Source organism: Anoplopoma fimbria, chromosome 23, assembly GCF_027596085.1.
Source record: "Anoplopoma fimbria isolate UVic2021 breed Golden Eagle Sablefish chromosome 23, Afim_UVic_2022, whole genome shotgun sequence".
Classification (NCBI taxonomy): domain Eukaryota; kingdom Metazoa; phylum Chordata; class Actinopteri; order Perciformes; family Anoplopomatidae; genus Anoplopoma; species Anoplopoma fimbria.
Window position 1 is genome coordinate 13,793,209 of NC_072471.1, and position 144,179 is coordinate 13,937,387.

Consider the following 144,179-nt stretch of genomic DNA (forward strand, 5'->3'; position numbering starts at 1 on the left):
TGTGTTTGAGGAAAAGTGGTAAAAGTTGTTATATATCAGCAAACATTTTCTGATAAAACATCTAAGATGTACTTATTTGTCTTTGATTTTGAGAAAAAAAAACTACACTTAATAGTTTTTAGTTATAAAAAGTGGCTGGCCCCAGGGCACGCTACTATGTGGGGCCCTAGTTGCAGTACAGAGTGAACACACACACACACTCACACACACATATCATTAGGCATTTATTTATTTGACCAACAATTTGTTGAAAGTCAAATAGGCCATTGTAGTGGTCACTGCTGATCAATGAATCAACCCTTACACATCTGTGAATTGTGTTAAGTGAGAAATATCAAAAATACTTAAAGTCTCAATGAAAATGGCCCTATTTGTTGAATTTTTAAGTACCTAGTTATGTACGCCATTTAGACTCAAAATATGTTCTCAAAAAAAAAGTTCGAAGCAGGTAATGTTATTTATTATGTTGTTGCCAATGTATGACTGTTTTAGGACAGCAAAGGTAGGCCAGTTTCATTTCCACAATAGAGTGAATCATCTCTCTCATACACGATCTTTGTTCTAAGTCCCCTCTTCTCCCGGCTGCAGCCCGGGCCAACACTGACTCCACACACTTCAGACGCCGAGCAGAGGTTTGTTATGCGGGCCGTAGCAAAAGTTGAGATGAGGATCGTCGGACGACAGCGTAACTAATGACACGTCTGAGCGACATCATGGAACAACCAGACAGATTGCTGTCTACGATGCTTTTTCACAAGCACAGGCAGGTAGAAGTTGCTCTGAACCGCAGTGTCTTAGCGTGGAAGGAAATTGAGAGGAGCAGAAAACGCAGCTCTGGAATCAGTAGCAACAGTGCTGAACCAGGTGAGTCTTAACACGTAGAAGTGAATGAGTTTGCTTTGTCATAACTCCACCCAAAAACAGCCTTTGGTTCATATCTTAAAACTTAAGAAGTACATGCCAAACAGCCCAACTAATCATGTTACAATTCAGATACATACATATTTAAACAAAATATGGAAATGAAATGTACACAAAAGGTCAAAACATCAAAGGAAGTAACCAATGTTGTTTCCGTTTTATTTAAGCCTATATGTATCCTTCCAAGAAATAATTTGCCTCTGTTAACCATGTCATCCATGCATAATAAAAAATAAAAAAAAAATAAAAAGTCTGGAGCAGCTGTCTACCCAGTCTGCACTCCTTATCAGGATCATGCACATGTTGAGGGAGCAACAGTGGGGTCATGTTGAGACTGTAGTTTGGGGTCTGTACCCTGACAGGAGCAGGTCACATACAAGGGTTTTCAGACAGAGATAATTAGGAAGCTCTTGTTTCTTACAAGCAAACACTGGAAGAGGTTTGACTGTTATTTAACATGTCCAAGGGGGGTTTTCTGCCTGCGCTGGCTTTGAGAAAATCTGCAAAATGTCAGCTCTTTGGGGCCTAGCCAAAACAATCTTGTTTTCAGTTTGGGCACTCAATTTATTTGGGCAGAACGTTCTCCAAACATGAAGTACGGTTATTAACTTTACACAAATTAAAACAAGAACAAAAACAGTAAGGATTTATGCACTACAGCTGTACAATCATATATGGGGTTTTTTTCTAACTCATTACTCCAAATCAGGAGTTGGTTGCACAAATTCTTCATTAATTCAAACTTGTCATTGTTTACTGAGTGGAGATTGACACATCTCTTAATTAAAATGCACACAAAGTAGTTCTAGAGTAGAATACAGATTAGTTGATACTTAAAGCTCGGGGAGGTAACATTGGAGAAACCAGCAAGAGAAAGCCATAGCTTTTAGAAATTATCCAACCGAAAGTAGCTCCAACAGTTACTAAATCTAGCAAAACAGTTGCTGTCTGCAACACTGACAGCTGTCTATTCCATGGATGTATAAAGGGAAGAGGATACAGCGTTGGATGTAGGTCACCATTCATTCAAACTGAAGTAGCTTGGTGGCGTATGAAGCAATAAAAATTTGGCTTCAAGTATGAAACTCAAATAAAATTACCAGGATCTTCCAGCGATCTTCGGCTTCCATGGGCCCATTGAGCAAGCGCAGTAGCGTTTTCTTTAGGCCCGCCTCCCAGCCCTCGGGTCAAGCCTCTATCTCGGGCTCATTCACATGAACGGAGGAAGGAAAATAACTTGGTTAGGACCTAATGATTTAAAAGGGGGGGGGGTTCAAATGTTCATACTGGAAAGTTGATTTACCTCAAATAAAAGTATTCATGTCATGCAAGCCAATTGAAAAGATTGCCGTAAGGATGTAAAGGGAATTTCAACAAATATAACAGAATACATAATTCACCCGAGCGTTAATGTTTAAACCCACCCACTAGCTGCCAGGTGTAACCTTTCCCCAGTTTACGGAGATATGTATTGATATTATATATTCATATTAAAAAATATAAGTTAACGTGAACAACTTAAATTTGTGAGTATAAAGTCTGGCACTGCTCCATAGACAATGTATGTGGAGAGATGTTGTAGATGACTTTCCACCTTTTGCGTCAGACAACTTTCACTTAATCCAGACGTCCTCATAACCTCCCGGGGCTAATGTTTGTTCATCTAGATGAGTTCCCTGGTCTGTAATTACTGTAGCATATCGAGGGGAGTTATTACAGCTGGCACTGCACACTTGAGTTTAAACCTGGCCATTGACCTTCCTCGAAGTGCTATCAAGCGCCCTATAATAACCTGCCATAAAGACTTCCATTTATTGAGTCAATGTTCAACACGGCTTCACCAAGATCTCCCACAGTGATCGCTGTGACCAGAGCAGCTCTGTTTACCCTAGAGTTAGGAATCAAACAAGGACACTTTAATATCCGGTAAGTCCAACATCAAAAGCCACAAAGTCACACTTTTTTATGAGGAAATCAATGATTGTAACTGCTAAAGCCAGCTAGATTGGCTGATGATGTTTATCTTTTTATACATGTACTGTTTGAGTGGAGTGTGGCTCTCATTAGAAGTCAATGCGGTCTAGTTAATCAGTGACTATGGTCACTTATTTTTGCAACGACCCAAAGAAATAAATGATCCACGTGTGTTTTACCTGTTGTTGACTTAACATCATGAGCCGCACAGGCGCGCCACACTTCCCTCTTTGAACAGTTCTTTCCCTGTGTTTAATAGATTTGGAGCTGTAAATATGTACAGCTGTCTAAGACTAATTGGTGAAATGTCCTTGAAATAATTAGTTCTGAAGTTTGCAGGTTTGTTAGTTTCAAGACGCCAGACCCTAAGCGACAAGGTGGCAGGTTCAGTGCCGGTGACAGCAGAAATAATGCAAATTAATGAGTAAATCAGGAGTAGGAGTAGGATTATTTCTCTTTGTCACGTACAACATCATTTTTCAATTTAGTTTATTGAAAATGGAATAAAAAGATGACAAAAACAAGCAGGTATTTTAAGAGATATAACAGATAGAAGGTGATGTATAAGCCTGAATAGATTTAACATTTTCTATCAAATAACATTTAGAAGTCAAGAATTATGCAGCACTGAGAAGACTTAAAAAGTGAATCCCAGCTGATAGCAGAAATTCATGCAGTGTGAATCAAATTTGACAAGTCTTCTTTGGCTTGTATCTTACCCTTTTTTCTGCCTAAAATGTCTATCCCCCCCGCCCCAACATCAAACTGACACACAAGTGCCATAAATGCCGAGAGGAACTGATATGAGCGGTAAACAACACTCTGGTCCTGATGCTTTGGTTTAGATAACATTTGTGGATGTTACCTCTTGACATTTAAGTAGATTGAGCGTCAGTCAGTTAGATGTGCTGAGTAGACAAGACAAGAGTGTCCTAGCCAGGAATGGTTTGTTCACACACAGATACACACAAACAGAATCCAATCACTGAGATGGCATGGCCTCAGAGTAAATCCTGCGACCATATAATCCCTGAGTCACTCCTCCTTTACAATGCATGATCCCATCTTGGAGGAAAATCTTCAATAAATCATGGCATATGCTTTAGAGAGCATCTCCCTTTTCCCTCCAAATCACAATGCTTTGCGAGTAGTACTTCCTCAGGCCCTCCTAAGCCTGGATATCTCTCTTGGCCAGGGGGGGTTTAGATATTTGCTTTCCCATATGTCAGAGCTGGAAACAGATCCAAAGTCAGGGATTCACTTATAGCAATACAGGAAGCGTCACAGAGTTTCCTCTCTAACAAAATCCACATATCACAAGTAAAGAAGCAAAACAAAGCTACATGATTTTGTGCATCAGTCACTCGTAGAAGAGAAGAAAAAGAAGACTTGAGCCATGCTAGAAGCTTTGTGCCTCATTTTGGGTACTTCTGTACTTAGACTTTCTATTTCGAGTGCACAAGTGGATGCACATGAATGTGTATACAAATTGTGGGGCCAATTCATCTTGTCGATGTCAAAATATTTGACTGGATAAGTGAGCATTTTGACCTTTTTGATTGCACTAGTTGAAAAGTCAGAAGATCAACAAAGTCATTAGGCTTCATCCTCTGGGTACCATGACCAACCGTACCAAATTGCATTGAAATCCAGTAAACAGCCTCTTAGGCATTTGACTAAAGAACAAAAACTTGAACTTGGAGGAAAAGTCAGGGCATCACCAAAGTCATTAGGCTTCATCTTCTGGGGAACATGAATATCTGTAGAAATCTTATGGCAATGTATCAAATAGTCGCAGAGATTTTTAAGTCTTAACCAAAGTGGTGGAAAAACCGATAAACATTGCCATCCCTAGAGTCATGCTGCTGGTTCGACGAAAACAATCCAAACGCACCACATGAAAATGGAGGTTACAAAAAAGTTTGCACTTTATATCAAAAGTACAGATCTTTTGACTGGTACTTTTGGCACATGCAGTGATCTAGCAGTACCATTGTGCCCCTATTGACTGTTCTCCTGTTATACCTTCCACCTTTTTGCTGCGGTTTCCTCTCCATCTGTTTGCCTAAGCCTCGACTTAACAAACCCATTGTGCCTGGGAGGAATCCACATGTCTTGTTTGACAGCTCGCTGCCATGCGTACCCAGGCAGATCTGCGCTTTGTAATCGAAAGCGGGTGCTCAATGCACAGCCCTGTCTGTATGTTGCGAGACGGCAGCAGAGGGAGGGAGAGAGAGCAATGCCGAGAAATGAACACTGCCAGAGAACAACAGCTGGAGGTTGGGTAAACTGTATTACTGTTTATACTGCAATACTGGCAGCAATACAAGCCCTTTCATTACATTGATTGTGTTTATTTACCTGAGGCTCGGGTCTGTAGGAGCAAAGAGTTGGACCTCTAAAGCTGATTACATAAGGAATCACATAGGTGCAAACTCGTCATCTTTCGGGGAAATTCGCCGTTTTTGATCCAAAATAGGTCATTTGTGTGATTCGTGTAGATCTGCAATAAAAAAAATTTGCAAGTCCATTTTCCAGGCTCTCGCACGCCCCCTTCATTGAGGCAGAGGTTAGGTTTGCCTCCCCTCTGTGCTTTTTCACTGCGGTTTTATGTCAGATCAGCAAGGCTAAAGTTCTACACATACGTGAAATACATTACCTATTCTATGGATACAAACGACATATAATAAAAGTGTCTACAAATATTTCAGTGCTGACAAACAATGAGAAAGCAAAAGGCATGCGCTCAACCCAGTTTGTGAGGGATTGCACAATCTGAGATGAGGCGCAGCTCGTCGCTGCCTCACCTCGCGTGTCTCCTCTCTGTTTGAACAGGACATGCGCAAATTCAGCGATTTTGATTATAAAAATGCTTGGAATCATAAATAAATTACATTTAAAGCACAGATCAGTAGATAAATATTAATATTAATTTTATTTTATCATTATTTGTTTTTTACTTTTCATGATGACTTTTACTTTTCATGAGGCTCTGCCTCCCCTGACCGCACGTCCCTATGTGTATGTAATCTGAAGCACTGACCCGTTTTCTACTGCCAATCGCTGCACTGCAACTGAACTTGCTACTTGACAGCCAAACATGATTTTTCTGACCACGCCCCCGAGGCGAAATTTCGTGATGAAACGTACTGTTACGTACCGTTAGGAAAAACACAGAATAACGGTTTCCAACGGTCCTTAATGCCCTGCTGTCCAGTGAGATACCACGTTACAACACTTTAGGCAGCTACACTCGCTTTACGGTAAGCAATCTGTTTCTGAAGTAATTATGCGGGTGTTAACTTGTCAAAATTAGGTTTTTCTTTTAGCTTGCCACCACATCCATAATGCCGCCAAACAGTTTGCTGCCAGTTTGCTGTATACAGACGTTTATTTAAATATTTGGTTGTGTGTCTGTCAAGGGGATGCTGGGTTGGGGTGGGGGGAGGCCACATGGGAAGGGAGTTATGTAGGAAGTATTTCAAATGTTGATTCTGTGAGTTATCCATGTAAAATTGTTAAAAAGTAAAAAAAAAAAAAAAAAAAAAAACTAGCTTCATTTCTCATTTCCCTTTCCCTTGTTCGGAAAAGGATCAAAGACAAGTTAAAGGGGTTGTGAAAGTTGAAAACCATCCAAGCTGAATAGCCGCAGCTTATTTGTGTTTTACTGGAATAACATTGAAGCATATGAATATATATATATATATATATATTAAAAAAATATATATTCCCCGGGGAGCATGCCCCGGACCCCCCTAGGGGGTTCGGATCCTTGTCACCTTTTTTATCCCTGATGAGTTTTCACCCCTGGAATCAATGACCTGGTAGATGATGATGTATTGCTATGGTTGAGTGACAAAGTGCTATCTTCTCCCTGGTAGGACGTCCACCTTGTTTGATATGAACTCATATTTTTGGATATCTTGCATATATCTGAAGCTAGTATCCAGCATGCGACCAAAAGAATGCTTAAATATTAGGTTGCATCACCCAACAACATAAACATTATCAGTTTCACACCCTCAGGTAAATCTTTGTCCCTTAATTGCACCCGTGTTGCATGCCACTTGGAAATGGAATATGTACGAGCAAAACGGGAAGGACATAGAAAGTACATAAATAGTGTGGGGACACCTTCAAAACGCAAGCATTTCCTTTAGCTTGCGCTGACACATTGTCAGCGGCAGAACCTCAGCAACAATAAAGGGATTACATAGTGCTCCACTGTGTAAAGGGAGGGGTGCAGAGAACAACAGCAGAATATGAATATGATGACAGCTCGTTGTTGTCAAAGGACAAAAAGAAGGTGAGGCCAGGCTCCGTGCTGTCACAGATATCATATACACATACATACATATATCTCTTGTTCACACATTTACATGAATGCATCAGATACATTTAGTTCAGATCAAATCCTGTAAGATCATCCCCATATATATTATACACTGTCATTTTTGGCCGATGTCTTGGGACATTTCAACACGGGTGATTAATCAAGGCAGTGACGAGGCATTCACTGACGTTATGTTAATGTGAGGCTCTGTGTAGGAAGACGACATTTTCAGTGGGATGTTTGGGTAGCAGGATGAGCAGGATCATAATGTATTCAGAGATGCACCACTGCAGGCACACATACTTGTTGATCTACCGTTAAAGTGGCCCTATTATGCTTTTCCACTTTTTCCCTCTTCTTTAGTTTGTTATACATATTTTTGTATATGTAAAAGGTCCGTACAGTGTAAAACCTGAAGTCCACACCTAAAAGGAGTTACCCTCCCCCTCAGAATCACTGCTCCTGAGCTGCCTGAAACGGCTCCATTGAATTCTCTCCTTCACTTCCGTAGCATTTTGAGGTCATAATGTTACGGAAGTGACGTAAACTCCTTCCGGCTAGTTTTTCCGCCCTCAAACAACAAAAGAGAGAGACGGAGCTGAAGCTCCTGAGGAAGAATTTTTTGAAATGTGAAACGTTGACCAATCACAACAGAGCTGACCAATCAGAGCAGACTTTGCTTTCTGGAGGGAGGAGCAAGCGCTACGACGGAGCATTTCAGAGAGAGGGTGAGAAGAGGTGCTGCAGGACAGCCAGGATGAGAAAAACAAGGAGGATTATGAGCATTAACGCATGTAAACATGTTGTAACTGTAACTTGAGATAAAAATATGCACCCGGGAAAAAAAAGCATAATAGGGCCTGTTTAAAGCACGAAGTAGTCTCCAACGTTTGTACCAATTTAGTCTGAACTCCACTAGCTACTGCTTCTAAAGTCAGTTAAGGTCGCTCATCAGTCGTCACGGGGGAAAGATACTAACCTGCCGCCGCAGAGACTGAGCAGCGGTGCTTCCTGCTTGAACCCATAAAGGCCCCGGTGGCACCAGCATTTTAAAGGGCAAAAGTTATTTCAATGGAATCGCCGCCATCAAAGAGCTGCATTTAACCGACCCCCTAAGCTCTATTACATTAACTGAAAGATCCTCTTTGTTCCATCGTTATATGATACAATTGTTCCCAAGGCCGGTGGCTCTCATTTCGCGTTAAGTACTGCTGGATTTTTAGTCCTCCAGGTAGTTAAAGGGGTAGTTCACTGATTTTAAACTCTATGCCTTCTCTTATGTTCTTTAAAATGATATACTTGAGCAAACCTCTAAGGTTGTCATTGCTCTCGATAACCTGAATGACACTACAGGTTACTCATGCTTGCATTATCACATATAGCACTTACTTGGGATGATAAAATAGAGTATTGTTTTTTTCTTGTGATTTACTGTATTTCCTATAACATTACATAAAGGCCTTATAAAGGGATTAATAAATCCATTGTTAAACTGGTCACATATGCAACCTTTGATTTGCCTCATTTTAAAGAGTCACGAGCCAAAAAGCTTGGGAGCCACCGATGCGTACGATCACGTGAAATACAAATTCACAGATCGTCTAAAAAGCTGCAAACTGGTCCTGGCCCTTTCACAGATTACAAGAGTGCAGGTGTTAATCCATCTCATGTGGTTAGAATGGAAACTAGTAGCACCCCATGCCCTGAGGACTTGGATGTTTCTGGCTCGGTGGAGAAAGGCACTAACAATGCCAGAGTTGGGGATTACATTCACACGCTGGGCAAAGCAACACACTGCTATTGCCAGAATTTGAGGTCCATTCCCTGTCTTGCACATTGGTCGTTGCAAATGCCAGGGTTATTCTCAATTATGCTCCTTTTTCTTATCGGATCCCATGTGATTATCCCTTTCGAACTTGGCCTTATTTCCATGGCAGTTAACTTGAACCTCTCATGTGGGGAACCTTAAGCCTGAACTGAAACTTCACAGGTTCTTAGACGTTATTGTTGTTGTTGTTGCTGCTGTTGTCGATGTTGACATTTTGGGAAATACAATTAATTGATTTCGGGAAATGGGGAAACAGCAAACCTGGTTCTGGGTTCTGTCCAAAACCTACAGGCACTTCTAGAGCTCAATAAAATCAACACTTAATTTTGTTTGTTCAATCTCTGTAAAATCTGAAATGTAAATACTTTCAGTGTGGGACCATTCCTTGGCCAGGTCCACTTCCTGGAATGTGTTCTTTTTTGTTTTGGAAAAGGGTATGGCTATATGTTTTTCTCTGTTTCCAGTCTTTATGCTAAGCTAAGCTAACCAGCTGCTGGCTTTAGCTATACATATTTACCATACAGACAATATTAAGTTTTAACTTTGTGCAAGAAAGCAAAAAAGTGTGTTTCCCAAAAAGTTGAACTATTCTTTTAAGGTGAGGTATTTGTGCTACTGTTATTATTTGCAGGTAATCAGCTTAAACAAATCCTCAAGTGAAATCCAAGTCCATATTAATTGAATAATAATTTGGTCTAAGCAGTAAAAACTATTTTATGGCCATGCTTCAGTTTAGATATCACAGCAGTTGGAATCATACCCATGAAGCCTACTTCTTAATAAACAATACTTTTTGTCAAGAGATGAAGTTATTTTTTTTCATGACCCACCTATTTAAAACTCTATGGCTTTTTATGAAAACATTCATATCAATATCACCTGGTAGCCTCAAGTGTTTACTCTGGGCTCTACCGGGAATGATGAGTCAGTAACAGGAACACAAAGCGTCACGCTCCAGGCCCCACTAATTGAATCATTTATGCCCTGAATATTGTTGAAATGACATTATTGATGTTTGTGTTTAGTTTTAAGTTATATATCTAAGTTCCTCTGCTTGTGACATTATTTCTTGTGGTTTGTTTCTTGGAGATGTTACAGCTCGTCCTCTTTCGCATCATTGTCACATCCAGGGCTTTTATTTGGAGTAACTGATAGCTGAAGCATTATTCAAGCACTGTCTTGGTTACCTACGAACTTTTGTTCGTAGGTATCACCTTAGCCTTGCAGCAACAAAACACACATCTGAATGCTTTTTTCCAAGTGCAGAGCAAGTTCCAGACGTTAGAAAATAAACCCTCAGTCCTCGAAAAGCTGACTTTTTTTTTTCATTTGCAGCTAGCAGACCCCTTTGGCTCATATTAACACACTGAGCCCTGTCGTATGAATAGGCTGCACACACTAGCTGACTGCCGGTGCTAAGATTCTTTACAAGCACAAAGAAAAGTATGTCAGAGCTGAGCAGAGAGGATCTGCCTTGTATGGCCGAGGGCTTAGCATGTAGCTTAGAGACCGCACCGAGCTAAAGAAGTAGGGAATTTGTGTGTGGCTGTGTGTTCAGTGTGTGTGGTGATGGGATTATTGTGTACTTGAGCGTGTGCGTGTCTATGCCTCTTGTGACTGTGTGTGTGTGGTAGGGTTATTGGAGCAGTGTTAGAATGTGGGAATGTCAGAGTTTGTTTCCAGTTTGTTCCCTAACACAGTTCACTGGGATTGTTGGCTTTGTGCTCGTTTGTGGGGTTAATTTGACCAAGTTGTTCAAAAGACCGGCCCGACTAGAGAGGGAGAAATACCGCCTGCACTGACTCAATGATTAATGTTGGCTTTTTGTCTTTGACAGGAGTTGATTTGCCCAGCAGGCTAACACAGGGAAACGATTTCATACATTTTTTCATTTCTTGGATTTCACCGTAAGCCAGGGAGCTTCAGATAACAAACATGTAAATGTGTAACACACGAGATAAGATATTCTAATGTATTCCAAAGAATGTTTTGGAACAGATTGGGTACTAGCGTGGTGTTTTGGATGTGAAACAAACCGCAAATGTAAGATTTTGTGTTGAATTATCCCAAATCCAAACTATTTGTTGGAACTTTGGGCTCATTCCCAATCTACGGTATTTGTGACTCAACATGCAACATTTTACCAAAGATAATCTGCTTTTGCTTATCTGCGTACGCTTGCAGGACTGTTAGAACATCATCCTCAATACGCCATGTCTGTTTTGTCAGGACGGCTCAGTTACTAATGAGTTTAACATGTTGCACAACAGAAATAGTAGAAGTTGATTTTAGGCTCTCGGCTATCTCCCTGCGAGGCTTTTACTTTTCACATTATCATGAACTTATTCAGAAGGTTGGCTTAAATCAACAGCTCAAAAAATGATCTTCTTCAATGATCTGTTTGACTCATTGCAAACATCCCCAGGTGTCAGAGTGACATACTGACCTAAATCCATAGACTGTAGCCTAAACCTTATTGTCAATAATGAGCCATCATGGGCCTACACCTTTTTTCCCAGAAAAACATTTTTGACATGTCACATTAGGGAAAGCACAGGTGTAAATAATTAAACTAATAATGGCTGCATTCTATTTAGCCTCCAGCTTCAGGGTTCTTGCATTGTGCATGATGGCTCACTATTACACTCTCATGCTTACTGGGGCACCTAAAAAGAACAGCCATGGTTATTGTTGACAGATTGGCTGCTGTGAGAAAATTTAGTACCTAGGGAAAAGCTTTAAAACGAGTTGATGTATCTTTTTCTAACCAGCAGCCACTGCTGAGGTCATAAGTGGGTAGAAATGGTAAATGCTTAAACATGTTTAGAAAATGGATGGAATGTAAGTCAGTAACTTTTTGTAATCCATTATATATGTTAATTCTACACCCAACAATCACTTTGGCAGAACACTTCAGGTGCCATTTTTCCAAAAAATGGATTGAAACTCCTCATTCTTATTTTTCCCCCCGAAATAAAGCTATTATACACATGGCCATAACTCTTCCTGTTTGTCAAAATGTGAATATCGATGGCTATAAAGTTATTCATGCCTGCATGGCGCATCATCTTTATTTGAGAAAGAAATGAAATCCTTTTCCCTCAGACTCCCGGGAGAGAAATATTATGTCGTGCCTCCCTCCCATCTATTTCACCATATCAGCTGAATAAATTTGTAGGAGAGACTGGAAGGCCTGTATATGATGCAGTTGAAGAGGTCAGTTAAACTCATTGCAAGTAATATTGCCCTTTCCTAGCACAAAAGTGCAATTTCGAATTTGTTCTGTTTGTAGCGTTGCCATCTTTTGAGTTTGAACGCTCACAATTTCTGAATTAAAATATAAAAAATGGTTCACAAAGGAAAACATATATATTATATTGTGAGATGTAGTGTACAATATTTAGGCACCACCTTCCTAGCATTGAGTTTTTACAGTCTATATCATGATTTCATCGCCCTCATCTGGGTTTGCCAGGCCACTCTGTTTCATACTCAGACCAGATTGTCTTCACCTACCAGTATGGATGCAAAAGGAAACCATTTCCCAGTAATTCCCTTTATTTTCCCAATATCTGCCTTTCAAACACAGTAATTTAATACCCATTAAATCTTTTGATGTGACTTAGCAGCTCTCTAAGGCAACTGACCCGACCCATCTCTTCCACTGCCAGGAGGTACCAGATCCCACCATATTCGACTAATTCTTCAAATGTACAAACCATTCAAACTCTGCCAAAGTCTTTCATCCCACATGATTTTTAAACCAGCAGCCTGGATCCAGCTCCTGTAGGGGAGAAAAAAGAACAAGAAGAAGCAGTTCCTTCCCAAACACCCACCAGCTCTCTTGGGATACGGCTGTTACTCCTTCCATTAATTCAGCAATTTGTAAAATGAATGCTATGCTGCCATTTTAAGGTCATCATGCATACAGCAGATACCAAGCATTATTAGTATTCATTTGATGAATGTCCAATATTCACATTGCTTTTAGCTCTGTCTTTGGTCTCCACCAATTCCCATCTGAAATAACTGGCTGTTTAACTGCTGTATGTTCAACTTTATTAGCTAGTTTCTAACTTTGTCTGTGTGACATTTGGTGCAGGGCAAGAAGCGTATAATGTTTTTTCTATGTGAGGTTCTCCACTGAAACAGCTGCCTGCTACATCTGAAAATGAGGCTGATGAGTTCGACGAGACTGAGCCAAAACAATAAACAGTAAAAGTTGTGGGCCGTAAAACCAAAACAATGATCTGGAATGAATGTGGGGAACTACAGAGTTTGGTGAAACTTCTTTGTGGGGTTGTCTCTATGAGTTTCCTCTTTCACATCACACATGGTCATGTGATCCATTGTTAATACATTTTTTTTTTGATTATTACAGCTTTAATGATCTTTACAAAAATTAGGAATGATTTTTTGAAATTCTTCAAACATTTCCACAATTGCTTTGGTTTGTCAATGTATGTGTACATCCATATGAGAATAAGTTATACAGACTGGGAGTGCTATCAAAAGAGCATCATGCACTGATGTTGTTGTGTAATTTAGTTGTGTAAAACATACATTTATTCATGTCTCTACAGGATACAGCCATGTTATTCCGGTGTGTGAAATAGTGGCTGTCCTCAAGACCAAAGATGACGACAAAGACAACACAGAGACCAAGAGGAGTCAGAAAAAAGCAAAGCAGCACTCCCAGCTGTATCCCTATGCATTCACAGGTAATAAACCTACACTGATATTCACACTTAAAGGGACATTTCAAAGATTTTACACGTCAAAGTCAATCTGCTTGTCACAGCGAGGACACTACTCAGCCTCTGAAAACGGTTGTATGGATTCTTTTGTGGCTCTAGAGGACCCAGTTTCATTATGGGCTGTGTAAGATCCAGTTATTTTGGGTGGGTTGACCTATATAAGGGACTAAAAGATAGGGTATCACAACCATTTTTAATCTGTCTCTCACAAGTCCTCCATCGTTATGCAAGAGCAACACTAAATAGCTGAGCTGCTGCTTTATGAAATAGATACAGCGTCTTTTGTTCCCTCCAACAAAGTTGCCTGAAGCCACTTTTTGATCCCTGTCACTTTCATTTTACTATAGTAGGTCAACGCCACATCGCAGTTACATTTTGAGTAAGTGTGCCGAAAGCCTGTGTTCAGCTCCACCAATCACGAGTGATCTGACACTGGAAATAAGCCCGTCGACAGCTCCACATTCTCAAAGTAATGCATTAACAAGAGAGTCCCTCACAGCTTAGCTGACTGGGTCTAAGATGGCAGCATGCCACTGACTTATGGGCTAATGCTTATTTTTGAGCCATTAGATTATATCCAAACAAGATCGGATTTGCATTATTTATTACAGCCAAATGTTAAAAATTACCTCGCTAATGTGAGCTTTTACTGGCATTAGAGTGTGTATCGAGCCTGACATGACTGCATTCCCTCGATCTGTGGAGACTTGGCTTCAAAGACACGTCCCGTCACTTCCATCCTGGTTATGTAACTTATTAAAGGAGGATTTTTACACCCACTCCTGAACGTCTCTGTGCCTACCCCATCGCAAGCACGAGGTACTGTAAGTGATTTGCCCGAGAAGTTAACTTCCCTATCTGATGAAAATAATGCTTAGTGTGATAATTTTACTTTGAAGTGCTTAGTGGGTGAATCAGCTTTCAAAGTGCTTAGCGAGTGATTTTTTTTTTTCTTCTTCTTCTTTTCCTCCTTAACGTAAATATTTCAGTAATGTTCAGAGCAGGATTTTGTGACACTTGTTTTTTGTTTGAGTATCAGCTGAGCCCAGTTTTACATAACTCTCATATGCACTCATTTCTTTCTCATACACATATTTGATTGGCTTTTTTGGATAAAGCCTGGGTTCATTCTCAGGCCAAGTCTGCACCTAAGTAAAGCCAGGTGGTAGTGAATGTACTACAAATTTCCAACTGGAAAAAGTATTCTACCTGTCTGCTCCCCGAATTTTATGTCAGAAACTATGATGGGTGTTTGATAGTGATTGAAGGTTAGACCTTACTTAGCACATGTGGTGTTATCTACTGAAATAATAACAGCAATTCAACAGTGTGACTAGACCAAAAATTTGACCATTACCACTGTGAACAGCTATGCAAATGTAAAAAAAAAAAAATATATAGCAAGCACTCTGTTCCTTCCCTCTGTTTCTTTCCTCTACAGTTTCCTACATCAGAAGAACAAAGCAGCACCAGTGGCGGTGTAGTGATGTCACCTTCCACTCTGCCAACGAAGGACTCTGCAAGCAGTGGATCGGAGTTATCAACGAGCAACTGTCATTACTCAGTATGTACTGTCAATCATGTTCTCTCACAGATGTGCTGATATAGTTTGAACTTACTCAGAGCTTCTCAACGTTATCAGAATCATGTTATTGACAATGGGCCATAAAAGTGCCAGGTATTAGGAATCTGACTTCGTGAGTACTCACGTCAGTTAGCTTCACCTCATAGAGCCAAAGGGCAAATGTGACTGTAGGAAAAGGTATTCAATAGAACACAGTTTTGGTGAGTTAATTGATTGGTATTGTGTGGTCCATGCCAAACATTTAAACTTGATAGATTTAAAGGAACAGTGTGTAGGATTTAGGGGGATTTATTAGCAGAAATGGAATATAATATTCATAACTATGTTGTTATTCGTGGATAATCACCTGAAAGTAAGAATCGTTATGTTCTCTTTAGCTTAGAATGAGTCGTTTATATCACATAGGAAGGGGGTCTTCTTGATGGAGTCCACTATGTTGCTCTGCCAAGTTTCTACAGTAGCCTGGAAGGGACAAACCAAACACTGACTCAAGCCAAAAAATCTTTTTACATTACTGAAGGCCACCGTAGTTCCCCTACACGCTTGGAAATGGAGGGTTAAGCGGAGGGGTATTCAGTTCGTTGCAATTAGATGTCACTAAATCCTACACACTGGTCCTTTTAATGGGTTTAGAAATCGCAACTTGTAGTTTGTCAGGTTAAAGCCGTTTCTCAAGAGTTTGATGCAAAAATGTCAAGTGGGAATTATATGTGTTGCTGTGTTCCATTTCATTGGGGGAAAAAAAATATTTTTTTATATATAGTGCTCATGTCCAGTCCATACAACAAAAATCTATCAAGAGAGAGAAGGTCTGTTTGGCTACCTACACAATACATAAAGTTATCAGACCCCAAATTTGATTCTGATGCTAGCTGTTGTGATTAGCCCTGTTCCTTGACCAAGATAAAACATATCTTGGGTTTCTTGTACAATATTGGGTGTTAAAAAATGTATAAGACGTTACACCAGTTTGGCAGCAAGCTACCTGGAGCTAAAACTCTTCCCCGCACAAATGTCCCGCAGGGGTATGCAAACATTTATAAGAACCCACAAATCCAATTTGATATACATTTCCGTGCATTATTTTTGAAAATCCATGCTTGGTGTGAAACAACCTTGAAATTGGACTGTAAGATGTTGTGCCTTACAGTTTGTTCTGCAATGTAGGAACGGGTGTTCCCTGAGGATCAGGCTTTTTATCTCTCAAACTATTTCAATGGTTGTCAGCAACGGGCACAAGGGATATGCAATACAATCTTTTTTCTGAGTGGTTTAGGGACTACTTCATTCGGACACCACCTTACAGTACGTGACACAAGTTACTGTAGCGCCCAAGGAAAACCTGTGAAACCCTGCAATTTTTCAAAGGATGCTATTATTGTGAGGTATATTAATAGTCTTTGAGTCAAACAAAAGGGAAAGGACCAAAACCATTGTACAGATTAATATCACAAAGACCAAGAAACTGTTATAATTAAGATTAGGTAAACGCTCCACGGTGCATATTCAGTTAATATTTCCGTTTCGGACCAAACGGTTGATCATTAAAGCATTCAAGACGAGACTTATTGCTAAAAGAGCTCTTCTACCCCTTAACCAGATTGTAAGTAAAGTGTGCATTATTGTCCATAAAAAAAACCACTTCATTCTTTTCAGTAGATTCAATGCCCTCAGGAAAGCCCAGAGGCAAACCGACAATACAGGTTGGCCTCCTGCATTTCTCTTTTAGATAGTACCTCACAGGCACAGACATAAATAATGGAGCCAGCAACAGCCAATAGTCTGATAAAACATATAAATGGTGGTTTTACAAACATTAGAAGAGGGTGCTAAAAATATCTTTGGCTGGCTTGCACAAGAAGTATGGAGTGTATGTCTGTAATATTGTTTGCATCCAGCCTACTGTCCAGATGTGCTCCAGGGAATCTTTATTTCTGTCTCCTACATGTTAAAGTGCTTTTTATTTATCTTAATATTAAACTCAAGACTGAAAATGAACATAGCAGCACGTCATCCATCAAAATCTTCAAGATGTAATGAATTTAACATGCTTTCCGATGATGAATTAACACATTACATGACCAGAAAGTGGTTATTATTACACCATCAGTCACTACACATTGAGCCTTATTACATTTTTGACCTAGTTGAGTGCAAAATACAGTGCTTTTATATATAATGTGATTGCAAAGTGATTACACGTTTGAGTTCTTCAGGATTTAGTGTGTAACTAGCATGTGGAAATTGGAGTGTAAGATGGGTTTAGCCCATTTGAAACGGTCTACTTGGCCCCACTTTGCCTGGCAGGATGAATCAATTCAAGAAAATTAACTACATTCATTGTGAAGATGAAGCCCTAGAGTGTTCAATAGTGTTAGTCTCCTCCGCAGCACACCTTTACATCCCTCATTGACAATCCATTAATGTAATCTAATGGAACTTTTGTCTTATTGCCAAACAAATATTGCACCGTATATTTCTTTGTGCTCATTTAAACCCCTGATCCCAATCCATTCATTTCCAATTGGAGCAGCTGCTGTATCTCAGTTTGTTGTCCTAAACACAGTCTTCCACAACAGCCATAAACAAGCCATTTAGTATTCTCCATCGCAGCACTGTGTGGGTTTATCACCGAATGATGCAGCACCTCGCAATTGCTTCACACTCCTCCCATAGTCGGTAGACACACCATTTATTTCTTGAGAGGCGTGTTTTTGGGCAGCAGTCAGTTTGACTGAGCATTTTGAGAAAGGTCTCTGGTTAATCAAAACTTCATCAAACTGCTTGTCAGTGACACAGTTGTAGAAAAAAGAAAAAAAAGGTATATGCTGAGCCTTTTTTAATGACTATCTCATACCCCTCCTTCACTTTGCAGCCAACCGACCGAAGAGCCTCCTGGTGTACATCAATCCCTTTGGGGGAAAGCAGCGTGGGAAGTGTATATACAAGCAGAAGGTGGCTTCACTGTTTCGCCGCGCCTGCATCTCAGCCGACGTGATTGGTGGGTCCCCATCAGTGGCGTTCCTCAACATTTAAATAAAAAATGAGTCTCAGTGGCCGGCGTATAGATCTCCACTGCCACTGTGGCCTCTCCAAGGGGCCGAAGAGGCTTGCAAGGATATGATTTGGCTGATAGTGCCATTAATCTTGCCACCACCTTAATGGAAGCTGTGATAGTTGATAAGCTTGGGTATCCAAAACACATCTATTATTCAATAAGTGTTTGCAACAGCTACACATAGTCTGCTGTATTGATGGTCCATCACTGTGAATGCTATTCACTTTGGGCTTCCTATAGCTTCTGCGAATTGCAGGATTGTATTTGTGTTTGTTATTATTCCTGGAAAACAGATTTACTGTTGAAATATTGTTTTGTTTTTTGGGGGGGCCCAGGGCTCATTTTGCTGACTAATATACAATAGCTGAATTAGGTTGTTTTGTGCCACTGTGCTTTTCGCTCTTTCTGAGCATTAGTCTGCATGACAGGTTCCAGTGACTGTTTCAAAAGTGCAGAGCTTTTCCTTGTCTTGAATTTCAAAATGCCAGAGCTATTCAGACCAGAAAGAGTCCATTGTTTTGTCAGTACATTCCCTTTTAATTGAAGTTGCACTGACACATGCTGTTTGATTTGTTTCCATAGTTACAGAGCGGGCCAATCATGCCAGGGACCACTTGAAAACCGAGGCCAATCTAGATAAATATGACGGGTGAGTGCTCAAGCCAGGTACCTGCTGCTCTCAGGCTTTAAACACTGGTTCCTCACTGTTACAGGAGTTTACGCTTGTCCGTTGATATTGTAACACAGTCTTCGGGAGACTCTCCCTTGAGCTGTGTATCAATTATCGCGCATTAGGAGTTTTTTTTATGAGGCCCTGTTGTGCTGTAATCTGTGTTGTGTAAGATTGTAATCACCGACGCAAAGCCCTGTGGGTTCCTAACACTTGGAGGTGCTCAATAAGAAATTCTGACCATAACTTATGCTCACACGGCTCTCAACATGCCGATGCTGAGGCGGTGGTTAGCAGCTTACAGTGCTAACAGAGCTAACAGTGCAAACAAGGGCAACAGTGCAAACAACGGCAACAGTGCTAACGACGCTAACAGTGTTTACCTGGAGGGTGGGCGCTACGTTTCCGCCTTGTGCTTATTAGATGTTACCACCATATGAGAGCAGTGCAGAGCGGCGGCCATGAGCGAGCCACTGTGGCTCATAAAGAGACACTGTTTTTATCCTTTCTGTTAGGACTTTTTCCTTCAACCTTTGAGTGTGTGCCAAGTTAACATTCTGACCTGATGAGGGGCGCTAAAGAAAAACTTAAGGGATCACCAAAGTGATTACAATTCATATGTACAAATTTCACGGTAATTAGATAATTGTTTTACGCAAAACCACAAATGTCAACCCTTATGGAGGCGCTAGAGAAAAAGTCACCACTTAAGTGATTAGGACTCATCGACCAACATTTAACTCCCGTCATAACACAATATTTGGACAAACAAATAAAATCAGTTGAGTTGAGGCTATATGGTGCAAATGATAAATCATCAGAGGTTGTCCCCTGATTTTTACATCAAACAGTTAATTTATGGCACTTGTATGGGATGCAAAAAGCTGTTTTTACCATGAATAAAATTTGTCCTAGCACAACTTAAGGCCTATACTTCACATAAAAGAAAACGAGACAGTATCTTCTGAATGGAATAAATAAAAATGCCTCTTTTAGTAAATGGTGCGAACAGAGATTTGAACAGCCCTTTCTTCTCTTTATTTTTTATCATTTATTTATTTATTTTTGTTTTCTCTACTTCCTCTCCTTGATAGAGAGCTGCACCTGGGGTCTGTGCAACTGCTGGAAAATAAACAAAGCTCCTTGAAGATAATTATTTATTCTCAATAACTTAACGTCACACATCACATTCGGGGATGCCCAATATAGAGTCTGAACCTTTTACTAATAATGACTTATTGGATCTGTTTAACTGATTCATTTTTATTTCTTCAATAAGACAGACTTTTAGTTTGCTTGGTTCAAGATATGCTTTGAATCATTGTAAAGTATATCTGAGAGTCATCTGCATAAAAATTGAATTTGATACAATTCGCTTGAAGTATTTGACCGACATGTAGCTTGTACATAGAGGACAGTTAAGGGCCCAGGACAGATCTGTGTGGTGTTCCTTGAGCAGAATGGGTAGTGGAGGATTTACAGTTCCTGTAGCAACACAAAAGGTCCTTTCAGAGAGATGGGAATAAAACCAATCTTTTACCGCGGTATGATTACTCAAAGCTTTAGACATTCAATTAAAATCAAGTTGTCAACTGAAGCAAGAGCAGCAGTTCAGATCTAAAGGCAATAAAAACAGATGTCCCTGGGAACCTGCATTAGAATACAGAAATGTAGCTGGTTCTATTCAGTTGAATCACTTTTATCTCTACAATAAATCTAAATGTACAAATCAGTCATATAAGTTTATGCTTTCAACAGTTGCACATGATGCAGCTCACGACCGCGAGCAAAGGGTAAAATGCAGCTGATAGCTGAACATACAGGTCATCAATAACATGGAAAGGTTTTTCCTGCCAAGTGCTCCGCCGTCTCCAGCTTCTATTCATCAGATATTCAGTCCAGCAGATCACGGTTAGAGTCCATAACGCTGTTGCTCGGCAGTTTCTATTATTTTTAGGTCAATTTCTGTAAGGTTTTTATATAGACTTTAAAAATGGTGTAATGCTGGGTGGCACAGTGTGATCTTCTTATTTACTGAATGCTTTCACAGTTACACATTCTGCCCATTGCTATTAATGTCAAGGTCTTCTGGCTTTGTAGTAGTTTACTCATATCCGCACATGTAATGAAACTCCTTAGCGTCCGCCTCGGCTACCTCTATAACTTGAAACTCTCCTGAACAATGTTCAAATGTAAAACAGAAGACATGTGAAAAAAATAATTTTTCTGTCCAGGGTGGTGTGTGTGGGTGGAGATGGGATGTTCAGTGAGATCCTGCACGGGTTGGTCACCAGGATCCAAAAACACAACGGCGTGGACCAGAACCGACCAGATGCTGATTTGGTGCCGTGTTCTCTACGCATAGGGATCATTCCTGCTGGTGAGCTTTGGTCATTATATCACATAAAAACATATCCAGGGTTTGGAAACAGCAGCATGTAAGGAATGAGTCTGGTGATAAATATAATAAAGGAATTTCTCTTGATCTAGTTTTGTTAAAAGCTTTAAACAAATATTTTTTTTAGATGCTAAGATAAAAACACCAATGTTCCAAATTAAAAGCATTGACATATGGAGTATGAATACAATGGAAAAGAAAAATCATAGAAGATTGATACCACTCCTCTTTAACAACTCAGTAAAACAAATGTATGCATGTAAAGTAAAATGACACCGTAAAATTGCATGCATGTTATGTTGCCTTTCTTTAAACTACACACACTTCACAAGTGTGAAGAGCAGTACCTTATCTAGAATCAGAGTAGAAAGGCTTTTTTTTTTTTTTTTTTTTTTTTTTTTTTTTTTACAGCTAACCGTTTTGCCTTTATATTCAGTCATACGTAAAAAAAACCTCCACTTATCTCCACCACCAGCCTAGAACATAATGTTATGCTGGCAAGCCACCTTATAATTTGCCGAAAGGAAACAACTTTGACTTTTTCCTCAAATGGAAAAACTCTTGCTCCATTTCCACCATTACTCTCCTCTCTCCACCTACTCATGCGGTATTATCAACAGCTGAAAGCTTTACTCCAGGTCACTTTCAGCTGTCAACAGTGGGAAATGTTGGAAACCACTCTCCATTTCTCTGTATGATTCTTTGAGCCCATAATACCCCAATAATATTCCAACCGAAAAATTATCGGGTTAAGGAGGTGTTTTTCCATATTTACCCATAGTGTTAATACTTTAAGTTCTTTTATGTGTTATTTGTAGCCTACAGTATCAATCTATAATGTATTATAGGATGCATACAGCCTTCAATCAACACCAGCCAGACAGTATGAATCAGAGCTGAGGTGTGTAAGCTATTCATCAGGTTTTAGGAGCAGTGTCCCAGTCAAGATGCTTGTACATAGTATACAGCAGGATAAAGAGACACATTCTGAATTTCTGTAGTGAATAAAATATATTAGGAGAGATTGGCTTTTGGGGTCTTTCCTGACAAAACATTTTGTTTTTCTCTGTACCTAAAACTATTCAATTGTATATCATTTTGTGCCACTATAGGTACTGCCCAATTAGCTTTTAAGACAAAACTTGCTATATTGATATTACACATATCACATCTTTTGTCTGAACAGTTAATTCATCTGGAAATTTCGCCCTATAAAATCATATTCAGTAAATCATAAGAGCAGCTTCAGTAAAGAAAAAATGAAAATGTTTTATTATTATATATATATTAGTTATTTCACAAAAAGGACGTGTACATTGTGTTGATTATTACAGCACCCTCATGCTCTACACATTGTTTTTATGTTCGTATGGCTATGAGATGCGACACACAAACGCTGCCGCTCTACCGGCATATTGTGAAAAGTGCTGGTGCGCAAGTAAAGGTCACGGTACGCTAAAGAGTAAAATATAGAAGTGGCAAATGTTGACCCCCTTTGAGGACAGCTTCAGATACTTAAATGGGCAGTGTTTATGTGTTTTGTCAAGATATTGACAAAACAAATAATTTTGCATCATGGATGCCAAGTTGCTCGTCAGAAACAAGGTGAGAATGTACCGCTGCATAAAAATCTCAGTTAACAGAACCATTATTGATTTCAATATTGAAGAACTTCAACCCTGCTGATCCGGGGTTGCTGAGTTACATAAGAGAATCTCTATGGCAACAGGGCAGGGGGTCCCACCAGGGGCCTGCGAAGGGTCAATCATTCCAAGTGCCTCAAATGGAAACGTGCTGTGTGACATTTTGAAATCAGTGTAATTTCCATGAGGATAGAAACACAGTGCATGGAGACCAGTATGAGGCTATGAGTGCACAGCTTGATGGTAATAGCAGAGGGGTTTAAAAATCAGCTGGGGACACAGTGAATTATTTTAAAGCCAATTATATTCATAATTCGGATGTGTTGAGTCATTTCACAATCACAGATGAGATAAAATGTTAGGTGTGTAACGTTAGATCTTTTCATACGACCGTATGAAGGACATTATGTCACTACACTTCAGCTCAATAACAGTAAACTGTTAGTAAAAATTTAGGGCCGCAGTGATGAAAGCTCTCAAGTAGATGTACAGTAGTTGTTCAAAAGATGTTGTAATTGTAATTGGTATGCAATTAATGCAATGCAAGGACTTTAGTGGCTAATTGTGCTCTAGTTTGCTTACATCAAGAGTTAAACAAAGGCTAAAATTACCAAGGCCATCCTCTCCTCTGCACTTTTAATTACAAAGCTTCTTTCAGAGCATTGTTTAAGCACAGGCATGTTGAGGAACAGTACAGCTTAATTAAAAAAGGGCACATTCAAGAGTGTCTTTTCTACTCGGTCACTGACAGAAATAACTGCAGACAATCCGACAGGAGACGTCTGATCTCTGTTAGAATAGCAGGAGCGGCAACAATAACAATCCATAAGTTACATGGAAAGACCTACGATGAATTGATCCTAATAATAAGTATTGTCTGTGTAGTTCAAGCCTGATTTATCTTATTTCTTCATGCCATAGAGCTCCATTGTTGTCCAAAATCTATTAAAGACACATCAGTGAGCCACACTGTAGCACAGGGTCACATGTTCCTTCATTACAACAAACATGGGCATTGTAGGGTCATTGAAATCAATCCTCTATATACTGTTATGCTGAAATAAGTACTAGAGCACCAAATGTGTATTAATCCGCCGCTCAAAGTAGTCCCAAACAAATGCACTGTCTACTCCTGTTTGAGGAACATTTGCACAAAACTACATTTTCTAGCTGTTATAGGAAGTTGTTTACCCTTTTTTTAAAAGTGAAAGTATATATATTTACACAGTTTTGAAATATTTACTTCAATAGGAGTCAACAGGCTGGGGGATGAGAGCTACAGTAAAGGTAGTTATGACGAAAAGGACTGACCATAAACCACAACATCCCCGGTTTCAGTCCGAGCCAGGTGTCATTCCCCATCTCTCTATCTGCTGGGTCATTATTCTACTGTCTCTCTAATACAGGTATAAAAAAATTACTTAAGTTAAAAATGCCGGTTGATAGAGTTGTAAAACAGTTGTAACCCCTTTTTCAAAAGCGCCTGTTATGTCTCAAATAATGGTGATAATGTAAAGTGTGGAGTTGGCATTCTCTTGCTTACAAATAAAAATAGCAGGAGTTGAGCTTTAGCTGTAAAAGCCATAGACGTTTGGGCTTTGTAGATCCATGCTTCTACAACATCATGGAAGAGTGTATCTTTGCCACCCGGCTGCCATTCATGATTCTATCAATAAAGCAATCAATATTGCTGTCAACATCATGTTAATGTGTCAGTAAGCTATCAAAGCCCTTGATGCCAAGGTTCAAATTAAGAGTCATGAACTCATTTATGGCCTTGTCATCGAGCTGTCATATCCAGAAATGCTCCTTCTGTCAGATGTTTTCTCAATTGTTGCTGCACTGCTGGCACTAACTGAAACATTCAAAGTAGCGTATTTTGATTAATAAAAATATGAATGATCTGTTATTCAAGGTCCTCTTGTCTAGTTCAAAAAGGTTTCAATCTTGTCTTTACAAGACAAGGTCGCAAGTGCCGCTATAAATACATTAATGTACTGAGGATTCTAACAGCAAAGAACTCCTTTTTGGGGCAGCACTAAAAAGCATCTAGACTCCATTGTTGTCCCTGAGATAAAGATGATTTCACTGCCAAGATGATCTTACTGGCGAGACAGTTTTTTGGGGAAAAAAACTGGAGCTTCTCCACTGAGGGTATGCCCTTTGACAGTTTATGCTCTCTCCTCTGAATATGCCAACAGGCTACTGCGGTTGAGTAACTTAAGGGGAATAAAACATTGAACATCTGAGAGCTCAATGTCATTGAACATCTGTGTACCCCACTTATATCCATTCAGAGTCAGTTGGCTTTTACTGGGGAGCTTTAGAACAGTCAGATAGCACATGTCACCATTGTTTTTTGCGCTCTGCAAAATAGCAGGCAATGTAGCGTTGTCGGGAGCAATTTGAAAGTGTATCGGATGTGATCATGAAGCTCCGGGGGAGAGGGAGCAAAGGCCAGATAAGTGATATTCATAGAAGGTACAGGAGAGGTAGCGACAGAGGGAGCTCATCATCATACTCATCTATGTGTCCACGACTGAATGACAGACCTGATCTCCTCTGTCACGCTTCTGTGAGCCAGCTCAAAACACCACTAGTTAGATTTCACTCACTACTCTCCTCTCTCCCTCCCTCTCTCCATCTTTTATCAGTAGGTCCATTTCTCCACTTTAAGATGATCAAAGTAGGGGCAGATAGGTCTGAAATTACGCCATGTGGTGCAGGAAGAGCGATGGAGCCTTATTACCTCTCAAGTTGAAAGATTTAATATCAAGCTCAACATTTTTTCTCTAGGCAGGGGGATGGCTCTTATCCTTCATTTGTTGGCTGAAGAGCATTCATGATAGCCAGGGGCTGGCGCTATCCTGTTAGTTCACTTTACTGAGACGTCTCCTTACTTCTGCCTAATAAAATTGTCCCACTGAATTCTTCGTACTAGGTTGAAGCTTTGAAAGACATGTAACTCTACCAAAGGGCAATATATTTTAGGGCTGATTTTAACTATGAATAAGAGATGTACAAATGTGAAATAACTCTTTGCAGCTTTACATGCTATTAGAGTCTCCCAGCATGCCCATACAGTCTGTTCTTATTACTGTAGATTCTGTAGACTGCAGGTTCCATTTAACCAAAAGGTACCTCCAAAAAAAATAACATTAATACCAATCGGATACTGTATTAGAAAGTCTGTACAATTTAAACTGGTTGGTCTAACCAAACGCCACACTCCACATTTATAAAGTCAGTAAAGATGATAGATAAAAATCAAAATTTCTGATTCACTTCCTGTCCGTAGCAGTGGAGGAAAAAGCTGTATTTATTAAACGGGCATGACTGTTGACACGTTCCTTGACAACAAACTGGGTTAAGTCATCAGGCCAGAAAAATAAGGAAATGCCAAAACTACACTCCTTATTCAATTTCACAGTCTGTAGACAGTACAATATTTTTTTTTTCTACAGATTTATGTTACCCCCACAATGTGTAATGATGACTTGGGCGATCCCCTGACTTTTCCTCTAGTCCCACCCAAGGTTAATACTTGGGGTTTGTTGCGAAATGTCTTCACAACTATTGACAGCGTTATCTTATTGTCCAATTATTTGGTTTATCACCAAACTAGTGACATTTCAACTTTGTATTCACTGCTAATTAGTGAAAGTTACTAAGATGCTAAACATGGTAAACATTTTACCAGCTAAGCATCTGTCAATGGTTGAAAGGTGTGCTCGGTAGGTTTGTTAAGCACTGCAATAAATTCAATAGCCCGTATCCTGATAAAAAAATGCCTATGTTGTGTGCATAAGCACATGCATGTGGTTAAATGTGCATTACAATTAAGGGTCCCAGTTCAGAAGGTTTCTTATTCTCATTTATGTGTGCATCCCAGTATGCAAGTAGGTATTTGCAAAAAAATCCAGGAAGTGTAAAACTATGTGTACACCAGTTATGCCAACAGGAAAAACTTGAAATTTGATATATGTTGTTGTGTTTTAAAAAAACACGACACAATCAGACCGCGGAGTGTCTGAGGTACACATATTGGCTTTAAATAGTCGAGTTTTGCTTTTAGGGAATGTGTGTTTATTTATTTTTTGCTTAAAATATAATATGGGCGTCTGATTTTTTTAATTTTTTTTAGTACAAAGTTCTTATTTCACATCACAGTCTTTAACCTGTCTAAACAGGGGTTATAATGGCTGACCATCGACCTGTGTTTCTCTTATCCCACAGGGTCCACTGATTGTATCTGCTTTGCCACAGTGGGAACCAACGATCCAGTTACTTCTGCTTTACACATCATTGTGGGTGAGTGAGTAATTGAAAGACTCATAAAAGACTTACAGCAAACTACTGGTCAGGATGGTAATTTTCTGTTATCAGTGTTGTGTGTGTGAGGCTAGAAGCAACCTATGAGCGATCATTACAGCAGCTGGTTTTAGTTTAATGTTCATGTGTGTGTTGTGGCAACATAACAGGGAGTTTTTATGACTCTACTGGGTGTGTCTTGACAGGGGATTCCCAGCCGATGGACGTGTGTTCGGTTCACCACAATGACATCTTCCTCAGATACTCTGTCTCGTTGCTGGGCTACGGTTTCTATGGCGATGTACTGACAGACAGCGAGAGGAAGCGATGGCTGGGTCCTGCTAGATATGACCTGTCAGGTATGAGGGCCATCGTTTTCTAAACTTGAGTGACCCTTCAGGCTAAGCCAACCCACACACTTTAACCTTTTTCTAAAAGCCTTGGCGCACTGACCTCTGAGCTTACTGACCCTCACACCGCCTTTTTCTTCATGTGAGTTAACCTTGAGTTTATCCCTGAGCTTGATGGTCCGGCTCCAGGTCCAGACTTTTGAGGATTAAGATATAAATCTAACACACAGCCTTAGGCTGGTGGGTTTCAGTGCAAGCATTTGTGTAGCTCAGTAGTGGGACTCACCAACAGCAAAAGGTTCACGAAGATTTTTCCTCCCACTGAGTCTAAACGCTTGCACACTGTGTGGTGCTTTAAATAAGCCCATCAACCTTAATATCTAAGTTATTAAACTGATCTATATTAACTGATGCCAACTGCAATGATGCGATCAATTATTAACCAAAAACCTGCGACGTACAGGCTGATTTATGAATTAAAATGTCCCCAGAATGCAATATTTAGGACATGTCCATTTGAAAGTCCTAGTATCCTTAATGAAGACAAAAGAAGCAACCAATAGAGATGGACAAAACAAGACCAATAATCAAGAACGATCCTAGCAGTTGTGTGAGGCTGTATTTAGGCACAGAGGTGGTTTGAAATAAATGCACAGAGGTGGTTTGAAATAAATGCTAACATCGCAATGACAATGACAATACTAAAAACCTAATGCTAAGCACTTATACGTTTTACTATGTACCCCATCTTAGTTTGGCATGTTAGCTTGCTGTATAACTGTAAGACTGTATAACTTATCTTCAGGGAACCTTGAATGGCTAAATAGTGTAGGCTACCATTAAATTAGCATTTTTAGCTGGTAGCCTTCGGCTCAGCTGTTGCCATTTTGAGAGCCGTTGAGAGGCAATAGAAATGCTCCAATTGTTATATTTAGCACTTTTAAAGCTGGGGTTGGCAACATTGGGAACATAAGCAAGATTTTTAAAGCATCCAACTTAAAAAACTAATTTATTTTCATTAAAAGTAGCTCTAGCTCCAAAAAAAGCCGCCAAGTCGGCAACACTGACAGCCCGTCCCTTCAGTCCTCCCTCCAGAGCCCCTCTCCCAAAATGATCATAACGTATATAATGAACATGGCTATTGTTAGTGCTCACAGCTGTCAAGCTAGCAGTTCTGGAAGACTCAGGTAATGCAATCTATCAGGCCGAATGAAAGAATTGGACTGAATTATTGTTGTTGAATTATTTGTATTGTTTGCTGTCAGGATGTAAATATAATTTCAACAAATATAATACATTACCTAACTTGGCTTTAATTCAATAGTACATGCAGAAATGAGCATGGTTCAAGCACAGAACTGGATATGCTTTTTTTTTTTTTTTTTAATTAGGCCCCAGGGCTACCAAACACAACAACGCTTTTAAATACAACTGTGTGTTATTTTTACAATAGCATTATCACTTAACCTGCTAAAAGTCTTACAACAGCCTCTAGAGAATATAGGAATTACAATAGAAAGATACCGAATAGTGGTCCAATTAGTTATGCAGATGTGTCGCTTTAGGAATCTACGGTATAATTAGAGTAAATTAAACACAACAATTAAAACATATTGACAAGCATTCTGTGGTCCACACTGTGTTTGTGTTGCAGGTGTGAAAACCTTTCTGAGTCACAACTACTATGAAGGCACGATCTCTTTCCTCCCTGCTGAGAACAACATGGGGGACCCCAGGGACAAGCTGCAGTGTCGATCCGGGTAAATAAAGCATCACAGATATCCATTCCTGCAGCTTCTCAGCACTGTTTTACAATGTGCTAACTTATCTGATGCACTTCAATGGTAGCAGTGCACCTGCCAGAACTTAAATGGGATAGTTTACTTTGTCAGGAAGCCCATCTGATTTATTGTGGACTGAGAGCCCATTCAGTCTTCTCCAAAAAGCGCATGATTAAGTGCTTTGGTTTTTTGAGATGCTTTGAGCTGCCATTGTTTGCATTGTTATTGGGGACTGAAAGGAGCTGAGAACCATTAATATGTAATATGCCATGTTTCCTGACAACTTATTTTATCACATAAAGAGATATGACTGTGCCTCAAAAGGCTTCTCTGGCTTTAGACGTCTTAAATTGCTAAACGCAATACAAGTCATTTTTAAGGTGGACTGAATGAATTCCTAATTAATCATCTGAGCTTCTGAAGACCTTGAATGTCCCAGCAGTGCTGATGGTTTGATGAATGTAAAACAAGGTTACGCTGATATTTCAGGTGCCGCGTCTGTCAGCACAAGCCCTCATCAAAAGACATGCAGTGGGAGATGTCAGAGGAGAAGGAAAAGTCTGATAAAGGTACGAGTTTGGGGTTATTACTGGAAATGTGTCAAATTAATCACACCGAAAAGCCCATTTCTCTGCCTCGTTATCTGCTTGTTTGTCTATTTTGAAGCCATTTCTAGACTTCTGAGATGTGTGAGAATAAGTATCTCTAAAGGGTGCTGTTTGTGAGGAAAGACAAAAAACAAAAAGGAGATGAGAAAATTCCACGCTGGCTGTCTTTTCCCTTGAAGTCAAACACACACAAATCGGGGAGATTTCCATTCTGCAGTACCTGAGGTGGACTGAATGTAAATAATCACATCATCTTCTCCTTTTTCAAATATCTCCATTTTCTGTCTGGGTTGTTTTTTCTCCCTCGGCACGGCAAAATGAGATTCTTGATGAGTTATCGACGAGAAAATATAAACTGATTTTAGTGACACCGCACAACTACCCCCGTGCCCCCTGCCGGAGTCTTTTTTTGCCTATTGATTTCCAAATCTCCCCGCATCCACCCCTGCGTCTGCTTGATGAGATTACATGTCCCCAGACGAGGCGGGTGTCCGTCCACTCAGCTCCGAGTAGGACGACGTCACCTCCTATACCTGTGTCCGTCCCCCTTGACCGTGGTGCACACACACACACATTTCATTATCTACGATTCTCTCAACCACACTGTCAGCAGCAGCACAAACCTCTGGAGGCAGACGAAATACTGACTCCTGTGCATGTGTGTGTGTGCGCTTGTGCACCTTTGTGATAGTAATCTGAGCTGAAAAGAAGCTGTGTGTGTGTTTTTTTTCCACTCTAATTAGTGTCATAATATTAAATTCAACACTTTCTTTCCTGGCCCGGCTATATGGGACTTCTTATGTCCCAGATAGCCACACAATGTGTGTGTGTTTGTTTGTGTGTGTGGCGTTCCTGTGTAAATATGAAAGAGAGCGCAACCTGTGTGTGTGTGTGTGTGTGTGTGTGTGTGTGTGTGTGTGTGTGTGTTGTGTGTGTGTGTGTGTGTTTGTGTGATGTGTGACAGACTCCCCACTAATCAGGAAGAAATTTGGCTTCGCCAGCTCTGACAGGTGGTTTGTCTCAGGCCAGTGCTGCCGTTTGTTTTGCGATTTTGTGTTTTGTTTTTTTTTCCTTTCCTGGCGAGGGAAATCTCAAGACAACTGCTAAATCAATGAGGCAGGACACCCTCTCTCTCTGCAAATAAGCCAGCCTCTCCTCCGAAAAGCAAATACTCATTTGGAAACATTCTTCTAATGCAGAGCCTCCAGTCCTCAGTTAGATTTGTTGTTGTTGTTTTTATTTTATTTATTTTTATTCTGCTTTAATCACTGCTTCCCAATTAGAATATGGTTGTTGTTTTTTATGTAGACTCTGCGGGCCTGTTATCACCGGTTCGTGTTATCACCTCTGTAAATTTGTGTTTTTTTGCGAAATGAGGGGGAAAGGTAATGAATCGTTTTGCTTTCCGAGATCACATAATTCTCCCTCTGAGGTTTGGATGTCTGTGATCACTTTTCTTTAGCTTACTCCAGTGACTATCACCCAGGTGATGAGCACTGGCAGCCCTGTGGGTGATACTGTTTCTTTTGATACGCCATCAACGGCAAACAGTCGCTAATCTCCAAGGAGCAGAGCGGTGATTTGTGATGTGTAACCGTTGTGTATGTCATTTGAGATTTGGAGGCCACTTGAGGTTAATCCTATCAGAAGTCTATCTATATGACCTCATCTTAAGATGCTGTCAACCCTTCCTTGGCCAAACTTGATTGCATTTTTACCTCCTACAACGGTAAAACACATTACTTTCAGCATCAAAGTTTCTATCTTGGCTTCGATCATCAGGGTAGGGCTGCATCGAGAACTCCTGCCAAGACAGCTGGATTCTAATGGACCCTCATCAGCATCACTGCTGATGTGTAACAAGCTGAGAACTCTCACTTAACAACTCATAAAGCACTTGCAAAATACACAGTATAATTCCAAAACCAAATTTGCAAGGATTATTTGTTTCAGTCGAACATCAGCACATCTGAAAAATCCAAACTGCAGGCTGACAGGAATCAGCTTAACAACTGCCAACAACAGAATCCACGCAGCACACTCGCCTCTCCCTAAACCGACGCACACACTCGATCCGACGCAAGCACACTCACAGTTCACTGTGACTGAATCACAATTAATCACAGCGAACATAAAAAAAAAATGTATTTACCTTAAAAAAGATTGGACCACAAGTTATGAACTTTGCTTTGTCTTTGACATATTTTCACGATAGTAACATGTATATAATATAAATATTTTAAGTAAACCAGAAACGGAACAAAAAGGTATAAAAAAAACAAACACAACCAGACATTGGTTGAATGTGTGCTGGGGGTCGTAGTTCTGCAGCACAGGATTTCACAGCATAAACGTGCCAAATTACAACCTATGTGGAGTATACCTGGAATAAAGTGACCTCAGTTATTTAGAGGTGACTGCCAGCTCGGTGACCTGACAAGTATTTTAAATGTACATTGTAAAAAATGCAAGTCAAGTTTGTACAGTGCACTACACTGTTATTTGTTTTCTAACACAAACATTTTAGGGTTCATATTGAACCGAATTCTATCTGAAACTGAACTAGGCAGAAAATATAAACGCAGTTTTTAAAGACACAGTCCACGTATTTTTTTTAAGCAGGTGGCTTAAGTCCTTTGAGGCCTGCAGAAAGGTTTAAAATGTCAGAGTTTTGTGGAAAGATGCCTCGTTTCATGCTGGTGTATTTTGGGGTGACGGCATTACTGCCAATGAAATGAGCAGGATTAACAGTTTTATTAAAATTGCTGCTTGGTTTATCTCCTATTTAGTAGACTAAAAAGTCCATTTACAAATGTCATGACACCGTCTTCAGGTGCATCACTTATGGTGGGCATTCTATCTGTATTTGAAGTCAGTCAAACACAAGCACAGTAAACTTGACTCTCGACTCCTCTGTTTCAGATGGGAGCAATGGTTGGAGGGTGATCCGTGGAAAGTTTATATCCATTAACGCGGCCAGCATGAGCTGCGCGTGTCCCCGCAGTCCGAAGGGCCTCTCGCCCTCTGCTCACCTCGCTGACGGCACCACAGACCTCATCCTTGTCAGGAAGTGCTCGCGCCTGGACTTCCTCAGACACCTGGTCCGACACACCAACAAAGACGACCAGGTAGGAGTGAAGGAGGTGTATGATTTATCTTCAGAGCACTTCCTAAGGTATTACCCACTGGGAACATTATTCAATTTAGGATTTCATACTTCTAAAGTAAATGTACATACACAGTGTATGAGTCATGCTCTAGAGACTACTTCTAAATGATGTGATCTGTATTCAGCAGGGATAAGAAAAACACATCCTTCAAAGAGTGAATGAATCTCCAAAATAAAGCGAAAGAGAATGTCTTCCTTCCTATATAAGCCCCCCGTCAATCTTTTTGCTGCAGAATCCAGCTCTCATCAACAGGAGTTGCTCGATCTGTGCACAGATTAATTGAGTGCATTATGACTGTAAACGAGCGAGAAGAAGGCAGGAGTTTGCCCACTTGCTGTGCTAGCACCTCCATTTGCAGACTCGGCTCCTTTTCCCCCAACTATGGTTCACTTTACCTCAAATGCCTTAGCCCTCGTGCCTTCCCACGTATCATAAATAACCTCCACCCTGGTCCAGAGAGGCACCGGTTATCGCTGCATCAGGGATATGCTGTAGGGGAGAACAGACTGATTCCAGACTAATGCCCTTCCAGGATAGCACAAGTATTGCCAGGGGAAGTCTGGTGATTAGTAATTATTACCTCAGGAAAGACCTCGGGAAGTTTATCCCATTTGGAAGGAACCTGTTAGTAATTTCATCGACAGTAGCCGCCTTGGTACAAGTGTGCAATTGCAAACTGTGTTTTGAGCTTGGACTGACATCCTGAGGTCAACATTTTGACTTGTGCAACCTGTGTTTTGATTACTAGGACGGACTTCATTAAAGATGTGATTTGATTGGGATTATATTTATTCGTAGTTTTAAAAGGAATAGGATTTATCAGTAGAAAAGGCCAACAGTTTAATATGAAGAAAAATAAATGATAGGGTACAAAGGTTAAGGTACAAAAGCTGCTGCTATTACAGTGAAATTTAGCAAATGAAGGAAATTGCTGCTTTGTGTGACATGCTTTGTGTGAGCGTGTCCTTACATCGACATGACTGAATGAAATAACCAATGTGTTCGGGTAATATCAAATTAAGTAAGTGAGTCAACATTTTGAATGTAGCACTTTTCAGAAACATTAGTGTTTTACAGAAGGATTCAACAACATAAAAAAAAATAAAAATCATAGCAGACGAAGTGACCACCAAAGCCACATGTTTTAAAAAGTGCTAAACTAGAAAAAATGACTTTGCCTAATGATGATAATGGAGGCCTAAAAAACGATTTTATAATTTCCCCTATTTGTTAAAATAAAATACTGAGAATCAGCTGTTGGATGTTACTGTATTCATCTACTATAAGACACAGTTCGCATTATAGGGATGACGACGTTAGTCTGTCCACCACCTTGGTGGAAACTTAATTATATGTTAACTCTTGGATGATATACTGGCTATAGAATTTGGTACAGACATTATCCTCCCCCTCATGATGAACTGTTATACCATCTGATTTTATTTGAAATTTACTTTTCATCTGGCACTATTATCAGGTCGAAATGGGAGGCCTAAAAGATTTTTCCAATAGATTTACATCAGGAACAAGACTTTTAATTTTCATTTAGGTAAATCCCTTTTATTTATATCATTAGGGCCTAAAATACACTAATAGCTGAATCAAGTGTTATTTACCTTCCTTTGTTTTTGTGAATGAACCCGAGACAAAGCTTGGCCGAGGGCTGGGAGGTGCAGTTAAAGGAAACGCTACTGTGCATGCTCTATGGGCCCCTGAATGTGGAAGCTCACTGGATAAAACGGGAAATTTAACCTAAATTTTATACTTGGAATTAAAACTTTTTTTGCTTCATGCACCACCTAGAAACTTTCTTAGGAATGAACGGGGTCGTGCTTCAAACGCTGTATCCAGTTCTCTTTATACATCCATGTGCCAAACAATAGCATGCTAACACGCTAAACCAAGATGACATACATTATGTCTGTTAAGTATCAGCATGTTAACTTTGACAATCTGAGTATGTTAGCATGCTGACATTAGCAATTTAGCTCAGCCATATTGATTCACTAGTGGGGCTCTAGAATCTATGGAGAAGACCCATTGAAAGCGATTAAACTGACAAACTTTGCCTCCACTCGTCGTGGTAGGGATTTGTCAATGTTTGCAAGCTAGCAATTAGCTTGTTCAGTAGCTAACAAAGGGTAAATAAGGAACTTGTACTTGCACCAAAATTGTACATGATGTTTTTCCAAGCAGCCCTTTTGTTGTTTGTGTCTGTAGTCCTTTCTTTGTGGGATTTTCAACAAATCACAATGGTGTTTCCAGAGGGATTTTGTTGTTTAATTTGCATAAACAAAAATATCTTTACCTTTACACAACTGATAAGTGATTTGTGTCCCTGATCAGTCCCGCTTTGCATGTATGACCCACAATGCCTTTCCAAGAGACTGGCTTGTGTCCCATACAAAATGAACTACGATGAACTTGTGCGCTGCCTCCAGTGGGTCTTTACCGTCTCTAATGGAGAAAACCAAATGATATTATCATTAACGGTCTAATGACCACAGATCATAGTGTGGTATTGGCAGTGTAAAGACATGATGCAGTGCGACTGTAGCTTAAGGCTGGTCTTTGCTGCTTCACTTGCAACACAGAAAGGTAGACAAGTAGTCGTATAAGCACGGTGAGTGGGACTTTGCATCAGAGTTCACTTAATATCAGCATCACTGTCCAGCCAAGCGGAGAGAAACAAGGAGTGAGAAGCCACTAAGCGTATTCATGGCCTTGTCAGAAAGCCTTTTAGGCAGACAGTCCAGCATGAATGCAAAGCGGCTCCAGTCATAAAGTGGGTCTGATGTGAAGTAAATGGCTGTCACTCCGCTTTTGGGATGAGAGAGGGCGAGAAAGGGGGAGAAGGAAGGGAGAGAGAGATGAGGGTAAAGGAAAAAGAGGAGAAGAAAAGAGCCAGGAATAGAGAGAAAGTGGCACCCTGTGAAGTAGAAGAAAGTGCGCCGGACAGAGCTGAACCTTTCTGCGACACTGAGTGAGATGAAAGGGGACTTTGACAAAATTATTTCTTTTCATCTCTCTCTTTCTTCTTCTCTACGCGCTTGCCGTTTACATAGTTTTTATGCACCTCCATTTTACCCTACCTCTTCTCTCCCTCCCTCCATTTTGCATTTAAACTCCTGTTAGGTGTTTTCTTTTATCGTAAATTGGGAGGAAGAAGAATAAATCTACGTAGAAATGAACTTGTTTTTAACCTCACCCACTTGGAGCCTGTAAACTTTCGAAGAATTACATGGCAAGTATAGTTTTACTGCCCAATATGATCTTCATATTTCAGATAAATAGCACTGACTATTTTGTGTATATGATTAGAAATAGTTCATGTTCAATTAATGAAATTTAAATGTCTGAATAAAAAATGTATGAGCCTGAGTTTTGAATGAACCCCAGTCGATTTATCGACCAAAGACAAATAATTGATAGATTCACTTTTTAGTTGACCTTAATCCATCAAATCAAGGCTGAGGCACTAAAATAATATTTTCTTTAAACTTCCATTTTCAGCATACAGTGTGTTCCTTTATCACTTGTATGTAATTGTGTTCTGCATTGTGTTTAATTCCCTCTGATTGAAGCACCCTTGTGGAAACACAGACAATAGAGTAATCATAAAAAGTCTTGTACTAAAAAAAAAAAAAAAAAAAAAAAAACAGACTTGAAAAAGGCTTTTGACTCTAAACAGCTTTTCTTCAAGAAACAATTTTACACAAAATTTAATTTGGTGAAGCCGAAAACAAAGGACTCTTGTGTTCCATCTCAGCCTCCTGCAGTTTGAAATGAAACTCTTCAAGTGCTTCTGGAGACTGGCAGTCACAACCTTTGCACCATCTGTGGGCACATCTGTTCCTTAATCCATTCATCTCTCCTCCTCTCTTTCATCTATTTCTTATTCCCTATTCCCCAGTTTGACCACTCGTTTGTGGAGGTCCACCGGGTGAGGAAGTTTCGTTTTCAGCCGCGGCACCAGGAGCTGGTTTCACTGGAGGACCCGATTGAGAGTCCAAAGAAGACAGGCTTCCGTCCCATATGCTCGGCCCAAACAACCTGCAACTACAGCAACTGCCACAGCAGCTGGAATTGCGATGGAGAAATCCTGCCTGACACTGACATCCAAGTCAGGTAACTAATCACACAATCACCTTTGAATGTAAAACATAATTTACTGTAGCAGTTATTTCAAGCACTTTCTTTTCCAAGTCTTGTTAAAAGTTAAGAAATTGTTCAACTCAAAACTAAAAAAAGTCAAACTGAGATGCAAGCAAACAATCATTTCGACTCAGCACCGGCAGAAACAATAAAAAATGAATTGTCATTTACCCGTAATGATGAATGTTTTGCCCATATATATGGCTTTTTAATGCTGTAAAACTGAAACAATCATTGTGACTGCTGAAGACAGGCGTGGTTCAATCACTTTTCCATCGTGCCAGCTTATTTTTGCGTTTTATGAAGCCTGTGACGAAGAAATTAAGTTTTTGAGGCAATGAAGACAGGCAGGATCTCTCTGAAGCAGAGATGGGGACTGGCAAATGGCTTTGAATCGGTGCACATAATATTGAAGAAGAGGTATAATGGATAAAGCAGTGAAATACTTGCGGGGCTCATACCAATTGCATCAGACAAAGACTGTTCTTTTTCCGGGTATTGCAGATATAATCTCCAGTTTAAATTTCTCTAAAGTGTCTCTGAGTATCATGACTTAAAGCAGAAGTAGAGATAGATGATGTTCTGTAAGCTCTATATTCACAGTGCACTCAAGTAACACTCACACGTACAATTTTTGTCCATGCTAGCTGTGTGCTACGTGAATGTCAATGTCGGTTGGTCGGTCGGCAGCTGTACTCTGTGTATAGTGCTTATTAGGAAATTTTAGCATGCTAACACACTTAACTTATATGGGGAATATGGTACACATTATGCTAAACATCACCATAGTAGCATTGTCATTGTCAACATGTTAGCGTCCTGATTTCAGCATTTAGCACAGAACAGTTTCAGAGGGCTGCTAGCATGGTTGTAATCTCTTATTTATGTTGTATTGGCACAACCCTATTTGGAAACAGGCAACAGACCATAAAGGAAGATACAACATTTCAAAGTACAATATAAACATCCGTATGTACACAATCGATAACGCCGTTTCTGTTATTAGCTGCAGCAGCTGGTGTTAGCGTACAAACTGGAGACATACGAAACACCTAGCCTGACCATGCAATGAGCGAAAGCGCCAGGAAGCAAATTTTTGTTTTTTACACTTTTTTTGTTTGGATTAAACAAACAAGATGTTAATTGGTTATCTTTGGAGTTGCTGGTAGTTGGATTTTGTTACAATTGTTTCTCATTTTCCAGTCCTAATGCTAAGCTTGAGTGCATATTACAGATGTAAAGTAAATAAGAATTTTCCCCAAAATATTGACCTATTCCTTTAGATACATAATAGAGGGTTTCACCATGGTTAGGAAAAGTAAATCATCTTGATGGTTAGCAGTAGCATTATCTAGTGATAAAGAAGTTCTCTTACTTGGCCAGACAGAAATGATAACAGCAGTGCCATTAGCGCTGCTAGTGCCCAACAGTCTGTGGTCAGAGACTCTTTCAATGTTCCCTGCTGGACGATCTTGGCAATTTCGGCAGAATTAGCCCCCCTCATTATTCTGGCCCTGTCCCCACTTTAGCGTTCTCCACTATCAGATCTCTATACAGCCTGTGTGGCATTGCTGGATGCATCATTTATTTCATGCTCCATTGTACTTTGCCAATGATGCATGGCGCTGTAATGTTGCTAATTTAACGGCCCTCCCCATGTTAAAAGGCTACTCCCCTTTAATTAAAGCAGAAGTCCGTCCTTTTATTGCCTCTTCCTCTCTGCTAATCGCTCTTGGAGCGAGCCAGCCAGAGTGCTGCTCGGATAATTAATGGTAATAGCCCGGGTGAAACAGAAAGAAAGGAAGGGTTTTGCATTGGAAGTGCGAAATACACATTTGGAAAAGGAACTCAACCTGCCACAATGATTGAACCAAATAATTAAAACAAAAATAGAGTCATGTAATTATAACCCAAAAATATGGTATTTCCTTGATTTTAGAGTAAATATATGTGTTGTATTAAACTTTTGGGTATTTTTATTTCATGTGTGAATGGCATTCTGGAAATAAATCTCAGTCTCTAAGTCTCACTTTGGGCGGAAAATGGTAATTAACTCTACTGTTACATCATACTAACTGTTGGTAAAGCCTGCAAGCAAACAACAGGTGTTTCAGTAAAAATGCACGTGTCATTAGGCAGACAAAAGCAGTAATTCAGGCTATACTGTACCATAATAGCCATCTTGCCTGTTCACAGCTCATTTTCTGCCTTTACACTGTTTCTTTTTATTGTATGCATCAGGATGTGTCATTATAGTGCGTCAGCCCCATCTGTATTCTAACATCTGTTATTGGTGCCTCTTTAAAGATCTTCATACTTAACACACCACAAAGATTGTCTCATCCCGAGTAAGCTTGTCAAGTCCGCACGCAGGGGTGCCGTTCCATTGCTTTTACATCTGCCACATTGACAGTAAAGCCTCATTGAAATGAGCACAGTCATTACGTTGATGGTTTGTTATTCAGGCTAAATGATGCGTCCTGTGCTTATTTTTATGTGTGTGTGTGTGTGTGTGTGTTCACACTCTCTTCCCCTCTGCAGTGTCCAGTGCCAGTTGATCAGGCTGTTTGCCCGCGGTATTGAGGAGCAGCAGCAGTGTTTGTTAGAAGATCCGTGTACACTGTGGGCCCTGGAGCCAAGCACACACTCGTCAGTGGACTGAGAGCTGGACAGGACATTTAGCTGCTGGAAAACAAAAACTGAGTTGCATCCAGCACGACTTTGCTGGAAAAAGACATGCATCACATCAGTGTGAATCCCAAATGCTGGCGTCCCATGCCTCCTTAGTGTATTTGCTCAAATGAAACTCACAGGATGTCCTTTTTAATGCACAAGAAGGTGTGGTAAAAAATCCTGAAAAGGATTCCATCACTAGCCATTAAGAGGGAAAAGGGTCAAAGAGAAGATATATAGCTATCTCCTTGCATCCTTTTGCATCTGACTGTTTTGTGCTAAATTGAATCATGCAGTTTTTACAAACCCAAAATATGATATGCTAGCGCTGCCATATTCAAACCTCGGTTTCAGTTTTTTTTTCATATCTGTACTTATTTGGAAATGGAAGATTTTGAAGCCCAGGGGATCTCAAGGCGCCAGATGAAACGACTGAACTGGACTGAGCCGGACTGAGCTGGACTCAGCCGCGACAATCGGTGCTACCATGAAGGAGAACACAAATAGGATTTCTCTCTCTGTAGCAAGGACAGACAGCCGAGGAGATACTGCTTGGTGAGAGGGACAAAGAAGAAAGACCTCTATAAACTGACATAAAATGCCAAAAGAAAAGAAAATCATGCTATCTTATCTTACTTCTTTTGGAGAAAAAAAAACACATTTCATCTGTGACCCAGGTGGAAGCAGATATGAGCCAGGGGCACTAATGAAAAGAGCTGAATACCCTTCTAATACACTAACAGGACCTCGGTGGATTCTGGGTAATAAGGCAAAGTGGTTGCTAAGTGATTCAGCACTGGTGCGGTGCACCTGTGGCTCTAAGCTCTGCTCCTCCCTGGCCAAAAACTACTGACAGTTGACTCATCACCTGGGGTTTATCCAGAATTACACATGGTTAACTGTATTAAAGATAATGTATTGTCTGGCTCTGAAATTAGCCTAATTAGCTCATGTTTTGTAAAGTCAGACCATAAGAGAATGCTACTCCTGCATAAAACTGCTTTAAACCACATGCATAATAATGATATGTTAAAGTATGTAGTGTGCATGTAGTGTGTTTCCCACAATCCCTTTAGGGGCGTGCAATCTTTTTAGTGTGTGTGCGTTAATGTATTTGTGAAGGTGCCAGTGTGATGAGTTGGCTCCATCACAATTAGCCTCATGACTGCCGTTTTGCAGATGCTCTCTCGCTGCAGCCAAAATGCTGCTAACACAAGCACCTATAGATGAGCAGAGATAGGAACACACACACATTTTTTTTGTCTTTCTAGTATGCTGTTTCTGATATTCAATGGCTTTCTGTATCACACACAAACACACTCCTTCACTTTTAACACCATGAAAGCCCGTTCCTCTCTAAAAATACTCTAACTATGTAAATAATGACTCTGAATGTCTATTTTGTTTCACCTCCAGTGCCCGCTTCTGTCAGTTAACAGTATGATGTTCTTTCAAGGAGTCTGATGCTTTTAAATCCTCTACACACACACACACACACACACACACACACACACACACACACACACACACACACACACTGAAATGTACACGCAGACACAGAGAAACTGTGAAAGCTTTCAAGTCCGACCATACAGATCTGAAAAAGCTAAAGAATTCAGCAACATATGACTGACAATGCAAACAAAGTCAAACTAAAATTTGAATTACCACTCACTTTTGTGTGCATGAACAAACTATAATGTATTAAAGCTGCTGGAAGCTAGCAGGCTAGGAAAACTAGCTTGCACCCATAGCTTTGACTTGGAAAGCTGACGCTAGTTAGCTTAGCTTGCTAACGTCGGCACTAATTGATATTACTTCTTGTTTATGCTAAAGAAAATGAATCAAATCAAAAGTCTTCTTATTTATGTTATTTTAGTACCTACCGAATACCTTCAGACAGACTAATTTGTTAGAAGTTTCAGTTCGACCTAAAGTTTTCATGCAATCTTGCTGCTCTCCATTATAAAATAATCACATAAATAAGCTGTGACGTGTGTAGATGCGTGATTATTTTTATGAAAATGCTTAATAATGTGCTTTCGAAATGTGGTTCCTTTCATGTCCTTTGCTCTATCTTCATGGTGCTCTTGACGCCAACGTTTTTTCACTCGTTCCTTTTCTCTCTTTTCTCTGGACACAAAGGTCAGCCCTCCTTTGCTTCAGCTTTCTCAATCTCACTCTTTCGCTCCTTCTGTCTCCCCGTATGAGTGGAATTTAATAGGGTGCTCTGATGTGAGCGAAATGTTTCATTAAAGAACATCAGACATCAAAGGTCTCTTCTGAGATGGAGTGGTATTTCACACTGTGCTCATTTTACACACAGTATGGTTTTTGTTTCTCTTTTGATACCATAAGGGGGTTCCGAAAGTGCTGAAAAGTAATCTGAATTTGGCAACTGTAATCATGTAATCTAACCACAAATAATCCCACTGATCTTCAAATTAGAGGTTGTCCTAGTGAGCTACAAACAGAGTCAAACCAAACAGCTGTATCATTTCCTGTCCTTTAGCAAGTGATCAAAAAGCAATTTCTTATGTGTTTTAGGCCTACACCACCTTCTACGGCCGATGCACTGGTAACTAATGCACTGGTAACTAATGCACTATTTCCAAAGTATTTCAAAGTGATGCCAATTATCGGGTGCCACTGGAACTCATAGGTCCACGATGATTGAGCAATAGTGTGAGTTGTATGAAATAAAGAAAATGACAATTCAAGAACAGTTAAGGGGAGACACCTCAGGTGAATAGGTTGATCCCCAGTTGATCACCTCCTGTAAGACAATTCTTTTTTGTAGTACAAGTTTTCTGAAAACGTTTTTTTTATATGAAAATGATGCCTTATCTTATTAAGTGAGCAGAAATGTGAATATTGGATAGAGTTTGGTTTAAAAATACTTGTTGCATTCTGTTGACTAACTAGAGTTGGTCTTTACAGTGGGCATTTTGGATATCTCTTTGTTTTTGCGTTACTTAATTTCCTGTAAGTTACAGTGTTACAGGAAACTTGTCAGTCCTGTCAGTACAGAGCAGAAAGTCAGAGCAAGGACAACATTAAAGCCCAGAAGAGCTATTGCGTAGTCCAATAAACTTTAGAAGAGTGCAGTACTTAAATTTGTGAGAGTGTCGTACTTTCCAAAGGGGAAAATAATGAAATAAAGGTTATCCTTGTCACTTGTGTTCCTTTAATCCATAGAGATTTAAAAGTTATCTCCCATCAGTTGTGGTGGTGCTGACCTGCTGCTTTGAGCAGATATCCAGTACTCAGCTGTGGAGTGACTGTCCTCAAAATGGCCGTACATTACTCTGCTATGAGGCATAATATGACCGCAAAGACAAGAGGCATTGTCAACCTTTCTTGTCTGCAGTGGCAACCAAATAGTTTTTCCTCCCTCTCTCTTTTCTTGCCTCATTTTCCTGCTTTGCTACTTCCTTATTGATTTATTTTCTCCATCTGCTGCTCTCCAGCGCCCCTGAGAGCCGCAATCTCATTCTCACATCCCACCTGAGACGCAAGGTGAGACGAAGCAGGGGCAAATACCCTGCACCGCACACACACTGCACACTCCGCACACACTGAACATACCGCACACACTTCAGTCCCCAATACTGATCTCTTTACACAAAGAAAGTGCTCCTAACAGGAGTAGACGGTGCTGTGTCCCCTTGGGGCTCTCATTGACTCTCTGTCCCTCTCTCACCTTTCACACACACGCACACACACACACACACACAACACACTTGCATGAAGATGCAGCTCTTTGTTCTCCCACATAAAGACTCATAATTAGAATATAACAGATAAAACAGGCGTCTCATGCTTTATTTTCCTTCCTTGTTATTGACCTACATCAGGAATACTACCATTATTATTGGCCTGATTTGGCCTTTTCAACCAATTCCTGCAATCGGGAGCTAAGTGTGACAAATTTACAGACGTAGTCTTGTTTCGGCACACAAAGAACGCAGCAGAAACAACCAGTCTTTTCACACAAACTAACTGTTCTGCAATTGTGGCAATAGGGAAAAGGTGAGGTCATGTAAAGTTGCTGCAGTGGCATGCAGTGTCAAACCCAGGCGCGGTTGTTTGACACCGACAATTACAGAGGCCCGATCTGGAAAATTGCTGTTTTCCTACAGCAGGACCGGCTAACATGAGCCAAACAAAAGTAGAAATACTGCTTAGTCTTGAGCGACTAAGGGGAATTAGGTGGGTGGTGTGAAAATAGTGTAAGTGAGAAACAGAGATAGAGGGACAGAGAGAGCAGATATTGCTGGTGGTCCGAACAGCAGCAGTGCTGTTACCTAATTCTCCCCGTATCGATTGGAATGGGCTCCCTGTGAGAGATTTAGATCAATGAGGCCATAACAGTCCATCTTCTCAGTCAGGAGCCACTACCGGCCTCTTATCGCTCACTCTCCGTCTCTCGCCCACGCACACCTTCACTCACACATTTCAACCCACTAATGCACTCACACATGCTGGAGGTCAGACCTCAAAGCTGGAACCATGCGATGTTTTCTAATCAATATTTATTATATTATGATATCCATGGTGGAGAGTGGGGAGACACTGAAAAACGGTGCATTTTACACTGTTGGAGGAGCGCTCCATGATATTCAAGCGAAATATAAAGGTCATTGGGTCACACCTGTTGCATTTTACGATCCCACACAGGGAGAGATGGGCTTGCATTCGACTAACATGATCTCATCAGGACGTTTTGGTACAATTCTCTAACAAGGCACTCCTTGGAAAGGTCTTCTAAGTTGTAAAAAGAGCTGAGACTAATTGATTAGTTAACTAATCACCAAATAAATAGGAGCAGAGAGAATGCAGGGAATGAAGGGGTTGTTTCATGTTAGTATTATTTCTGTAGAAAAAACTAAACAAAAAAAAACGGTTCGCTGGTTGATGTTGAAGGAAAGGGATCAGGTCCGTCCTGCCCTGTTAAAAATTCACACATTGCTACTGGTCATGATCAATAAAACATAACTATTAATTTGCTGTTTGGTTTTATCCTCATCCTATTTTTCATTTTAGTTTATAAGGAATTAAATCAAACAATGCTGTATAAAGAAGCAGGTTTTGAATAGTAATGATTATTTCAGAGGTGTCTCTTAAAAAACGTAATGCTTATTCAACAAGTCTGATCAGAAACGCGTTTGGGCTGAGCTTAAACATTAGTTAAGCACTTATCACCAATTTATCATGAATACTGGGTTAGCACTTTCAGCACTGTTTTTCCTTATTATGGTAATTTGAAGGAAATGCCAACACTCAAAATGAGAGGCTCTTGAATCAGCATTAATTCAGCAATTAACAAAGCTATACACCCCGCATCTTCTTAATCGTGCAAATCGTAATAATGGTCTGGAAGCATTGCTGGGATTAGTGATTTACTCAACAATGCATTCATTTCAGGGGAAGTTTATTCCAATGAGCACTGGGGGTGAAAACTTCCTTAAGACTGAGTCGGGTTTTCACGCTACCATTGCATTATTTATGCATTAAAAGATACATATTACCACAGTTATATTTTGCAACACTATGCTCTGAAACAGACTAATGTCAGCCTGACATCTTGGCATGATACTCAAGAGTGTTCCCAGTCACTGGAGGCCTGTCAAGATGACTGTAAAGTGACCACCATCGACACATCAACACGTTGAGGATGGATAAATGACAACATGATTCCAATGATGACATGGAGGTGGACCGAAGTTGTAGAAAGTTGTAACTAGGAGACTTGGTTTTACATTTATTGTGTTTTGCTATTGGTTAATGTTTAAAATAATTTAATTTGACACAAACACTTAAAATGTTGGTTCATAATAATTAGCATGAAAGTGCTTCATCAATAGACAATGAAAACCAGGCAAATACAAATGAATGACTAATGACCTTTGTAATCATTAGGAGACTCTATCCTAACTGGCATCCATTATGTATGTGAAGTGTAACAGCGCTGCTTTGAGAGCACATGCAAATTATAAAACGTGTGATTATTTCATGATGTATGGATCATCTAAATAAAGCCAAGTTGCAAGTCAGGTGGGGCTCTAATAACATAATCAATATACATAGTAGAACATGCCAATTGGACAGAAGGTCGGTCCCTGTAGCAGATAAAGTCAATAAGAAAGAGACAATCTGATGAGACATGAATATTTCACTGTGTTTCCAGGGCTGTCTTCCCATGTCCAACCAGGCGTCCCTAGTGGATGTGCAACTACATAGAACTTCATCCATACAGTGTGTTCACAATAGAAGAGCGACAATATAAGTATACCCAAACCATACTACGGTAAATACGGGCTGCTGATGTTTGCTACTCTGCCACAATGCAATAAGTTGAATTTAATTTCAGCAATTTGTTTGTGTTTTGGAAAGTTGTCTACTGATTTTTTGTGATCTTTTTTATTTATATAATGTTTTTTTCTGAATTATGATAGCGTAGTGCTATGTTTTTGGACTGTTGGAGGAAGCCAGAGAACCTGGAGAGACACGTGGGAGAACATGCAAACTCCACACAGGCCCCTTTTGCTGTGAAGCGAAACTGCTAACCACTACACCACCATGTAGCTACAGTTTTAAAACAGTTATAGAATTTCTTTTAAAAAGTATAAATTCTTAAAGAAACATTTAACTTTATTTGTATTAGTATAAAGTGATAAAGTATGTAGATTTTTTATACTAACTACTAAAACAGTGTACTATGATGATTATTATATGGTGTCCTCTTTAATGTGTATGTAGTATGATATGGATTTGGAACTGCTTTTATTCAAACTACTTCTTACAGAATAAATAGTTCAATATACTGATGTGATATGCTGGAATGGTATCGGCCGTGACATGACTTCCACTTAAAATACGGTTTGCCTGTGAATGTCATTATTAAATTCACTGTTTAATGGGAGTGGCAACACAGTTATCTTCATGGCTCGATACCATTAAGGATTTAAAAATATATATATATATATTGAACTGACATTTTAAAACACACAAGGAGCACATGTCCCAACAATAAGTTATGAAGACCGAAATGAAAAGTACTAAGTATTTTCTTATTACTTTTAAAAGGCAAAGAAGACAGCACCCAACTCAACATCCTCTTTGTAAAGTTGGGTCAGGGACCAAAGTGCTGCTGGAGTTGTAGCTGCTGAATCCACAGCGGCGCCTTGGCCTCTGCCAGCGGGCTTCTGCAGAGTGCTTTGTATAGTGACAAGTCATTACCTCAGCTGGCGCTTTGTTAGCAAACAGGTCCACCTATTCAAGTGATTAACAAGTAATGAGTAGATTGCTCCAGCAACAGATTCCCTGTTTGTGCAGACACACATAAAACGAGTCGCACATGCACAAACACATTCAGCGAGCATGCTGGACTTTGTTTTGTGCTAAGCGCAGATGTTATTGTGTTCCTAATGGTGCTTGAAGTAATTACACCCTGTAATGTTACTCGCCGTCTAGTCCTCTCCAGCAAGCCTCAGCATGGTAGCTCAGAAGTACCATCCACAGACACCATTCTCCCCTAAATGACTCCATTAGCCAGAATGCATCCGCAGTTGCTTCGTCTTGTGCGAGAATATGAGGCATGCTTCACCAGCAGCCTAACTGACTGCATACAAGTTGGTCAGTGGGAGCAAACACACAGACAATTTATAAGCAATAAGCATTGTAAGATGCCAGTGTGTGTGAGAGAGAGAAGACTTTGTCAAAAAAACTTTATCGAACAATCCAGAACGAAGAGCATTGTTGTTGTGAGGATGTTGGCGTTCTGAAGCATTTCTATGCACAGCCTCACAGAGACACTAGTGTTGCTCTCTTCCCTTTGTCACATACATTTTAAAAACGTCTTAAGTTTTAAATGCCCCTATGACAAAGAGATTTTAGGCTATTACTGATGATCCTTTTTTCAGCAAGTAAGAACATTACTATACACAGTGTTATGTAGTTTACTAAAGCAGCTTAAAAGTAATAGAGAAACACCTGAATGTTTCGGAGAAGCAATTGTTGTAAAAGAAGCTCAGTAATGATTCAGTTTCAAAATTTGATAAAAGAGCAACAAGGACAAAAGATAACTGAAAGTAAAAAAAAAAAAGATCTACATCCAAAAAAGTATATACTAAAAGTAATGTTAGAGTTTTTCACATCAGCGTCTCATTATGAATTATAGGGTTGTAAAATGTTTAGACTTTTGGTTGTTTAACATGAGATTTCTGCTTTCTTTTTTGTTTCTTTCTGTGCTGGTTTTAAGCCAGCGACGCTCAAAAAGGTAATGTCTCCAATTTCAGTGCATCTATCAGAGTTTAGCAAAATCTCAATTTAACCATGATGACTGTTGTGGGTTGTTTGTTTATGTGCCCACACAGTCAATCAATCCAGTCTGATCACACTACACACACGCAGTCCTAAAGAAGCTGATTTGCTGTTAAACTCTTAAAAGTTGCCAGGGACTTTAAGTAAACAATCAGCTAAATCACTGTCAACAGCTTCTTTTTAACCAACTTCTGCATTACCTTCGACCTTGCCTTTAACATAGAGCAATGTCTATATTGCCTTCTTGCAGCACGGGATATAAATGTTCCTTTTCCTCTGTGTCTTGGTCTCTGTCGAGGCAAGGTGCAGCACAATCCAATATTAATGCACCTCAGCAAGTGTGACTGAAATGACTGCAGCTGTAAGGCAGTTTGCCCTCCAGAAAATTCGAACAGATACCTCCTCTCTCCAGTCTCCAATCACCCCTACGACCCGAGTCTCCAAACCCCCTGAGGGCTATTTTGTTTAAGTCATTTTCTCCTGTGTCGATGCCTCTCCTCTGTCCTCCCTGCCTCTTCTCCTTCCCGATCCATTTGATGTCACAGACTTGTTTTCTGTTTATGACTGTGGATGATTGAGGTGCGTTGCTCCAGTGTCAGCCCTGCTCCAGGGGAGAACGCAGCGGGACACGGACAAACAAAAATTGTCACCTCTCTAAGAGGGGTTCAACTGACATTGTGGGGTGGGATGAGTGTGAGTGTCTGCGTGTGTGCAGCCGTCTCCCTGGGGGTAGACATCTTATCTCAGCGGCGTCAGGGAGAAAAACAGGCCAATATGTCGGTGCAAAGATGTGCCTTGGGTAAGAACGGATACAAGACCTTCTGATTTACCCGCAGTGACAGGACCATAGGGCGTCCTACTTTAATGTGCAACCAGCCAACGCTGTCCAACTCTGGGAGACGTGGAGACAGAGCAGAAGGGAGTGATGGGGGAAGGAAAGACTGGCATGCCATGTTCTTCTGAGGCATTGTGTGAAACCTAGCTTTCATAGATGGACAAATGAAAAGTGTGTGTTCAAGCCTTTCCATAAGATGTGGGCAGGTTGTGACAGCCACTTGTCCACTAAAATTAGCATGTATTTGCTCAGCAAGTCATGGTGGGCCCATTTTAGTCTAATGGTGGGGGACATCTCAATAACACTACAGTTCATGAGTCCTTGGTTCATGGTTTGTCACTTTTCTATGGGACGCAAGGGGATCACTTCTCAAGGCACTATGGAATGTGGGGTTTTCCAGTGACACAAGAAAAGGAAGGGTCAGTATTTTATTTCTAGAATTCTTTTTTTGAAAGATTAAAGCTTGGCTTAAGGTCTTGTAAATTTCAGGAGAAAGTCATAGGTTGCTTAATAACCCAACACAAGACAAATACACTACTTGCATGCATTGACCCACAAAGGACTGAATTGGTGTTGCATGTTCTCTAATGCTGCGTTCGGATGACTCTGAACCCAAAAAAGTCAGGGTTCCAACTTTTAAACTCAAGGCAAATCCATCTTCTGCGACTTAGTGAAGAGGTCTGACGTCACACAACATGTAAGTGCACATTGCAATTGGTAAACCATCAACTAAAAGGCCATATTTAGTATATTTGCCTGTATTTAATCAAAATAATATATATGCTATTATAAGTAAAACCCGTTCTTCATGTAAATTGATGTCAAAAGTTGTCCCCATGAATTCAATTATGTGTGCTATTGCCAAAAATGACAGACTGCCATGGTTTTTTTTTCTACGTTTGGCATTGTGCAACTGGAATACTTGGAGGTTGGAAGTTGGAGGTTGATATTTTACACATTGAAATTTCCAACTTACACATTGAAATTTCCAACATTGAAATTTCCAACATTGAAATTTTCAACAACACATTGAAATTTCCAACTCTCTGAAAGCTGTCATAGAGAGGGACGATGGGGATAATGGGGTACACTCTCAGGCAGTTGCTCCTCAAAGGCATTTGAGCTGTTGCACTTGATTGTACACAAAAAAAAAGTGATGTGTGAAGAATAAAGAAAGAGAGCTCGAGAGGGAGAGACGTTCAAATCCTGCCAACGGTTCAACGAGTGCTTTGTTTGAGGTGCACTGACAACTTAAGTCCTCAGTCCCATGAGAGGAATGACGGGGTGATGTGTGTCTCCAGCTGTGTTCCTAGAACTCCGGTTGCAATTTTGCAGAGGTTTCATCCCCAAACGGCAGTATATTGGTTTAGAGGGTGACCTGCCACAAGTCACTCCAACCATCCATCCATCTGGCTAGGTATAGCCATAGCCAAGCTTATAAACTATAATGATTGAATCAGGACATGACCCAGGGCCTTATTTCAGAAACTTTCTCAGTCTGAAGTCCTATTTTATCTCAGTTTAGGATGACATTTAGGATATTTTGTATTACAGAAACAGGTATCCGAACTGCATCTAGGAAGAAGTATTATCTTTTCCGAAATTAGCTTCAGAGCCGTCCTAAGTTGGGGAATTTCCAAGTTAGATGGCATAGACTCTGTTTTTAAATTTAAAAAAATACTAAAAATTGGTTGTTAGGTCTGTTTCTCAATGACAAGGGTGAACAACATCAAATTTGGTTGAAAGGCTACTTAAACCACATGATACGCTTTACATTTCCTGTACCATAACTTTATGGGCTTATATTAATTGCCAAGATGATTCATTTTGATTAATTTAAACTGTACTTTAAATTCAATGCCCATCTTGTTTTGTCCATGACCAAGCTAACTAGCGAATGACAATTGAAAGCCTTTGATATCATGGCTTGTTTATCTTCGGTAGCCAAATCTGTACATTCTAATCAAAGATACGGACATGACAGGACAAGTGCAGTTGGTAGAACCACGTTTACAGTTATAGTAAGGCTTTCTAAAGTTAAAGGGAAGCTATCACTTGCCTGTGCACAAACATCTGGAGTGCCTACCAACCCACAAACTGTGAAATAAGACAAACCAGTCTGTTGCAGTCAGAGCTGCGTAAATCAGAAAACATGTAAGTCAACAAGCCATTCAGATTTGGCTCTCATTCCTATGTAGCATGCAGGCTCATTAGAACTTTAGAACCCTTTAAAGGTGCACCTTATTTTTCTCACAAGCAAATCAGAGCAGACTGGGGTATTTCGGTAAGGGTATCTTAAAGAGACAGGTGCTGAAACTGAGTCTTTCAGACAGAGGGGGAAAGCAGATATATTCAAATGGACAGCATGGGACAAATTAAGCGTTTTTGAATGTGAAAGCATGTAAACATGTTCTAGTAGAATCCCAAAATACAAGTAGGATCATGAAAATAAGTATAATATGTCCCCTTTAAGATGGCATAGGAGGTCTGAGATAGGATAGGACACAACCATAAATTGAAGAAATGTTCTGTAAGAGGAAGATAGGACTATCTTCCTCTTACAGAAGCAATTCCTGAAACTTAAGTTAGGATAGGACAAGCAGTTAGGATATTTAAAGGTCCCGAAACATGATCATTCTGGACAGAACCGCTGCTTCTACTAGTTTAGAAAAACAGCAAATTCTGTTTGTGCAATTACTTAGATATTTGTATCTCTGTACTGTCTGTATGTATCTGCCAACATACACACAGTTTGGTTGGTAAATACATGTTAAATAGCATACTGAAATGAGCAAGATCAAACCTACACAGTGAGGGACAGATCCCACTTGAGGATACAGTCTCTGATCTACTGAGCTTCTTTCTAGCTTTACACTATCCTTCTTGAACATCCAATTCATACAAGTGGTCATTGCTTCTGACAGCAAAATGTGCATCTCAAGGGGGCAATCAACGCTGAGCATCACTTAAGCATCATTGAGCCGGATTCAAGCCCCTCACACCACCCAAGTGCTCCCCGATAGCTGTTCATAAGGCTGACACCATCAGACTGCCGCCGTGCATGATGTAAGGAAACTAGCATTAGACTTCATTTGTGTTTCCCATAAAGTCATTCAATGGTGCTCTCACAAATAGATATTTTTGAGCATGTGAGATGGAGATGGTGTCCCAGAGTCTTGTGCTTCCAGTAGCTCAGCTCTCAGGGAAAAAAAGAGATAGCAAGTCCTCCAGTGCCCCCATCAGGTTCTTCCCTGCACGACCAGCACCCTTCTTCATTTTCTTCAATATCCTATGCGTTTGTATCCTCCTTCTCCATAAACATTTTTTCTCTCTCTCTCTCTCTCTCTCTCTCTCTCTCTCTCTCTCTCTCTCTCTCTCTCGTTGTTGTGCGACTCCAGCAAAGCCTTGGAGCATTGCTGTTGTTGGTGGTGGTGGAGCGGGGAGCCATTAGGAAATGGCAAACAGACATGCCGGGTCTGCAAACAGTGCTGTGCGTACAGGTGGTGCAGAGCTAACAGACAGGAATCATTACATTGTTCCACTCAGAAAGCTGCTATTCCACCGGGACCGAGCCTCCGCACACAGTACGCACAGATGGGCGCGCACTGTACACACATGAACACAGATGCAATCACATATGGTGCATGTGAAGAACATGAACATGTCAATGCATGCAAACAGGTACACACACAAGGAAGTGAGTGAGTGTCAGAGAGGATTACTATTGCTGTTTCTAAGGTGTAGTTCATGCCAGGGAGAGGACACGCCGTAAGGGAGAAAAAGCAAAGACAGCAAGCTAAGAGAAAGGCAGGACGGACCTAAATCTCCACTTGTTATTGTACCTGAGGCCAGAGAGTCGGTTCGCTCTGCAGCCTGGCTAATGGTGCGACGTTCACCGGCATATTTCACCGGACGCATTTACATTTGCAGCCGCTCTGACCTAGTCATAGCACATCTCTCCCTCATTTGTCCCCTACGTCTATCTGTGTGTGTGTGTGTGTGTGTGTAGCAAGGATAATGACTGCATTGATCAGAGACGTCCCCAATGGGTGGTCTTGTTCCGTCAAGGCTGAGGGAGAACGAGAGGGAGAGAAAGAGAGCAGGGCCCAGAACGGGGTGCCCTCTGTTGCTACCCGCCTCGTCGCATTAGCCAATCAAATATCCATCTTTGGCTGTCGCCCTTCCTGCTCCGTGAAGACTATCAAAATCTAATCTGCTGCCCTGTTTTTATCGCCTGTCATGTCTCCGTTCCTCCCTTCCTTCATCATCCCTCGCTCCGGCTCAAAAAGTATCGTCTTTGGCTCACGCGAGTCAGCTCGGCAGCTGATTTACAAACCTTGGGGCGGGGGGGACTGCATCCACCTTTTTGGTTATTCAGCTGACTTAGCCGGAGTGAATTGAGTGGGATATTATACCCTGCAGCTCCTGGTGCCACATACTGGTGGGCAACATATTAAAAGGAAGAAAAAAACTTGAATAAATGTGTGGTGAAACAGCAAATGCAGATTGCGTCCATAGAGGGCATGCAGTCACTAAATGGTTTCATGAGAAGGATTCTTAATTTCTAAAAATATGGGTTATGTCAGCTAATGCAGCGAGGGTTTTTACCGCCATTTCGAATAAATATACATTGTTTGGAGTTTTAACACTAACGTTTTAGTTTTCCTGGTTATTAATGCCCTCATACATATATACATACAGTAGCCACTGTAGTTGTGCTGTGTTTGAGTAGCACCTCTTCACATGTTTGTTTTTTTTCAACTAGTTCCTGATGACGTTAGAGATTGTTTGATTTCGAAGACAACATGAGGCAAGCTGAAGAAAGACTCTAAATTCCTTTTTCAGAAACAGACATCCAACAAAACCGTCCTAATTGCAAACCTTCTGTTCCTCATAATTGTCACTCTCTATCAAAGCGAATAAACAATGAGAAAGCTACCATGCAGCTACCGATCATTAAATGGATGAAATAATATAAAAAGTGCTGCTGTGGGGGAGTGTTACTTGCAGGAAAGCACAATGACGCCTGTTTAATGCTGGAAAACGATTGGTTAGGTTTAGGCAACATAAAAACTTAGTTAGAAAAAAGTTAGAAAAAAACATCAGGGTTTGTGTTAAAAATAATCACGTAACGCAACAAGGGGAAAACCATTACAGTAAATAAACAACAACTGCCCTTTGCAGACTTTTAAAAAAGAAAAATAAGGAAATAAGTTTATCAAGACGATGGACAGGAATGGGTGTTAAGTGTTGCAGTGTAGAGAATCGAGTTAGAGGCAGACCCCGTGCTCGGATAACATTACTGTGATGTGCTGTGAAAATGATCGTAGTATGATAGTATCTTGTGTTTTATTGATTGAGTCTTAACGGTATCATCATGGAGAAGTTATTGCTTCTCTTCGACACGTTTTTTCAGAGCCAGTTGTGCGTCATGCAACACACATGCATCAGCTGCCGTCGTCCTTCTCATGGCAGAGAGGATAAAGTTGTATGTGGAGGATTTAGGCGTCTCTCTTGTCATTGGGAAGAAGAACAACAAAAAAAAAGGTACAACACTTTGAGGTCTGACAGCTCTGGAGTTCCATTAAGAATTCCTCTAAATTTACAGTGAGAGCAAACCTCCACAGCTTGCCGCCCACAGAAACAAGGCAATCACTCACCTCAGCCCCTGTACGCAGCCAGACAGCATTTAAACACACACACATACACACACACACACAAACCGAGATTCAAAGACAAATGTTCGTACACACATGCAGACAGATTCAGAAGTACACACACACACACACACACACACACACACACACACACACACACACACACACACACACACACACACACACACACACACACACACACACACACACACACACACACACACACACACACACACACACACACACACACACACACACACACACACACACAGGCCAGGGAGAGTGCAGATGATGGTGCTGATGATTTCTTGTTGCTGACAGTTGGCTTCTCCTCTAAGTCCCGTGTGTGTGTGTGTGTGTGTGTGTGTGTGTGTGTGTGTGTGTGTGTGTGTGTGTGTGTGTGTGTGTGTGTGTGTGCATATGCGTGGGTGGATAAGGATCCGTCATGGAAAAGGTTACGCCTGATGCCAGTGCAAACAAGAAGTGCCGGATCTGGCCGCAAACCACCAGCCAATCTAGAAAACACTTCACCTTGGAGACACGCACACATTAAGGAAAAATACACACACATGGCTTGTTTCACGCACACATAAGGGCCAACACGCTGATAAATCCACACGCAGAGGGAGAGAAGCACACATGGACAGAGGAATGTAATTTCTAAACCCCTGTAGCAAAGCACACAAATTCCATCACATCATGCATGCAAAGCAGCACGAGTCGGGGTTGACATACATTCCTTTTGGGGCCCTTAAAGCACTTTGCTATTTAGTGCTGATGACATTCAGAAATATTGGATGTTCTTGGGTTTTCTAATCTCTTCCTCCGAATTCCCAGATGGAGTGGGCGGGTCATTAAAAGGCAGGGCGTGTGGCACGACGCCCGCAGGAGATGTGGAAGGACCCCCGTTCTCAGCATCAGCGGTGCGTTTCTGTATTTGTGACTCAGAAATAAGGGGTTTTATTGGTAAAAATGTATGGCGCTGTATCGAAATCCCTAAAGATGAGTGCAAACAGAGAAAGACAATGAGAATGTGAGATAGTGGAGATGCAGAAGACGCTTTAGAATGAGATGCAACAAGTTATGGCGTTGCTGTTCGATCGCAGATAGACACAAAACCAGAGATGCACACACAGCCGATAGATTTCCAGCATGTCTCCGGAGAGTTTGGCTGATGTCTCCGAGGCACGAATGAATATCAAATAGCCTCACGTAAATTAAACAGTGTGTTAGTGGGTACGAAACAGAATTAGGTGGGAAAGGGCAGGTAATAAATTGACTCTGTTTTCACAGCCATCACCAGAAAAGCTTCTCCTCACGTGAGAAGACACAGGGAGAGTACTACACATAAAAAGTGTTGGAGAGGCCTAATGGCATCGATTTTCCTCCTCTTCTCCCTCTTCCTACACACAAACACGCACACATATATGACACCACACTTTCAATAAATGGATAATCATGATATGTAGTGTTGTTAGTGTTGTTTTGATCTCATCATTTCATATTCCTTCCCTATGTTTTGATCTCATCATTTCATATTCCTTCCCTATGCTGACATGTGGTTACGAGGCAGCAACCTCCACGTCTGAAAAGTGAAGACAATGCTTAAGTGCCTCAAATCTGCATTCTTTCTAACGTCCATCAGGGGGCGACTCCTCTGGTTGCAAAAAGAAGTCTAACTGCATTGTCGTCTATGAGAAAATGACCCTTCTTCTCACTTTATTTATTGCCTCAGTCAACATTATAATCTCAAATTTATTATTAATTGCTGGTTTAAGTGTGCTTCAATACAACATGATCATTTATTATCTACGGTCCCATTTGGATCAAAATAGATGATAAAGCAGGGTATATGCTTAAGGGCATGGTTGACGGGTCGTTGCCAGGATGTAGTCCTCTCTGGGCGACTTACAAATTTACCCTTTCACTGTGTTTTTAGTTCATGAAAGTAACTTGATACATTTTTGTTGCATTAAAACATCTGATAAGACTCTCAACTCTCTTGTGTCACTTCTGGTTGCAAAAAAACAAGATGGCGAGAAAAAAAAAAAAAGTTTCAAAACGGCAGTCCATAGACCAGTGGTTGAAGTTATGGTCACACTTCCATGTTTTCTCGGCACAGGCTAGGAAAAATACCCTTGAGTGGACATGAATTTGCATGTACAGCAGGTAAAATAAGTGTTTAACACGTCACCAAAGGTGCTGTATGTGTGTTTAAGTGTCCATGCTTTGATATTCAGTGCAGAGTGGCAGCAAAACTAGGGAAAGGAAAAAGATGGACACAAATTATAGTGTTTGTGTGTTTCTCTATGATTGTGTGTTTCACTTTTCTCCCCCAGAGATGCACTCCTTGGTTGTAATGCAACTCGGAGAGACAGAGAAGAGAAAGGAACAGACATGAGGGGAGGGCACAAGAGAGGTGATACAGGTGAGAGAGAAAATCAACCACCTCTCACAGAGAGACAATCAATAAGCTCTCTTCTTAGTCTATTTCCTATGGGCTGGCCTGGATAATAGCATTGTGCCAAAGCCGCCTGTGTGTAGCCTGGGAATAAGCTCAGGGTGGTGTGATAGTAAAAAATGAAGCCAGTGCTGCGGTGGGACTCACACTAATTGTTACTTTTGTCATAAAGAGGGCAAAGGAATCACTGGGAGAGGTGTTGTGGATTCACAGGTACAATGTCAGGCGAGTTTGGGCAGAGGCAGATGAGGGAAAAAGGTACCATTACTCACAGTTTAATTTTTCTGTTCAAACCACAGGAAAACACTTTGTGTTATTTAAGTTTTTTCAGATGTAAGGACAAAAAGAGGATGAGGTTTATCCTGTGACAGAGACAGAAATAGATGCAAACAATCACATGTTTATATGGAAAGTACAAAAACCTGATTTAAAATAATTTGTGATCATGAACATTTTCTGAATTGAAGCTGCCCTTAGCAATATTTTTATATTAAGAATAGGTCAAAATGAGGTGAATATGAATCTGACGAAGTCCAAGCACAGCTCTAAGAAACAATTTACTGTCGCCCGGCTCGTTTTCTTTAGTTTGAGGGCCCGTAAACCTGCACGTTTTGGTTCACTTCTCACAAGCACCCGTTTTCAATGAAAAGTCTCTGTTAAAACCACTTCACACAAACTGCCCAACACCAATCAGGAGACAACATTAGCAGCTAAAGATGCAGGTATCTTTTGAGCTGGTATCCAATAGCAGAGTGAATGTTTGACTTCTCTTCATCAGATTGACAGAAACATGAAAAATGTGTTTTAATATTGAAATATTCTTCATGACCTCGCTCAACAATATGTTGTGCAGTTTACTCCATATTTCTGAACAGGGAGGGTTGAATAAAGTAAAATTGTAGTTTTGTATTTTTAGCTGACTTTAATGAAAATAATTTCCCACTAGCCCAAGACTGTCATAGGTTAAATGTAACCAGCTTGACGGACTGATGCCAGTCAAAGGTGGCTGGGGTGGATATAATAGATAAGGGAATACATTTTAAGATAACATATAAGAGCATGACGCCCCAGGAAAAGTTTCATTGGAGCTGCTTAACATGCTTTCATGAAAGCTTAGAATTCTAATAGAAGGTATAACTGCTGCTTATGGATAATAAACTAAAGGAACAAGTTTCATTTTATCAGAAAGACAACAAAGACATACTCAATCAGAGTGCTTGTTGTAAGAGAAGATAATGTAACGTTCGGCTATCGAGGTATGGACGCTAGGACCCCGCGTGTAGCCTCTTTCATGGTATATAAAGGTTTTAAAGAAATGTTTTACACTCTTTTCCCCCCTCTTACTATTTGTTAATGCAACAACCTCTTTTCATCAAGGGAATGATTAAAATCTCATCTCATCTTACACTTTCCATGCATCATGCGCATGCCTGTCCCTCCGATTCAGGAGCACAAAAATAAAAACCCAGTGTGACACATGGGGGATGACGAGGGTGGAATTTCCACTTCGGTGCAGGTGAACCCAATGATTCATTAAAAAGAACGAGCAAGTCAGCAGGAGTGCTATGCCGAGGAGGGATACTTGGGTAGGTGTGTGTGGGAGGGGGGTAGGGGGGGGTAGGGGATGGGAAGAGGAGAGGACGGGTGTGGGGGAAGAGATGAGAGGGAGTGCAGAGCAGAGGCTGTAGTTCCCATCCATATGGTCAGCCAGTTGGTCGGTGGGCCAGCAGTCAGGTCTCGGTGATCATGAGCTTCACCACGCATGACCGCCAGATCATCACACACACACACGACCCTGAACGTACACTCCCCGAGAAGGGAGATGCAAATGTTGTAGTGTGTGTACGACTGTGTGCGGTGTTGGACAGGTGCACCAGATGTCCACTTTCCACTTCTGTGGTCATTGTCACTAACACACTCCGGTATCATGGGAAGGGATGGGGGCCAAATAGCAGACACAGAAACCAGCGTATCAGGGTCCAGCCATGGAGCCAGAGAGGAGGCCGGCTACATGTGCCTGGCAGGTGAACAGCTAAACACCTCGCATCGAGGCAACGCCGGAATATTTCACAACATTTGAACAGGCCAAACAGGAGTCCAACTCATTGCTTGCTTTATGCCAAGGATTATCTGATGAGATTATCTGATTTACTATAAGAATCACACTTTATTTGGATTATGCAGTGCTCATACTGAACATGTATGGAGAACATCCAGCTACCCACTGCTCCTTGAACTGTCTAAACCGCTCTTGACCCCCATTCTCCTACTGTGTGCCTTATCTACAATTCTTATTATGAGTCTTCATTGCCTTTAACCACCACTTATTTGTAGTCATTTAGTTTGGTTTATGTTTACAAAATTATTATATTTCTTTTTTTTTTTTATCTATCTTTATCCTTAAACCAACTTCAATGTCATGTTATTACTTTAATTTGTTGTCTTTTTGTTCTAAAAACATCTATCAAAATATTTTGAGAATCTACATTTTAGGAACTTTAGTCAGACATTAAGAATACTTGTTATATGAAGCTACAGCCAGCAGCCAGCTAGCTTAGCACAAAAAAATGTGAACAGATGGAAACAGCTGGAAAGCAACACCCACCAGCACTTTTAAATTCACCAATTAACACATTATATCTCATTTGTATAATCGGTACCTGAGTTAACAGTCTTTTAGCTAAGCTAAGTGAATGCTAGCTGTAGTGTCATATTTACCACAATGGTATTGATCTTCTCATCTATTGGTAAGAAAGCAAATAAGCATTTGGGTCAGGTTTCACAGTCTGCAAAGATGCAACTAAAAGGCAAGTGATTTTTTCTCTCCAACTGATTAAGGTTAGCGTGGTACTGCAACTGATTTCTCAGAATCACTTATTGTCTTCTGTTTTTCCCAGAAGAATGTTAGCGTCTCCCACACAAAATATTTATTAAGATAATGATAATGAAATAACGTTGCCCAGTAACCAATACCACTCCAGAAATTAAAATGGCCTTTAGTCAATATGGCATTTGGAAAGAATCCTTATCACTGCATGTCTTACAAAGTCCCAAGACATCTCATTGTTAAGAGGCTAAACAGAATTACAGTAAAACAAAACAAAATAATTCAGAGTACCATCAGCATTGTTCTCTGATATGAAATGCACATTTTCTTGCTTCCTTGATTGTGACTAATAGTATATTGACGGAGCACCCAGCTGGTGTTGAGGCAGTATGGGGTAGCACATCTGCTATCCCTCTCAACTTCAGCCTGACCTCTCTGAGGGAAGCTGACACACAAACACACTCACACATACAAACACACATCGCAGGAGGCCGCCGTCCCACGCAGGGCAGCTGAGTGAGCGAGCTAACAGCCTGTGACCGAGCCGTAATTATCAGCCGTTTTCTAATTTTTAAGCTCTTTGGTGGTTCTGTGTCGACCACTGAAACTTTGATTTTATTTTTTACCGCACGCCAGATTGGTGACAAAAACTAATGATGAAGGAGGATGAAGGATGTGTGAGTGTGTGTGTGAATAAAGTCAATGAAATAAACTTGAGAAAGAAAGCAAAAAGTACTCAGAGTGGGAAGAGTTAAGACGGTGAGACAGAGAGAAACAGCCGTCCCTCAGCTACAGTCTTCTCAGCAGGGTTTTCCACGGAGAAAAGAGGCAGCCAGCTGCCTGTAAAACAGAATCATTACACCGTTAACCCCCAATCCATCTTCATTTGACCACGCTGTAAGAAACTATATCAGGTACGAAGCCATGGAGCTTCTCGAAGTTGACTGTGGAAATGGGGTGGAGCGAGGGCTAGGACCACTAAACACCACCTCCCCAACCCACAAGCCAGAGTCTACGCAGGTCCACCATTGAAGGCTACCTCTCTCTCCCACCCTCTCTCTCCCCACCTCTGTGGATCCGTGGTTGGGCGCAGCAATGAGAGGTGACTTGTGGCCGATTGTGATTTATGTGGCGCTGGGTTCGGTGTGTGAGGGACGTGGGCCGGCGGAGGGGAGAAGATGGATCCGAGGCGTGACCGAAGGAGACAATCTGATTACAGCCTTCTACCTCCTTTCATCTTCATCTTCAACACTTGCTGGTTCCACTCGCTCCTTCACCCACGTCATGTTGCTATGGTAACCTGAATCCTTGTAGGAAGCCTAGTGCCGGGAATGGCGACCTGATGGTCCAGGCAGAGATGGACGCATGCTGATGCTGTTGTGTTTATGTAGAATCCTGAACCCACAGGGAAACTCCAATTTAGTGAGGAAAAAATAAGGTAGATGGAAACAGAAGAAGGGATATAGAGACAGAAAAGTTGTCAGAGTTATGATTAGATCTTTGAGACGACACATCACTAGTTTTAACCATAAGCAATCCTCAAAAGATGAGTTAGTGATTATCCAATCATCCAGCTGTCTCCCTTGAGTGAAAACCAGTAGCCATGTTCCCATTCAATTGAGAATAGAATTTGAAATGTTGCTAAAAAAGAAACACAAAATTAGGTGCATTTCCTGTAACTGGTTTGCAGATAGTAAACTAGCCTGCGTAGTTTGGTCAGAAGTTGGCTGTAATCCGCCAGGAAACTCAGTAGAAGAAGAAGTTTGCAACCCGGGAACAAATCATGTCACCTTGGCCGATCTACTAGAGAAAAACTGAGAGGGGTCTTTAGGAAATCTGTTTAAATTGGGCCAACTCAGTCCCTTCAGCATCTGATACCAAAGCACAAAGACTTTGTTTCAACCGACTCCAATGAAAACCCACCATTAGATGCTCAGAGAAACTGACGTAGTATTAAGTGTTCAATGACCCACTTACTGTGGGTGGAAGTGGTAAAACAAACACATGCCCTTCACTTCACTCACGTAAGTTGTAAGTGAAGTTAACATCAACAAAAATATTTTCCAAACCCTGACTAGGTGGTTTTGTTGCCTAAACCCAACTTCCTGTGAAGATAAAGGTTTATTTGAAGGCCATGTTTTGTGCTGTACAGAGACAAAGACAAGCATTCGGACGATATCTGAGAAGACGCCGACAGCATCAAAAGCTCATCAGTCATCTGGGTTAAACGTTTGCTAGGTTATAATTTATTCAACAAAGGCGTTACGTAATCCATTTATAACATCAACTCTTTTTGAAAAAGGCAAAAACCACATTGTGAGATAAAAAACTGCGCAAATGAGGAAGCTTTTGAAATTTTGCTATTGTCAATACAGATTTTCGAAAAACGATATTTAAAAATGTGCATAAGAATAAGCTAATGAAAACACGGCTAGTAAGACAACCATGTAGATTGAATTTGTGTTAAGCATTTACACAAACGGTGTCAGTGCTTTCATGTTTTAGTCTTTCTGACACTTTTAACTCCTTGTACTTTTACTCAGTTGATCTGCTTCCGCAGGTTACATTTCAACTGAAACCGCCACTGCTATCAGTGCTCACTCTTCAGTAATCTGTTGTTTAATTTAAACACTTGATGTTGGCATTTATGTCTTTTAGGATTTCCACTTCAAGTGTTCCACCTATTTCAAAGGTTTGAATTGGAAGTAGTTGCCACTTTTTATAAATTCATCTTCAGAATGTAGTCAGGTCAAAGTGAATTATTTTGAAACAGACCTGATCACAGTTGTTATGGTGATGTCAGGTTATCATTTAGGTCCAATTTAATCCATTTAAAAATCATTATATTCTGCATTTGAGAGATTGAGATTTTTTAAACAAGGAACTAAAAAATCCAGGAGCCAATCGACAGAATCCCAAGATCACTGTCTGTTGCAAAGAGCATACATGCAAAAATACATCTATGCAGGTATGTACGCATATGGCATCTTATGCCGACCAGGCCCTGCTGTGTTCTATGACTGCCACCAAGTGGTGGGATGAAGTAATGCGAATGTAACTTTCCTTATTCATGCACTGATTTTTGAATTACAGAAAGACAATATTAATAAAGGATAATAACAATGATACTGGAATTAAAATTATTTGTAGTATTCAGTGTCCTACTTTGGCTCTGACCAATCATCTGTGGGGGATGCGAGAGGAGGAGGATGGATGAAAGGAGGAGGATGGACTAAGCTGGAGAAAAAGAAAAAGAAAAACAGACGATATAGCACTGGTAAGTGAAGAAAACACACAAAGAGGTGAAACACAAGCAGTGACTTTCTAATATACATATTTACATTGGCGCGGACAAATGCTGACTACCAAACGCAGCCATAATGATAAAGGTAAGCATCTGCTGCGCTTCACTAAATCATGATCCAGACATTAATACGAGGAGTTGATTGTCTCATCTGCAGCCCAGGGGAGAAGTGAAATGTTGGTCTTCTCTGGATTAGATCATTTATCACCGTCATCAGTGCAGTGTGTATTACAGGGCTGCAGAGAGATGTAAAAAATAGCTGACCGCAGTGTGCAATCTACTCCTGACTAAGGCTTAGCAAGAGGCACAAAAGAGCCAAAGCCCTGCTTAAAAGGTGCTGGGTGTAGGCGTTTTAACGTCAATAAATCATTATCACTGTAATTTCAGACATTACAGGCACTTTCAAAATGAAAGTTACAAAGTGCTTCACAATCAAGGGGCGTTAAACACTGACAGAGGTGGGATTGAAACCGAGCGAATGAGACAGAATGAGAAAGAATTAGTCATAGGGCTGAAAAAATGGGGGAAAAATAGAAATGAAAATAGCAGTCCTGTGAGAGGATCTGGAGTGTCACAAAGAAACATTTGGAATATAATGCAAGAGTTTGGGGGCCAAGCACATAAAACTTGTATTTAGTTTTTTACTAATGAGTGAGGAGATGCTGAAATGTTAGCGATATGGAAATACATATAATGGTCTCTTATGGTTAAAAGTCTTCCTATAAGTTGGAGAAGGATGACGAGATAAGTTGTTTATGACGCTGATGTAAATTGAGGCTTGTGTCCAAAAGGACTTGTTAGTTATTAGAGGCAGGCAGCAGACTAAGGGCAGGGTGAACTGTCTGGAAACACACTCAGAACTGTTCATTAGCACATCACTTGCACAGACATGCACATCAAAATGACATGGCCTTGTGCAGTGCCGTATAATTATGCGACCGAGCCAAGGCATGAACACTCACATTGTCTATACATTACTTTTGGCTTCAGAGCCAAACGGAAGCAAACTTCCAGAGGCAGCATTAAGTCGAACATCATCCAGTCATTTTCAAATAGGAATGGAGTTTTGAGAGTAAGATTATTTGTACTGTATTTCTCCCTAGCAGTTGAAAGTATTCAGAAAATAGAGCAAGAAATCAGCATTTGACAGCATAGACACCACAGGGAGCAAGATTCAAGTTGGTCGGTGGTACTAATTACCAACTATGGTTTCTGCATATTTTTTTACAGTAACCATTGGCCTTGTTGCCAGGATTTATTTTTTGCATTGTTCGTTTCTGCAAACAACAGAGACGTTGAATGTGGACGTTTTTGCATTTGGTCAGAGCAAATCAGCTAGCTACGCGCAGAGCACATCAAGCGACCGTGTTTGAAAGTTACGTGATGTAACAAGTGAGAAAGTCCACAAAGGATTGGTCAGTGGGTCGCACACAGGACTTTCATTCAGGAGACCGCTGTCTGTTTCCTATGTGAAACTAAAAGTAAACGCTGACTTTGGGATTTCTGTGTTACATTATGTCAATTATGGCATTCCATGAGTGTGATAGAAGGCCGATATGAAACATATTTCTGATATTTTTCTGGGTTTAGATACGTATAGATTCATAGTATTCCGTGGTTCGCGTAAACGTACAATGCCAATGTTTTCTTTTCTTGCGTTGGGGTTGGAATCATGATCAAAAGTACCCTCCGTTCAAAAATGTGTTTTGTTCATTGTAAATTATGTGTGGTTTTTTGACTATAAAGTTATTTTCAAATTCTCAATGCTCACCTTAAAACTGAGTGTAAGACGTAAATGTGCGAGCAGGATTATGAGACATCACAACTGGACAACATTATGCAATTTATAATTTAGGTCGAGGAGTGGATCTTTAACTTGAGTTGGACTGTCTATATTTCAGAATTGACATATCAACATTATCTCCAAAACTGACAGTATTAATTTCTTGAAGTATTAAACTTGAGTTTCAGATTGAATAAATACCCTACACCTTCTTGTCAACATGTCTAGTTTTAGTACCTAACTTACTATCATGAAACCAGCAGCTATGGCCACGTTCATAATTATAGTAAAGGATAGCATAGCTGCTAACAGTAGCTAGTATGATCCAGTGATATTAAAGCACTTATATGATACTACTTTTTGCAGAAGCAATCACATTAATACTTATTGGATATGGATCTCATGCCCGAGGCTTAGGAGAAGCTATTACCAGTGGATGTTGATTAAATATTAGTTAGGCCTGTTTCTGTTGATAGTATCTGATTTAATTAGCAAACTACTGTAGAGACCATTTCTGTCTTCTACAGCTCAAACTACAGTGATTTTCTGTTGCATCTCCTCTTATTCATGATATCAAAAATTAATTTGACAAATATTTACAGAACTATAAAACACACTGTTCATAAACACACCACACAAACGCACTGCAACACTTCTGCTCATTACCCTCTGGCCTCAGCAAAGGAGCAGCCTATCTGCTGTGGACTCAATTACTACCACCTTCCTTCCTTCCTTCCTGTTGGATGTGACATGAATGAATAACCGCACTATGATTACCACCAGCTCCGTGGTGCAGCACAGCCCTCCAACTCAAAAGGACTTTGTGTAATTAAAAAAATCGAGACAGCGAAAAGCTTGGGAAATAACTTTGAGTGTCAGGACGGAAGAGGGAAAATGAGAGAGAAGGGAGAGGATGGAGGAAGGCAGGGTGAGATGAGCCCCCTGGTTTGATTACTGGGAGAGAAGAGAGACAAAATGAAGACGAACACACCAAGATGAAGAATAAAAGATGCACTCTTGTGCCTTTTACCCCCAAATGACCACAGAAAGCAGTGACAAACAACTTTAATTTGGCACTTGAAAATCATGTTCATCATCTTTAATAAGAACTGGCTATTTTCAAAAAAACTCTGTTGCTAGCTCAACGGCTTCTTGATTGTGAGCAACAATGTACCCGTCCAACTGAGAGTTGAAAATCCTATTCTTTCCCAATTTTTTTTTTCAAAATCTGTATTTATTTTCTGTCTTTCTTTTCTCATTTGAATGAAGGAATTGCATGTATTGTATTTATTGATGCGTGATGTCACTGTTTTGGTCATTAACACCTCATTGAAAGGGATTTATTATGTGTTGAGATTTGTGTCAACTGAGTTAATTCGTTTTTCACTTTCAGTCGGTTTCATCACCTGCTGTGCACAGAGTTGTTTTTCTGCCCGTGGCCAAAACCAATATTTGAAGTGAATTAAAGCAAATAGTCAAAAGGACTCAATTAGTGGGAATGAGATATTCTTCTTTGTTGTGGTTTTGTGATGTGGGTTTGTAAACTGCAGGCATTTTAACAAGGACATATCTGGTGTAATGTGAATGGGACATATTTCAGGTTCTAATAAAAGACCTCAAAAACAACTCTACAGTTATTTCGTTTTTCATTCAAGAAAATCAAGAAAGATTTGAAAGCTTCATAAGTAGCATCTTTGTAAAAACCAATTGGCAGTTTCACAAAGAGTAGAAATAATAGTAAATTTCAGCAGCACATCTCCACTGGGTTGTGTGTGTGTGTGTGTGTGTGTGTGTGTAAGAAGAAACAGAGCACCTCACACAGGTGTTCTTTTATAACCATCATCTGGCTTCATTGGTTCAAACTGGCCAATAGAAACAGAGATGCTGAATTAGCTCTTCAGAGGAAACAGGTGTTTCCTGCTCTGAAAAGATTTACCATGTGTTTGTTTTCCCTGAGAGATATTTAGAAAGGAAAGGTGGCAATAAAAAGGTCATCCTACAGCTTAATTTGTTTGATGAAGTTATTTACAAGAGATTGTCTTACTTAGTGTGAAGGTTTAATCAAAGACCAGCAGTAAGACTGAGTCTGATGGACACATGATCTAATGAGCAATCAGCAGAAAAACTGATTCACCTGTGAGAAAAAGTGAGACAATAAGATCCCACAGCTGAAAAAGACTCAGTTAACTAAATGAATAACATTACAAAGGAATAAAATGATGCATTGGCTGACTGAAAATAGTAAAAAGAAAAATACTATATAATATAAAACCTAATATAGCCAAAAACTTAGAAAATAGAATATTTTCCACCATCAGTGTCACAGCTGCTATACAGACTTTCAGACTCAATTAAAACCTTAGGAGATATAAATTAAAAAAAAATAGAATTTACACCTACATTATACATTTAAAGCACTATAAAATGGAAATAAAGTTGATTAGGCAAATACATAAGCAACAGCAGACATGAAAAAAAACAAGCGACAGTTCACCACAAAATTTATATTCTTATTTTACCTATTAGTTGTAGTGCTATTTATAAATCTAGATTGAATTGGTGTGAGTTGCCTAGTTTTGATGTCTGCCTTCTTTCCAAAATAAAGGAACTATATAGCATTCGGCTTGTTGTGCCCAAAGCGATAAAGAAATGTGTATATTTGAAAAGCAATGTCTCTTTCCAGAAATCATGACCCGAGTCATGATTATATTAAAAATAATCCATAGACTTTGTTGCAAGCAGTTTGTATTTACGTTCTACCACCAAACTACACCCACAAACCGTATCACAGCGCAGAAGGAAGCGTGCATTTTTACTCGTAACAGCTAGCTAGCCCAGCATCACTTTACAACATTACAGATCAGTCGAGGAGGACACCATTACTGTTTTACATCTCGTGCTGTCATGAGGCTCTCGTCTATGAGTAGATCTACACTTCCTTCTGCACGGTGATACGGTTTTCGCGATTAGTTGAGTAGAAAGAAAGTAGTTCCCACGTGAAACTGGAAGCCGAGTGCTATTGTCACATTAAACTGGAGAGAAGGGAAACATCTCTATGGGCAATATCTCCAAAACTAGGCAACTCACACCAAAACATTCTAGATTGATAAATAGCACTACAGGTAAGAGGAAAAATGTGTATTTTGATTTTGCGGTAAACTGTCCCTTTAAGTAGATATCACACCTGCAAACACCTTGATAAGGTGTTTATATGCTACAGAGTCCCAGTTTCTATTGGAGAGCTCTACCTAGTATACTCAGGTTTGTTTAAACCAGAATACAGTGTTTACAGGCGCAACTCATACCCTACTCATACTCCTAAAAAATGAAGTGCACATGAACACACTCACTGTTGAAAGTTGTAAGACTCAACAGTAAAAAGTTGAACAGCAAAGAGAACAAAAACTATGAGCTGAAAGATGCTAAACTGCCCCTTTAGAGCTAAAGGGGGACTACACAGTCAGGTTGTAATTCTCTGTGGGAATTGTCAAAGGGACCGACCCCTTTCACATCGTCAACAAAAACTATTAATTAGCCCATATAGTCTACTCTAGAGCATGTGGCTGTGTGTTTTGTTATGACCATCACCAGCACGAGGTGAAACTGGTCATCATCTGTAGCATCGAGGGAAAGAAAATCCAGCAGAGTGACACGTGTCAAACCTAGCCATCTATACCGTGTCACACACAAACACACCCCCCATCCTGTGTCGTCCTTCTGGAGGACAGCTGAAATGAAGCTCTCGTCAGCCTTTCCCCCATGTTTTTCTGGTGACAGGCGGTGCCGCACTGTATCACACACACACACACACACACACACACACACACACACACACACACACACACACACACACACACACACACACACACACACACACACACACACACACACACACACACACACACACACACACACACACACACACACACACACACACACACACACACACACACACATTCCCCCATCAGATAACCATGACCTTAGAATGTAATGTGCAGACAGATGCTGTTCTCTCCGAAGCATCCGCTGTTCCTTTAGACTCTAAAGGAACAGCGGATGCTTCGGAGAGACTATGAGCGCAAACACGTTGGACTGTGAAGTTATCCGATTATTAAGCAAATAGATTAAACAAAGAGTGACGCCTCGTATGCTTATTTACCATACACAAGCCAATATGGTGGTTAATGAAGCACTTTGTCACATTATCAACTGTTTATTGGCAGATATTTAGGGGGTTTGTTTTCGCTTCGCTAACCGTTGACATCAACTGAAAATCTTTTCTCCTCAAAGTGAATTACAGAAACCCTTTCAAATTAAAAGTACTGGCCCTCGTCGTTGCCAAGGACATGCAGGTTATTAACCATCCTAACAGTCCATTCTCCAAACAACCCGCCGACCTCTTCCATTCAAACGCAACTCCCTTCTTATTCATCGAGCAGATTTATTCATGTCTAAAAATAAAAAAAAAATCCAGACCTCTAATTATCTTGAGGTGTGATTTTTTTATCTTTTCAGCGCTCAGCGCGCCGAAACATTAATGCGAGCTGAAGCCCGCCCTTTGATGGCCCTAATGAATCTGTCTCCGTTCAAAAGAGGCGAGCATGCTTCGACAGTCGGCGAAACAAGAGAATAACAGTTAGAACATGCCATTTAAAAACTCAAACAGCAGAGATGCAAAGCGCCGGTCGTGTTCCTTCATTCGTCGAACGCTGGGTCGTGACACCGTTCAGTTATGTGCGGGAGTTATCTCTTGATGTGTTCCCTCCCTCATCTTAAACATCTGCCAGTCAGTCACACAGAAACACACACACACACACACACACACACACACACACACACACACACACACACACACACACACACACACACACACACACACACACACACACACACACACACACACACACACACACACACACACACACACACACACACACACACACACACACGTTAGCTCCTCAGACGTGTGCCAAATAAACATCATTAAAAGCAGGCGGCGGCTGCCCCATGCGACACCCACCATGCGTGTCGGGTAAACACCACAACAGCTCATTAGCATCAAAAGTCATCAAATCACAGTGTGTGTTTGGGTTGTGTGTGTGTGTGTGTGTTGTGTGTGTGTGTGTGTGTGTGTGTGTGTGTGTGTGTGTGTGTGTGACGGATGTGTGCATAAGTGAGAGTGTGATGACTTTGTGTGTATCTATACTTACGGTGCAGTGGTACGGGTACAGTAAAAGGATATATACATGTTTGTGTGTGTGTGTGTGTGTGTGTGTGTGTGTGTGTGTGTGTGTGTGTGTGTGTGTCTCTGTGTGTGTGTGTGTTTGTATTCATTGGCTCCACGCATGAGCGCCTCCATGTGTGTGGCTTTGAGCGATGGGGAAAACAGTTCATTGTGCAATGAGCAAACTTCTGCTAAAATATTCATGAGTGGCCTCCTCAGTGGGGTGCAGCAGGTTGAGTCAGGTCGAGCTCGTTTAAACAGCGGAATGAGCTAAAGCGGGAGAGGACACTCCGGAGGGTGGCGGTTTGTTGAGGTCAGTGGTTTGAAAACCTTTTGCAGCAGTGAAACGTCAAACGTTGAAATAACAGCATCGGAAGGTTTGCCCCTATGAATGAAAATGTTCCAAGAAGCCTTGAAAACAGAGATTTAAAAACAAAGGACGGTGTTCTGCACAAAACAATGTGTGAATGCTTTTGATACACTCCAACTTCCCTGCGTATAGCACCCATTTGCTTCTGTTGAAGATTTTTAAAAACAAGTCACAAATATAAACTTTCCTTTTTTTTAAAAAGGCTCAGTAATTTAATGAAACACCTGGGAACTGTAGTCTTTTGTAAACATTATGCAAAAAGGAATAAATACTGTAGTGTGTTTGTCAAGGACTACTTTTAGCAGCGGAATAATACACATTTAGTTTGCTTTAGTTATGGTAGCACGAAAGGGTTGTAGAGTCTATGTCTATGGCACAGAGGTAGAAGTTTTATCAGGCTTTGGGCTCACAGGCTACAATTGTTAATGGGTTCAGATTAAATGTTGGTTTTGGCCTTTTATGGGTTTTGTAGACAGTGAGAACAATATAGAATATTGCCAACATTATCCTTGTAGGCTTAAAAGAGAGTCTTGCTAACCGTTGCTGGACAGGTACCACCTTTCAAAGTATCACACAAAAAAGTGGCTATTTCCAAGCTCTAAGTTTCCTAGATTTGCTTGAGACATCAGCTGTTTTAAAGTGCATGGAGCAGCATGTTTCCTTCTACAATGGTTCATATGATAGCTGACCAAAAGTTACTGTTGTGCGTTTTCCTATGAGAGCCAGCAGTTTCTGCTCATTGCATGGATAAATTCTTCTCAAAATAAACCTCTGTCTTTACAGGAAACAACTTAGTTAGGTTTAGGCAACAAAACTATTTGGTTAGGTTTAGGAAAAGATCGTCGTTTGGGTTTGAATAACAGCTGAAGTTCCGTTACTGAAGTATGCAAGTTATGTGATTGCTATATCAACGTCGATTTCTTACATCTATCAGAACTTGTCACATTGGTTGGAATGCAAACAGAAAAAGTCTTAAAAAGCTGTTTCAGAAGATACCGCAGGATGTCAGCCGGCTCTGCCAGAAAAAACCTAATATGGACCCAAAAACAAAGAAGCCGGATAAACATTCTCTTTGTATTTGGTGAGCGAGCTTCATTTATTTATTTTAGTTATTTCTTCCTTGAAAAATGACATTCGATTAATGAACGCAAAAAAATGTAGCCAGGTCAAGTAAGCAAAATCGAATATGCAATAATAATGGTGCTAAGCGCCCACATGGAGATAAAAAAAAAGATAGATGTAGTATATTTACATAATGTGTCAGCATACTGCAGCCTGATGAGTGTGAGACAAGATTTGCCAGACAAAAGCCAAACAGTTTAACACAGCAGCCGAGCGGAGTAAACAGAAAGTGCCTCATTAAAGCAAATTCTGAAAACAGGTCGCAGCAAGAACTCAAAAGAGCAAACAAACCATCACATTACTTGTTTTTCAAATATTAAGGGTTGATTGTGTGAGAGCTCAGCATGAGCTCGACTTATATTTGATCCTAAATACATATGAAATGCAGCATAAAACGCAGTTGTACCACTGTTAGATCAAATCCTCTAAGCTTCCGAGGGGCTCCAGGTAGCAGCACAGTACAGAGACTTTCCCTTTCCCCACTTCCACCATCTTCATTATACAGCAAACAGCTGGAGGCCTCGGGGAAGGTCGTGAGTGTTTATGCGCAAGTGTGTGTATGTGTGTGTGAGTGTGAGTGTGTGGGTGAGTCCTGAGGGAAGATTTTGGGCCTAATTGGCACCGGCGTGTCAAATGTTTCCGTGAACCAAGCTGGCACCCCTGTACGTCAAAACTCCCCGTTCCCAACAAACGGAGCGGCGCATGAATGCGAATAAGTCTGCCGACCCCTGAGTGACTTTTAGCATCCCAGCGCTGCAGGCAATGAGAACGCAGACAGGACTGCTGGAGGGATATGAAGTCAGTTTGATTAAAATGGACACACAGACAAAAATAAAACAAGGCTGGTACATAACCTAAAATGACTGCTGGGAGGTCGTAAAGATCTAAATCCAAAGTGATGATTTTCTGGTGAAAGTGAAGCCTCATTTATCCCTCTTAACTCTCATATATATCAGATATTAGCTGCCGCGTCATGATGTGTCTATGTTTGTACTGTAGAAACTCTACTGGAACAATACTATGAAGCATCAACCCTTCATTACGCGCTCCACAGAGTCGATGATCTGATTAGACTTTGAAACACCTCGCTGGATAAATTTAGATATTAATGAGGAGAAAAACGATTTTCTCAAAACTGCTATAACTCCTTAATGAATTAAGACGCCGAGCTCCCATTAATACTGGCCATTATGTGGAGAAGAGTATGCTGACATAGAATTATTTGCTAATGAATGCGAATTAGCTTAATTAATGACCTCATTAGCATAACTACTTGTGTTCAATATATCACAGAGATATGGTTTATGGACATTAAGCAGCTCAAGTGGCTCTCATTTATTATGGTCCCTCCTAATTTATATTGCATATTTTAATATCGTATGACATGTCCTACTGTCACATATAAGATATTTATTTCACATTCTTAGCATGTTTTATCACACATATTCTGCACTTGTGGTTAATCTTTACAGACTAATGTTAGTGTTTCTATTATTAGGGGCTGTACGAAAATTAACAGCGCGGGAGAGGGTCAGAAAAGGGGGACGATCACATATTTTTTTCTTTGTTGAAATGAGGGTTGTCTAACAGTTTTTTCATTTCTTCTCAGCCTTGACATACTTTATTTCATTTTCTTTCTCAGCAGATAAATTCATTCTTCATGCGTTGCCCCTTTTAGTTAATAATGGTAAATCGAGTTTTATCTGTAATTTTCAAATATTGGGTAGTACAAATAAGTACAAATAAATATTTAGTGGAGGTTCTTGATTTTATTTTATTTTTTTAATATACCCCACACCAAAAGAGATCGCATACAGATGAAAATGTCTCCAACCAATTCTCGAACCAATCTTTTCTATGAATAATCACATTTTTTGGAATACTGGGCTGTTGGTGCAACATATTATCAGGGTGAGACATGAAAAACAAGTGCATGAGCAGGACTGTCGCAACCACTGAGGACACTGACGTAATTTTGGTACGTTTTCTGGGAATGTTGGGTGTTCTAGCAATCTGGGGGGAGTTATTTATTAACTGCATTTACTTCCACATTTTTTTAGAAGGGGTATTTTTGAGGTAGGATTTCTCCATTCTCTCCTTCTCCATCAGAATCAGCTCTCCTGACAGCAGGGAGAGGGCTTAAGTTTCTTTTTAACTTTTCGTGGGTCTGTGATTTCAACATAACTTTTCTTGTATGATGCCTTGAAACTATAAAACCTGGCACTGGTTGTATGGTAAATGGAGACAAAGCTTTGACATAGTTATTTAGTTGTTGCGTAGGTTTGGATTTCGCCACATGTTGAATTAGCAGAAGAACTTGGAGGGTGGTTTCTTTTTAAAATGACCTTCCCAAAAAAAAAAGACAGAGTCAAAAGAGTGGATTAAAGTGTGTTAACGTGCTCTAACGTAAGCAGCAAACATTAGCATGCTAGGCTAACTATGCTATCTACTTACGGTGGTAACCACGTGGTAGGCTGTGTTCATGTCATGAGCTAACTAAAATATTTTGTGGGGTTTCTGGTTATGTATTTTAGCTCAGTTTTTAACCAAGTCACAAGTTTTAGCTTTAACTAAGGCGAGCTAGCTAAAGCTAATAAAATCCACGCTTGACGGCTAGAAATGAGAAGCCTGTGTTTATTTACTTCTAAATTAAATTAGTTGTTTTGAAAATGAATAAGAATTTCACTTGGGGGGGTACTTTAACTGGAGACCTCAGTATTTTTCTTTTATTTCCGGCTACGGCCCTTTGCCTAAGAAGAAGAGCCTGACTAACTTTTAATCACATGTAGTTATGGGCAATGCTTCCATCAGCCATTATCACCAGCCGCAGAGGCTTTTATAGTTTTTCTATGGATGGTATGTTTGTCTCTCATGCTCTACCCAGATCGAGAAGCCTCATTTGGCTGCACTAAAAAACAGCATGCGGTGTGTTTTGTGAATTAGCAGACAATGTGGCCCTACAGACTGAAATAGCTGCTTCCTCGCAGCGTGGGCGTACCTCTCGACGCAGCTTTGTAGTCTTCACCGCGGTACAAGCGAAAGGTTCACTGGGAGGGCAAAGCTGACACCGGATCATGCATAAAAGACATATCATCCATGAAGACAAAGAGCTGTTGCTGTTGCTCCTTGTAGCTGTTTTGTGTGAGAATCCAATTACAGGAGCGTTATTGAACCGAGTGCTCACTAAACATTGATCTGTGTTCTGATCCAGATCAAATTTTAATAGCCGATATGTAGTGTGCGTAACATCCATGATGAGTGCTTTGATAAGACAAGTAGATGTATCAAGCTAAGAGAGAAACTGTGCACAAGTCTGTGTGTGTGTGTGTGTGTGTGTGTGTGTGTGTGTGTGTGTGTGTGTGTGTGTGTGTGTGTGTGTGTGTCACCATGCTGGGTGCTGACAGCTGCTAGAGGGGAGAGCTATGGCCAGAATGGTCTGCTGTCCTTTAGGGGGAAGCAACATTTCAACATTTAACTAATGACTAATGGCTGGGCGTCTCCACTCCAGCACACACACACACCATACACAGAGACAAACCACACACAGAGACATAGAGGTCACCTCAACCCACCACGGCTACTAACGGGCCTCCTCACACACACAAACACACATCTCAGCCCCTGAATGTGTGGAACTAAGTGTTTCTTGTGCTGTATCAAAAATATTTAAACCATAAGCTGCTGGCTCAAAAGTTGCACTTTGATTCTTGGAATTTGTCAAGTAGCTTTGCTTTTTTCATTTTTATGAGATAAAGAACAACTTCTGTGTCTCCCTTACCTCTCCATGTTTCAGACTTCATCACTTAACTTTCCACTGGTGTTTCCAATCTTGCAGGTGATTAGAGCTCTGCTCAGGTTGAGGCTGGGTAAAGCGAAGCTGGAAACAAAGTGAAGTTACCAAACCCAACATACTCAACTGTTATATGAGGAATAAAAAACTTTCGTAAAAGTTCAAGGTTGTCCTGGTCCAAAAAATGTACAAAGTACAAATCTAACAGGAGAGTACAGTTGGAGTGCTCCCCTACAATCTTGATAAGAGGTCTAATTAGGCGGGATAAGTGGAAACACCTGTGCAGGTGGACCGTGGATGTTGGATAATTACTCGGCAGGTGGGGAATAAAACCATGTATGGTCAAGCAGTAAAATTAAATTTGGTACAGATCCTTTTATGTAGTGCAAACAAAGGGGTCAAGATGTAAGGAACAGTGTGTAACATTTAGGTGGTTCTATTGGCAGAGTGGAATATAATATTTAAAGTATGTTTTCTTGTATAATGATCTGAACAGAAGAATCGTCGTGTTTTCGTTACCTCAGAGTGAGCGGTATTAGTGCCCTGATTTGAAGGACAAAAGTTCACTTACGTCAAACACCATGCAGTGCATTGCGGGGGGAAATTCCTTATCAAATGATTTACTCCTTTTATGTATTCATTTTTTCTTTTGCAAGCAATAGGATATTAACTTTACATTGAAATGAATACATTTTGGTTAGATATCTTGTTGTTATACATGCTAATATGACCAAGTGGAGTTGAAGCTAAATGACAACACTGTGCTGCTTCGTGCCGCAGCCAAAGTTTTCTGATACTTAAAAGATACGATAACTAATTTAACTGGGTTTGACAGTGGTGAAAAACAGAATGAGCACACGCACGTTCCTCGACATGGACGAGGAGACTGAGCCGCTCTGTCAAACCCTGCCACCATTTAGTCGTTGAGGTAAAAATGGTAAATGATGCCACTATTGGCGATGTCTCCTTTGGGTTGACTAAAAATACACCGAATCCATCACGCAAAGCAGTGGGTCAGACAGAGGCCTCTGAATGACTGAGGTGTCACCTACACTGTGTCTCTTCAAGCAGCCTGTAACTGGTTGAAAGTTTGTGACACTCCTCTTCCATCTGTCTTGAAAAATAGGGAGTTTATGAACAAAGAGAAAAAGTCAGAGCTCCTGTGTGTTACAGAGGGAATACATTTATATCTCACAAGTCAACACAGATCAGTGAATAAGGGTGTCAATGAAAAAAATACTTTAGGTTCAGGAACAGTATGCAGTATTTTAACGCTGTGTTCTCTGCAGGAAATCTGTTCAGGATGAAATGTTGCTTTTTCTTGTATGCGAGCCAGAATAGATTTTTATTCTTTTGAAGCTAAACCATACTGTCTTGATTTTTGCTGTTGATTTCTGAATGAGTTCTAAGGTCTGGAATGAAATCCAGTGTGAAATAAATTAGCCATTTTAGCGATTAGTATGCTCCATTTATATATTTCTGTTGAAATAGAATTAAAATACTTTCATATGGACATGAAGGCAATAGTTAAATGCTTTTGTATCTGCAAGTTTAGTTGGAATAATCACACCTCAATCAAATTTCTTCTCTGAAGTAACGAACATCTTAAGGACAGCATTAACTGGTGACTCATTGACACACAAAATACCATGGAAATGGGGGAAAAGCTTGGTGAAAAGGCCATGTAATCTCAGTTTTGTATATGGTTTGCTCATCTTTTTTGCTCTAAATATTTAGGCCTAACTTGTCTTCTCGAATGGCTTTTCTAATTTCTATTCCTTGAATTTAAACATTTCTGCTTACAATTGTTAATACGAGCACTATTCTTCGTACGTATATATGTATATTATATGTATGTACAGTGGGGGAAATAATTATTTGATCCCTTGCCGATTTTGTAGGTTTGCCCACTGACAAAGAAATGAACGATCTATAATTGTTATGGTAGGTTTATTTTAACATTGAGAGACAGAATATCAAAAACAAAATCCAGAAAATCACATTATATAAAAGTTATAAATTGATTTGCATTTGATCGAGTGAAATAAGTATTTGATCCCCTAACAAAACATGACTCAGTACTTGGTGGAGAAACCGTTGTTGGCAAGCACAGAGGTCAGACGCTTCTTGTAGTTGGTCACCAGGTTTGCGCACATCTCAGGAGGGATTTTGGTCCACTCCTCTTTGCAGATCTTCTCCAAATCCTGAAGGTTTCGAGGCTGTCGCTTGGCAACTCTAAGCTTCAGCTCCCTCCACAGATTTCCTATGGTATTAAGGTCCGGAGACTGGCTAGGCCACTCCATGACCTTAATGTGCTTCTTCTTGAGCCAGTCCTTTGTTGCCTTGGCCGTATGTTTTGGGTCATTGTCGTGCTGGAAGACCCATCCACGACCCATGTTCAGTGTCCTGGCTGAGGTAAGGAGGTTGTCGCCCAAGATTTCATGGTACATGGCCCCGTCCATCCTCCCCTCGATGTGGTGAAGTCGTCCGTCCCCTTAGCAGAGAAACACCCCCAAAGCATAATGTTTCCACCTCCATGCTCGATGGTGGGGATGGTGTTCTTGGGGTTATAATCAGCATTTCTCTTCCTCCAAACACGGCGAGTTGAGTTGATGCCAAATAGCTCGATTTTGGTCTCATCTGACCACATTACCTTCTCCCAAGCCTTCTCTGAATCATTCAGGTGTTCATTGGCAAACTTCAGACGGGCCTGTACATGTGCCTTCTTGAGCAGGGGGACCTTGCGGGCGCTGCAGGATTTTAATCCATTACGGCGTAGTGTGTTACCAATGGTTTTCTTGGTGACTGTGGTCCCAGCTGTCTTGAGATCATTAACAAGTTCCTCCCGTGTAGTTCTGGGCTGATCCCTCACCTTTCTCATGATCATCGATACCCCACGAGGCGAGATCTTGCGTGGAGCCCCAGACCGAGGGCGATTGATGGTCATTTTGTGTTTCTTCCATTTCCGAATAATCGCACCAACAGTTGTCTCCTTCTCACCAAGCTGCTTTCCGATGGTCTTGTAGCCCATTCCAGCCTTGTGCAGGTCTACAATAATTTCCTTGACGTCCTTAGACAGCTCTTTGGTCTTGCCCATGGTGGAGAAGTTGGAATCTGATTGATTGATTCTGTGGACAGGTGTCTTTTAAACAGGTAATGAATTGAGACCGATGTCTTTCATACAGGTAACGAGTTGAGATTCAGAGTACTTTCTTAAAGTGAAAGGACTAATCTAACCGGTCTGTGGGAGCCAGAATTCTTGCTGGTTGGTAGGGGCTCAAATACTTATTTCACTCGATCAAATGCAAATCAATTTATAACTTTTATATAATGTGATTTTCTGGATTATTTTTTTTATATTCTGTCTCTCACTGTTAAAATAAACCTACCATAACAATTATAGATCGTTCATTTCTTTGTCAGTGGGCAAACTTACAAAATCGGCAAGGGATCAAATAATTATTTCCCCCACTGTATATATTATTTTCCTGCACTGAAATGTCCTTCACGTTAGCTTGTCATCAGTACTCAGGGACAAATGTACATATTCACAGCTTGAGTCCTCTTTATGGACGTCTTATTAACTTCAGCATAAAGCGAAGCTGTCAGCCGCTACCTGAAATTAGAGCTGAAATTGTGCTATTAAGGTTAAATCGACCTCGATGTAGAGCTTTTACAAGGAAACCATATAAGTGTTCACTTCAAGTCCTCAGCTGCATGTTCTGTGTTGAGAAACACCCCAGACATAATATCCGATAGTTACATGTATTTCCACATGCAATTTTGGCCCAAAATATATTATAAATCATATAAGATTGTTAAAAAATGTTTTATCTGGGTCACTAACCAGAACAAATAGCTTAACAAAAGTTGCTGTCGAAACTCACAAGAGCAAAACAGAATGCAAACATGTCTTTATCCCTCTCCTTATTGATTCTTTGGCCATCCAATCACCATAGAAATGGAAGTAGACAGATAATATGCCAAATCACCCACTTTCTTATTCCTACACAGGGAACAAAGAACTGAAATATCCTTGAGCAGCTATCCCTGACCTTTGACCTCCCTGTGGAAGAGAGAAAGTAAAAGACTATTCTCCCAGCTGACTGATCTGGACACAAGGTCTCATAGTGACCTCATGTGGCCGTCCAGAGGCACTGCAGTTTGGAGGCAAAAATAATGTATGTCCCACTGTCTGAACAAAAGAAGACAGACACAAGAGCAAAAATACCTTAAATTCATTTACTTAAATTAAAAAATGTACATCACATTATCCTTTACAATAGACATGTCTTTTAAAAACTCTGTGGTTTTTCACTTTTCTTCACTGTACATTTCAATAATTTGTATACAAATTCCTCTCTGACAAAAAAATAATAATAGGAGAAATAAATGAGGAAGTCGATTGTCATGGATGACAAATTAATTAGTCGTTATGACAGCAGTGTTCCCACGGTAACACTTACAAATTCTCATTTCACTGACTGTACCAAGTTTAATGATGCTGACTCCGTCCATAAAACACCGCTGAACCCTCGACATTCTTGACATTTATTTTGTTCACCTTTTAAATTCTCTTCGGTCATAATGTCATAATGATTGCAGCATTAAGACAGTTCACTTGTCTCTGGTTCAGTTTGCTGTGCGCTTAAATGCTTGTTTTGGAAAACCCTTCATTAGCAGTAACACAGTAAGAGGAAGTACACATTTAATACAACAGTGAGGACACCAGTTTCGACACAGGCTCAACTTGAGAGGACAACACCACTGTTTTTGACAATGTCTCTGTCCACTATAACAACAGTTACATCTTTAACTGTTCTGTGTTATTTGCCGGTAGAGATATACACAGTGTGGCAGTCATTATGTGCAGCATAGCGCTCATAACATTAAAGGAATATGTAGACATTTTGGGAAATCAGTTTATTAGCTTCCTAGTAATTGTCAAGTTCACATAGGACAGAATCTTCTAACGTTACTGATGATACCGAAGCGTACCTGTAATGGGACTGAATCAGTAGCTTACTGGTCCCAGATCAGCTGAGGAAAACTAAACCGTGAAAGCCACGAAAAAACCACCATGTGATTACACCTTTGTAAATATTTGACAGCTGCTAGACATTTCTTGTATAGGTCTAATTTTGTACTGAACCGAATGAAACAGGTTGCTATAGTAACCTGACTGAACAACCAGCTGAACTGAAGACAGGATAAAACATGGCTGAAGGTAATAATGCAAATAACTAAAAATCAGCAGTATGTATTATGTGGTTCAATCCACATGTCTGGATAAGGATGGTAATCTTTTAAAGAACAATGTAATATTGTTCTCTATAGATTATGTCTCTTTTTAGTGGCCTTAAACAAATAGACCAACAATGTACGTTGAAAAGTGTTTTTTGTGATTACAGCCAAAGAGTTGGGAATATTATGGGATCTATGACTATTTTGTGTGCTAATTAGTCATTTAAATTGAGGGTTTCAACCTCTCACAGCAAGTGCTGATGTTTTTAAGTGCATTTAAACGATGATGCAATCCCTTAATTAGCTTCGATAAAAAAAAGAAAAGAGTACGGATTGAGTTCAACTTTTAGTGATACAGTAAAGTGAATCATAATTTCCACCTCCATGGCAAATAACTAGCTACAGCTACAGCACATTTCCTGGACACTTTTATCCAAGGTGAATTTTTATTAAAAATAAAAACTTTGAATCAAACTAGTTTTCTTTCGCCGCCTCTCTCTCTCTCACTATGGACAAACTTAGTCAAAAGCAGTGATGTTGCCATTTCAGTCCACCATGACCATCTCTGCTCTCTGTGTTTTACTGCCACTACACTAAACTGTAAAGAAGCTCTGAGATGTTGGATATGACAATTAACATGCTGTATGTAGTTTTAAAATACTGATCTTGTTGCCATGATTTGAGTTTCCTATTGGTCAAAGGAGAGCAGAAATAGTCATGTGACTGGTGCAGAGCCAATGAGAGCTTAGACATTAATTCAAGAACAGCAATCCAGTCTTCATAACTCCGGAGTCAAAGGAATTCAAACTGGGTTAAGAGAAAAAAAAAACAGAAAAAAAACATTTTTTTTTACAATCTGCTGTAAACATGAGCGTAGGCAGAATATGGCAGACAGAAAATTAAAGATTTGGCAAAAAGAAAAAAAAAAAAAAAAAAAATATATATATATGTTAGACATATAGAACATGATACATTCTGTGCTTTATCCGATTTCAGCCTTGTTGGTTCTCCAAAACCTCCAGAGAACTGGTGTTCAGACTTAACAGATTACAAAAGGCTTCAGGTAAAAGCTTTAAGGACGACAACGAGCCATCAAATCACACAGTGACACAGCGTTAGTTACTTTACTGATTTAACCTGCTCTAAGATCCCACAGGTTTCCCCCGCTCATGGATCCACAAAAATAGAAAATCCATGTCTGGGAAGGCAGCCGATTAATGACGAGCCAAATCATACAAATGGATGTCAAAGGAAAAATCTCCATCCGTAATTAGTTTGAACTAAAATATAATAAAAGTGGTTCTTGAAACTGGTCCGTTGCCTTTATGGTAACTTCATATCCAGCTCAGTTGATTCTATCTGGTAATGATGATAAGAGGACTTGTATCGACTTTAAGGGAAACCTTGACATTTGTAGTCTGAAGTGCAGATGAAAGAAAATAATCTAGATGTTTTTAAAAGGAACAGTGACACCAGTGTGATCTAGGATCGTTAAACATAAAGAAGCTTCCAGTGAGTAAAAACGACCGGAATAAAAGTAAAAATAAATGTCAAGGTCTCCCTTTTAACGGTGTTTCGCAAGATTTACACAAAAAGAAACTAAAGCTTGTGCTGCTGGCCGTACGGTAGATAAGAGATGGGAAGGTGGAATAGCTACTGTCTCTCGTACTAAACTCTGAAGAGAAATGACCTCCAGTCCCGTATCCCGTATCCACTCCTCTCACTAAACACGGTGACGTGTCTGATGTCGTTTGGCATCATACTTCTACATTTCAAACCATTCTGCAAGATTAAAGACCGGCTTTAATCTTGAGAACGGCGTCTTTTAAATAAAGTGACGTTGAAATATTATGTTCAGGCTAGACTTGTATCCATGTAGTTCACATACTACTGTTTACAAACGCTTACATAACAAGTGGAAGTGCACCCGGTTGTCGTTCTCAACTCACTGTGGCATTACAGATAAGTGAAAAAATAAGCAAATGAAAATTGAACAAAATGAAGTAATTAGGCGTGCCTTCATAGCTCGTATCCTAAAAAAAAAAAAAAAAAAAAAGAGATGACTTCATAAAATAACTGCTTATGTGACCTCAAACAGACTGAGCTGCGCTTTTATGCAACTCTGATCAGCCAATCAGAAAGAAACATGTTTAACAGACATTTCTGGATTGGTCTTGGTTGATGATGGTTTAGATTTATGATTCAAAGGCAGAAATACTGCAACACTGTAACAATGAGGGGCCTTTGTGGGAGGTCATATCAGTGGTTTTCATTTTCAAGTCAGAGTACCTTCTTCATTTATGGTCAGTTTGAAGAAAGACATCAATCTGTCATTAATACATGGTGCTGTGACCGCATTTGAGACAAAAGAGAAATACCACGGGGCATAAGTGGTAGCTTTGAGACTACCTGCCAACACTGACCATGGATTCCAGCTCAAGTAGTGAACATTTAAAAGTCTATTCACCACGACTTAAATGTCAGGAATTCCAGTTAACGTTCTACTAAAGTGCAGGGAGAATACCATCGATGGAGGAGAAGAAAACCTCCCTCTACATGTACAGATTGTGCCTTTGAAAGAGAAGCGTGCACATGGGGAGGTTATGTTCTCCGCTGTGTCGTAGCTCTAAATGGCAGTCAGTGTTCGAACCATCTAACAGTGGTTGTGCTCTCGTCTTGGACGCAATCAGAAGCTCCGGGACCACCAGTTACTCGTCCCAAAGGCCGTTTGTTTAAAAGAGACATTTGTTTCAAAAAGAAAGGCATTTTTGAAAAGAAAAAAGAAAACACTTCACGTTTCACATACGCATACTAACAAACACCGAAGCGGATGCTGAACGCAGCGTACATTTTCTGTTGTGTCGACAAAGAAGACCAAAAACATAGCGTTGCTGCTGAAATGTGTCTAGGAAGAAGAGGAAAAATCTGACATCAGCAATGTAAACTAACAGAAACTGTGTCAGTCAAATGGTGAGCTGACGTTTTTCACAGCTAATACACATTTATATAAAAAAAAAAAAAAAAAAAAAAAACGGACCACTCACACATGTACACGCATATAATTTTGTTGGGCTCTGCCACAAGGCACCGATCAGCCAGTTAAATGATTTATAAAGCGAAAATGTCACATATTTGTTCCTAAAGATGTCTGGCAGTTGAAAGAGCCTCCTGTTTATCTTCTACTTGTTTTAATGATATTCATTTGACAGCCTAGGCGAGCACTTCTTGACATCATCCTACCACAGTAAAAGTCACTCCACTGACTCACCGACAGAGAGAAAAATAGAGCCACTTGACGCACTTTAAGACCATCGTTTCGGCCCACAAACCCACTCACACATGCAAACACAGACACAAGTAAGTCAGGAAACCAGTCAGCCGGTCAGCTGGTCAGTCAGGTGGGAGAGGAGAACCAGCCCCCCCCGCCAGCCTTCTACTGATTGATAAAAATCACACCGATCCTCACGCCTCCTCAGGAACAGTTAGCGGATTTTGTTAATTATCCAACACTCACAAAAAAAGTGTGTGATGTAACTAAATCCCAACTACATGTAGTCGACACACCCAGATGCGACCACTGATGAGGAAGCTGATGCCAATCCAGGAGGAGGATGAGGCTCCCACAGAGCAGAGGAGTGTGGTGTTTTTTTTAAAGTATCCTACAGTCCAGTTGAATCTCAGGAGGATCTCTGCCCCAGACTTTAGCCCAAGTACGGAGGTCTGTTGCCGGGATACAGGCTGCCTAGAGCTCCGCGCTGGCCGGTGGTTTGGTGGTGGTCATGATCTTCATGTACTGGGTGAAGATGGCCTCGAAAGCCTCGTCTCTGTGAATCATGGCACCAAACACCAATGGCTGGAGGGAACAGAAATGCTAAGTAATTAATATCTACATCTTACATGATGCAAGACATTATGCAAGGCAGCAAGAGTAAGTCTGAAGAACAAAGCAAAAGGGAAGAATATCAATGTCAGAATTTTGAAATTCATATGAAATTGAAAGTCATATGGTTAGAATTGATGAATTATGACACAAAGAAGGGATTAATTAATATTAACACAAAACTATCTCAGAAACACATTTTCCTCAACGAGACATGAGAAGGAGGGAAAAATCACTTCTAAGATGGACTATGGTGGTCCTCAAAAACTCATTTCAAGTGTACTTATGTTTCTATTTGTCCCTGATGGCATGCAACATTGTCAAGTCCAGCTTGAAGCTATTAAAATCTATTATATAAATACAATATGTACTGTTCATGTCATGCACTATTTTACTTAGAGATCTAGCCTTTGGAGGTTTCTAATGTGGACTTTAGTGGAAAAGAACCGTAAACAAAAATTGCAAGTCGGTATTATCTTAAAAGGTGTAACATGCAAGATCAGAATTTTTGTTTAAAAGATAAAAAAAAAAACTAACATTATCAAAATTGTAAAGAAGCAACCGTTTTTACTCTATGCCAAATACATATAGTATGTATGGAGCTGCAGAGACGTCTACCACCAGCCAGCATGGTCTGGTCTGTGCTGTCTTATCGTACGACTTGTTCCTCCAGAGGCAATGGTCAGTCAGTCGGCCCTCAGGCAGACGCCACACACAAAGATTTTAAGATATCAGTGTTATTTTGAGCTGCCCACAAAGTTTGGGCAATTTGGGTGAATTTTTTCTTATTCTTCCTGCCGTCAGTGAGTAGTTGAGTTTTTTTATATAGCTGATGAGTGTATATTTAGATTGTATTGACCCAGCGGTAGAGATTAAATGCTGCACCCTATTTTTTTTGGAGCAGGTGGATCGGTACTACACATTGCAACTTTAAGGTTAAATCAATAATTAACAAAATTGCATTAACAAATGAATAATACTGCCTGTGGACAGGAGCAGCAGTTTATGTCAGGTTGATCACCAAAGAACAAAAGATAATGCTCAGGTCTCGCTCCATTCAAAAAATGTGTTTCGTTATTGTTACTTGACTTTTGTCCGCCACTGTCCAGAATGACGTATGTGCTCACAATAAACAATATTTACATATTCGTACATTCAGGATTTTTCAATGAGGGAAAAGTAGTAGATGTAATATTAAGAATCTTTAAATGGGTAATTGAATAAGTCATATCAAACACATGTAATCATTTAAAGCAGATCATTTTGTGTAGAGGGATCTTTAATGGAAAGGAACAATAGGAAAGTGGAGAGGTGATTTTGATATTTAGCTTTCATCTTGTTGTCATTAAAGCTGAATTTCTGACGACAAAATCTATTCAAATCGAAAAACCCCAACATGAATGTAAAAAAGGGGAAAACGTCTCTCCATTCTGTACCTTCTGAGTGGAAGGAGTAGCTATGGAGATGCCCATCCCACTTCCTGGTAGGACTGACAGCACTTTGTACTAGGGAAAGAAAACAAGAGGATTTTTATTATTTTAATAGTTCATAATTATACAAGGAAAACATTTTTTAAATCACAATTCCTACTTCATGTACAATACTGTGTTTTCCTGCCTACTTTTAGCAGTATTTACCTTTTGTATGTCAGTGATGTCCACCAGCTTGATAACTTTATTCTTCTTGGAGGAGCTGGATCTGGAGCTGGAGCTCTCAAAGCACAGGTAACTGACGGAGAGAAAGAGAAAGAAAGTAGCATGCTTAAAGGGGTCTGTAGGAAAAACAAGCAGACGACAAACTGAAAGGACTTCCTGTCAGTTCCATATCCAAAGAGGTGAAGACGTTTTAGGTTCGGAGATATTCTCAGGAGGAGAGCTGTCCTACTTAATCCTCTGTTGACTGACTGACACAGAGACGGAGGGAGATTTGTTGTAGCTCTGTTAGGAACCTTTCAGGTACTTGATTCCACATACGCTGTCCTGAACTGTCATTTAATGTTAATTGCTCCTCATCTGTGATCCAACTTAAGGAGTAAATTCTTTCCAGGGTTTTTCCTGCAACTCTGATGAGTTGACAAAATAAAACTCCCCATTCGTGCCTTACGATGTTATAATATAGTTTTATGTCACCAGCTGGCGTTTATAAATGCTGTTTGTGAAAGCTGCTCCATCGGCTCTACATGTGTGCCTGAACTACAACGCCAGTCTTCGTCTGTTTACCACGGTGAAATGTAAGGAATTTAAAGTAGTTATTGTGATCTCTTTTTCCCAATTTATCAAATACATAAGTTCAAATAAACGCTTGCAAAACATGATATTAGTTCATTAAAATAGCCTACATCTGAGAACATGACTTCCACATTAACTACTGCTAAAAGCAAATGAAATTAGGAAGTAAAATAACCAAAATGTAGTGAATAATGTGTTCTAAAAAAGTTACTGGGATCTTGAGGCTACAGAAAATTGCAAATTGACATTTCTTATTCAGAATTAGACAGCACTGACTATTCATGTAACAATTGTTATTTTCTTCAATCTCTGCCTCATTTTGAGCTAGATAAAAAGCCTGCATTTTCTCTCATGCAGTCATTCCTTTTATGATAAAATATGATTCCCTGAGGGGGAGTGTGCGCTCTTACTTCTCTGTGACGTAGAGCACTCCGTTCCTGATGTAGTCCGTGGGCATCTTCCTGTCTCTGTTTATCAGGCAACACCTCCAGCCGTTCTCACACACTGAAAACACACAGGGCAGAGAAAGGTGAGATGGCCGTTTGCAGTTATAAGCAAATTAATGATCACTATCACGCTAAAAACTAAACATGGGCACAACCTGGTTTTAACCACCATGAGAAAAATCCCAAATGAGACTTGTATCATGCAAAATGCAATGCAGAATAAAAACAGGTACATGATGTGTTTATCTTATGCTGCAGTATGTCCACTCACCCGCCAGAGGGCGCTCTGACTCCAGCAGGTTGAAGATCTCATGGAAAGCTCCCTTCTTGGTGCTGTGGGAGCGCCCCGTCTCCTCCTCCCTGCTCACCCCACAGGGGGCGGTGGCGAGGCTGCTCCTAGTAACCACCGGCTGAACCTGGAGGAGGAGGAGGAGGAGGAGGAGGAGGAGGAGGAGGAGGAGGGAAATGAAGAGAAAACGGACAGGATGGCAGGACAATAGAAACAAAAGAGAAAAAAGCCATGAAGGAGACCAATAGGACATGTGGTAGAGGATGACGGATAGAAGGGGAAGAATGAAAGTGATGATGAGGGAAAAGAGCAGGATAAACATTTAGAATTGAGTCTCTCCACACAATACATGTTCCCAGAGCTATTGAGAAAAGTGGCCAAAATGAACAAAGCTCAACTTTCAGTATTGCATTATGTGCTTCTCTGCATGTGCACTTCTTTGCAGCAGGCTCAGGTGTGGCGTGCAAAGCAGAGAGTGAGGCCACCATTCACTCAGCGTTCATAGCAACAGCTTAAAAACATTTGTTAGTATGTGGAAAAAAAATAATTTAGACTTAATATGTACATGTTTAGTTCAGAGGGATCCTTTTAACCATTCAGGCCCCTCTATACGAGCGTTTCAGTTACAGTATCAACTGATATTTAAAAACACAAAACTAACAACAATGCATTTCAGGGTTAATCACCATGTGTAATGGAGAAAGGGAAGGATTTACTGAGCTAGTGTGAAATTACAGAGGTCAAGGGGCTACTCTATGTGCATTTGAACTATTCAATAAACACACTGTTACTCCTCACAAAGCATCTATGTCAATGGATCAAAAATGTTGTTTTGTATTATTGTTATTTAATAACTTGCAAATGTATGACATAATTCAATGTATTGTTAAAAAATGATGTAAAACTTATTAAACAAAAGAAAATATGACATAACAGACTATAAATATCATGACTTTTTGATCCATTCCGTCCACAAACACTGTGTGTGTCACATCTTGCAACCAACACAAACACACACACAGACACGCTTTTGGGTGAGCTTGCGTCACACCCGTGCGCAGCAGAGGAACCAAAGGGAGACACACCAGAGTCCCTACCTTCTCAGTGCCAGAGAGCTGAGAGAGAGAAACGACAGAGCACACCTGTGACTGATGCCACAGCAGAAGGCACCAACACATGCTCACACACTCAATCCTACATGTATGAGAGAGACGCATATACGCCAGTGGCTGAGTTGTAATGTATCGTTGACAGGAGTGAGTGGTGGGGGGTTGGGGATTGACATTTTGAACGATGAAAGATTCAACCTTACCTACAGTTGAAGGACGATCTCTGACTATCTTTAAACATGAAGTCTTTACAGAATTGACATGTTTTTTGCATGAAATCTGACTTTTTACGTTGTGTTGACTGGGAATGAACTGATCCTTCGGCAACTTTAACATGTAGCGATTAGCTTCCTTGCTATATTAGCTTTTTGGCTACTTATATGGCAATAACCTGAAATCATACATTCTGAACAAATGTTGTCTTAGACAGGATTCAGACCAAGCTATGTTTGATGGTCTGTGTGCGTTTCTGTACAAGTAACTTAAGAGTTAGTTTCTGAATACAAGAACCCAGGGGAGGAGGCAATGAAGGAGGGGGGGGGACCAGCAAAGAGCTGATACAGATGTGGATTTGGACGGGTTTCGTCCCCCTTACCCGCCGCGACACAATGGCGTTGGTCCTCTCTTTGAGCTGAGGGTCTGTGGGAAGGCTGTTCCACACGATGAAGGGCGTGTCGTACTTGTCCCGCAGCTTTGGACAGCTCTTGAACAGGAAGTCTATGATGAAGAACTTGATGCCGGCGTACAGGCCTGGAGAGGAGAGCGCGAGGAAGGGAGAAAACAAACGCAGAATGGAGGATGAAAAAAACCGAAATGGAGGAGGAGGTTATCATAAAAAAATGAAAAAAGGTGGTGAAAAATTATAACTTCCTCCTTAGCTGGTCCCCAAATAACCTTTCTTTTTTAAGGCCCTCCATTTTTCATCTGAAAGCCTTTTGTCATTTATCTCAGTACCATCCATGGTGCAGAGTTCAGTCTCCTTCACACCATTCAATTCTTTCACAACATTTTCTTTTAGTAGCCTCTACATTTGAATATTTTGAAATGTGGAGGACATTTCAATATCTCCTCATTGAAAAGGAGTGTTTAGGACCGGCAGCTGTCTTTACCAACAAAAACAAGCCTTGGTTTATGTTGAACACGTGAAAAGCATCGCAGGGTAAATGGCTATAGCCAGGAACAACACACGAATAACGAATAACAAGTTACTAAACACCAAAAATAGGCCTTTGAAGCTTTTGTTACTGAAATGCCTGCAGACTGACTCCTAACATCAAATGAATTTACACAGTATAGATCCTATTCAGATCTTTGAATAAAGAAGGGGTCTAGTATAATAATATGCTATTTATTAACTTCATGTGTTGGTAAATTAGTTGTCCAATTCCAGACAAATATGGAATTACTGTGTATTCCATAGCAGAGTCTACAGCCATGCCATCAGTCAAATGAAGCATATGTCCATCACATATGGAATGTATGACAGAAATAGTAAAGATACCAATGTTGAAGACTTGTGAGCATTTGCATCATCAAGACGGTTGTCTAAAAACTTTCATTGCAATCCATCCAATAGATGTAGAGATAAGTGGACCAACAGACCAAAGGTCACTCTCAAATGTGGTAAGTGACTTCCAGCCAAATTTAGTTACGGAACATTATTGCTTAACAATATAAATAAGAATAAACATAACCATTGTTTCAACAATTATTTTGCTCTAAGCATCCTCTAATGACATATGAGCGTACAGAACTTTGAAAACACGCTGTTTATGAGTAGTAGCAGTAACTAATATTGTCAGACAGACATGCAAATAGCCTGCAGCTGCCCCTTAGAGAGAGAGGGAGAACAGTTACACAAGTGCGGTATGAATGCATTTGTTTGTGTGCACTGCATTGAGTACAAGTATTTTCATTCTCTCAAGAGCCAATGCACTATGCACAGTATGTGAGAGGGATTCGGAAGCTTTGTCTGCGTGCGTCTCTCACCCATCATGAAGCCCATTAGCTTGTATGGCAGGACGCAGGAGGTGATGAAAGCAACCCAAAGGCAGATGTAGAGTTTCCTGGTGCTCTCCGGCTGCACCCACATGAACAAGCTGAGAGATAAATGGAAACACACAGACAAGAAAGAAGAGACATAAAATAAAAGTTTATGTGAGAATAATTATACACTATTTGACTTTACCTAAGAATTTAAGAAAAAAACAAACATTTTTAAACTTACTTTTTAATCTTCTCCAAAACATCTGCCATTTTACCAAACAGGTTCTGTAAGGAGAGTTTAAGCACTGAATTAATCAAAACTGTTCACCAACTTTGTAAACTGATTTGAGAAGTAACAAGAGTTGTGTTGTACCTGTGCTTTTTGTGCAACGTCAAGTACAAGCTGGAACTTCTCAGATACAGTCAAGTCTTCCTTTGGAGGCTCCTGCTTAGAACAAAGACAACAGTTAATACGACTTCACATTGACCTCCACTGATGCGTACGTTTTCCTCCTGACACAGAAACAGGAAGCAGTTTAACAGGAATGAGAGGTCGGCTTACCATGGGTTCAAAGACCTCAGGCACAATGCTCCACTGGATCCTCCAACCTCTGGATGATGATGATAATGAAAAAAGATTTGTGAATAATGTGCAATGTTATTAAGTGTTAAGTGTTATGTTTTGATTTAAATCAGGCCACCAAACTTCTCCTAAACCTCTACAACCTGCATCACTTTTAAGTTTAACAGGTGACCCAGTTTGAAAGTCCAAGTCCAGGCAGATGTCTGACTACTACTTATGTGCCCTCATTTCATGGTGATCACCAAAATGCCCCACTTAAATTATTTTTTTGATGTTAATAGACCTTCATTTACATAAGGCTGTCTGCACAAACAGGAGTTAACCTTGTTTGCTATGACGGATTAGTCTCCTGTAGCAACAACAATAATCATCATTAACTCAGACATGATTTAAAAATCTGCCTGTTATCATCAACACACATTTGCTGCAGTAGATTCATGTTTGTATGAGGCTCACATGGTGACAAGGGGTCAGCAGTGTGCATCTGTTCCCCAATAGCACAGCTGTGGCCTCAGTAGGTAAGTTTAACAGGGTTTTATTTCACAAAGCACACAGTAAACCCTCTGCAAGCTGAAAACATTTTCAAACTAGCCATGGCAGCAGGAATAGTGACCTTATAGTAAAACACTGGCACGATGGCAGTTTCTCTATGATCTGTGTCTTTCTGCTGGAGAGAAAACATTTTTTACCTGGCGATGAGGTAATTTAAGGACAAGCGCAGGATAGCCAGGAAGAGTAACATGGGAATGGCCCAGCCATGCCAAGCAGCATTCATGTAGATCTGCAGGGGAAAAGGTCAGAATTAGATCCCCAACAATTACTAAGCCTTATATGATCTCTGTGTGGCTTTATGCACAAGAGAAAGAAAAAATGATGACGAGATGAACATAAAAATCCCTATAAAGATGATTTAAGTCAATATAATGCTGGAGGAATACGCTATTAAAGCCACATGTCAACACTAGAGAGGGATCATCTAGATACTGAGATGGCCCTGGCATGTATGGCCACAATATGATTTAGCGTATTCACAGACTGCTGACGTTAATGAAGCTCTGATTAGATCTCTGCGATCCTTGGCAGAACCACTGTAATCTGTCACTGTGGAGCAGCAATTACTTACCCATTTATTTCATTTTACCGTCATGTACAACCAAATGGGTTCGTCAGTCAATTTATAGATCTCACTTTTTTTTTGTCTGTAAAAGCTTAGAACTTGCTCAACGCAGCAGTAAAGTCAACATAATGGAGTAATGTGTTAGCAGTTATGAAAATGAAGGCGCACACTCACAATGAAGGCTATAGCTGAGGTGTAGACGGAGTGCCAATTAGATAAGGCGGAGAGGTTCCTTAAGAAGTTGGTGACGGGTCTGGCTCCTCGCTCTAAAAAAATAGGAATAGATGGATGTATTCAGTGTGGTTAAGGACAAAAACCCAGGGCCTATCAATACTCAATTCAAGGCACTGAAAATATGAAGAATCTTTAGAGCTTACAGTTAGTTTTTTAGTTTTTCTAGATGAGTGGCATTTCTTACTTTAAAAACTGTTATGGGTGAACAAATTGTACTTTACACTGAAAGTGTGTGATGGACAATAATGTACAAAAGTCAGTTCCTTGCACTTGTGTGGCCACAGAAGAGAAAATGATTGCTTCGAAAATGAATGTTGTACTAAGAGCAAAGTATTTTCAGTATTTGAACGGTGCTTTTATTATAGTTTTGTATTTTCATTGTGTGTTTTGAGTACTCACTGAGTCGCCTCATGTTTTCTGTTAACCTGGGAGGAAAAAAACAGCGAAGGTCAGAACACACAGATGCTCTAATCACATAAGCACACAAAGGGAAAAAAAAGCTGCTTTATGTGCTAGAGGACACATGTAGAGAACACTTTGGCCTTCAGCCTGGCATGACTCACTTGCCTTTATAAAGCAGGAGAGAAAGAGGGAGCAGAGGAAAATTAATTTGAAAAGTGCTTCTAACTTCATTCGTCCTCTAAAACCTGATTTGAAAACATCTCGTCTAGCAACAAACAAACAAACTGCAAGTAACAGTTCAAAAAGCAGTGAGTCAGCAGCAGTGCATTGGTAGCACATATCCAAGGTGCATACACCAGTGTTTGATTTTCATTATTATCTAAAGTGCACATCCAAGGTAAAAAAAAAAGCAATACTTAATCCTGATTAATGTGACACAATCTAAGACAACTACTGTTTGGCTGCATACCCTCAGTACTCCCCAGCTGTCTGACTTACATCTCTTTGAACAAACAGAGAATCAATACCTGAGGACGGACACTTCATGTTCTATTCCAGAGCAGCTCTAACCCACCTTTTAGCACTTAGCGGTTCCTCGGCCTCCACGGTGCTTTCCTCCGGCTGGAAGCGGAAGTCTTCGATGTAAACCCCGAAGCGCTCGTACACCCACTTCTGAAGTCGCGAGCTCCAGACCTCCTTCTGCTGTTTTTCTGCTGAAAACATCAGGTTTGGGAAGTTCACCAAATTGAGGCAATTTCCTACATCTTGTGTTGTTGCACCAAAAAGGCACACAGTTTTGGATTCCCTTCAACTGCAATGTGTTCACATAAAAAGATGGCTAGGTGGTGCTATAATGTGTTCTATGAACCACATTTATCTCAAAAGTCATAAGTCTGGCTTTCTTTCGCTAAAACTCTGCCCAAAACAGTGACTACCCTTAGCAACTGTAAGTAAGAGCAATACATGAGTGTCTCCATATGTAGAAGTGCTGTGCATGTGTTGCATCTTAAGAGTTTGGAGGGCAGAAGCAGAAGCAAAAGTATAAGGAACCGATCAAACTATGTTGTGTTGTACCATAAGCAGTAAACGTTAGCATGCATGGCTAACTAGCTTACTACCTTCTGATCTACAGCATTATTTCCAAAAGGCGAGGCCACGAGTGTGTCATTTGCTAAGATGTCCCTGAGCAAAGAACATTACTCTAAACTGCTCTGCTGTGACTGATAAGTGTACACTAATTGACTTATTGTGGCTGTGATGAGCAGCTACCGTTGGTGACTCTGAGGGACTGTTTGAATGTGAAGCTGTGTCACTGAGGGAGTAAATACACACCGTTTGTAAAAGATAATGTCATTACTGCAAAATGAAAGCTCTTCTGGATTTTTCTGCTACAGATTTATTATTAACTATTTTTGTGCCATTTTTAAAGCCATTTCAGTTTGTAGTTTACAAAGTTACCACAGTCCCATCAGCCCACATTACTCTATTCATCCTCTCTTCTTACCTAACAGATTAAACTCACCCTCGCTCTGTCCTTTCTCACACACACACACACACACACACACACACACACACACACACACACACACACACACACACACACACACACACACACACACACACACACACACACACACACACACACACACACACACACACACACACACACACTTAATCCATCCTGGAAACACACTGACACTCACACACACCTCCGTCACTAGTTAGAGCACAGGCCTGTCTGCCCTAGATGAAGTGATCTACAATCATAACCCATTTTCCATAATTAGCCACTCTGTCTCTCTCCGTCCCTCACTGGGTGGTCGGAACTCAAACTATGCATGTTATTGTCACGGCTGTTAGACACAACACACACCAAAACACACACATTTGAGAAACACTATCCGACTACTGCCGCATTGATGAGCTTCCCTCTTCCCTCGCTGACGTATTTTAAAAACACACCCGGCAAACATCCTTATGGCACAGACATTGCAGATATGCAGTAATGACATCAATTAACGTCCCTAGTAGAATAGTTTTTAATAATGCAATTTGTTGATGCTTGCTTGCTCTCGATTCACACTAGGAAGCACCGAGTAAGTGTGTTTTTCTGTTGCTGTGCACCCACCACAAACCACAATATGTCCTACAATAACCTGTGAGCACTTCCGGCAGCGCTCCACCGCACACATCCTACATCCCCGCCTCCCTTGCACGCATGCGCACACGCACAAACAGTCCTCTGGATTTACTCCTACGCGCTTGGAAGACGTCAACATCTTCCTTCCCAACTTATTTCCTGGACTCCCACTCACCCCATCCTCTCTCTCCATCTCACACTCCGTCTCTTCCTCAAGGGGCTTACCTGTTCCATTGTTGGAGGGCGACTGCTGTTTCCGGGGAGGCTGTGGCGGAGAGTCCTCCAGCCTGAGGCGGAGGGGGAGAGAAAGGGAGAGAAGGGGAATGATTTGTCAAGTGTTAGTTTCATTTCTCTATTGCCATAAACGGAGTCCCACTGCAGGCATGTCATAGGTAGTTTATGTTTAAATATGTGGCGAGTTGTTGCATTGATTGATGGACACATAGGGGTGAGGAGAAACAATTTCAGTCTCAATCTGCCTGAATAAATTCGATAATCTTACTGGTAAAATCACTGGTGCCAACAAAAACAGAACATTTCTTGGATGATCAAAACAAAGAGTGAGAAAAAGAGCCTGCACTGAGACTAAGAAAACATACACTTGAGTCCGTACAAACATTAGTTTTACCCTTCTATTTGATCTGAACCAAGCCAAGTCTACGCATGTGTAAATGAAAAAAAAGAAAAAAAAAAAGAGCATGAAAAAAATGAAAAAAAAGAGATGTGAAAGATCAGTTGTACTGCCATAAATAAATAAATAAATAAATAGGCATAAAGGCAGAAAATAAAAACCCTCAAAAGATGAAACCGCATTCCAAGAAGTTATTGGCCTTGGCTAGCTTAGTTTAATGGTAGTCATATGTCATGCTAATGTCTAATAAATGCTTTCCCAAAAAAGAAATGTTAGAGGGTTTATTAATATCCTAATAATTTCCTGGTTAGTTTCTGTGAAAAAGTCTGTTGAATGGTGCTTGTCTGTAGACACATTGTTGCATGTACAGTTGACTTGCTGATTGGCTAATTGTTAGCCCCACCGCGATGCTCATTAGCTTGCCCGCTTTTAAACCAAGAAAATGCTGTCTGAAAAGTTGCAGTGCACAGATATTGTACAGATGACATTTAACACCACTGTATATTCACGCCTGATGTTCCTAGTGAAACCACAGTGTTTTAATGTTGGCCACCAAGCTCTACTGCCTTGCTCAAGAACACTTGGATGCTAGCCACAGAAAGGGAGCACCTCCTTCTTTCCACTGGACACTGCTGATAAGGATTAACTAGAGAAAACTCCCAGCTCATGGTGCATTAGTTTACCTGTTTTGGTGATAAGATCACTTGGAGAGCACCAGTGGAATTTCCCATTGGCAGGCGCAGACGCGTCATCTGATCACACACTCAAGAGCCGTACATACACACCCTGGGTTTAAGGGTGGCTCACTGGGTGCCAAGAGGCGCAGGCTTTCCCTGACACCAGCATGGCTACTGTGTCACAGTGTGTACTTGGCGACACAGAGAGGTGCATGACTCGTTTCTGTTTTTTCTCTCTTACCATCTCCCTCAACACACACACCGTATCATGGAATTCTCCGCCTACCAAGCTGCTGAGGCCTCTATTTATAATCAAAACTTTGGGTAGCACTAAGACCGACACACACACACACACACACACACACACACACACACACACACACACACACACACACACACACACACACACACACACACACACACACACACACACACACACACACACACACACACACACACACACACACACACACACACACACACACACACACACACACACAGCTTACAACTTGACCTATGATAAACTCTGCTCAGCTAAAATGTTGCAAAGTACAGTGTCACCATTTCCTGTCGTTCCCTCGTTATGACTTCCCCGTCCTCATCCCCTGTCGCCCACATCACGCACTGGACTCAGCTCACTCTTTTTTTGTCTCACCTGGTCTTGAGCACCTCGTTCATCTTCTGCTCCAGGTCTATCCTCTTGCTTCGCTCTCTGTCCAGCTCCTGCCGCAGAGAGTCCACGTTGGTCTCTTCCCGGAGCTTCCGCAGCTCCTCCTCTGGAAAACACAACACAAAACACTGGAGATCAGTATCACACATTTTTCATATGTAAACAACTCGACCCGAAGAGCTCCACATGCACATTCAGGCTCATACAAAAGTTTGCATGTTTAGTAGGAGTATGAAAGTAGGTAATAATTCAAAAACATTATGTGGAACATCTCATGCAGCATTTCAAATACACTACCTACAGATAATCTTATCTATAAAAAAATATTATCGAATTATGAACAGTTTTTTTTAAGTGGAATCAAATTTGAAGTCATAAAAAAAATGCCTCCACTCCATCATCTCCTTCACACCGGCCCCACCTTGTCTATCAGCTCCTAGCTGCAAGTGGTTTCAGGTATCAGGGCTTTCTAAGCTTGGGGTGCAACATCAGCGGTGTTTCCTCTCAGTCTATTGTCCCTGACTAAGGGGACACATGAATATTGGAGGAGATGAAGCAGTAAAAAGTGTGTGCACTTGCAGAGGTACAAATGAATGCGAGGCTATACCTGCGTTCATGTATGTACCCAAAGAATGAGGAGCAAAACAAAAGCACAGACTTGATCCTTCTCAGAACACACAAAATGACATCCACATATATAGAAAAACACAGACACCTTTGTGATCTCTCTGCTGTGGTGCCACTTTAACAGACCCCTTTTCACAGCAAACAGGTGTAAATAATAAACATTAACAATTGCTCCATCCCAATAAGTGTTTCACTAAGCTAAGTCAGTGAGTGAGGATGCATAAAAAAATACCAGAGTCCTAGAACTGGCTGACCTGAAAGAAGCCATCATTAATGTTATTATTTACAACTGTGCTTTTGCTGCTTTCGTCTACCGTGAAAAGGGTCTATTGGAAACACCTTCATACTGAGGATTTATAGGACATTGTGCTGCATGACAACACCATATGATATTGATAACAGAAATACAAGCGTTGCTGCAGAACACTTCGATCAATACCTGAAACACAAGAAACATTACATGAACCAGCAGTATCCTTATTCTACAAAAGGGACCAAACTGATAGTGAGGAAAAGTGATAAAAGCAGGGTTATGCACCCTCTGCAAAAGGAAAATATATCAGCTGCCGCCCCCCCCCAATATTCATCCTGATATCATCACACAGACTGTAGGGGATTCATATTTCAAGAATGACGCTGCCAGTTTCTCATCACCTAATCTCATAACTCACTCATCCTTTATCTCTTCCCGTTAACGCTAATAAAACATTCATCGGCAGCACCTCCTGCAGCTAAAGCATCCGCAACAACACTGTGTGCTCTTACTCAGAAAACATACACTGGATTTCCCCCTATGCAGGCTCACTTAACCTGACTCCCTATCTGCTAACATAGGAATGTGTTTATGGTACCGTATTTATGCATGCAAACAAGACACACAGAGCAGGTGTAAGAGTAAGCAAGAGGCCGGCCAAAGGTTGCTAAGCAGCTTAGCACTGGCTATGTTGCCCTGTGCCAGGTTCTCCACTGTCAATTGTAAACCTCTTAGACAAATTACTAACAGCAGCAGCAATGCACCCTGGGTAGTGGAGGCAGAACTAGATCGGTGGTTCATGCTGCACGGAACACAAACACAAAGTATTGTGGCAAAAAAAAAAATGTACGCCTGCAAAGATATGACAGAGTGAAAGGAATAAAGTCTGACAGTGATATTCTCAAAGATGCTTTGACAAATAAATGGCCACATTGGCAGCACAATAAGCTGTAAACATTACGTAGACATATTTTCACCTTATAAAGTTGATATGGCAAACATGTTTGCAAGCAATTGGCTGTTTATACACCTGGCAGACACAGAGCAACATGCATTTCTGATATTCACTTGTCTTTTAGTTCTGTTTTGGTATACACCAACTCCTGAAGGACTTATCTGACACCACTAAGCAGCTAAAGCTCCACTATATTCAACAGATGGCTGCTAACTTTCCTTTGGTGCTTGGTGTATCACAGCTGAAAACAGCTGCCTTTGCATATGGAAACAAGGTTGATAAAAGTGGCATGACCGAACCAAAACAGTAAAGTTGTGGGCCATTAAACCAAAACAATGATCTTAAAGACGCTATAACTCTCTATTTGTCCGTCATTACAAGCGACTCCTTTTACATTGCATATCATCAATTCCTCAATTGTTAATATATAAATATTGATTGGTGCAGGTTCAGTTACTTCAGTCTACAGGCTACAAAAACGTTTGAACATTTGAAATGTTCTTTATTCCAAAATGCAGCATTATAATAATTGCTTGACATTTAAGAACAATGCGGTCAGTAAACCACACACAGCATAATGTCATTTAAGTTTAACATGATTTTCTAATGTAGTCCCATTACTGTCATATACAGTAACTGTATTTTTAAATACAGCATACATATAGTGCTGCTCTAAATAGTGAATACAAGATAATAATATGCCACTGTCACTCATTAGCAGTTATCCATACCATAAAGACCCTTATCCTGTTCACCGTTTACCCTCACAACAGTCACTCCCTTCCTTTCCCACCAATTTCCTGCCCCCCCATACTGTATGTCACTCCTTCCCTTCACCTAATGCAATTATTTCTATGTAAACACATCTCTACGACTCCTTTCTCCTCCCTTTTCCTCTCCATAGTTTCCTTCCTTCCAAACTGACCGATTCCTTCCTAACTCCAGAGACAGAGAGGCCTCATTCCGAGGGTCCATAGATGTGTGACACAGCACAGCATGACACAATATGCTATGTGTGTCGGACACATACAGAGAGAGTACAATCGGTTTCCTGTCCCACAGAGGCCCTTTCCATCAGATAGCATATTAATAATACTGTCAACACGCCCGCTCTGCTTCTAAAATTGGATTGCCGTCATCTATATATAAATCTTCATCTTGGGTTACCATATCACAGGGTGTCTTTGGCCATTCTGAAGGCTGGTAACTAGGCCATTTATCAGTAACACAGACACAGGATAAGCTAAATGCCATGCCAGGAGGTCACTTTTATTAGCATCGACCTTTCTCTCCCATGCAGGCTTTCCATGAAACAGTAATATTTCGGAAGAAAATGCCCAAAAAACATACGTTTGATAAGAGTTACACATATTATTAAATGCTAATAGAGATTAGAATGCAGCAGAAAATACAAGTGATGTTGACGGTAGTTAATTGCTATAGAAGGAGGCGACTGAAGCAAAGTCTTATTTGGTTTGTGTAGTACAGTACATTTAGTATCAGATAAGTTTAAAGTCAGAAGATGAAGATGGTGAAGGTGTATTCAAGAGAAAATATCAGAGCGATTTTAGATATTATTATAACATTGCAATGGGTTTTTTTGAATAAATCCAGACAAAATGGAATAAATTACTAGTCTGTTGTTGACAATCTTACAAAAGCAAAAGTTGATTACAGTCAAGTGGATGGTTTTAGTGAGATGTTTGGAAAACTTGAAATACTATATTTTGTGCAACATTTCTTTGTTCCTTACTGGAACCAAAAGCTAAATTAAAGGTTGTGGGAAATGTGGTGGAGCCTTGGTGCACCTGTGGTACCACGCGTATTCATCAGCCAACATGGCTCATATGAGAGACTTCCACCATTCTGCGTCAGGGTGTCAATTTTGTTGGGCATTGGACGTTTTTATCCATGTTTTCTTGAACCCAGCAGCTAGACACAGACTAAATCCTCAGTGGCCTGGTTTTAACGGTCAGCTGAGGTGGACTCGGTTTCTATGATCATGATTCAGCTCAATGGTATATTTCTGGTTGGACGAAAATGATTTTGTGTTTAAAACTTGCTTAGGTTGACTTGGTTGAACGTACTGAGGTTGATCATATTTGTGTGGACAAATATGAATCTAGTAGGATAGAGCGCATCTAGAAAATGGAGACAAAAAGTCCTGACATCCTGAGATTTATGAGCTTACATTAGTTTACGTTTACTTATATTACGATAGACACAAAGTTATCAAATATCTGATTTTGTACATCTCTCTGAGATTGATCAAGGTTGAAAAAGACGTCTACTGTACCACCTCTGTACACTCTACAAGGCTGGCTAATGTACAGAGGTTTTAGCATCTTATTCAGTGAAATATAGTTAAGAAATCTGGATTTTGAAGCTGACAAACTTACTGAGGTTGAGGTTACTTTTGTGGCTTTTGATCTTATCGACAGCTCCACTGTAAAGCAGCTCAAAGCTGTCAAGGGAGAAGTCGTCCATCTTGCACAAACCCATGCGTCTCTGCAGCCGGCCAGTCCCCGGGACGTTCGTGCTCGAACGGGACGGCAGAGTGGCCGCCTTGGCTCTTTCTTCAAATCCAGCCATGGCTACAGGTTCTCCAGGTCCCGTTCAGCTTCTTTAGCACCCTCTGGCACCTAAAGACCTCAAACCTCTTTAAAACCCACCGAACCAGACAACTTGGGTAATTGCTCCATGTGTTCATGTCCCATCCAGAGACAAAGCAGAGGTAAAGGACACGTTCCTCTGTGCTAATCGGTCACCAGCGACGCAAGAGACTGTCCTGAGAGTGATGGTCAGTGATCGGAGCTGGTCTGAGTGTGTTAGGCAACCGGTAAAGAGAGAAGCGGGGCAGCTGAGGTGGAGAGAGGTGGGGCTTTGCTGGGTGGCCAGCAGACTAAGAGGGCCTGGAATCTGAGATTTCTGAACCCGCTGGGGCTGTCAGTGTGGTTTGATTTGAGTGGTTGTGTACACACGTGTTGCCGTGTGTTATGCGTTTGTTGCGATTTGGTTTGTGCGTGTACATATTAGTCTGCAATTGTGTGAGTGTATGCACGAGTACTGTAAATACGCAAGTGGAACGAATCGCTTATCGTCCAAGCAGGCAAAAGTTTTTAAGACCTCAAAGGAAAAGTACTGTGTGTGTTGTTCAATCCAGGCCAGAGACAATGGCTCCTTTCATTATAAGGAAGGTGGGGGCACATGGGGTTCAGTGAAAAGAGAGAGAGAGACAGAGAGAGGCAGAATCAGCTGCTTCACATTGGCCTCCCTATTGTTCCCATTCTCTACAGTGTTTGCCACAACACTGGTTGATTTGAGCAGAAAGGAAGGTTGAGCTCTGTGGCCTCCAGCCAATCGGCAGATGTTTGCACAATATTCAAGACACCAAGGGAAATAAGAAAGGACAGTTACAGTAAAGAAAACAGTATTAAGTTGGACCTGGTATTTTATCATGTGTCCATATTGTCAATATTGATACATGATTTATCTTACAGCTATTCTCTCTGTAGAACACAGAAAACAACATCATGTTTAGTGAGACATCATGTTCTTTCAGTTATCTGGGCTCTCTAAAAGTCAATTAAGTGAATTATAGTATCAACTTAGCAAATATTAGGCATTGATATTCAGATTTGATTAAAAGAGTTTCTCTTTTCTTTCACATTTTGCTTTTGATTCTTTAGATATAGTTTATTACTGTAGTTCAGGTTGTACTTGGAGCAAACAAATAGCAAGATATGCATTTTATCTTGTATCTTTTTAAAATCAGCTTTCCTCTCTGTGGCCTCCTTCCACTCCGACCCCGATATCTCTACCTGATCTAGATTTCATCTCCCCATTTCCCCCCCCCTCTACAACATTATTTTGACTCAAATGCTATATCTAAAAACTTTACAGTCCTCCCTTATACAACAACACTCTTTGTACTGAAAATGTGTAGGCAGTAGTTTGCCTGCAAGTCTATGATACTGTCTGTGTTTTCGTGCATGCTCACATATTAAATATATAAATAATCTGGATAATCAATGTTCCGTAATCAAATGTTGTGTCAGCATGTGCTTGTTTGGAGAACAGTAATGCGATAATAGATTTCATTACGTCATAGATATCTGGTCAAGACTGCAGGCGCCTGGGAGCTCTGGGAACAACGCGCTTTCAGGGCAACAGAAAGAAAACAAAGGACATATCCTCAGCTCAACACTGCAATGTGCTAGAAGATATTACATTCGCTGTTATTCATCAGGTCAGTCATTAAGCTCAAAAGATCGAGCACGTACTCCGCCTGTTGTACACACACGTCTAAACTCATGAGGCCGTGAATAAATAAAAATGTCTCAACTGGTACACAGACTAGAGTACAGTGAGAGGAACTGAGACATCTGCACTGGCTGTGTGTAGACGCCGAGGTTTCATAAATTACAGGTCCATTCAACATGACATTCTTATTCACCAACTCAAACGTCCCAATTACAGATACCTCTGCTTCTGAGCTGTCAAGGCCCATTCTGCCTCAAAGGCTTAATTTCCTGTTGTACCGAGCTCACCTATGACAGAAAAGACTGCCTCCTTAGCAGGCACTGAGCAAGAGTTATTCATTATCACGCAGCATGTCCCGCAGCTGTCTTGGAAGGAGAATGAATCATCATCAGTGTGTTCAAGTAATCAGTAATGAGGCCCGCAGAACACTCGATCACTTGCATAATTATCTCCAAGAATATAAAACCAAGACTTTTCAATTACTTCCTGTTGTATACCATCTCACCAGATAATAAAAAAGGCACACAATACGCCCATCAATTACTGAAATCCTTTTCGAAGATATTTTACTTCTAAATGAATATCCTAATAAGCTTTTAACGAGTGTGCTTGTTCCGTTTTGTCTTCAAAGACAAAATACAGGACTGCATAGCACGGTCATCCTGATCTATTCTACACAAGGACTCAAAAGGGACATGTACTAGCAGTGTAAGTTGCAATTTCTAGGCCATTTTTGGTGTTTGGTATGTGTTATCTCAGATAACTGAAAAACAAAACAAAATAACTGCAGATAATATTGAATCATAGCAATATATTTACAGGGCTGCAACGATTCAGTGTGACCCCAGAAACTATTTAATTAAGTATATATCAGATTTTGGTACTGTTGTTTCTACAATTCAATAAACACACATTACAAGGAGTGATATCAATTTCCTTTATCAAGTGTTAGTGTTAATATATAAATAACAGAACGCTTACTTTGATTCCATAGTAACCGTACAACATTCAGTTTCATATTTACTGTTCATTTAGAAACTTGAGTTGTTAGTGAGCTTTTGATGTGGTTTTTTTGTGCGCGTTTCTTTGTTAAACTACCGTTTCCAAGGTGAGGAATGAACTTTCTTACTCAGTGAGCTTGCTTTTTAGCAAAGCAGTTATTCCAGCGAAGTAGCTCAAAGGCACTGCACAACCAAACGTGTGTTTTCAGATACTCTGGCTAATTTCTCTTAGCAGAGGTGTGAATAATACAACTATATTTATTACTTTATTCCATTTAGAGGTTTCAGGTCCCAGAGCTGTGGTCGATTAATCAAAAAAAATAACATCCTATGTGATTTCTTAACCACTTTTCCTGGACCTCGATTAAAAACGCCATGTGGTCTAAGAAAGATGTTAAGGAAAATTAACAAAAACGTTGCTGAGAGAATCTTACTGCACTCGCCGTGATTCTGCTGTGTTGCTTTAGATGTTGCTACAGAGAATTGTGGGACAGAATTATCCAATTCCCTTTCATAAAGGATGGTCCAGTGTATCCTATGCTAAAGGAAATAAGAAGGGAGGCATTTAAGCACCTTTCCTTAGCATTTGAGAATTCAACCAGCTCCTATAATGACTGCCGTTTAGATACTTCCTGGTCATTTCACTCAGTTAGGAACCTTGCCAATGAAAACATTTTTTTTTTTAAAAAGAGACTATTCAACAGCAGGGTATGATGGCTCGCTGTCACGGCTTTCTGTCAGTTGACAGCTGGAGAGATCTGAGCCATTGTTAATATTATAGGGAACACCTGTGCTTTTCCTGCAATGACAAGACAAACTGTGAAATGAACTATGAAGGGAATTACGTGACATTTCTAAACTCAATGAACCAATAATGATGCCGGTGTACACGTCCCGCCCTAACAGGTGCAACCAAGCTAACGGAATAGTGAAAGAGCTGTCAATCAATTATAGTCTGTACTCTAGGAGGTCTAATCAGGCAACATAAGAGAAGACACATCTGTTGGTTGACTGTGGGAATTAAAAACTGACACTAGGTCTCTGGATTTTTTTTATATCCATTATATTTCAGAGACCTGTCCTGATGTCTGTTTGAAGTACGCAAATGGGACGTATTTGTTATTCCGGGTGGTTGGCCAATACCGGTGAGTACCGGATGGTGTTGTGAAGAACGCAATGCATTACAGGCTTACTGCAATTCATCATCGTTGTGCTGCTGCTGCATTGTGCATGTCTGTGTCTGTGCAGCCTTTATGTGGTGCCTCTCTGCCCAGCGTGAAGTAGGACAGCAGCTAGGACACTGTATTGATCAGCGAGTCACTGTAGTGCACAAAGCCTGGCCTGTTCCCCCGCAGTGACCTTCAATACGCGACCTCAAACAGGATACACACACGCACGCACACGCACACACGCACACGCACACGCACACACCACACGCATCTAGTTCTCTCAAATGCCATGGAACTAGTAGCAGTAAAACCAATAAACCCAATGACAGCAGGACCTGTTTATTACTCAGAGCAATGAGAGAATATTGAAAGACTACAAACACATACACACTTTAGCCTGCCAGGTCCAGAATGAACATCGACCTTGCATATATTCTATCAGCCAACACTAAAAATCAGCGCTTTTGTAATGCAAAAAAATATATAAAAAAACAGTGATATAAAGAGCTTGAGATATCAAAAAAGCCAAGGTTAAAAAGTAGGCAAAAGAGAAAAGCACAGAGAGAACATAAGGGCAAAGAAAGACAGTGACGTTTGGAGGCTGGAGTGAAAGGGAATACGAATAAAAGCAAGAGAGAACTAAGCAGAGATGGAGAAAGGGAGCAATAAAAGCTGAGCACATTAGTTCTGTCCATATAATTACTCGAGGTGATTTCCACTGGCACTAGCTTCTGCCATTTTATCACCAGTGGGAGGGTCGGTTCAGCTCAGCTCTGTCACCCACGGGACATATTCTAGCTGATTTATCCCTCTGTTTTTACATCTTTTACTATAATAATCATAGAACTATCGCAAGGTTATCATTCAAGGCAACTGTGTTCTCAGAGTGCTTATTGTAAGTATGCGGAGAAACATAAAATGACACACATTCATATATTCCAACATTTGCAATGTTAGACAAACACACACACACGCAGTAGGAGCGCAGTTTTATGGTGAAACACTTGCATAATTTATATCTCCATTGTGCAACAAACCACTGTTGTTGCTGTTATAAATCTTCAACCTTTCAGTGCTGTGCAGAACAGCAGATGAAGCAGCCAGTTTGAGTGTAATGAAGGATTGGTTGACCGACTAATTATCTGATAACTGAGAACTTCTGATGGGAATTTGTCCGTGAGACTGGCTGTATAAGCTTTTGACATATCAATAAAAAAGTGCTTGCAAAACACCGACGTGATTCGAAGCGACTATGATGCACACCTGTAGTGCCAATTATTGTAACACAGTTAAAAGCAGCCAGCACAGAATAATTCTTAGTGTGGATAATCCGCAGTCCTTTTCTAGGTCTGTGGATTATCCTGCACATGTAACCACAACAATGTCTCTGAAACACACTGTTGTGCGGAGACAAATGTATTTTTCAAAGCTTTGCAGCAAAAAAAAGCACATTATTGACGGGCAAAGTGGTACGTGCAAATATGTTGTTGTTTTTTTATTGCGAGTGAACCACCTCTCCTAGTTGAATTACTGAAGCTTACCCACACAGACAGACTTGCACCACTTCACTTGGTCTACATAGAAAGAGGTGAATACACATATTTTGGCATTTATTAAATGATTGAGAGCAAACTGCTGGCCCTTCAAACTAATCTGATTAGTCTGTTGTGGGGGGTGTGTGCATACACACAAACATAAGGAGAACAGAGAAATAAAAGTGGAAAAAAGATGAAAGGAAGGGATTAAATGACGAACTTGAGAGGAGAGAGAAAAGGAAGAGGAAAACAGAGGAAAATTTAAGGAAACACAAGCGTAATACAGCAGAAGGCCATCACCAACCTCCACTGCATGTGTGTGCGTGCGCGTGTGCGTGTTAGCCTCCTTTTTATGTGATCTCGTGTTCGGAAACATGGTTACAAATTCACCAATTAAGTGCCCTAAGAATAGCACTGGTAAATCACAACAAAAGCCAAGGGTAAAAAGGCATGGGTCATTGTATCCACACACACATACACCATCGGGAATGGAAACTCATGTCTCCTGTGAAGGAAAGGAGACAATCAACTTCAGCTGTGTGTTTGCTTTAGCATACAGCGTGGGCCCCGGCTTTATTTTAAGCAGCAGGGAGGGAAACACATCGGCGCGAGAGAGAGGGAGGGAGAGAGAATACGCCTATGCTCAGTTCACTCCGAGTGTGAAAGAGATCCAAGAAGCCCAAATTATTTCTTGGTTTAATTCCTGATGCATTAGAGGAAAAAAAAAAAACACAAACCACCACATACTTCAAGGTTTTGAATGATTCTTAGTTACAGTTTCCTATCATGCCATTAATGCCCTTTTTTTCTTTGGGAACTGTTCTTATCTTCTCAGTGGAAAAAACAACAAAACACAGTGAACTATAAACTGAACTGTGATAAAATTTGCCCTGGGGAGACGAGAAGATTAGTGGAACTAATTCATATTTCTGGCGAAATAATGGTCTCATCTAGAGCGACTTAAAATTAACAAGCAAGATGTGCCGGCTCTTAAAAACGGTGACATTCAATTATGAAATGAGTCTTTAATATTAACTATGAATGATTGAGTTCTCCAAATAGTTGTTTTTTAATATTGACAAAGCTCATTTTTACAGCAGATGATGCATGTAATCCTGTTTAACTGTTTAACTGTTTAACCATCTACAGCTTTATTAAGTTACTGTCAATGCAAAGCAAACCTTTCATACTGTTGTTGCTTCACATGAAATGCTTTACAACTGGCGAAACATTGGGTGGCATTTATTGTGAAGCATTCATAGCCATCAACACTACAAAAACAAGATTTTCACCTTTCTTTGACAGCTGGTCACTTTAATGGAACAACGCCAGGCAGCCACAGTGAGCTGTCAGATAAAGAGTTGCAGGCGACAGACTGAACACCTACAACTCCTCAGCAAGGAGACTCATTTTACTGTGATGTGGTTTGGAAAATACTTGTTTGAAATCAGATCGTACGTGGGCCTGGTCATGGCTTGATGGAAAAAGGTAACTTATTGACTGACTTCCTTTTAAAAACAATGTGAATTTGCTTGGCTGTCTTGAAAAAAATATATAGCAGTTGTTCTTTTGTAGATTCTCAGACAAAGTAGTCAAAGGTGTTTCCTGCCCCTAGAATTCTGGGAGCTGTAGTGTCAAACTGCACTAAGTATAGGGATGAAAAAAAAAATAAAAAAAATCGATTCAGTTACGAATCGCAATTCTTGTGTGTGACGATTTTTAAATCGCCACGCTGCCTCCCAAATCGATATTTTGTCTGTAGCCTACTTTTAATTATTTTATTCAAGGCGGAAAAAAACGTTGCCGCTTATAATCCTACAGATGGCGCAATGCAATCTATTCGTTCATGATTTCCTTCCGGCTAGAAGCGCAGCTTCACACGTGGTAGCTAGGTAGGAATACAAAGGCTGACATGTTGGACAGCAAACATGTCAGACGTTAGTCCCGAGATTCATGCTGCACCTCAACAGTTTAAATCGCACGTCTGGAAGAACTTTGGCTTTCATAATTTACGAGGAAAAAATGAGTTAGACATGAGCAATGCTGTCTGCAAACTATGCCACGGAAAGATAAAGTATTGTGGTAATACGACCAACATACGTGCCCATATCACTCGACACCATCCTGAGTTATCAGACAAAACGGCGGAGGAAGACAAACCGGTTAGCAGCAAACAACGAACGCTGGATACATGTTTCAGTAAGCTCCCCAGCAGGTCAGAAAATAGGTAAAAATGCATAGCCTACTTTTTGTTTATTTCAAAGTTTATATTTTAAGTAAACTTTTATTCATTCTATTTAATTGACCTTTTATTTATTGTTTAAAAGTAGCCTAAGTGGCATACATTTCTTAATCTGTCAGTTTGTGTGCAGTTGACAGGGGCTATACAATAATAGGGCACATTTTTATTTATTTTCTCTATTGGCTGCCCTGCAGTCATTAAGTTAATGTTAAGATTTAGGAATTAAAACGTGAAATAAAACTTGGAAAGCTCTAAGTGAATTTGACTGTGTTGTATTTGAAGGTATGATTCAACTGTTTTCCATGGTCCAGTGTTTTTAAAAAAATAACCAAAAGAAATCGCAAGAAATCGTAATATCGAATCACAATACCCACAGAATCGCAATACATATCGAATCGCCACCTAAGTATCGTGATAGTATCGTATCGGGAGGTCCCTGCTGATTCCCGTCCCTAACTAAGTACTTCCATCAGTATCGCTAAATAAACCAGGATCATAACTCTAAGTCATTGCATTTCTAAAATCAAGATCCCTTCAATGTGCAACCAATAGCTGGTCTTCTGACAGTATGTTGTGTTGTTTTCCTATATTATGCACCAGAAAAGCCCTTACACAACACATAAACCCATAATGTCTTGCTGAAAGGAATCTTTTGTTTCACCCTCACTAATCTCATTAGCTTTCACTGACGACAAACTGTATATGAGCATACCAGTCTGTAATCATCGGTTCTCACCACGTAACTGAGAATATGACGAATGCACACTTAAGTAGGTCTTTCTATAGCGGGCTATACTGTGCAAGCAATCACATACACTCAGAAGTCCATTGCTTAGCGTATGGTGGCTGCATGTAGCACAGGAAAACAGAGTAAGGTGCAAAGGAAAATAGTAGAAATAGAAAAGAGTACAGGGCATTGGAGCTCAGGACTCCATTAGGTGCTAATGGATTGTCGCGCTTCAGTGTTCCCCGCCGTACGATTACATCGTCCAGAGATTGGACGAGAGTCATGAGAGCAATGGATAACCAGAGAGTGAAAGAGGAAAAGGAAAGCAGCAGAATGCTACAAGACCACAGGGAACAAAAACATAAAGCAAAGGGGGAATGTTAGAAGAAAAATCATTACCCAGAGGTACTACTGCCCTTTCCAATCAACACCACGAGGCAACATGTATGAAGGTTCCTCCCCTTCGGAGTCCCCTTACAAAATGCCAAGTGGCTGCCATCTTAGGTGGAGCTAAGATGACAGCTCTGTTTTGAAATCTTCGAGCTCATGACATGACACAGCTGTTTTACCTGCTTGAGTGTTTACGTGCTAGCATGTGGGTTTGTCGGGGCTCAGAAGAATCTCAGAACATCGCGCTGCTGTGTCTGACGCAGAGAAAGCACGAACGGAAAGGGGAAATCAAAAGCGCCATAAAAGACGGGCAGGGGATGGCGGGCAGAGTATGAAAGAGCAGCTCAGCGGGATGGAGGGCAAAAGAGAGCTCAAAGGATTTTTTTTTTTTTTTTTTTTTTAAAGAAAGGAAGGAGGGGAGGAAAAAAAAAAAATGAGGGAGGAAAGGAAAGACCAAACAGGAAGGTAGGAAGGTCCTTGAAGGGTGAGCGAATTGAGCAAGCATCCTGACGGTGTGACAATGAATCCAGCCCTTTTAGCTCAGGCAGAGGCATTATGGGAGAGGACATAGCCTGAGGTATTCTCTTTCACACTCTCTCTCCCTGTCTCTCACTCTCACTCTAATAGACACACATAGTCGAAAGGCAAAGAAGGGTGGGGGGACTTCACAATCCATTACGTACCGCGGGACTGTCATCATGCTGCTGTACAGGACAACCTGTACCCCTCATCGGTTACTGGGTTGGACAAGCTTGTGTGTGTGTTGAGTGGGTGGACTCATCATCATACAGTTTGTATCGCATCAGGCATTCACTCATCCCCCGGGCTTTGTTCTTTGGAACTACAGTATACGGATAAACAGTATAGCCATAACTGCAAACTGCTATACATGCAGCAAAGAACTTCTATGTCTATATTTATCTACCGCTAAAACTACACTGGAAAAGCAGGAGATCATTTAAGGTCCATCAGCGTTTCACCAGGGGACACTGCACCATGAGAGCGAGCAGAAATCCAGTGAAGCTACATCTACAACAAACTTAACAATAACTGTTAACAACTGTTGGTTGTTGTTAAAAAGTGACAGCCCTAAACTGTCGTTGCATGTTTAAAAAACCTTATTCGGACATATTGTTAGTATTTGGAGTCCTGTTTGTGTCCACCAAATAAAGGTCAATAATGATCTTCTCTTAGCTCCATTTTGGTATCAACCGCAGACTGTAAATAAAAAGTGGACGAAGTCAATGTGACATCACGAAATTGGTATTTGGCGTAACATTTTTAGAACTTGAGTTCGGCATTTTGGACGCCTCCATCTTGGCTTTTTTCAACCAGAAGTTACACGAGAAGGTGGAGCTAAGTACAACTGAACAAAGACATTTTTTAGGTGACTAAAAAGGTTAGAAAAAAAACACTATGAAAGGGATAAAGCAATATGAGGACAACTGTCAAAACTGAACAATGCTGTAGTAGCGACCTGGTAGTAATGTCCTAAAAGCAGACCCCTCTTTATCATACATTTTACTCTAAATGGGACCAGGATTTACTAAATTAACATCATGCAGTGAGAGCCAATAAAAAAATAGTGAAGTTGCAGACTGTAAAACCAAAAACTTGGGATAGTGTAGCAGATAGTTTTTTTTTTGTTTTTGGTGTTTTATGATGTGGCCTGTGACTTGATATCAACACTTAAATCATTTTATACACTGTAGGTCGCAAAGTTATGGCTGGTATGAATAACAATTGAATGAAGAGACGGATTTATAGGGTAACTGAGGATACACGGCCCGGTTCATGGACGCCCCACCTCACAGTGCTTCTCTGGTGTTGCATGGTAAATTGATTAACATTAGCTCAGCAGCTGCTTGCTTCCATTATGCTTCCAGTGTAATTTCAGGGCTGCATACAGACATACAAGCTGTAACTGCGGTCACTGTCCATTCTAAATATCAGCTAAATACTAATCATAATCGTCTATTTAACCGTGCAGGCTGATTTGTTTCCCCATCATCATTTGAAGTTAACTTGCTTCTGTGAAACTAGAGACAAGTTTGCTATTAAAGAGAGCAGGCTGCTCAGCTCACTGAAATGAATAATAACATTAGAAGAAGCAGTGGAGCCAAATGCTTTCAGATGCAATTGGTAATTACTTTAGCTTTCAAGTCGAGTTGAGCAACCCATTACTGCTTCATGTAATAAGCATAACAAATCAGGGTTATGCTGGACTGCCAGTCTTTAAGAGTGAAGTTGCACACAGCAACTGAGAGCAATGCACAAGACCAACACCCTGTGAGACTGAAACTACAAAGCAGGCTGGCATCACAAGATGCTTTCAGTTTCAAGATCTACTGTAAGAGATACATTGCATCACACTCGTTTGCCAGACACTTTTCCCCAGAGCGACCTACGATGAATGCATTCAACCTCAGTAGGCACAAGAGATAGATGTCATTAAAAGCTGTAAGTGCATTCCTCTCAAAGAATCAACTAAGAGCGTGTTCATTGTTACAGTAAATTGATGAGACAGCAGTAAGTGGCCAGCAGTGCTAACAGTGTGGAGGAGAGCTTTTAGCTACAGCTCAGCTAAACCCAGAGCCTCTCATCAAATAGAGGACGCTTCCTGCTAAAGTCACCACTAGTAAACAATCACAAACTGTAGGAAAGGCAGTGTAGATAAACTGTAGACAGAGGGAGAATCTCCACAACACAAAGTCACCACGGTGAACTCACACATTTTCCTAAATCTGTTGTTTCTCTGCTCTTGATGCTGCAGACAACATCACCGCCCACATATACTCTATAACCATGAGCTAAATGCCACAAACACAGGACTTTTCAAAGGTGTACACAATAGTTCTGTCTATTCTTCCTGTTGTCCTTGTTCCAGGACACAGAGAGTTATTTGATACTTTTCACTGGGATAACATAAACCCATGAACTGCCAGCTAAATGTTTTGTCTATATACCCAACAACATTGCCTAAGACAAATTCTTGTATTTGACATTTTATGATCTGTACGATTTGTGCCATTTGAGTGAGTAGCTCTAAAAAGACCAGAAAGTGTCAGAAACTGTAGTTTGCTCGTGGCCTGGTGTTGCCATGTGTGTGTGTGTGTGTGTGTGTGTGTGTGTGTGTGTGTGTGTGTGTGTGTGTGTGTGTGTGTGTGTGTGTGTGTGTGTGTGTGTGTGTGCGCACTCACGTAGGAAATGTTTCTCCAATAAGGCAATTTCCAGGTGACCTTTCACTTCATTGAGTCGGTCTGACTCCGACCTCTGGAAGTCCTGGATGGCCACTGCCATGGTGGGAGACCCCGAACCTGCCTGTGTCACACACACACACACACACACACACACGGACACGCACACACACGCCCATACAAACATTCACATTCATAAAAAAAAAAAAAAAAAAAGAAGAATAGTTGTTTTTAGCATGGTTTTAGAATGACTTGACAACAAAATACATACAAGCAGACATATATCTTATATGATTACACACACATGCACACAGATTAGCATGGCGCCATGACTCACGCTAACGTTTCCTCTCCCGGTTTAAGTCCAGCTGGAGCGGGATAGGATGCGTAAGGCGGAAAAGAGGAGAATCCCCCTCTTCTGACTACGGCAGCAATGATGACTCACACACCCGTATGACTAAGGGCTTCAGCCCTGACACACACAACATGTGTGTAGGAGGACCGAGGCAATGACAACGATTGAGAGGGGAAGACAGTGTGAGAGAGGAGAAGAATGAGAGACAGAGTGAGGAAAAAAAGTGGGGGAGTGTTTGATAGAGGTAGAGGAAAGGAAAGAGCGAGAGGAGGGGAGAGATGGCTGAGCTTGCGGATGACGAGCACTGCAGGTGGAGAATCGCTGCTCGACTACCGCAAGGGTCCTTTAAAAGACTCCTGCCACACACACACACACACACACACACACACACACACACACACACACACTAACGCTGCAGCAGCTTCTCCCCGACAGCAACCAGCATGGTTTGTGTGTGCCTGCGTAGACACACCGCAATGTCTTTAGCTGATGTTCTCTCTGCAAAGACAGAGCGCGAGAGAGCGAGAGAGAGAGAGAGAGAGAGAGAGAGGGAGAGAGAGAGAGAGAGCAATAGCAGAAAACTGACATTGACCTGAAAAAATGTGCTTTGGAAGAGAGCCAAAGCCTAACAAGATAAGCTGGTGGGGAGACATCGAGACAGAGATGGAGAGAGTGTGTCTCGGTATAAAGAAGCACCTCAGAGAAAACAAATGAAAGCCTCTCCTGGAAGTGTGTCACGGAGAGGGAAAAAGGTTGTTGACCGAAGGAGAGAAACCGAAAGAGCAGGAGGGTGTGAGAGAATGACATGGAGACAGGAGGGTAAAAGGAGCGAAAGCAGCCGAGACACAAAGACACGGGGGGGACATGGAGGAGATGAAAGGAGCGGATGGCGGGAGAGCGTTACGAGCTCTCGGCTGCGATGCTCTTTCGTTTGAATTTTGTCAGCTTTGTTTTTTGTTTTTTGTTTTTTTTTCAAAATGCAAATCGCTAAAGGTTTGGTCCAGGGATGGTTCATATCACAAGCGCACCTTCGTGTCGTTTAGAGCAGTCGTCAACTGTCCGTCAGTACCTCCTGGTTATTAAAAGTAGGTCAAACCCTGACGTCACCCTGGACGATTATGGGCTGATTAATTATTGTGTTCCCCATGTCCCTCTCTCATGTCTGTGGCTGATGTGAGCATAGGAATCTCACCGTGTCCTGCTGTAAAACTGCAAATTATCTTCGTTAAAATACTCTCACAGACTTTAACGTTGTGATATTCATTGCTTCCCACCCGCTTCTTGCCTTTCCATCATGTAGCTGTTCATTTCTGTTCAAGGTGGACATAAGCAGAACTGTGCAGAACTGATTCTAAATGTAAGACTAATCATCTCTGTTTGCCTGGTGGACAATAGAGGTGAATGGATATCGCCAACGCACATTTTCTCTATTGTATTATGAATCTTAATTGCAAATGAGCCACAATCAGCAACCACGGTTTTCTTTCTGTCATTTTTAACTAGATGAACTGCAATGGAACGCCCACGCCAAAAGTAACAAACACAAAAAAAAAAAGATACAGATGTCTTCAACAGAGCATGACATGTGAGTATATTTCACTAAATTCTACATTTACACACACACAGCAATGTGTATGGAAAAGTACTGAAAACATAATCTGAAATGTTTCACCAATTATCAGTTTGTACTCATCCTTGCTTTTTAAATTTATGAATTATATATATGCATGATATGACAAGATTAATATTCGATACAAAATTGGTTGGCCAGGGTAATGGTCCTCACATGGCCACAATATTCAATTATGCAACATCTGTTATGAATATTGCATTAAACTTAGTGTCTCTCTCTTAGCTATCTATGCTTCATGGGGGGATTACTGTTGTAGCAAATCAATAAAAGCAACAACATACAAGCATCCGTCTGATTTTGTTGAATATAAAGGAAATGCTAGACCACCCTGTTAATACAGTTTTTGACCGCAGTGAGAAAGCAGTTTTTGAAAGGCCAAACGGCAACAAATATGGATTGAAGCAAAATATTTTGATACATGAAAAAACATTTTGGAAATGATGACATCCATCGCTTTTGTACTGAGATAATTGTGTGTGTGTGTGTGTGTGTGTGTGTGTGTGTGTGTGTGTGTGTGTGTGTGTGTGTGTGTGTGTGTGTGTGTGTGTGTGTGTGTGAGAAAGAGGGAGGGAGAGAGGGTGGAAGTTGGTGGACTGCTGCACACAATCTGTCTTTTAGTTTTTCATGATAATAATAATAATAATAATAATAATAATAATAATAATAATAATAATAATAATAATAATAATAATAATAATAATCATCATACAAATGTCAACGTTATGAATGAAGTATCTAACTATTCGGCACAGCCCTAATAATAACCCATGAAGCCCCAACCACAGCAGGAAAGATGTCCGCTATCGTTAGCAAAAAGAATGTAAGTCTGCCTTTGTATAAAATAGTGCATACTGCAGGTCATAAATGGGTGTTCCAACTTATGCTTCTCAGGTCCATAGATAACTTTATCTATGTGCATCTCTCGCTCTTCAGGTTTTCCATATCGTTGTTTTCCATAAAGCAATACCGTCAGTAGGGGAATTCATTATTGCCCAAACCCAGACTACCTTTAACCTGAACCTCATGGTAGAATTTCATCAATCCATCAGTCAAGAATCTCTCTGATTTCTTAGTGTCTCCATGAGTTAGACTACTCCCCGTCTCCGAGCGGATAAGTTTGGGATGTGCTGTGTCAGGTCCAGACTTTAAAGTATCACACAGCGGAACCGTCTCTCCCCTGACTAGAGTTGTGGCTCAACTAGTCAAGACCCAGTTTCCATACTTGGACCATCGCGGACCCAGCTCTGCACCTCTCTTCTTAATGTCATCAGTTCCCTGCTGTAGTTCTATTATACATCTTTCATTGTCTTCTCATTTCTGCTTCTCTCCACCGAGCCTGATGAACTTGGCCTCTCTGTGTGGAGACAGTGAAGTGAGACATTCTTCCTCTCTCTGCGCTCAGCCTTTAGAAAGACACTTTCCATGGGTTATATGGTTGCCTTAGTACAGGACTGACACAGAAATGTCTGGTTGTTCCAAGAGAACAGCTCCAGGGACCTCACATACTTTTTTTTTTTTTTTTTTTTTAAAACAACTTTCTTCTATGTTTTGAAAAGGTGTGTGCTTTTTAAGCCCGCAACTTTTCTCATGAGGCTCAATATGTCTCACAGTAGGAAGGAAAATACAGAAGGTTTGGTTTCAGCGACTTGTTCTGCTCGTAAACACACATATCACACGAGACTCCTCCATGTTGGGCAGATTGTTGGTCCAGCAGGCTGGTGGTGAAATTTAATCACCCATGTCCAATATTTAACAATTAACAAATAAATCTGGGCTGTCAAAGAAAATGTTTACACAATGGACACTGACAGACCAAATGGGTGTACCAGTACTTGTATGTATGTATGTATGTATGTATGTATGTATGTATGTATGTATGTATGTATGTATGTAATTAAAAACAAATACATACATATACATATATATTGAGCTAGCAGAGGTAATGATAAGTCCTCTGCTGCTTGTAGAAAATGCTCTTAGGGGGAAAGGATACTGCGGTTTTACTCTACTTGGAAGACATTATCTGAACTGCCTGATCTACTTTCACTTCTACCATTACCCAACCTGATTTCCTGTTAACCCTGTGATTGTCTGACTTTTGTAATTGGTGAACATACACAAACTCTCAGAGAAGAAACCAAAGTTCGTTGCCGACAGTGGACCAGGAGAAAAAAAATAAAAAATGAAACAGCTTAATAAAACAACAAGTCGGTAAAGACAACCACAATCTTCTGCAGCAGCATCAGCTCTGAGGGCGTAATCCACAGCTTCTCATGCAGATAGTAGGCAAAATAAAGCTACACCTCATTAATTCTGTGATGGATGGAAGTCAAAACCATAGAAAACAACTTGCGGTTTTGACTTGCACTTACATTTCGGTGGCGAGATTACTTTTCCGAACTGTGGATTGTTTTGGGGATTTTTTTTGGCATTTTAGAGTTGATCTTTAGCTTTTACTATGAAACTGCAAGAGATGAGAGACTAGATTTTAAATCCCGAGGATGAGATGACAGGTTCAAACATTCCTGACCCTCTGCTGAGAGTACGGACTCCCGCATGGAGCGGCAAACTGAAGAGCTGTTCTGCACTGATGGTTGTTTAAGTGGCTCCTAATCATAATTTTAAATACATAACAGTGTCGTTTTTTTGAGACTTTGAGAGACTCTTAATGCATCTAATGCTATTTAAAATCATCTTTGTTTAGGGTTATATATAGGGTTGGTTATCTTTTACATTTGAACCCATGACAGTACCCAATTGTACCTTTTTCTGGAATTTAATCTCTGTAATAAAAAAATTATAATTTCAGTTGTAAAAAAGTAAGTCAACTTTGTTATTTACTTAACATATTTAGTTATGTTTAAAAAAGAATTCACACACACACCATACAAAATAAACCTCTCTACCTCCCTCTCCCCTTTCCAAACCCATCCCTTCACATTGATTTAACAGGAATCTGTACTTTTATAGGAATTACGTCAACAATACTGAGTTTAGTATCCGTTTAAAAGTTAAAAGTCTAGGCATTGATATAACGGATTATTCCGATCTCTTGACCTGCATCATGTTATCTTACCTGCCTGATTTCAAAATGTACTTTAGATGTAATGAATGAAGATGACACAAACCATGACAAATGCAGTGAGGAAGCCACCTGATCCAGCAGGAAAAGTAAAGAGAGGACATTGAGGTTGAGTGTTCAGTGACTGAACACCATCTGCCCAGTGACATTCTGCCTGTTTAGTATGTACGACACCGGCTGGTTTGTCATAAAGTCTCAGTGCATGCAGCCCAAGGGCACACTCTGTCTTCTTTTTAACATATGACGTAATAAAGGGGAGGTTTAGAGGCCGGTCACGGTGTGATTTGGTCCTGGAGTGTGTCTTTGTGTTCTCCAACGTGCCAGTAGGGACCTATAAAGCTCACTTTGCAGGGAAGATGTGATTTCCACCAAACAGCGGCAGCTTTGAGACATTGAATGCAACAGCATGCTTTGTGGGAGAGGGAGCGCATGCCTCATGTGTGTGTGTGCGTGGCGTGCGTCCCAGCAGGGATGGGAGCTAGCTTGGTTTATTTCGGGGCTACGGAGTGTGACTCATCAGAGCCATGATGTGGGCGACGCTGTCCCAGTGGGCTGGTGCTCCCGCAGACAAACACCAGTACACATGCAGACATGCAAAACACCAGCTTACAGACACATTTGTGCACAAAGGAAGGCACAAGTGCATAGAAGCAAACACAGGCATGTTTTGCAAATGCCCACAGAGTATCCTAAAAGGGCCAATAACCCACTAGATCAATGACTAAAAAGCTATACTGCTCCAGAACTGACGTAATGGGTCTACTGATGGATTTTGTCTCGTAGTATCATTTACCATCAAGCCTTGTGGAGCTTTCATTGGGTTGCAGGAAAACCCACAAAAATAGGGAAAAGTCTCCCACGCAACAGTCATATTAGATTCTATTTGAGGAGGAGCACAAAGACAAAGTGGAAGAACGACTGACATCCCTGGGGCCTTCATTCAGGAAATGATACAATCAAGTGACTAATCCTGTGTTTTCAATCCGGGTATCTTCCCATCAGTGCATGTGAATGACAATGACAACAAAACTGACGCTTTAGTGATTCACAACGACGCAAGAGCTGCAGATATCATTAATTATGAACAGTATCTGAGGTGGGAGGAGGACTTATCAGAAAACATTATCTGTTTTTTGGTTTGTTTTTTGTCAAGGCCGGTGAGTTTGTCCTTTCCTCACCATTTCCTCTTCACCCTGTCCATCTCCACCCCTCTAGACATCTTGGAGTCCAATCTTCTGAGGCTCAATTCCTGTCCTCCAGCCTCCTTTATCACTTTCCCCGCTTTAATCTTTTATCTCCTTCTAGTTTTCATTCCCTTGCTGCGATCCAATATCTGTTCATCTCACTGCTGCTTTCACTATTTCTGCTCGTCTGCTTTTGATTGCCATCTCTATTCCACGCCTCCAACTGGACTTTATCATGCGAACCCCTCCCTCCATCATTCTTCCTTTCTCTTCAGAGCAACCAAAAACCAGTGGGATTAGACCTCACAACAAGGTTTTTTTTAAGCCTTAAACATTAAGATAGCTTAGGATGGTAAAACACCATAAGAAAGGTGAAACAGCAGCTGCATATCTCTCTTGCCTCAGTTTTGTTTTTGTTATTCTGGAAAGGATGCTAGAGTCACACTGAGGTCAGAGCATCCTTTTCAAACAAAATTATTCATGGGTATATTTTAAAAAATACCCTGCTATGTGCGTTTGTCCTAGCCAGTCAAGGATAAATGTGTATATACACAAGACGAAAGCAAGATAACCGTTTACTCGGTATGATGACTACAGAGACAGAGAGATAAAAAGAGAAAGTGACAGAATTAAAGAGAAACAGAAAGAAAGAGAGAAAAATGGGAAAGATGCAACTCCTTTTCTCCTTCCCCCCATGAAACGTGATCAACTGCAAACGTGAGTCAAAAGTCCAGCACAAACACGCGCGTTCACACGCGTTCATGTACGGCGAGCACTCACAGGGTCTCGTAGGTTCTCCTCTGCGTCTCGCGGAGCAGCTCTGGGCTTCAGCTGCATGTCGTCGCTACATTCGTTGTCAGAGGCGGGCGGCGACTCGGCCAGATCCGGGAAGTCCTCTCTCGACCTGGGGCCTCGGAAGCGGATCTTGTCCAGGCGCTTTAGCATGGTCAACACCGCGCACCTGGGCTTTACCTTAACATGGTGGACGGCAACCCTGTGGGGACACAGAAACACAGGGGCTATTGTTGGTACGGCCTGTTTGGTAAATGTTTTTCCTTTTTCTGACTAAAATAAAAATGGCGATTTATAAGAAAGGTTTTAATGTTACAATTCATCCTCAGGGGAACATGAATTAGTGGAACATTTGATGGCAATTTCCACCTATAAAAAGGATTCTTATTAGGAAATGACTTCAACAAAACAAACTGACTTTTACTTTGATTACATTCATTATTTTATCAAAGTAGGTTCCACCTCTTTTTGGTGTTTTATCTTTAAATGCATCTCAAAGCTCGCAATTTGGCCCCTGCCAACCCCCTACTCACGCCTATCTGAGGTTGCTGAACATCTAAATCGATTTTAAATCCCCTTTTTGCCTGCATCAAATTTTCCCAGAGGTAACACATGACGTTACAATGCCACCTCTTACCTTTAATGCTATTGAAGCGCTAACCTTGTCAGTGATTGTCCCCTTTGGCCTTTACAGGAAGATGGAACCAGTAACCTTGTTAGAGCCGGTACAACCACATCCTATCACTCCTCTGGCAAACAGTTGGCAGCAGCAGATCTGCTGAGCTAATTTATTGATTTCATTTCCGTAGCGGGAGCAGTGGCAATGGTTGTGAGTGGTTGTGAAAGGCTTTATGCTTGTGTTTTGGTATCGAGGGATGGGGTGTTTAATGATGACAGAAAGAACAGGGAGGGCCGTTTGTGTCATTTTACGGAGCCACAGGAGTCAAGCTACTGCAGCATTTCCTCCGCATTCAGAAGCAGTAGCCTGATGGTGCAGTAAAATGAATCCCAAAATACAGACAGGATTTATGACCTCAGTAATGTTCACCAAAAGTGAGCCAGCTACAGTACAAGTTAGCAAAAGATCTCAAGAAGCATTGAAATTGGGGGCCATTTTTAAACCACAACAGGTGCGTGTTATTCTGGAAAGGATGCTAGAGTCACACTGAGGTCAGAGCATCCTTTTCAAACGAAATTATTCATGGGTAAAAAAAAAAAAATGAGTGCGTTTGTCCTAGCCAGTCAAGGATAAATGTGTATATACAAGACAAAAGCAAGATAACCGTTTACTCTGTATGATGACTACAGAGACAGAGAGATAAAAAGAGAAAGTGACAGAATTAAAGAGAAACAGAAAGAAAGAGAGAAAAATGGGAAAGATGCAACTCCTTTTCTGCTTCCCCCATGAAACGTGATCAACTGCAAATGTGAGTCAAAAGTCCAGCACAAACACACGCGTTCACACACGTTCATGTACGGTGAGCACTCACAACAGGTGCTTAACGGTTACTGGCCATGTGTATTGCCAGTAACAGCTGATCAAATGTCCTATTGGCCTATTAAACTCTGATTGCACCCAAAGTGTTGACTTCCTAGACACCCATCTCCATTAAGTCTTTCCTTTGAATGAGAAATGCTGACTGAGTGAAACAACAGTGAAATTCCGATGCAGTAGAACTCTATCCGGCCAGTCATCCTCCTGGAGTCAATATGACCGAGTGCGGTATGTCAACAAATTGTCACAACAATCCGTCGTCCTTTTCCGGCAGCTGAGCACGAAGCCACGTAATGTCAACATGAATGTGTTGATTTTTGAATGCTGTGGTTTATCATTTAAGAAGGGATCAATAGTGGCTCTTCTTGTTGTAATCCTTGGAGATTACTTGATCCACCTGACTGGATGACTACTACAAAGATCTGACTGATTAACTGTCAGACTGTTTTTTGTGCAGATTGGCGAACTAATAAGCTGACTGGCTCGTTGTCTGATTCACGGCTAGTCTGACTTGCTTACTCATTTTATTTCTAAAAACTCAGGAGACTGTTGACTGGTAATCTAGACCTACCAGCATGGGTTTGTCAATGACTACCCATTCATCTCGGAGTCTAAGCTGAATGAATATTTAAATAAGTAAGAAAGTCATCAACTCAAATCACTTTCATATCATGTGAATAAAGACAAAAGCAGATACATTTGCAAATCCCTTATTAGATCAATCCTCACAACACGATTCCTGGTCTGGTTCTGGTTTGCCGTTGTGAAAGATGTTTCCAATGCTCTTATTCCGCCTCTTCGTTTCCCGTAGGTGACTCTACAGTTGGTATCGTTTCTGTGCCTGTAGAGCTCGTTTGAGTGCACACATAAGATTAAGCCACAAACCTCACAATGGGAAACTCCAAAGAGCTCAGCACAGACCTGAGAAAGCAGCATCTAACTGATGATCACTGATGAAGTAGAATATCAACAAATACAAACATTAAATAATAACGTTATTAGCTAAAACACACACGGACTAATATTTCACATTCTGTAAGCCCATGTGGGAGGACCTCGATTATTAAATAAATACATGAATAAAAATTAGCACTGCCAGTAACTGTTAGTCTGTATACCATTATCTGTGTAGGAGAGATTAAGATGTGGGGAAAAGGTCGCAAATACAAATATCCTATTTCCTCACGTAGACCACCCGCCCACATCGGCACATTTAAGTGGAAATTGCAGAGGTGATTGGTGGGTTGACCTTTCCTCCCCGAGGGGTGAGTGGAAACATGGTGAGTGGCGGCTTGATAAACACTTCCATTCACTTGTCGAGACACCTGACAACAGTGAAACCTGTTCCCACAGTGTCCACCTGAAGCAGCCTGCTCTGAGCTACAGCTCACACCACCAACAGTTAGTTAGCGAACATGAAATCAAGCCAGAGCCATATTAACTGATGGAAGCATCAGTTATACGTATACCAATTCGAAAACAAATCCAAGAAATTCACATTTTCATTTCAGAGCAAAATTGAAAATGCAATCAACAAAATCACACTACATTCAGTCTGCAAGTAAGAACTTATATTTTAACACAGCCATAATATTAATAAAACAAGCTCTTATTCAACAGCACAGTACTGGTTCCCAGGCCAATCCCTGTCTCCTTCCACTGCGGTCTTTTTCAGGCTACATTTTCTTTATTTCCCTTCATACGGATTTCTTTCTCCAGTCCAGAGGCACTTTAAACCACAACATTGTCTTTAATAGGAGGATGAAAAGATGAAAAGAGTAAATGGGAGGAGGAGGAGGACGAGGAGGAAGAAGCTTCAGCTCAAGGTCTGATCTCTCTGTGAACGTTGCCGTGGGAATACACACAAAACAGGCCTCATGATGCATTTGCGCAGTTATGTACAAACACAAGGACACCTCCGTCCTCCTTAATCATAAGTCGCTGCGAACACACCAGCTTGGGGAGATGCCGGTCATAAGAAAACAAAGAGGCAAAGATATGCGCACACACACACACAAAACAACATAACAATGTAGCAACACACACGCAGATGGATGCGGTTTGTTTATTACTGCATATATTAGTAAAGGTTGAGAAGCTTGACAAGCCCGGTGTGTGTTTGATTTGCAAGCCTAAAGACTGTTCTGAGTGTGCGCGTGTGTCTGCTTATGTCTGTCGGAGTAATCCTCTAGTAATGACCCGTAGTAGCTTGGGGTTACTCCTGGTCACGCTCAACTCTTGCAGTAGCCAATCACAGTCATTCGTGGATATCAGGCTGTAGGAGGCAGCCTGGTGCCCTTTGCGCTACATTTCTCAATTGTATCACAGAAACAAATCGTCTGCAACTGTAGTCTCTACTAAAGCTGAAATGATGAATTGATTGACAGACGTTCATTCAGCATACGTTGACGTTCAGTTTGTCATTTAAATCCATAAATCATAAAAATGAAAAGTGAAATGTGATGATTTGTAACTTTAATTATGTTTTATATCTCTGTAAATTGACTATATTTGTTTTTTTGGGGCTGTCATTTCTCTAGTTTCTACAATTCAACTGCATTTCAAAACTGGCATTCAAGAAATAAATAATTTAAAATGTCCATAGCTGGTCAATAATATCCAAGATACAAGATGTAAAGGGATTCTTTTTCAAACTAATTAAGAACAACACACAATAATTAATGTGATTACAGTCGGGCTGCAAATTATTATTTTTTGTTATTCACTCATCTAGCAGTACCTTTCCTCATTGATTAATTGATCCTTTGGTCAATATAAGCAAATAGATTAATCACAAGTTCCCAGAGCCCACGGTGAGATCTTAAAAAGTCTCGCTTTGCTCAACCAACACGCTACAACTCAAAGACATTCAGTTAACGATCATATAAACATAATAAAAAGAGATTAATCAAATTTGAAAAGCTGCTACTTTCAACATTGTGCTTCAAAGTTGTTGATTCATTTTGTTTCGCTTTCGCTCATATCATCTTTTAAAGTAATTCTCATTCTAGCTGAGCAGCCTTAATGTATTCACCACGCTACGCTGATCACATGACAAGATTGCAAGTAAAGCCTGCAATGTTTTCAGATATATACATCCCCTGTTAGTAACCATAATAATGTATCTTTTATGAGCGCCATTACAGGCATCACATTCTTTTATGTATTAGTGTCGGGGCATGGCCACTTTCATCTGAGGATCAATTTGTTTGGCTCATAATGTACAGTGAATGGTAGGCTAATAAACCTTTTATGAGCTCAGCTGTACACTCATCTTACTTTAATATATACTCAGGTGCATGGCCTCACTATCACCCCTGGCTATCTACATCTATAAGAGGATACTGGCATGGTATAGTCACATGAGACGCCAGTGGCTCTTTCTACAGTTACGTCCTGTATAACTGTTGCCTATCAACCATGCATGAAAGGGAGGGGGGAGTGGAAACATTCAAAGACACCACTCACTGTTGAGTACAATATTATTATTATAGTCCTTTATCCAATACAGGCTATTGCAAAACTAAGCCACTTTCTGTATTTTCTGGGACATTAGGAAGTCAGTTTGACAATGACTGCTTATTAGCTGGAAATGTCACAGTGTGGGGTTTCTAGTTTGGTGACTGACGCAAACCCCGTTTCCTTTTACAGGTGCTCAAACTCAGATGTGCTGCATAGAACCATCTAAGGTCATCCTGTCGACATGTTGCCTGGTTTCTGTAGAAACGAGGCTCAGTATATGGCAAAGAGGCTCACCTGTAGAGCTAATGTCAGCTTCTACTTACATAAGACACTGTGAGGCAGAGATAGAGAGATTAGCATGACCTTTAGATAAATCCTTTTTCATTTGCCAGCATAACCCAGAATGTTCCTAGCTTCTAATTTAGCCTGTATTTAGCTCACTTTTGCTGCATTTACAGTGGAGAGACAGGCAACAGTTGGTCAGAAAAAAAAAATGCCAAGCTACTGCCATGCTGAATAGTAACAGTCTGTAATGAAACAAAGTATCCTGGCTGGTTCCTTTCCAACTAAGAAGACAAGACATTTATATTTTCTTATCGGCCTACAGGAAACTATTGTATCACCTCTCAAACCAAACTGCCCTAAAGCATTGGGGGTTTTTTAAGTTTTTTCATCAAGCCTCATATTTATTTCATGTAAACCCTGGGGATGGAGCTGGAGGAAGGGAGGAGAGTGCAGATATGATTAACTCTGATTAGACCAATTACACACATTCTGCTCTGTTTGTAGTTGGAGCTTAAAAAGGGTTTTAGATCGCTCAAATTTGGAGACAAGAACAAATAAAGACATGGTATAAACAAGAAGAAAGCACAAACTTTCTACCTTGCCCACTAATGCAACCCTGTGGGCAACATGTAGCTGGCTGAACAAAAATAAAAGTCAGTGATGACGTGCATTTTTCAAAGCATCTTGTCCGGGTTATTTTTTTTATCATTGCAGATTCTGAAAGGCTAGTTTGTGTTTTCATGCAAGTCAAGTGCATGATGAGCAGCTTTTTTTCCCCCCAGCACTGATATTAGCTATAACAGCAGGTTTTGAAAAGAGTCAGATCAGAATTGGCAAAGTGAGATTACCTGAAAATAGAGGTAAAAACTACAACAGACAGCGTGAAAATACTTTGTCAACTCAACTGCTATCATTTCACCATGCTGTTATATAAACAAGGATACAAACAATCAATACTTCCTTAACAACACGTCAATCTGCCCCCACTGGTTCAAATTTAGATGGACAGTGGGGACAAAGTGTCAACGTCTTTGGACCTATTTTGTGAAGCGAAACCAGGCGGGATCAATTCAGGGCAGGAATCCAATCCAACTGCTGATACAAATAGGAAAATCATGTTTGCTTTGACAGCACCTTCTACTCTTAATACAGATGTCAGAGCTTCCTGCTGTCAGTGAACACATCACACCAGCACTTGTAGAATAACTGCACGTTCAGGTACATTATGTAAGTGACAAGAACATAAATAAACGTACAACAAAGTACATTCTTTAATGTCTGACAATGTCTGTGATGCATTCCAGGGTCGAGTCGGTTTATGTCATTCTCATAGTGTACGACCACTGTCCAAATGACTACACCAAAATGTGCATAACAAATATTAATATCAAGTAGCTAGGCTGTATACATAGTGGGGTTTTTTGTGTGTTATTAGGGGTGTTTGACGGTTGAAACCGCCAATGGACCGTTGACATCACGACTCCCTCCAACGGTAGCTACAGTTGAACGTTGGCTAGGCCAAACTGCACCGTTGAATTCGAATGTGTCCGTTATATTTGAAATTAAAAATGGAGTCAGCGACCGAATTAGAACGCTGGAGTTTTAAGTTAAGGCCTCGACGTAACTGTTCCAATAAACCCCCTCATGCGGTCGGACATTTTCTCAGATATCACTCACGATATCAGAGACACATCATCCGCATTTTTTGGCTGACCCCCGACACATAAAACAATTATCCCTAATGTGTTTTTCTAATAATAGCCACTTGAAGGACGCAATGAAGAAACGCGAGTCGTCTTACCCAGCACGTAAATCGTAGCAAAGTTTCATGAACACTGAGATTGCCTCTAGTCTGCTTTATCCGTCAGTACACCTGCTGCTCAGGACGTCTACATTAGCGCCAGCCCGCACGGCGAACACTGCTCGCTCGGTCCATCCATCCCGACAATGTCCGCTGGTTTCTGCCCACAGGCTGGATGTCGTCTCCCGGTCTGGCAGGTCAAACACTGTGGTGCAAAAACAAAGAAATACCAGTTGCGTGTCCCCCTCCCTTCCTCCCGTCTAGAGAGAGAGCTGCCCGGAGCTCGCAGATACTAGCTTCCCTCGGAGGTCTCTTGTTGATTTCGCAGAAACGGGCAGCGAACAGGGCCGAGGACGTTTCGTCAGTGAGCGGCGCTGCTTTCTTAAAGGGGCCGTACGCGCTGAGTGACGCTCCGGAGACGGGACGGAAACACAAGCGCCTCTCACCACCGCCTATGAATTATGAAACACGTGGGTAAACAATGGCCAAATTATCAGATTGTTTAGCATTAATGTGAAGAAACACAGACTACTGTAGACTTTCTCCTGACTGTCACTGTGGTGCATTGGGTTCTGCGTTATTTCTTTAATATATATTTACAGTACAACAGCAGCGGAGGCCACAGTCTGTCATCATGCTGACCAGCCCCCACCTGGATATACTGTACATTTATATTTTTATTTTTATTTTTATTTTTATTTTTATTTTTATTTTTTTTATTTTTATTTTATTTTTATTCTTATTTTTATTTTTATTTTTTTTTATTTTATATCTTTTTTATTTATTCTATTTGATTTTTATTTTTATTGTGTAATATGTTGTATTTATTATCTGTTTCTGTAATTGAGCTGCTGCTACACCCGAATTTCCCCCATGGGGATCAATAAAGGAATAAAGGAACAGTACCAGTCAAAAGTTTGGACACACCTTCTCATTCAACTACTTTGAAGAATCTAAAATATAAAACATATTCTGGTTTGTTGAGCATTTGTTTGTTTACCACATCATTCTGTCTACAATATTAATCTACAACGTAGAAACAAATAAAATAAAGAAAAACCATTGAATGAGAAGGTGTGTCCAAACTTTTGACTGGTACTGTGTATTTTGTATTTTTGTTTAATATAGTCAATCAAAAAGCTTGAATGTGTATGTGTAAATCCTCCATTAGTGTAATTTCATCTAAAAAAAATATCAAATTTTAGGATTATTTATTGACAGATGTTCGATTTTCTGCTCATGTAGTTTAATTCAAATGGTGCAGTTATTTTATAGAAAAGATACTTTGTAATAACACAAATAAGTAAACTTACAAAAATAACTGGACATTGTTTCTTTTACCTTCCAAATCAAATATGTATTTCCAGGAAACAGAATTAAAAGGACATTGCAGAACAGTAAAATACAGTTTTAATATTTTTATCTAACAATTTGGCAAGGTTGAAGCTGTTTCAAACCATTCTCCAATCCTCCAGAAATCAAATTTTGGTGGAATTTCTTTTTTGACACAGCTTAATGTACAAATACCCAAATTCATAGACAATATACTAAGGGAATTACTTCATCGTCCTCAAGGGTAGTTCTGTCCCTGGCACTAACAGACATGTTTGTACCAGATTGTTTCTGTTTCACAAGATACAAATAATCAGTCATTATTTACTATGACCTCATAACCTATGACTTAATCCTAACCGAACCATGAATAGAATATATAAGTACAAGTAGGCCTATAATACATTTAAAGGTGAGTTTCTCTGTGTTTGACCTCTTAAGGTCAATCTTAAAATGAGTTCAAGTAGGCTGAATAGATGAATGGACACTTCCGCAGCATTATTTCTGCAAATAAAGAATTCCACACACACTGAAAAAAAACATGACAGTTTTTAAAGTGCTAACCTTTGCATGTTTGTCTGCGAGCCTCTTCTTGTCTTCTGCAGGTAATGGCATCCAAGAGTTTACGCTGAAGTCCCACTTATCCCTCACTTTCAGAATTCATGTTTCTGATAGATGACAATCTCGAGGTAAACTCTGACAATCATCCCGTCATGGCACTTACAGCACGGAGGAATTTGGGATCAAATGGACGAAGAAGAAGAGGAGGAGTTTGAGTGGCTGAAGAGTGAAATGGGGTAGAAAGCGAGAGAAGAAGAAACAGGAGTCGACCGACTCCTGACCCCTGAGATGAGACCATAGATTACCGGGAAGTAATCACTTTCTATGTCTGCAGTCAGACTACCAATGAGGCCGGTGAGGATCAGTGTAGTCTTGTCCTCACTAGAACTTTGCCCCAGTTGTCCTGCGGCTGCCTTGTTGCCTCCTCCTCCTCACCACAAACATACTGTCTGTGAGCGGCCTATACATAATAATCTAACATGTTGGCACAAAAAGATCAGACTCTCCAGTGTTGTCGTCATTTTTCCCATCATTAGGTACCTTAAAACAGTCATGAAAAGATAAAGCCGCGTCCTATCATCCCAGGTGCAGCTTCTGTTAACAAGATGTCCATGTTTGTGTGACTTCAGCTGCTACTGGAGACTAAATAAAGAGAGAGTGCATGTGTATCGTGCCTCCACATTTGTTTAGCCAAATGAGGCACTGACAGAGAGGACTTTCCATGTCCAGCTCATGAGGCCTTTTCTGCAGTGAACATCCATCCATCCATTATCCGTAAGCGCTTATCCTGTTCAGGGGCTGGAGCCGATCCCAGCTGACATTGGGCGAATGCCTTTAGAGAACAGAAGGGGGATATTTAGAGTCCTTTAGAGAATTTTAGAAATAGCACAGGACTTTGCATTACTGATCAGATGATATGAAAAGCAGCAAGGACACTGTGAATAATGTGACTCCCGCAGTAATACAGGCGATCGTTTGTTACCACTCATTACTTTCAGAATGCTATCTGAAGAACTGCTAAGCACCACTTTACTGTAAGTTTGTGCCATTAAAAAGTATACACTAATAAAATCCTGCCCCATCGGTCTTTTTATACAGGCCTTTTGACTTGGCATAGTAGGAAAAGCACAGGTGTTACTAGTAACGCTAACGATGGCTCTGTACCATTCAAGTGTTCCAGTGAGAGTGGGTGAGCCAGCAGGCAGGACCCTGAAATCAAAGCGTAATTAATTTTAACTATTTACACCTGTGCTTATTAAGCAAACTTAAGTTCACTGAAGCAGCTATGATCAATATTTCATAACAGCTCTCATGATTACTTTTATGTGAAAGGGTTCGCTTGTAGGGAACAGTTCCTCAAAGCTCTGATGACCTTTGTTGCGTCTTTCAGCAATTTTTTTGTTTTTTGAAGATAGCACCTGTTCTGTTTTTTGGTTCACCCTTAGCAGCGCGGTTTTCCACCCTACGCTAACTTCCCAGCTCTAAACGGCAGCCAGAAGAAATTAGCATTTAGCTTGTGAACATGCTAGAAACAGAGCTAAAGGGATGTAAAGTATGTAAATAGGACACTTTTTGCTTACAGGTTTTGTATCTCTTGCAGGTTATTTCAGCAGCCAATGCTTTATCAGTGAATCCTCAAATACTCCAAGCTTGAATGGGATACCACTCAAGAGTTTGCATAGTAACAGAGATTGTGCGGCAGACAAGGGGACTAATGGTTTTAGATAGGATTCCCCTTTGGCATGCTTGTGACACACAGATCAACACAAACCACAGACATACACACACGGACACACAATGGATTTCTGGTTTGTGATCCTCTTCAGATGTCTTCTAGCAAAAGTACCGCTGTTGAGATTTCCTAAATCCCCCCTCTGCGCTCATTTAGAAACCCTGTAATAAACCTCTTAATCCCAAATCAGTATTTTCTAGAGGGTTGCACAACCACGCGCTTCTTATGCAACTGGCAGAGCATCCAGAGTCAATTATAGAACAGTTGGGAGGAAGGGGAGGACGGATGACGAGGCTGCTGATGCAAAACGAATTTGGATCAAGTGGTTGATTTAATACTAAAATGTCATCATTTTGCTGCTATCAGAACAGTCTTTTTCAGTGTATATTCATATAAATATTATTTTCACAGCAATGCATTATGGTATTTTACAGAGCTGTAAAATAATTGTACTAATTTATATTTCTATCACTTGAGACACTGTGTGGATTGCTATACTTCAGGGGACCTCTCATTGAACATATTCAATAATTGTAATTTTGTATGCATCATTATCTCCGTGCTGCTTCTTCTCTAAACTAATCCCAGCTTTTATTTTCACCCTCAAATCTTTCTCTTAACACTACACTTTAGGCTTAAATTTGATTTGCTACCCTAACCAAAGCCAATGTCTAATTGTTATCATAGAAAACATGATATTTCTATGACAAAAGATCACTCATTTAAAGTTTGAGGGGTAATTATTTTCTGATGTATTTGACACTTTGCAAGACAAAATACCTGCCTCATCATCACTTAATGGGTTGTGGCCACCCATACAGTGCTATACAGTGATCTAGCTCAAGCCACAACAGTTCAAGCTTATTATTTTGTTTTTTAACACCCCACCACTTAACATTTTTACAGCTATGAAAACCAGGATTATGTGCAACCTTAATTTTGAAGCCTAAACCAGCTTTTAACACAAACAGCCATTTTAAATTAAATGTAACGCCCTCAATAATCTTCTTCATATGAGCGATGGGTTTCCAACTTGAGCACAAAATGTTCTGCCACATGAGAGGCTTCTGTTTCTGTCTTTGCTTTCTGGAGAGAAGCAATATTACATATTTCTGTGCTAAGTTTAGCAACATTTGCATCAAAATGTGTTGCAGCGTTGCCAGAAATGTTGCCAGGACAGTGTAAATTGGATCTGATCAAACCTGATGAAGCTGATTGGTTTTCTAACCTTTAAACTCTTAATAAATAATAATACGAAAAAAAGTACTCCCCCCATTTTACATTGTTTAGTGCTTATTTAGTGATAATATTTAATATCATGCAATATGTTTGATTGCTTATGAACTCGATTTCTTCTTTATAAAAGGAAGATTGTGTTCTTCTTCTTTTTTTTTGAGTTACAGAGTCCCACTTTAAGAGATTCCCCTCATCCTCTCATCCTTTCAGTAACTGTCCTCACAAATACAGAGATACCGGATCTCCATGTGACTTTACATATCTCACCAGTAGATGGCACAATTGGATCAGTCATCCTCTTCCCTCAGGACGGCTGTTTTTAAGCACAGTGGTTCCTTAAGGGTGCCAACTGTGGCTCTCATGAGTCTGAATTATTTAGTCGGCCGGCTGTGATGGAGCGGAGATAAAGAGGAGGGCAGAGCGTCACTCTGATAGACCTATGAGAACATTTACATGTGCCTACTCAACCCCTCAAGTTTCAAGTCAAAGCTGTTATTCCAAATTGAAACATTGACCACCTGACAAAATAATGTTTGTTTTAACAGACTTATCACTGGAATGGAAATGAATGTAATGTACCAAAGAATATAAGGAATGCATACAGTTACTGCAAAGTTCTCTGATTAATCCCACCCCAAGTCATATTTTGGCATGCTACCTCTGTTTGGATGACTTATTTCATCTTTGTACCTTCTGTCACCTGAGGAGGGGGACTGGCTTGAGTTGCCCTGACAACCAACCGCCCATAAGGCTTGTGAAACCTGATCGTCCCATCTAACCTTTCACTCTGCATGCTCACAATAATTTACTTGGCAGTGCCCAGTGGCAGCAGGATGTACAGTATATGTACTTGTTTGTTTGATGGACTTGGCACAGTTCCACTTTCAAGGCCAAGACGAAACCTTTACATCAATGACATGAGTGTAACTCATCTATACTAAGACATGAAGAGAACAGAGGGATTTTACAACCTGCAGTGCCATAATTCACTAAAATCTCCACCAATTAAAGCAGAAGGAGCATTCATGGTCCTGTCTGACCTCAGCAGTTTTTCACCTCTCCCCGGCTCTTTGATCCACTAATGCTAAGTGCAGCTCCACTAATATGGGACATGTGGCTGAAGACAAACTCCAACAGACAAACATTAAAGTGAAGGGCTGCGTATTGCCAGCTTACCTTGGAATGCAAGAGCAAAGTGCCTGGTCTTAAAGTAAGTGAGGCTGTGGAAAAAAATGTCAATAATGCGGCGGCGGGGGGGAGGCTCAGTGAAGAGCTTCTCAGCGAACCATCAATTACCAAGAACAACAAAAGTATCTTCAATGGCAAGTTTAGAGGAAGATTTGTGTAGCACAATGTTGGATTTGCAAATTCTTTCAAAAAATTTGTTTAAGCAAACTTTGATTCCTCCAATGGTAATCCACATTTTTTTCAAGCAACATTCAAGAGGTCTGTATTTGACATTTAGGTTAAAGTGCTTGTTTGCTTTCTTGACGCCACAGCTAGCAGCTGATTAGCGTAGCTTAGCACAAAGACTGGAAACAGGGGTGGACAGCTACAGTAGCTCTGTCCAAATGTAACAAAATACCTGCTACTCTAAAGTTCAGTTGTTCAATCCACGCCTTGACAAAAGTGTAAAAACATCAACACGCCATCTTTATGAGTGGGTCATTTGGGACATTTCTTGACCAGGAACAGTTTCTTCCTGGAGTCTCCTCTAGTTGCTTTCCAGGCTAGCTGTTTCCCCCTCTTTCAAGTCTTTATGCTAAGCTACGTTAGCTAAGAAAGCCAATAAGCGTATTTCCCAAAATGTAAACACAAATGCTATAAGGCTAGTTACCTCTCAGGCCAAGGATTTTTAAATAAATGCAACATAAGATTTGTATCATTATGGGGAAAAGAACAGGTAGGTAGGATGTTGCTTTTTGAGTCCTTTTCTGAAGAAATAGATGAGTCTTTTGCTCAACGGAAAAATGTCTCTTGAACAATGGTGTGTGTGTGTGTGTGTGTGTGTAATGGAATGCTTCCATAGACTTTGTGTAAATGTGTGTGCCCTGCAAAGATTTGGATCAAAGTGAAGGGATTTGTTAAGAGCGGCTTCCACCATTGTTCTACGGGGATTAACACAGTCACTCACTTTGAAACACAAACACATGCTTCTTGTGTTTAAGGTTTAACTGAACAGCCTTTAACCTTACTTCCTCTCACACTCTCTCAGTAAACTGTTCACTGATAGTAGGGGCACAGGACGGATCGAGACAGTAAGACTGCTCTCCCCATACATTACCTTGTATGGACAACATCTCCATGTAGCATGTACACCACTTCAGGGTGCACCTCTGTTTGAAATCTGTCCTCTCTGCTGGATTCATTCCAAACCTCTGTCTATTTATCTGTCCCTCCATCCTTCTCTCTCACCCATAATCTTATTCTTTCCCTGATATGAGAACAGGACTACTTTATCATGTAAACATATGGCATTGAGGCATTGAATGCTGACATCACCTTTTTCCATCTGAGCCCCACCCAATTCAAACCAGTGAGATGACCACAGGTATAATACAAATACTGAAACCCCTCCTGTGAAAAAAACAGAACATTAAATTGTGTACTGATGTTTGACCCCATCACTCATGGTTAAAAAAATAAAGTTTTTCAGGGTTTTTAAACTACATTTTTGAATTAAAGTGGTTGTTGTACATTAATTCTCCTTATGTATTATGTATTGTATACAAAAGGAAGACATAGTCAAATTTGGCCAATCAACTACAGTGTTTTGGCTGATTCACAAAGTCAAATCACAATTATTTTTTTTTTAAAGACAAAAAATCCCAATATTGTGAAACGCCATTATTATAGCAGGTTGCCACCAGTTTCCAGTAAGGACCCAAGACCTCTCTCGAAACACTTTTCCCACATGTGATCACCTACTACGTAGTAAAACTGTGAAATAACTGAGTAACAATCTCTGTTACTCATTACTCGTTGGCTCGAAAAGGTTTTCTCGAGTAGCGTATACGTGTTTCGACGGGCCACTCTTCCTTCCGGGCAACAGAGATGTAATAGGCTGTAATAGGCTGCACAAGGCGGATAAAAATTCATCATGTCTTTAATTTTACAGTCGCAATCATCTTTTCTTTCCAGTGTCTCGAAAACCATAAAAAATAAATATACATTATGTTACAAAACATTTCCAGTGTCTGGGATCGATAAAAAAAGAACAAGGACATTTATCAAAAGCATTGATTACAGGAGGGAAGGAAAACACCGGGGTTGTACAAGTGGTAGGAAGGCATTTAGTGAGTGGTAAACAACACTTTCAGTTAGCTGCAAAATGCAAAGAGTTGGCTTAATTTCAACTTTGAACTCAGATCCAAAAATTCAGCATTGAAGACAGACATTTATTTATACCTAAGGCTTTGACTACGCCTCCATAAGTTAGTGCCTAAAAGTCGAAGATCTTGAGAAAACCTCTTAACTTCTGCTGTATTTTTATGCCACTAAAGATCAACAAATGTCTTTTTTTTTTTTTTTTTACCTTTCTCCGGAATAAAAGTGAGTTAAAAATGACTCCAACCCCAATGTGCACATTTACTGTAGTTCATGACATTGGTAACCAGGAGTGTGTTGTATTGGACAAACAGGCGGGATAGACACTGGAAAAGAAGGCTTCTGGTTCATAGTGCTCGAACTGAAAAACAGAGTTTTCATCTGGAGGATGAATCCCTCTCCATTTCACATAATTAATGTTCATATATGCTCACTGCTTGTGTGCGTATCTACTTGGGACATTCTAGGTCACTCTCACAAACAAACATAACAGTCTTGCAGCCATCATATGTGTGTGTGTGCATGTGTCTGTATAGCAGAATATGCTGTAAATCTCTGGAAAGCCTACAACAGGCCAATACAGCATGTGTTTGTTTTTGTAAGGCCTCGATTCAGGATTGTTCTCAAGTGGAAGTAAACCAGCATATAAAGTGATTTTCACAATCGCAGAGCTTTCCCAACTCAACACAGGCAGATGATTATTAGTTAGAAACGTGTCCTCGCTACAGCTGAAATACAAAATAGATCATTTCTTCTTCACCTTTAACAATATCTACATGTTAATTACACTCTAAATGCATTGAGAGGCTGGGGAAGCCTTTCTTTGAGTAAAAAAAACAAAACAAAAAAGAAGAGCACTTGGTGTGTGATTGAGCTGTCCAGTATCAGAGTCTGATGTGTCCCAATAGAACAGGTGGTGCTATGTCTGACGTATTAAGGGACTTGTAGTCCTTGAAATCCTTTTGGACATCATATGTACCAGCATGTATTTGAGTCTGGGTTCAAGCGCAGTGCTTATTGATGTGACTTTTCCAGCTTTCCTAACATTACCCATTGAGGGGGCGACTTCACCACCACGGAGGAACACCATTTCAGGGCTTTTTCAATCTTCTGACTCCCCGTTTCCTACAGTGGTTTTGGCACACGTGGCTCCATTGCATCCTCTCATGATACAGTCCGGCATTCCCTTTTTTATTTCTCACATCTTTTCATTATCTCTGCTTATTTTCTTGTCTTAAAGTCTGCAATTAATACTGCTCTCCAAAGAGAGGGACCATGAGCGGAGGGACGGATGGACAGATCAGGCACGGAGAACTTCTTTTTCTCTCCTTTCAACCGATCTGCAGCACTTCGTCTTAAATTTTTCTATTCTTTTTATTCCAGTCCTCTCGGTTCTCCTCCTTTCTTCTTCCTCCCCCAGCAGGTTCTTCGCTCCTCCTCTCACAAGGGCGGGCTGGTCTGAGTTTTCCTAACAGGTCAAATCGAAGTCTCGTTACTGCCACTGTTAACAGAATGGTACGAAAGGGAGGGATAGAAGAGGGATGGGGGATGCAGGGGGGGAAGGGTGCAAGGAGAAAGAAAGGAAGAACGTGCAATGTTTAATAAAAAATGAATGCAGGGATGCAGGAAGTCATCATGCAGCATCTCAGAAGGATGGTTATATTATTCAGGCTATATCTGAAGGAAATGTGATTATTTGCCTTTCTGCATAGAGTTACATGAGAAGATCTATACCACTTTCATGTCTGGGAGTGATATCAATATTCTCATTTAACTGTTGGCAAGAAATCTAAGTGTAATGACTATTATATTATATAATAATATATATATATATAATAAAATAACTATTATGAAACATGCATTATTTCATCCATTGACAAAATGCTCTCATGTTATTTAACCGTATCGTTGCTCGAAAGTGTTTTTTCAAACTCTTAAAATCACGACCAAATTGATCTTGAATCCTTTTTAAAGTGATTCAGGGACATGGTTAAATGACAAGGACTCACTTTTGAGGTGGCATTCATTCATTTGTTTTTATGAGCACAAAAAATGATGCAAAAAAGAAAAGGGAATTAGGGTCATTGTCACATGCCAACACTACTCAGTAGGAACTACTCACTCTGAGTCAGACTCGTTGTCTCCGTTGATCGTCCCCGACTTCAAGTGCATCGCCACTCCACCGTTGGTCTCCCGGTAGATGCCCGCTGGCGGGGCCCCCGTTGAAATCTGCGGCCGCGGGGCGACGGGGGGCTTGATGAGGGAGCTGTTTTCGTGGTTGCCGGGGCGACCTCCATCGTTGGAGGCCAGCGAGGGTGGCCGGGACGAGGGGGTCATGATGTTGACGGAGGAGAGGGCCGGGGAGGAGGAGGTGTGGTTGTTGTTGGGGGGTGGGGAGGTGATGGTGGGGGTGTTGTAGTCGCTCAGCTTCTCCCTCAGACGGTTCTTCATGTTCTTGTCAGTCAGCGGAGGGGGGTAGCTGATCTTGTTCTTTAAAATACCTGGGACGGACACAGAGATCATTCCAATGTCAATCAGATCAATCAATCAATTTATTCAATTTCATTCAAAGGGAAGCTCTCCTCTCATGCTCTCCTCTCACCTTTCCTCTGCTCTGGTTGGTGGTTGCTGTTGCCGTGGGGCTGGCTAGCTGGAGATGCGTCTCTGGCATTACCAGGTGTTTGGTTGTCTCTCTCCGGGGGAGTCTCCCTCTCTCTCTCCCCGATGTGGTTGAGCTTGTTTTCCTGATGGAGCTCCACGTTCACCTTGGTCTCCACCCTGAGCCTCTCTGCCCCGCAGGGGTCCTCGCTGTCACTGGCTGTGGTGGCATCTGCTGGCCAGTAGGGCTTCACGTGATTGGATACTGAATCCGCTAGTGGAGGGGAAATGAGACATGTTGAAATCAGCAGGAATGTTAAATGTCTTTTATATTGCTCTGTAGTTTAACCTTTAACACTGCATCGTGTTTTGCAAGTTCACGCATATTTTGTACATAAAATGAATCTGAAAAGTAATAATAGCTGTCAATCAAATATAGTGGCGTCAAAAGAACCGCTTTCCTGTGTGGAGCAGAAGTATGAAGTAGGATTTCATGTAAGTGCCTTAAATGTGTACTTTATTGAGTGAATGTACTCTAGTTACATTCTTCCATTGATTATACCTCAAGTTTAGGCTCAATAGGAGCACCCACATACCTTTAGGGGTGCTGTGAACGGGCTGCCTCTCGTTGTTCCACTTGGGCTTGACATCGATGTCGTCGTCCTCGCTGTCGGAGGAGTGGGAAGAGGCGTAGGAGGAGCTGTGTTCGTCGACTGACAGCTCACTGTCTGAGTCAGAGTCTGACGGGGAGGGAAGGAGGAAGAAATAAAGATTATGAATAAAATGCTCCGAGGCATGCATTTGTCTATTCAGGCAAATTAATAAGTGGTTTCTTTCATTCTGTCAGTAAATAACGGCATATGGATAAAACCCACCATCTCCCTTGGTGCCGTTCCTGTGGAACAGAGGTCCATCCAGATCTGTGTGTCCTTTGGCTGTTCCTGAGGAGACGCTGGGCTTCTGACCAGACTCCTCCCTACGTAGATAAAGACAGATGCAGGAAAAGGGAAGGGATGAGTAGGAAGTAAAAGAGAGAGAGAGAGAGAAATGGGAGTGGAGAAGAAGAGGTGGAGATCAGGAAGAGAGAGAGAGAGCAGGGAGTACAGCGTCGCTAGAAGTTAACTCAAGCCCAAACTCGCGGTTTGAAACTAATGTTCGACAGCTTTAAACACCAGACATCTCTCATTACAAAACACTTGCCTCTGTTGATGGCTTCGACAAAGACCAAAACAGATATTAAATTGTGGTTTAGGTGTGCTTGCGTCAGGTTAAAGTCAAACTGGCAGCTCGATCGTCAACAGAAATAAAGTCAAAACGTCGACCATAGAAGATTAATTGGAGGGTAATTCAAGACCTATACTTGAATCACCCTATTCTTCCTGAAGCAAGTCGGGTTTAGATGTTGGCTGAAGGGCAAAAACGCTCCTGTAGACTCTGACCTGTCTGATGGCTGATCTGAGAGACACTTTTGGAAGCAGCTGAAGACGTGCCAATGGCTGCAGGGAAGGAGTATGTGTGTCTGTATCACATTCCCTCTTAAACAGGTACAGTCCCATCTCCCTTATTTCCTATTATCTCTCCCTATCTTCTCTCTCTGTCCTTCTTCCTCCTCTCTATATTTGTCTCCCCCTATATCTCCCCCCTCTTCCCTTTGCCTCCCGCACAGGCAGCACGCCATCCCCGTTTCCCCCTCCTGGCGTTTTATTTTTTTTCTCGCTCCCATTGACCCCTAGTGTTAGCTCGCATTACCCAGATGACAGCTTTACGAGCCGAGGCGTACAGTCACACCTCACCTTTCGTACTGTAAAACTCTTTTAAAACGGCAGGTATATGTAACACCACTCCACTGCGATGAAAACATGTCTGTGATACGCGCAAACACACGGCGGTACAAGATTAGCCTGAGATGATATATCCTGGAAAAGCTATATCTCAAAAATGTCACATTTTGTGTAATCAGAAATACACTTGTCCTGGCTGTCACTTAAGTGTTACATACTTTTCCGTAAAAGCTGTTATAAATTGTTATAATAAATCATTCCATACCAATTTTCTGAATAAATTATACCAGATTCCTATGTGGCACTGCCAGACTGCATAACTTTTACAATTTTGCTGTTCTTTACAACTATGACATTTTTTAACAACTGAGATAATACTAATAGTTAGCGGCATTATTGCTTAAACATATGACTACTAGTGAAGAGTTAGCATGGAGAAGTGGACACAATATTATAGAAACCAGGCACACATTAACAATTATAGTGCATAGTAAGTTCATCTACTGCTTAAACTGTATTAAGTAAAAGAACAAGCTATTATAAAAAATTAGAGTTGCCAGTTAATAAGTTTAATACTTTTTATTGGATTGTATTTTTGTTATCCGTCTGTTTCAGCGTGTTTAAGCTTTATCACGTGTAGAATTATTAAATTGTATGAACAATGTTTCTCTGAACTCTGAAAGTTTGTTCTCATTTTTAACAATCTTGCACACATTTATTTACTCACTCATATCATGAAACCTATAGCTACACATAATGTATCAAGTTAAATGAAAAAGGTTCGCAGCCTAATCTGTCAAAATATAAACCACAGAACAACATGACAGTATGTATGGATAGTGTTGATGGATTTACATTAGGCGCTGTTGTTGTTTACCGTGTTGCATATCAATGAGAATTGATGTCTTTTCCTGTATGTGTGTGTGTTGGGTTTTGCAACAAAGCTGTTTACGCCATGCACTGGCAAGTCTCAGCATGATCTCTCATGCAAGCACAGTAACTGTACAATGCAGGTGCCTTTCTGTGGCAGCATGCATATGTGAAAGAAAGGAAAGCAATAGCCTCAAAATGTAGAGAAACTTAGCAACTTAACTTATCCCTGCTTTGGATAAAGCAGATAATAAGAACAGGGTGTGTGTGTGTGTGTGTGTGTGTGTGTGTGTGTATATACCTGTAAAGTGTGTGTGTGTGAGCCTATATATATATAAAAATAAATCAGGGGCTGGGGATGAGTTAGTATGTGTGAGTCATTTGATGCATTTGGGAGGAAAACCAAGATAGACAACATAAAGAAAGTGGACAAACAGACACACGTGCGTAGACATACACACTCATGCAGTAGTGTAGTAGAAGCGGCCGTGCAGTCAGTGAGCGTGTTGTACCTGAGTGTGTATGCCAGGTAGCTGCTGCGGCTCTTGGCTGACCTGAGCGTGCTGTCCAAGGAGACGGTGGACTCGCCGATGCCCGAGCGGTACAGCTGGCCGTCCTCTGTGTACGTGTTGTTGCAGTTGAGAGAGCGCTGAAGGGAAGAAAAATATGACTTTGTATTGACTCACGATGTAAAAAAAACAACAACAAATTTTGTGTAATAAGATTGACACGTGGGGCCATATTAGTATATCTGTTCACTCACTGTGAGCAACGAGGCCCTCGTGGTGCTGGACTCGTCTGGGACGCTCTTCTTTCCTGTTAAGACGTTCTTGAGGTTTTTCCTCACCTCCTTGTTCAAGATCACATGGAAGAAGAAGATGAAGACTCCCTGTGAAGAAAGCAAAAGAGATGTGTTAAAAACAGTAAAGTAAGTCAGTGTTTATGATGATCATCAAATAGAAAAGGGTCCGTGACGATCTAGTCAATGGCCGATGAGGTTGAACGTAAACGCTGTGTTACCTGCAGACAGCTGAAGGCAGCGAACAGGTAGTGGAAGGTCATGACGTCGCTGTTGACCGCCATTAGGCCGAGCATCCAGGTAGCGCTGATGAGCAGCAGCAGGAGGAAGGCCATTCGAAGTGCAGGACTGAGGAGGGAAAAACACATGGATCAGCTTCCCACAGTGCCAAAAAGCTATGCTGCTTATTAACTTTTCTATATAATGGATTATTAATGTGACTTACATAGCTCCTGACTTCTCCATAGCCTTCTGCCTGCGACCACATGAAGCCTTTGCAGCCAGAATAAAGATCACTATGTTGACCTTTAGAGCGAAGAAGAAGAGGGAAGGAAGAGGCTCTGTGAACAAAACACTTATTTCTACCTTTTATATTTGCCCTTTTTTAGCACTTTTTTGGGGTATTTTATCTTTATATTCCACTCATTTAGATGATTTATAACGATATGAAAGCACTTTCTACTCCTTTGGTTTATTCTACAATACTTAATGGTCTGATTAAAATCAAGGTCACATACCAGCACGACTACAAAGATGGGTCCTGCGAAGCTCCAGATGAGTGTGTCATGGACAGAAAGCCAGCAGAAATCTGGGTTCCCATAACCCTGAGGGTCAAGACCAACTGCCAAACCTACAAACACACAAAACACCAGTGTTACAACTGTTTCCATGCCTTGTTTCATGTATTCCCCCCTCCTTTTGAGGGAGTGCCACATTGCAAGCAGACACCAACCTTTTTTTTTTGTATTTCAGTTTTCCTTCTATCGTCTTAGTCACTCGTGATTGTCATTTTTATTTCTTATCTGTCCATCCTTTTTTTTGGATCTCTGTGAGTATCACTCTGTAACTCTATATGTCTCTCACACTATGTCTCCATCCAAAATTCCAATCAGGTAAGCTTTGCTGGCATCAAGTTCTGCCAAAACATGTCAGCACATCGCCAACCATTTAATATATTACTGCAATCTTATCAGACATCAAAGGGTTGTAAAGTCAAATGTGCACTAAAAGGCAGGCTTGAAAAAATATTACTAATTGGGCTTTAAAACAAATTAATCAACAAATTATTTAGGGGTTTTGCGGCATGTCAAGATTATTTTACCAGCACTGACACACACATAAACTTTACCACAATTAGATGCTTTTTTAAACATGATATTTATGCTACTGCTTTTGTATTTATTTGACATATTGTGAAAATCTAAATAACGTCCGTCTCTCATTATATGTCTCTCTTTTCTCCTCTGTGTTCAATCATTTTCCCACGGGGATTACGGCCTCTTCAGAACAGGCGAGTCACAGCACGAACGCACCCCAACAAACAGCCATCTTCCACTTCTTTGTTTCTGAGCGTGTAAATGTGTGTCTGTTTGTGTGTGTGTGTGTGTGTGTGTGTGTGTGTGTGTGTGTGTGTGTGTGTGTGTGTGTGGCTCACCAGTGATAATGGCCGGTATGCCCCAGCCCATGGCGTAGTAGAACCTCATGTGGCCGTGGTTGATGTTCCGCAGCTCCGTCAGCATGCGGTAGATGTGCAGCCCCTCCACGAACATCCAGGCAAAGGTGCACATGTAGAAGTAGTGTAGGAGGATGGCTATCACCGTACACACAAACTGGAGGGAGATTAAAGAGAGAGAGAGAGAGAGAGAGAGAGAGAGGAAGAATAGAAAGAGAAGCATGAGTCTACATTTGAAGAAAATCCACAAAAATAAGTTATTTTGCCCACAACT

General features: G+C 40.7%; 3 protein-coding genes across 4 annotated transcripts in view; 1 reads left to right on the plus strand and 2 right to left on the minus strand.

Annotated features, from left to right (window-relative positions):
* The first annotated feature begins 626 nt into the window (after window positions 1-626).
* cerk (ceramide kinase) lies at window positions 627-42,465 on the plus strand. The gene is made up of 13 exons (XM_054624724.1): window positions 627-864; window positions 13,640-13,777; window positions 15,255-15,377; window positions 18,274-18,399; window positions 19,039-19,105; window positions 21,361-21,506; window positions 27,404-27,478; window positions 27,685-27,837; window positions 29,483-29,588; window positions 30,099-30,178; window positions 33,140-33,345; window positions 37,301-37,515; window positions 40,084-42,465. The coding sequence occupies exons 1-13, from the start codon at window positions 693-695 to the stop codon at window positions 40,202-40,204; spliced, it is 1,728 nt and encodes a 575-aa protein (XP_054480699.1). The 5' UTR covers window positions 627-692; the 3' UTR covers window positions 40,205-42,465.
* A 37,684-nt stretch (window positions 42,466-80,149) lies between these two features.
* Window positions 80,150-128,336, minus strand: gramd4a (GRAM domain containing 4a). 2 transcript variants are annotated; one of them, XM_054624762.1, is made up of 19 exons: window positions 127,998-128,336; window positions 120,943-121,156; window positions 113,912-114,032; window positions 97,535-97,655; window positions 95,797-95,858; window positions 94,006-94,141; window positions 93,429-93,454; window positions 92,970-93,061; window positions 92,368-92,459; window positions 91,658-91,706; window positions 91,469-91,540; window positions 91,337-91,380; window positions 91,099-91,208; window positions 89,705-89,859; window positions 87,983-88,127; window positions 87,676-87,769; window positions 86,675-86,765; window positions 86,474-86,542; window positions 80,150-85,010 (listed from the first exon to the last, which is right to left on the minus strand). In XM_054624762.1, the coding sequence occupies exons 1-19, from the start codon at window positions 128,024-128,026 to the stop codon at window positions 84,900-84,902; spliced, it is 1,833 nt and encodes a 610-aa protein (XP_054480737.1). In that variant the 5' UTR covers window positions 128,027-128,336; the 3' UTR covers window positions 80,150-84,899. The 2 variants fall into 2 exon arrangements, with proteins under 2 accessions (XP_054480737.1, XP_054480736.1); XM_054624761.1 differs by having other exon boundaries at window positions 94,006-94,144.
* Window positions 128,337-136,008: 7,672 nt separating this feature from the next.
* Window positions 136,009-144,179, minus strand: part of celsr1a (cadherin EGF LAG seven-pass G-type receptor 1a) — an 85,419-nt gene continuing 77,248 nt past the window's right edge. The window contains exons 26-36 of the mRNA XM_054624576.1: window positions 143,888-144,062; window positions 142,971-143,083; window positions 142,679-142,758; window positions 142,455-142,581; window positions 142,198-142,323; window positions 141,947-142,083; window positions 139,659-139,759; window positions 139,380-139,523; window positions 138,788-139,057; window positions 138,308-138,686; window positions 136,009-137,653 (exon numbers count right to left, since the gene is read on the minus strand). Coding sequence (XP_054480551.1) covers window positions 137,626-137,653; window positions 138,308-138,686; window positions 138,788-139,057; window positions 139,380-139,523; window positions 139,659-139,759; window positions 141,947-142,083; window positions 142,198-142,323; window positions 142,455-142,581; window positions 142,679-142,758; window positions 142,971-143,083; window positions 143,888-144,062 — 1,680 coding nt within the window. The 3' untranslated portion in view covers window positions 136,009-137,625. The remainder of the gene's footprint in view (window positions 137,654-138,307; window positions 138,687-138,787; window positions 139,058-139,379; window positions 139,524-139,658; window positions 139,760-141,946; window positions 142,084-142,197; window positions 142,324-142,454; window positions 142,582-142,678; window positions 142,759-142,970; window positions 143,084-143,887; window positions 144,063-144,179) is intronic.

Excerpts from the sequence above, each read along its gene's own strand:
- gramd4a (XM_054624761.1), bottom strand. The coding sequence starts at position 128,026 with ATGAAACTTTGCTACGATTTACGTGCTGG. Across the intron at positions 91,541-91,657 it reads CTGAGGTCTTTGAACCCATG|GAGCCTCCAAAGGAAGACTT; the intron begins GTAAGCCGACCT and ends TGTTCTAAGCAG. Across the intron at positions 87,770-87,982 it reads GTCAGAGCGCCCTCTGGCGG|TGTGTGAGAACGGCTGGAGG; the intron begins GTGAGTGGACAT and ends GTGTGTTTTCAG.
- cerk (XM_054624724.1), top strand. The coding sequence starts at position 693 with ATGACACGTCTGAGCGACATCATGGAACAACCAGACAGATTGCTGTCT. Across the intron at positions 27,479-27,684 it reads TGCTTTACACATCATTGTGG|GGGATTCCCAGCCGATGGAC; the intron begins GTGAGTGAGTAA and ends GTGTCTTGACAG. Across the intron at positions 27,838-29,482 it reads TGCTAGATATGACCTGTCAG|GTGTGAAAACCTTTCTGAGT; the intron begins GTATGAGGGCCA and ends TTTGTGTTGCAG.